At 44.2% G+C, this 144,179-nt stretch overlaps 1 protein-coding gene across 1 annotated transcript; it reads left to right on the top strand.

Moving 5' to 3' along the window:
- Positions 1-33,304: 33,304 nt before the first annotated feature.
- ITGB7 (integrin subunit beta 7) lies at positions 33,305-141,206 on the top strand. Its single transcript, XM_088469154.1, has 16 exons — positions 33,305-33,323; positions 49,935-50,022; positions 89,608-89,681; positions 93,419-93,620; positions 96,638-96,808; positions 102,317-102,558; positions 105,608-105,766; positions 108,763-108,858; positions 113,219-113,308; positions 116,056-116,193; positions 122,700-122,899; positions 130,425-130,633; positions 133,416-133,638; positions 133,964-134,178; positions 139,665-139,825; positions 141,130-141,206. Exons 2-16 carry the CDS (start codon positions 49,938-49,940, stop codon positions 141,193-141,195), a joined length of 2,331 nt encoding a protein of 776 aa, XP_088325280.1. The 5' UTR covers positions 33,305-33,323; positions 49,935-49,937; the 3' UTR covers positions 141,196-141,206.
- Positions 141,207-144,179: the final 2,973 nt, after the last annotated feature.

Below are 144,179 nucleotides of genomic sequence, written 5' to 3'. Positions count from 1 at the left end.
CTACACCTCTACCAGTGTTTAATACTTGTTCATCTTTAAGAATGCGTTATCCTTAATTTAAAGTACTGCAACTTTAACAGCTCTAAACTCATTGTTTATTATATATTCTTGTAGTTGTGCCTTTACATCTACCAGCACTGTTCTTCCTTTTATCTGATTTTTGACATTTTAACTGTACTGCTCCTGTATCTCACTCTCATCACTACTACTGCCTTTTCCTTCCCCCCAATCCCTCATCTACGCAATGTCTCTCTTTTCTACTGCTCCCCCCTCACTTAGAAGCTACATAATACTTTCCTCTACCACTAGTTCCCATCTCTTTCCTCCCTCCATAGTCTCCTCTATCTCTCTTCATTCCATCTGGCACGCTCCACCACATCTCACATAACTCCCAAGCCCTGCACCCTCTCTTTTCTCCAAGTTACACATCTTCTCAACCTGCACCACACTAAACCTCCATCTTGCCCACCACCTGCTGTCTCCCTTCCACACTCAGAAGCCCACCACATACCCACACTCTCCTTATCACCCTGCTCTAAATCAATCTCAACCCCACACTACAGCAACCCTAACAATCTCCTTCTCTCTCCTCCCAACTCTGTCCCTCTCTCCTGTCTCCTCTGGAAAGCCAGTCCTGTCTATAATCAACTGGTCCCTGTCCATGACGGCTTCATATTCAACTCTTTCAATCTCCTAGCCATCACCAAATCCTGGACTTACCCATCTGACACCACTTCTCCTGCAGCTATCTCCTTTGGGAGCCTCACATTCTTTCACACTCCCTGGCCTGGAGGTTGCCACAGTATTGGGGTACTTCTATCATCTGGTCACTCCCACCAACTCTTATGGTGCATACACACGGTCAGATTTTCTGAAGGAAAATCTGACATATCTGACATGTTTGAACGATGCCAGTTCCCGATGGTCAGATAACGATAACGATATCTGACATCTGATGTGTTTGCAGTCAGTTTTGGATGATTTCAGTAATTTTAATGCAGTCAAAAATCGTTCAAATCGTGGTCAAATCGTTCATCAAATCATTCAGATCATTCAATCGTTCATCTGACACATATGACAAATCTGACTGTGTGTATGCACCTTTACCTTCTAAACTCTCCACTTCATTATTTGCATTCAATGCTCATATCAGTTGCCTTTTTCAACTTCCTTGAGTAGCTGCCTTTTTTCTTCCTCCTGGCCTTAACTCAAAATTCCATGTTAACTTTACTTCTTGGCTCCTAATCTTCAAATGGGCTCTCAAGACCCCTTTATTCCTCAAAACTTTCCAGCTCTCATCCTAACCCACTACTCCATGTTTCTTCCTCACAATCCAGCCCATCTGTGTCACCCCTGTTTGTCTGCCCCCTCCCCTTTAGAATGTAAGCTCTCACAAGTAGGGCCCTCTTCTCTCATGTGCTTCTCCTTCACTTACTCCTACTTTAATTTACAACAGCACCTAACCCTTGGTTGCTGACACCATGCTGTTTATTTAAGTGTTATGCAGCAATATATAAATCATGTATTTGTCCTACATTGTTTGTACTGTTAATAACTGTTTTTCTTGTATGCTCATTTGTTTATGTACTTTGTAAGGTGCTGCGGAATCCTTGTGGCACCATATAAATAAAGGATAATAATAATAACCGCTCTAGTTGGAACCAAATTGGATAAAAAAAATGAGGATGGGAGAGATGAATCCATAGTCCCGTAATAGGGCTTAACTATGCCCTGTGCTGGCAACACCCCCCTGAGTGCATGACATCATGCAGAGGGGAATGCCAGCACCAGAAATTACAGCACTGCCCGGAGCATCCTTAGGACTCTCTGGGCATCTGTACAAGCTGCAGTGTATGTCTAGAGCATCCAAAGGATGTTCCTGGCTGCACTGCAGCTTCGATTCTGGCTGCAGGGTCCTGGACAGGCAGATGCAGGGGCCATGGGGCAGCCACAGTGGCACCCGCAGGGCTCTGTAGCTAGCACACCCCTGGTTACTGCCCAGGGAATCCATGTTTGAAGGCAGAAAGCAGACAGGTTGAAGAGGTGAGCTTGTTGCAGGCAGGTATTTTTTTGGGGGGGGAGTTGACTAGAGTTGAGGTTATAGAACTGAGAGATAGTTTGGGGGGGACAATTTCAAAGAAGTGCAATCAAATGTCTAAGTTGGTCAGAATGCATATGAACTGGAAGGCCACAGTGTATAGTACATATTCCCCATAGGACACTGGCCTCAGTTGTTGCTGAAAGGTTAAGCAACTATGTCAAAATAAATTGTATTTGCAGTCATTTGAAATCTAGTTTCTACTTATAAAGGAATATTTATTTGCTGAAAGTCAATAAACTATCATGATACAGTACATTTTTTACAGAGTTACAATTATTGTTCTTGTGAATGTTGCGCAGGGGGGTAAATTTACCAGTTTCCCATCACTGATACTTTTTTTTAGGAAATTCGTACAAAGAGGAGAGAAAGCAGACTATTTTTAATGGGGCACTCTTATTGATTTGTATAATTCAGCTAAAATATAACCTTTATTAATGAGTCAAAAAATTATTTTGACAAACTATGTTAATAATTATACTCGGGGTATACACAGCAAAAAAATTTTGTTCAAAAAACATCAGATCCGCAAATATCACTTGACATGAGTTTAGTTTCTCTCATAAATAATGTGGCTACCCAATTCTGCCACTACTAGTAATCATCAAATATATAGGTAGGACATGCAAGCAACAGCGTTCCACATAAATGCACCCACATGTAATAAATTGCGTACTAATTGCAAAATAAAAAAACTCAAAAGGTAAAACCTTTAGTGCAAAACCCTTCAGTCCAGCACTAAATCACATAGGCCGACAGAGCAAGTCTGATTTATATCATATCACAAAACCATGTAATGGACACATAGTTCCAACCCGGTCTATCACATTCATTAAATATACATTGTGACATGTATCACTTTTGCTGGTAACTGAATAACAAGTGTTCCCAGTATATTATCATAGGATTAAATCCTGTTTATAGTAACACAATTACCACATCCATATATCCATTATAAACATGAGCTGCGGTGTTAGATCTCTGAGCACCGGTGTCATATGTATCAATTTATACAGAGAAAGCATGTGTTTGTGCGTCAGTGTTACATCCTCCAACTATTGTCCGTATATCAATTGCCACAATATTATTAGTAAGTGAATAAAGGACAAAGGAAATAACAACCTCCACTCTCATGACATCTGATCTAATCTCAGCATGCCCGTAGATATAAACATAATGTCAGAATCTAACACATCAAACCACACATGCTAATGACTGCTCTAAGTAATCACAAGAGGATGGACATGGTTGGTCAGATATAATTACACATATATTTGTGTGTTTTTATTATATGGGCATTTGTGTGTGTGTATAGAACCGGCACTCTCCCACTTAGGCCACCCCCTGCTGCTCTGACCTGGCTACACCCCCCAATGGACAATTCACCCCCAAAAAAAGAATTAAAAAATTCCAAGAACACCCAAAAAAACGCCATTTAAGATTGGGGCGAAAATGACAAAAGTGGGGGGACAACTTCAAAAACTAGCAAAATAATCTTCTGGGGGTGCCCTAAGAAGGGGCCAAGTGTTTTTGGGATTGCAGGTGTTTGCATGACGGAGGAATTTTAGAATGTTAGTGCATCTTTTGGGGGAGCTAAGGCGGATTTCCCCAAGTCTGACAGTACTTTCCACCTGTTCTGCTTTTGCCGCTTGCCGTTTTCACCTTTCTAAGAATTGAATACGGCGGAAAGCGGGGACGTGCACAATAAGTCTTTGCATCCAAAACATGCGATGTAGGCGAAAAGTTGGGAAGGTGGAACTTTTTCGCTGATGCGAAACTAAATGAAAACGGCCCTAAGTTGTTTATATAATCACTAAGACAGACAGATGTCACTTATACCTAATTATATGAACACGCCTATGTTTATACTCTAAACTTTATTGAGAAGCCAGACACAAGCAGCCAAACAGGTATAGTGGGATTACATCTATTCTTATAATAAAGTTGTAATTGTTGTGTCTGTACATTAAAAAATTTTTTGCAGAAATGTACTCCTTGGGACAGTGTATGAACTATGGAGACAACATTTTTTTTCTGAATTTTGTTTATCTGTTCATTCCAGCATCACACAAAAACTATGGGATTAATTTGTATTGCGTTTTCAATATTGTATAGCTTAGTCACCTAGAAAAAAACTCAGGTATGTATTATCTCAATGTCACATCAGGGAGAGGAGCAATAAAGGAAAAACCAGACACTTGACACTAGGCGTGTGTAGTGTGCAGGCTCCTCAAACCAAAAATGACTAGATGTATGTAAATATATTTTTTGTGACAAATATACTTTTAGGGACTGTTTATGAACTATATAGACAAAAAAATATTTTTATCGGAATTTGCACAGGCTCCTCAAGTCCAAAATGATTACATACATATATTGCATGCCCGAATGCAAAGATGGCGCTGGTGAGCAGCTGTTTCTGCGTAGGGCTGGAGGGATCAGCCCACACAGGGTAGAAAAAGCCAGGTGTTAGCTCTCCTAATTGCTGCCCTTTGCACAGAGCCCAGGGAGGTCTGGAGCAGTCAGACAGTCCAGGTGGGACTGCAATTGGACCAGTCTGTGCTGGGAAGCCACTGGTGGCTAGGAAGCTGGGGTTCAGACCTACAGGAGGTATGGAGAACCCTAAACCTCTAAAAAGACTGAGTTAAGACTGCAACTGGGAGGCTGTGGCAGCCAGCCAGCTAAAGACCAGGTCGGAGGCTGTGTTAACCTGCTAGAGGAAGCAGGACAGCTGACAATTGAGAAGCCAGAGGCCAAGCCAGGCCAGGCTAACTATCCCAGTGTACTCTGCAGGAAGCAGAGAGAGACTTTGGACTTTATTTGCAGACTAACTGCCCAAGGTTAGTCAGGGGTGAAGAAGTGAGTCAGTGCCCTGAATGGGGGCTAGGCGTTTGTTATTTCCTTTATATACTGACAGTGAAGCACTTCTCTTTTATTTATAACTTGAAAAGCTATGTGCGGACCCTGATTAAATCACCTAACACTGCAACACTAACACTCTACCAAGCTAATTACCTCAAGTCATCACTATATATATATATATATATATATATATATATATATATAATGTGATTGATATATGGGCGACTAGTTTGCCCTGTATTTACATACACCCATCTATGGTGCATATATCCCCTGAAAATGTCAATATATGAAGACCCAGTTATATGAAGAAATGTACATCAATTGGAACAGAGACCTGGGGGTAAATTTACTAAAGTGAGAGTTTTTAGAAGTGAGTTTTAAAAGTGATGTTGCCCATAGCAACCAATCAGATTCTTTCTATTATCTTCTAGAAGGTGCTAGTTAAATGTTAAGTAGAATCTGATTGGTTGCTATGGGCAACAACACTTTTAAAACTCACTTCTAAAAACTCTCACTTTAGTAAATTAACGCCCTGGACTTATAATTTGGTGCAAAAGAACTTTGGTTTTTGGAATCCACATATATGGATGCTATAAACAGAGACTATTCGTTACCACCTATTCACCTATATATACCTAAATTTGGCGCATAAGGATTGTGGCTCTTGGAATCCATATCTATGAACAGAGACTATTCTTTACCAACTATTCACCTATATATACGTACCATTTTGCTAATTATCCTATCTAGAACGGGGTTGAATTGTGACTTTTTAGTTAAAATTAGCGAAAAGATGTGCGACTCTTTGAATCCATTTATGTGGAGGTTATGAACAGACCTTTTTCAATCTCATCTTTTCAGTTATAAAATAGATCCATATGAAGCTACAGTATACCTTATCAGCTATTAATATCTACCCTGTGATACTGCATTTATCTTCATGTGTATCCCACTGTATTGAATATTAGGCAATACCCAAAAAAGATGTTATAACTTGTAAAGAACACCACAAAGAAAAAAGGTGTCAGGCATGAAACTTTGTTATTTACTATATAATTCTCTGTAGTTGCAATAAGTATATACAATGTGCGTTTAAAGGGCGGAAATAAGATACACGCCATCGAACCAGGAAGGGCGGAAATGACGCGTGCGGAATTAAACCAGCAAAGTGGAATCCTGAGGGGGCGGAAGTGATGAGGAACCACATGTGGCGAATGACGCACCCCAGAGAACTTAGGGCGCAAATGACGCAACAAGAAAAGGATGGAAGTAATAAGGACACATGATGAAGAATGACATGCCCCAGATTCCTGGGCTTATACGTGTATGCGGATATGACGTCGCAGAGACAAGCTCTGGGCGGAAGTACCTTAACGATTAGGAAGGGCAGAAATAGCCCCAATCTTTTAAAAATAATTAGCTATTTGTGACTATTATTATACCGCTCAATATATGAGGTAATATAACATAACACCAAGTTATCTAAGTCGCAATCTGTCTCCGTTTTAGTCTAAATCCAGGAGCCTTGATTTCGTCAGCGACCCAGAAGTAATTGTACTTTAGACCCCTAATGAGCTCCTGGAGGGGTATAAATAGACAGATACCCCTCCTGATCAGTATCCCCTTGAAGAAGTCCCTGGACAAAACGCGTTGGGAGTAGCAGTCTCTTACCCCATGAACTTTGATTCCTTTCATCCAGATAAGCTAACAGCCTCCTCTTATTTATTTATTACTTATTTTATTTATTTTTAATATGAACACATTATATTGAACCATGTACTGTTTTACTATGTGATTATTATCTTCTGTGCGTTTATTTTGTTTTTATCTATTGTCTATAGAATAAATTATATATACTTTTATACATCTCACTGTTGTACCTTACTCTTTTAATCACTGCATTTATTATTATGTTTAATATGTTTTACTAGCTTGTAAGCTATCCTATGCACTAACACTTTTCACAAACTAGTTGCCCATATGTCAATCATATTTTTTTCATGAATTTTTTCATGAATTATTTTTGATAATTAAACACCATTAGCTCACAATTATTGACTTAAGGCTGATGCCCATTATCTTTGGGCAAGTGTTGCTTAATTAACTACAGGTGTGGTTGAACTAATTTGATACACTGATCCATCCACTGGCGCCGTATCCACATATTGTTTTCATATATATATATATATATATATAGATAGATAGATAGATAGATATACATGCAGTTGGCGGCACTCAAGCACAAATAAGGAATAAACACACTGAGTTCCCGTATAAGGTCAACGTTTCAATTCACAAAATGAATTTTCATTTTGTGAATTGAAACGTTGACCTTATACGGGAACTCCGTGTGTTTATTCCTTATTTGTGCTTGAGTGCCGCCAATTGCATGTATATCTGTTATTTATGAAGGAGGGCACCAGCAACAGTTGATACTTTTTTAGCCCAGTGCCGAGTATTTGGACTTTATATATATATATGGATATATATATCTCAAGATCTATTTCACAGGAAAATCCAATTATATATTAAGCACTCATCAGGCATGAAGTTGCAGTATAAATGTCAATCCAGTAGATGGCGCACCAAGACAAATCATAGAGTCACTGCTCATGTTACTTGCAACCTTTCAATGTTACTGTAGGTTAAGTGGCTTGCTCACGAGTTAGTATCCCCAAGCATTTTTATGTGTTAGTCCCTGAAGGAAAAACTGCAATTATTGTTTCACAAACACTTTTTGTGATCAATGGGCCTGATTCAGCAAAGGACAGAATTGTAAAGCTGCACACAAGAAGCTTTGCAATTCCATCCTTGCAATTATGGTAATGCAAAGAAAAAAGGATCTCAGTCTGCACACTCTGGACATATATATATATATATAATTGGAGGTGCTACCTGTGGAGACCATTGATATATACACAAAGAAGAAATACAAGTGTACAACTCCAAATTAACTGATTATTATAAATAAATACATTTTACAGTAAATACAATAGAGGTTTTTGGCATGATCTTGGCCAAGATTATGGGCCTGCCCACCATATCTGGGTAACCTCTTGTCGGGCAGGTCCCTAACATACTAGGGTTCAAATCCAGAGCGCAGGACACCCCCAAACTAGCCCAGCCAAACCACCCCAAAGCACCGCTCTAATAAGAAAAGTGAAGTGTAAAAGAAATAGTTAGGAGCAGCCGCTGGCCGCATATAAAGAATAAAAATAAAAAAGTGAAATACATATATATAAAAGAAACAGACAGTGAAGTATTAAAATGTGTTAAAGGAAAATGTGTTATTCTGCGGTGCCCTGAAGTAATATGATTTTCACAACTGGACATGTGACCAAATTAAGCAAATCCAGTCAGCAATTACAATCTATTTCTCGTAAAGTGTAACCAAACACAAAAGAAATAAACACTGACGATTTGGAGCCTGTTTGTTCCTCCTGAGGCGATAAGGGGAATTTCCATCAGTTTTAGAAGCTCAGTCATTCTGAGGTAAAAAACCACTTGGATTGTAATAGCTATTTTGACTGAAGTAAAAACCACTTGGACTGTAGTTACTTTGTGGGAACAGTAAGCAAATTATCCATTATGGGAACAGCATAGAAAAAGTTTATGCTTATTTTATTTACTTTTTGCACTTACAATGATAGGTGTTTGAAAAAGAGGTATAATTATGTAGAGTGTATTTACTAACAGCAACTAGTGTTGCATCAACTCTAAGGGGTAAATTTACTAAAGTGAGAGTTTTTAGAAGTGGAGATGTTACCCATAGCAACCAATCAGAGTCTACTTAACATTTATCTAGCACCTTCTAGAAGATAATAGCTAGAAGCTGATTGGTTGCTATGGGCACAAGTATAGTCCTGAAAATGACATCAGTAGAAAAGTATGAAATTATCTTGGGAAATTAATTCTGTACTATAAAATAAGGTACTTGTAAATAGAAGATACAAAAAAAGCATCTGATTTAGAAAACATTGTTGGGACAATTTATAAATTTTATTTAATGACTTGTGACGTGAGATGGACGGTTACATTTTTTATGTGTATTGACAAGTAATAAAATAAATACAGCTGTACTGAATACACGGAGAGGACAGTAAAATTATAATATTTGATACATCAATTCTGTTTTAATATTAGAAATTTCATGGTGTAACAATATAAATGTAAAAGTAGGAGGGTCAGAAGAGGAGGTAGAGTATGGATTGGTTTTTGACATTGGGGGCGGGATGTACTAAGATGAAAATATGGCCAAACCTCAGAAAACTGCTGTTTTTGTAGTTTTGACGCATTCCCCATATGTGCAAAGTTTCCGGACTTTGTACCTGGTAGACAATGCCATCCATAGCCTATGGGCTTCTCTTCCCAAACTTCCCTGGGAGGATTGCCGCAGGGTCCCTTATTGCACATGTGCAGAGGGACTCCCGGCTCATATACCCGGAGGTCCCCTCTTCGCAAAGGACAGCTCTTTTTGGAAGAGCTAAACTTTGCAATTTTAATTGCATATGTAAATGCATACCAGTGCTTTTAATGCTGGTAGGCCTGTGGTAGGTGGCAGGATGTATCACATCCATGATAATGCAATGCTTGATACATCCCTCCCTGGGAGAGTAAGCAAAGCACAGAATATCTAAGGAGAATATACCAAACAATCACCTGAAACAACAAGAGTTACCCAGTATCCAGTTGTTCATGGCCACAAGTTGTTGCTTAGAGTACCACAATATTTAAGTCATTATAATATAGGTCATATACTCAACATATCACTTTATTTGTATAAGTAGCTGAAGTACCCGGAGTTGCCTGGGTTTAAATCTTCAATTACTAAGTTAGGCATCCAGACCAATTGCTACCCCTCTGTGAAGTTTTCATCCAAATCCATCCAGTGGAAGGTCCAGAACAGGCTTCCCGAATCAAAGTTCTGCCCAGTGTACACCAATGGGAGGTCTGACTGGAACCTAATCTTCAGGTTATTAAATTAGGCATCCCAGACCAATTGCCAGGTATCCTAGACCAATTGCCACTCCTCTGTGGAGTTTTCATCCAAATCCATCTAGTGGAAGGCACCAACGGGAGGGCTGACCGGGACCTAATGTTCAAGGTATTAAGTTATGCATCCCAGACCAGTTAACAAACTAATGATACTGGCGCTTATCAGGAAAATAATAAATAGATTAAATTAAATACACAGATGTCTGTAATTAATTAAATTGAAGCAGCAAGTCTTAAACTATGGGATTTGTGAATACCCAAAAAAAGACAGAACATGAATTATTCACAGACTGCGCTAATATGCCTTATTAGTGCTTAGATTGCAGGATTCACATGCATCAAAAAACAGTCATGGCTCCAAACATATAAATATTAGGGGTGAGCGGGTTCGGATTTCTGAAATCCGAACCCCCGCGAGCCCCCCCGATCCGAGTCCGATCCGAGTCAGGCTCGACTTTTCCCGCCTGACTCGGATCTGAAATCGAGGCAAAACGTCATCATCCCGCCTTCCGAGTCTCGCGTGTTTTGGATCCTATATAAGGTACCCGCGTCGGCGCCATTTTCTCACTCGGCTGTGGACAGTGAAGAGGGAGGGTGGGAGTTAGGGCTGTGTAGTGTAGTGTAGTGTAGTGTAGTGCTGCTGTTGTCCACTACTTCAAAGTCCATAGAGGCTGGCTGTGTTGTGCTGTGCTGCTGTTGTTAATAGGGGCTGTGTCCACTATTTCAAAGTCCATAGGGGCTGGCTGGACTGTGTTGTGCAGTCAGTTCTCCATAGGGGCTGTGTCCACTCCAAAGTTCTGTGCAGTGTCCCAGTCCTAAAGGGGTGCTGTAGTGTTGTCCAGGGGGTGCTCTGTCCATCAGGGGTGCTCCCCCCAAATGCTAAAAAAAATAATATATTTTCTGTGTTTGTGAATTGTGTGCGCAGTAGCCGCACGTGCATCAACAAAGTAGTGCCAAGCGTGCGCCTGTGTCATAAGTAAAGGGCCGGCTGGCTTGACCGTTAAAGGGTGCTGTAACCCCCAAAGTACACTCCAGTCCAAACCAAAAAAAAATTATTTTCTGTGTTTGTGAATTGTGTGCGCAGTAGCCGCACGTGCATCAACAAAGTAGTGCCAAGCGTGCGCCTGTGTCATAAGTAAAGGGCCGGCTGGCTTGACCGTTAAAGGGTGCTGTAACCCCCAAAGTACACTCCAGTCCAAACCAAAAAAAAAATTATTTTCTGTGTTTGTGAATTGTGTGCGCAGTAGCCGCACGTGCATCAACAAAGTAGTGCCAAGCGTGCGCCTGTGTCATAAGTAAAGGGCCGGCTGGCTTGACCGTTAAGGGTGCTGTAACCCCCGAAAGTACACTCCAGTCCAAACCAAAAAAATATATATTTTCTGTGTTTGTGAATTGTGTGCGCAGTAGCCGCACGTGCATCAACAAAGTAGTGCCAAGCGTGCGCCTGTGTCATAAGTAAAGGGCCGGCTGGCTTGACCGTTAAAGGGTGCTGTAACCCCCAAAGTACACTCCAGTCCAAACCAAAAAAAAAATTATTTTCTGTGTTTGTGAATTGTGTGCGCAGTAGCCGCACGTGCATCAACAAAGTAGTGCCAAGCGTGCGCCTGTGTCATAAGTAAAGGGCCGGCTGGCTTGACCCTTAAAGGGTGCTGTAACCCCCGAAAGTACACTCCAGTCCAAACCAAAAAAAAAATTATTTTCTGTGTTTGTGAATTGTGTGCGCAGTAGCCGCACGTGCATCATCAAAGTAGTGTCAAGCGTGCGCCTGTGTCATAAGTAAAGGGCCGGCTGGCTTGACCGTTAAAGGGTGCTGTAACCCCGAAAGTACACTCCAGTCCAAACCAAAAAAAAAATTATTTTCTGTGTTTGTGAATTGTGTGCGCAGTAGCCACACGTGCATCAACAAAGTAGTGCCAAGCGTGCGCCTGTGTCATAAGTAAAGGGCTGGCTGGCTTGACCGTTAAAGGGTGCTGTAACCCCCGAAAGTACACTCCAGTCCAAACCAAAAAAAAAATTATTTTCTGTGTTTGTGAATTGTGTGCGCAGTAGCCGCACGTGCATCAACAAAGTAGTGCCAAGCGTGCGCCTGTGTCATAAGTAAAGGGCCGGCTGGCTTGACCGTTAAGGGTGCTGTAACCCCCGAAAGTACACTCCAGTCCAAACCAAAAAAAAAATTATTTTCTGTGTTTGTGAATTGTGTGCGCAGTAGCCGCACATGCATCAACAAAGTAGTGCCAAGCGTGCACCTGTGTCATAAGTAAAGGGCCGGCTGGCTTGACCGTTAAAGGGTGCTGTAACCCCCGAAAGTACACTCCAGTCCAAACCAAAAAAATAATAATTTTCTGTGTTTGTGAATTGTGTGCGCTGTAGCCGCACGTGCATCAACAAAGTAGTGCCAAGCGTGCGCCTGTGTCATAAGTAAAGGGCTGGCTGGCTTGACCGTTAAAGGGTGCCTTAACCCCCGAAAGTACACTCCAGTCCAAACCAAAAAAAAAATTATTTTCTGTGTTTGTGAATTGTGTGCGCAGTAGCCGCACGTGCATCAACAAAGTAGTGCCAAGCGTGCGCCTGTGTCATAAGTAAAGGGCCGGCTGGCTTGACCGTTAAAGGGTGCTGTAACCCCCAAAGTACACTCCAGTCCAAACCAAAAAAAAAATTATTTTCTGTGTTTGTGAATTGTGTGCGCAGTAGCCGCACGTGCATCAACAAAGTAGTGCCAAGCGTGCGCCTGTGTCATAAGTAAAGGGCCGGCTGGCTTGACCATTAAAGGATGCTGTAACCCCCAAAGTACACTCCAGTCCAAACCAAAAAAAAAATTATTTTCTGTGTTTGTGAATTGTGTGCGCAGTAGCTGCACGTGCATCAACAAAGTAGTGCCAAGCGTGCGCCTGTGTCATAAGTAAAGGGCCGGCTGGCTTGACCGTTAAGGGTGCTGTAACCCCCGAAAGTACACTCCAGTCCAAACCAAAAAAAAAATTATTTTCTGTGTTTAGCCGCACGTATATATCAAATCGATATAACATAAATGGAGGACCAAACTTTCTCCGATAAAAATAAAATAGAGAAAGATCAAGAACCACTTCCTCCTAGTGCTGAAGCTGCTGCCACTAGTCATGACATAGACGATAACATGCCATCAACGTCGTCTGCCAAGGCCGATGCCCAATGTCATAGTAGAGGGCACATACAATCCCAAATGGCAAAGTTCAGGAAAATGACCTTGAAAAAGACATTTAAATCAGCTGAAGAGAAACGTAAACTTGCCAATATGCCATTTACGACACGGAGTGGCAAGGAACGGCTAAGGTCGATCCCTAGTATGTTCATGACTAGTGGTTCAGCCTCACATGACGATGGAAGCCCTCCTCCCACTAAAAAAATCAGAAGAGTTAAGCTGGCAAAAGCACAGCGAAGAACTGTGCTTTCTAAGAAGATATCACAAATCCCCAAGGAGAGTCCAAGTGTGGTGGTGGTTGCGATGCCTGACCTTCCCAGCACTGGATGGGAAGAGGTGGCTCTTTCCACCATTTGAACGCCCCCTGCAAGTGCTTAAAGGAGCACCCACAGTCCACTTGCTGATATGCAAATTGAAGATGTCACTGTTGAAGTACAACAGGATGAGGATACTGGTGTAGCTGGCGCTGAGGAGGAAGTTGGCGAGGAGGATTCTGATGGTGATGTGGTTTGTTTAAATCAGGCTCCGGGGGAGACAGTTGTTGTCCGTGGGATGAAAAAGCCCATCACGGTCATGCCTGGGCAGAAGACCAAACATTCCACCTCTTTGGTCTGGCAATATTTCTATCCAAATCCGGACAACAACTGTCTTGCCATATGTACCATATGTAAAGGTGAAATAAGTAGGGGTAGGGACGTCAACCACCTAGGAACATCCTCCCTTATACGGCACCTGCAGCGCGTTCATAAAAAGTTACTGTCAAGTTCAGAAACTTTGGCTAAGACCGTAAGCAGTCCAGGGACACCTAAATCCCATTGTCCTGTTGTATCCAAGCGCCTGCAAACCACACCGTCAACTCCCTCCTCGTCAATTTCCTCCTTAGTCAGGATCGGAAGTAGTCCTGCAGGCCATGTCACTGGCATGACTGACTCTCCTATCCGGGATTCCTCTGGAGGATCCTGCATTGCTACGCCTACTGCTGCCGCTGCTGCTGTTGCTGCTGCTGGGAGTCGTTCATCATCCCAGAGAGGAAGTAGGAACACCACTACTTTTACTAAACAATTGACCCTCCAACAGTCCTTAGCGAGGAGGATGAAGTACGACAGCAGTCATCCTGAAGCAAAACGTATAACTGAGGCCTTGACTGCTATGTTGGTGTTAGACGTGCGTCCGGTATCCGCCATTAGTGCAGTGGGATTTAGACAATTGATGGAGGTAGTGTGTCCCCGGTTCCAAATCCCGTCTAGATTCCACTTCACTAGGCAGGCGATACCGAGACTGTACAGAAACGTCAGAAAAAGTGTCCTCAGTGTCCTGAAAAATGCCGTTGTACACAATGTCCACTTAACCACGGACATGTGGACAAGTGGAACAGGGCAGACTAAGGACTATATGACTGTGACAGCCCACTGGGTAGATGTATCACCTTACGCAGCAACAGCAGCAGCGTCACCAGTAGCAGCATCTCAGAAACGCCAGCTCGTTACAAGGCAGGCTACGCTGTGTATCACCGGTTTCAGTAAGAGGCACACCGCCGACAACCTCTTAGAGAAACTGAGGGAAATCATCGCCCAGTGGCTTACCCCACTTAGACTCTCCTGGGGATTTGTGATATCTGACAACGCCACCAATATTGTGCGGGCATTACATCTGGGCAAATTCCAGCACGTCCCATGTTTTGCTCACACAATAAACTTGGTGGTGCAGAATTTTCTGAAAAGCGACAGGGGCGTGCAGGAGACGCTTTGGGTGGCCCGAAAAATTTCTGCCCACTTTTGCCATTCAGCGACTGCGTGCTGAAGACTGGAGCGCCAGCAAACACTCTTGAACCTGCCCCGCCATCACCTGAAGCAAGAGGTTGTGACGCGGTGGAACTCAACCCTCTATATGCTTCAGAGGATGGAGGAGCAGCAAAAGGCCATACAAGCCTATACATCCACCTATGACATAGGCAAAGGAGGGGGTATGCACCTGACTCAAGCGCAGTGGAGAATGATTTCCGTGTTGTGCAAGGTTCTCCAGCCCTTCGAACTTGCCACACGTGAAGTCAGTTCAGACACAGCCAGCTTGAGTCAGGTCATTCCCCTCATCAGGCTTTTGCAGAAGCAGCTGGAGAAAGTGAAGGAGGAGCTAAGATGGAGCGATTCCGCTCGGCATGTGGGACTTGTGGATGAAGCCCTTCATTCGCTTTGCCAGGATTCCAGGGTGGTCAATCTGTTGAAATCAGACCACTACATTTTGGCCACCGTGCTTGATCCTAGGTTTAAAGCCTATGTGGTGTCTCTCTTTCCGGCCGACACAAGCCTGCAGAGGTGCAAAGACCTGCTGGTGAACACACTGTCAGCTGAAGCGGAACGTGACACGTCAACGGCTCCTTCTTCATTTTCTCCCGCAACTGGGGCTGCCAGGAAAAAACTTAGGTATCCTAAGCAACCCGCTGGCGGTGATGCAGGGCAGGCAGGACCAAGTTTGGACATCTGGTCCGGACTGAAGGACCTGGCAACAATTTCTGACATGTCTACTGTCACTGCATATGATACTGTCACCATTGACAGAATGGTGGAGGATTACATCGGTGACAGCATCCAAGTAGGCATGTCAGACAGTCCATACCTGTACTGGCAGGAAAAAGAGGCAATTTGGAGGCCCCTGTACAAACTGGCTCTATTTTACCTCAGTTGCCCCCCCTCCAGTGTGTACTCCGAAAGAGTGTTTAGTGCAGCCGGGAACCTTGTCAGCGAAAGGCGTAGGAGGTTGCTTCCACAGAATGTGGAGAAGATGATGTTCATCAAAATGAATTATCAGCTCTTCCAGGGAGACCAGCCTCCAGAAGGTACAGAGGGACCTGTGGTGGTGGATTCAAGTGGGGACGAGTTAATACTTTGTGAGGATGAGGATGTACACACTGAAGAGGGTGAGGAATCGGTGGATGAGGAGGATGAGGATGACATCTTGCCTCCGTAGAGCCAGTTTGTGCAGGGACACATTAATTGCCAGCTTGTTTTGTGGGGGCCCAAACGAACCAATCATTTCAGCCACAGTTGTGTGGCAGACCCTGGCGCTGAAATGATTGATTTGTTAAAGTGTGCATGTCCTGTTTATACAACATAAGGGTGGGTGGGAGGGCCCAAGGACAATTCCATCTTGCACTTCTTTTTTTTCTTTGCATTATGTACAGTTTGGGGCCTAGTTTTTCTAACTGCCATCCTGTCTGCCACTGCAGTGTCACTCCTAGATGGGTCACGTGTTTGTGCCGCCCACTCGTGTCGCTTAGCATAGTCATCCAGCTACCTCGGTGCAACCTTTTGGACATAAAAACACTATTGTGAGGTGTGAGGTGTTCAGAATAGACTGGAAATGAGTGAAAATTAAGGTTATTGAGGTTAATAATAGCATAGGAGCAGAAAACCCTACAAATTCTGTGATTTTAGCTGTTTTTATGCTCTTTTAAAAAAAAATACAGATCCAAAACACAAAACCCAGAACCCAAAACACGGAAGGGTGGTTTTGGCAAAACCAATCCAGATCCAAAACACGAAGAAAGATCCAGATCCAAAACCAAAACACAAAACACGAAAAGTGGCCGGTGCACACCCCTAATAAATATACACCCTTTTATTATAAAATATATATGTTTCAATTAATAAAAAACAAACATTCAATTGTCAAATACACTGTCTCTTAAATTGCAACAGTAAAACTCTAATGAGCATAAAAAACTAAATAAAAAATACTACTTGAATAAATAGTGCATTTGAGTATCTTGTGCAAACTGAATTGGAGTAATTGATGAGCACCTGATATAGTCCAGTTGATATATTAAATTAATGTCCAAAAAAAAAGAGAAAAAAAATATATATATGGAAATAATGTGTCAAGTGCAATTGGTCTGATCAGATGCCGCTGTAAATCAATGATACCTGTCCATAGTCTATTAGACTGTACGGCACTGCAGTGTTTGGAGGAGGACGGCTTTCCCAGAGACTGTCGGCGGGTGCCAGATGAGGGTTGACGTAGCCTCAGCAATCGCTACTGTCTCCCTTGGCGGGTGTGCAGCCCACTATACTTGCCGGGTTAAAGCCAATTTAAAGTCATCTCCTTGTATTGCCTGGGATACCGCTCAGCAGAACAGGAAATGGCTGTTGAAGTGCGGAGATGGTACATCCGATATGGAGCATCCGTATGCAAATGACACTTTAGAATAGGGGAAGTCCTCTGATGCGTTTTGCCCCTTGTCTAAATGCATAACTGGACAGACAAACACACAAACAAACAGACTTTTATATTATATATATAAGATTTTATGCCCATCACTCCCCCCGGTTTAATCTTCAAGTTATTAAATTTTATTATGTGATGTTGTCCAAATCCAGGGCTGGATTAAGGGTGAGGTGACAAGGGTGGTCGCTCCGGGGCCCCCACACAGGGTCGATGTGACCCTGCCAAGAACACCTGTTCCCAGGTGGAGGCACAGCAGAAACGGCTGTTCTACTACATCCAGCAGCACAGTCACTGCTGCTGCATGTAGGGCAGGTGCAGACATATGTCCATGGTGCTGAGGAGGGGACTCAGGAGCAGCTCTGCCGGGACATCAGGTGAGCGGGGATGGAGCAGTGAGGAGGTAGTTTTCATATGGCTTGGGTGGGGTAGGCTCCGTGTGGCTTGGAGGGGGCCCCACAACTTAGTTGCCCTGGGACACCCACAATCCTTAATCCAGCCCTGTCCAAATCCATCCAGTGGAAGTCCCAGAACAGGCTTCCCAGGTTATAGTTATGCCCAGTGTACACCAACAGGAGGCCTGACCAGGACCTCAACCCCCTAGTATATTTTCTGGGATCCAATGTTACCACTATGTGAAGTTTTCGTCCAAATTATGTGATGTCATCCAAATCCATCAAGTGGAAGGCCCAGAAAAGGTTCCCTGGGTCAAAGTTCTGCCCGGTGCACTCCGCCATGAGGTCCGACTAGGACCCAAACCACTCCATTAGGCATCCCAGACCAATTGCCACACCTCTGTGAAGTTTTTATCCAAAACCATCCAGTGGAAGGCCAAGAATAGGCTCCCCGGGTCAAAGTTCTGCCCAGCATCCCCAGGTCAAAGTTCTACCCAGTCTACACCAATGCAGAGCCGGATTACTAATGGGGTGGGTGGAGCTACAGCTCCAGGCCCACCTTGAAAATAGGCCATTGCAGTGCAGGCAGTTTTGACAGGGAATTTAAAAAAAAATCCCTGTCACTGCTGTCTGCACTGCAGTGGAGGGAAGCCCGGGCCCTGGCCAGTCACCCCCTCTCTACCCACCCCACATCGGCAATCCGAAGCTCAGTCATCCGAGGCTGCACTCCCAGACTGTCTGAAGCCCCGCCCCTGTGTTATCCGAGTATCCTCTCCTTGCAGCATCTCCTTGCAGTGTTAAGCTCCGCCCTCATACCAGCCGAAGCTCCGCACCCCATACCGGCTGAAGCTCCGCCCCCAGTTCATGCTAGGGGTCCCATCTGCAGTTATGTCCCCTTTCATCTGAAGCACTGTCCATTCTTCCCCACCCACCTCCATTGATTGAGCAGACTGCTGGCATAGAAATTATGAGATGTCAGCCCTGCACAGGAGGGAGGGAGCTGTCACCAGCCATTAGGAGCAAGCAACCCACAGGTCGGTTTACTGACTGGAACCTATGTATGTGTGTATATATAATTATATATATATATATATATATATATATAATATTATTATTTTTTTTTTTTTCCCATTGTCTGGCACTACCAACAGTAAAGAACTTAGGACCTTATTCAGAGGCGGCCGTATGGTCTATGACCGCACGGCCGCCTCGATGTTTTGCCAGTGCGCATGCGCACGAGGGAGCCGGCTCCCTCGTGCGCATGCGTGAGACCCGCTACGACTGACAGCGCGCTGGTCGTAGCGGGTCTCTTTCCAAAGGGGGCGAGCTGTCGATGTTGATTGACAGCTCGCCCCGTTTGGAAGGCGGGCCAGGGGGGTGGCAGCCCAAACGGAGGCGTTCCATGGGAACGCCTGCTGTTTGGGGGAGGCCCCACTGACATCACTAGCTCTCCGGGGCTTACGACAAGTGAGACCCTACCCTAGGGTCTCGTCGTAAGCCCCGATGGTCGCGATGGTCTCTGACCATCGCGACCATCACCTGAGCGGTCGTTAGAGCTGTGGGTGTTAACCCACAGCCTAACGACCGCAACAGAGGCAGGCGGACAGGATGCAAGAGGCCGCCCAGTTTCTGAGCGACCGCTTGCATTCTCCGACCGCCTCTGAATGAGGCAGAAAAATCTACATAGCAGAGTTGCGGCACTCTAATGCCGGGTGCACACTAGACTATATTTTGCCCGATCCGGCGGATCGGGCCGACATATCGTCCACATTAACCAGGGTGTACCAGCTATGTCATTGATGACGTGCACTCGCGTGCGTTGTCAGCGACATTACCTGACGTCCGACATATTGGACATTACCCGACGTCCAACATATTGGATAGTCCCCACACACGCTGTGATCGGGTTGCTGACCGCCCCATATGTTGGCACCCCCCTCCCCCACCCGCATAGTGCTGCATGGAATCGTACATCGCATCCCCAGATCAACTGAACTTGCAGTAAGATCTGGGGGTGTGATGTACGACCCCACGAGAGTGCGCTCTAGCCAATATCATACCCACACATGGTACGATATAGCAGCGATATCAAACCAATCATTCGGGTCAGCTGCTATATCGCACCATGTATGGGCACCTTAAGAGAGCCACACGGCTCTGTATAGAGAGAGAAAGAGAGATAATGTGTATACTGTATATAGAGTAATTATATGCCTCTCTCTATATACAGTATATATATATAATCGGTCAGTATGCAGAGCCACGGTATGTGGCAGAACAGAGTGTGTCACTTCAGGATTTGGTACAAAGTAATATTACTGTTTCAATGTTTCAAGGCCCCTGCGGCCCCTTCGTCAGGAATACAAAAGTGTGAGCACCCATGTCATTGTCAGAATTGAGGAGTATTGTTGAGTGCCGGACCGAGTGGATTGTGTGTGTGTGTGTTTGTATATATATATATATATATATATATATATATCTCGGGGCCGTAACTAGGGTAGTGCAACACAGGGCACAGGGCACTGCAGGGCAGGGTGTGCTGTTTGGGCCGGTCAATTTTCCTGTTTATTATAATTCTTACTTGTAGCTTTCTTTTCATTTACCCCCAGCATCTCCTGGCCTCCCTGATCTCTTCCCTGGCCCTTTCCCATGAGGCCATGGCCCTTTTTCAGGGGCATTATCTTATGTCCTTATTTGAAAAATTAGGGGGGGTGGGCGGCACTGCTCCTTCTGGCACAGGGCTCCAAAATGTCCAGTATGTATGACCGCCAGACGTGAGCCCGGCGGTTCAAATCCCGACACCGGCAGCCCGATGGGTGAAGATCCTGACAGCGCAGTTAAGTATACTATCTCTACCCCTCTCCCCCACCTAACTTTCCCTTAGGGGTGCCTAACCCTAATCTCCTTCCCAGTGCCTAAACTTAACCCCCCTCCCTGCACCCTAACCCTCCCTTAGGGGTATCTAACCCTAACCTCTCCCCCTAGTGCCTAAACCTGACCCTCCCTTCCCCTAGCCTAATCCTAAGTCCCCCCGGGGGTCCCTAAACTTAACTCCCCCATCCCCGGCTACGTGTATACTTACCCTCGGCAGAGTATGATCGGTCCAGCGTCCTCTCGGCGTTCCGGCATCGGGATGAACATAGGCGTTGGTAATTCGATGCCTATGTTAAATCCCTTGCCGGGATTACAGTGTCGGGGTTGAGTGACTGTGATGTTCTCTGCATTACATGGAGGTCACTGTGATGTCCTCTGTACTATATGACAGTCACTGCAATGTTCTCTGTATTATATGTCAGTAACTGAGATGTTCTCTGTATTATCTAACTATATATATATATATATTCTCTGTATATTGTATATTTACACACACCGATGTAGAGGAGTCCTTATGGATATCTAATAGAATAGATCATATACAGTCAGGTGCATAAATATTGGGACATTGACATCATTCTCATATTTTGGCCTCTATTCACCACCACAATGGCTTTGAAATTAAACAAACAAGATGTCCTTTAACTTCAGACTTTCAGATTTAATTTGAGGGTAATTACATTGAAATCAGGAGAATGGTGTAGGATTTACAATGGTTTCTATATGTGCCTCCCACTTTTTAAGTGGCCAAAAGTAATGGGACTATCAACTCAAAAGCTATTTCATTGACAGGTGTGGGCTATTCCCTCGTTATTTCATTATCAATTAAGCAGGTAAAAGGTCTGGAGTTGATTCTAGGTGTGACATTTGCATTTGGAATCAGTTGCTGTCAACTCTCAATATGAGATCCAAAGAGCTGTCACTATCAGTGAAGCAAGTCATCATTAGGCTGAAAAATCAAAACAAACCCATCAGAGAGATAGCAAAAACATTAGGTGTGGCCAAATCAACTGTTTGGAACATTCTTAAAAAGAAAGAATGCACCGGAGAGCTCAGCAACACCAAAAGACCCGGAAGACCACGGAAAACAACTGTGGTGGATGACAGAAGAATTATTTCCCTGGTGAAGAAAAACCCCTTCACAACAGTTATCCAAATCAATAACACTCTCCAGGTGGTAGGTATATATGTGTCAAAGTCAACAATCAAGAGAAGACTTCAAAAGAGTGAATATAGAGGGTCCACCACAAGATGTAAACCATTGGTGAGCCACAAAAACAGGAAGACCAGATTAGAGTTTGCCAAACAACATCTAAAAAAGCCATTACAGTTCTGGAACAACATCCTATGGACAGATGAGACAAAGATCAACTTGTACCAAAGTGATGGGAAGAGAAGAGTATGGAGAAGGAAAGGAACTGCTCATGATCCAAAACATACCACCTCATCAGTGAAGCATGGTGGTGGTAGTGTCATGGTGTGGGCATGTATGGCTGGCAATGGAACTGGTTCCCTTGTATTTATTGATGATGTGACTGCTGACAAATGCAGCAGAATGAATTCTGAAGTGTTTCGGGCAATATTATATGCTCATATTCAGTTCAAATGCTTCAGAATTCATTGGACGGCGCTTCACAGTGCAGATGGACAATGACCCGAAGCATACTGCAAAAGCAACCAAAGAGTTTTTAAGGCAAATAAGTGGAATGTTATGCAATGGCCAAGTCAATCCCCTGACCTGAATCTGATTGAGCATGCATTTCACTTGATGAAGACAAAACTGAAGGGAAAATGCCCCAAAAACAAGCAGGAGGGTTCTTGGGGCCTGGCAGAGCATCACCAGGGATGAAACCCAACGTCTGGTGATGTCTATGCGTTCCAGACATCAGGCTGTAATTGCCTGCAAAGGATTTGCAACAAAGTATTAAAAAGTGAAAGTTAGATTTAGGATTGTTTAGTTTGTCCCATTACTTTTGGCCCCTTAAAAAGTGGGAGGCACATATAGAAACCGTTGTAATTCCTACACCGTTCACCTGATTTGGATGTATAGAGGCCAAAATATGAAAATTCTGTCAATGTCCCAATATTTATGCACCTGACTGTAACTGCTACTGCAGATAGAGATGTAATTGATTTAAGTTTCTTGCCAGAGTGGGGATGCACAAAATCATCCTATGTCAAAGTTAACCCTTACAGTCCTGGTCCAGTATTGCCATTGTTTTTTTAATTAAAAGGCAACCCCTAAGAAGGCAGGTCATTTATTATTTTACTACAGTGGTTACGGATGTGGGATGAAAATGTATATAAATATGGCAATTTGCAGTGAACAATTTTAAGATTTTTTTGTTCTCTTCTTATTAATCTAAACTATTCTAGGGGGTTACGAAAAACCATACCATACAGTTTTCACCATTTTACAAAAAAAACCTCAATCAATTTATTTTAGTAGCTCCACTATAAAGTGGTTCAAGACAGGTGCCAATACTGGTCATACTTACAGTGGCACTCAATAGGCCCTTCATGAAGTTCAGCTCCAGGCCCATGCAGACCTTAATCTGGCACTGCACCAACGGGAGGTCCGACCGGGACCTCAATCCCCTAATATGTCTTCTAGGATCCAATGTTACTACTCTGTGAAGTTTTCATCCAAATTATGCTATGTTGTCCAAATCCATCCAGTGGAAAGCCCAGAACAGCAGACTCCATGGGTCACAGTTCTGGTCAGCACGCTCCGCCGTGAGGTCTGAACAGGACCCCATCCACCCCATTAGACATCCCAGACCAATTGCCACACCAATTGCCACCCCTCTGTGAAGTTTTCATCCAAATCCATCCAGTGGAAGGTCCAGAATAGACTCCCCCGGTCAAAGTTATTCCCAGCATACGCCAATGGGAGGTAGGACTGGGACCATAACCCCTCTAAAAACCTGGCCAACCTTGCATTGGTTTCATCCAAATTGGTGTCCGAATGCATAAGCGGACAAACAAACAAACAGACCAATGATGCCCATCACCCCACCCTTTATATAATATATTTTATTACACAAAAAAACAGGGATTTGCCCTCCAGCACACTGCAGCAATATCAACAAAATACTTGAATCCTACATAATAATAGAAATACAGAGGTTTTGGTTACATACATTTGCAAATATATGAATAAGCGCCGGGCCAACGTCAAGGCTCCTCTATACTGGCATCCCTAACATTATGGGGTTCACGTCAGAGGTGCAGGGAACCCCAAAATAATCTAGCCAAGGACCATCCCCAGGGCATCACACGAAAAAGGGAAAAAAGGAAAAAAGGTGATAGTGAAGTGTAAAGTATAGATGTGTAAAGATAAATCAATACGTGTTAATATAATAAGAAGGAGTTAACATTACATAAATAATAGACAAACAAATGTAAAGGTGATGAAAAAATATCTATGTGAATTAAGTGGTGATGCCCTGAAAAAGGCCCAGCCAGAGCAACTCCGGGGGCCCCACGCCTAAACGCTCACCCCAAAATAATTGTTGCTACCTAATAGTAGCACCCACTCTGGGTCATATAATTACAAATTAATGTACTGCATGATAACAGCACATGTATAAGCCGAGAGCTGACTCACCTAGGAGGTACCTCAGAAACCTCTAAATGGCACTATACGGACCAGCACATCCTCCCAATGCTGGCTCCCTTCATGCCTCACAGAACTGCAAACAAAAAGTATGGTGGTCGCTCACATCAGCTTAATGACATTGCACAGGTGCTTGTAAATGGCGGTCTTTACACTGAACTACAGAAAAAAACAGGGATTTTCCCTCCAGCACACTGCAGCAATATCAACAAAAATACTTGAATCCTACATAGTAATAGAAATTAAGAGGTATTGGTTACATACATTTGCAAATATATGAATAAGCGCCGGGCCAACGGCAAGGCTCCTCTATACCGGCATCCCTAACATTATGGGGTTTATGTCCGAGGGGCAGAGAACCCCAGAAGTATCTAGCCAAGGACCTTCCCCAGCAGGGGCGGATTGGGCCACCGGGACTGCGGGAAAGTTCCCCATGGGGCGGTCCCCTCTCCCCCTGCTGGGCTGGTACCCTCTACCCCCCCTGCTGGGCAGCTTTACACAGCCAGCGGCTCTAACAGCCGCTAGCCCGCTACCACGTTCTAAACAGGCAGCGGTCATGAATGAACTTCTGCGCATGCGCAGAAGCTCATTCACAAGTCAAATAGCAGAGGGAGGGCTGCTGTGCATACCGAGCCACAGCAGCTCCTACCATGGGGCATTGGGGAGCACGTGAGTGACACCTCACGGCTCCGCCTCCAGCAGCCACCAGTCCAGCGCAGGATCCGGGAAGGGGAGATGAGGCAGGGCTGTTGTTTCAGTACTGGAGGGAGCGGCTGCGACTGGCAGTGAGTGAGTCACAACTTATCCACAAGATGTGACATATGACTCTATACATATATATATATATATATATATATATATATATATATATAATCACATCCTACAAGCTGTGCAAGTTTTGTCATGATAGTTATTTAGGTGATGCTAGGATGTGATTATAATATTATGATCACATCACATCTCAGGCATCACCTAAATAACTATCACAACTTGTGCGATGGCATGTGAAAAAAAAAAAAAAAAATATATATATATATATATATAATGTGTATGTATATATAAATAAATATATTTATATATAGTGTGTATATATATATATATTAATATATTTAAGGGTCATATGTTTTTTGTTACTTCAATATCATGCACTCTGACATTTATGTAGGTTGCACATGTAGTAATTAGTTATTTAGAGGTGATTATGCTATTTATAGAGAATGTGTGTATCTATCTATCTATCTATCTATCTCATATCTATTTATCTAGCTATATCACTGCTCCAAGCGTGACTTGATGTTGTGACGTTGCAGTGATGATCCTATGACGTGTTTACCCAGAGAAGCCTGAAGTATTGCTGGTGGTATCTCTGATTGCCTGTCCCTGACCCCTAACTCTCCCACTAACCCACCTTTCCCGAAGCCTAAACCTAACCCCCCCCACAGCCTAACCCTAACCTTCTCCCCGCACCCTAACCCTAACCCTCTCCCCGCAGTCTAAAGCGGGATCGGTATGAAATACCGCCGTCCCTCTGACCAGCAGTTGGAATCCCGGGAGCGGCAGGCCAACAGAAGCAGGGTTCTCGGCAGCGAAAGCCCGACAGCGCTGGAAATCCCAATCGTCCGTAGCTAAGTAAAAACTAACCTAACCTAACCCCCTAACCCTAACCCTCCTTAGGGGTGCCTAACCCTAGCCTTCTCCCCAAGTGCCTAAACCTAATCCCCCCTCTAAGTGCCTAACCCTAAACCCCCCTTCCCCACTGCCTACACCTAAGTCCCCCGGGGGGTGCCTAACCCTAAGTCCCCCCCGTGGGTACCTAACCCTCCCTCCCCATAACCTACCCCTAACCCTCCCGGGGGGTTGCCTAACCCTAAGTCCCCCCCGGGTGCCCTAAACCTAACCCTCCCCATCCGCGGCTGTCCGCTCACGGCGGCGGCATCCCTTCGATCGGGATGCCGGGCGCCGGTCTCCCAGCGTCGGGAAAATGACAGGCGTCTAGATATAGACGCCTGTCAATTAAGCCTCGCCGGTATAAAGCAGTCGGGAAGACGGCTGTCGGGATTAACACAGCCGGTTTCCCGACTGCATCCCATCTAAAGCTGTGTACACATTAGGTGATGTGTACCCAGCACAATCTCGTGAGCAATGGGACCTAGAGGGGGTTCTGGCATCGGTAAGTGCATACACACCTGCCGATGCCGGCAGTGACAGAGCAACGACAGGGTGCAGCGGAGGCCATGCTGCATTCGGCAGCATCCTCAGATCTTTCTGCATGTACAAAAGATTTGAGGATGCGATGGACAACCGGCATCGCGCGTACACACTGGACAATATGAATGATTTGATGTTCCGATGCGTCTGAGTCTTAACCCCAACCTCCCCCCCCCACAGCCTAACCCTAACCCTCCCCTTAGTGCCTAACCCCTAACCTTAAACCGAACCCCTAAACCTAATACTTACCATCTGAACCCCCGGGATGATGACTACATCTGTATGAATCTAGTATACTAGTTGGTAAGCATGCCGTTTTTCAGTGTTTTATGATTGCATTAAATAATTTTACTATTTGATGCACAATGTGGCGCCCCCTTCTTGTGCTTTGATTTTAGGATATATAATAGTTGCGTCCAACTCAGAATCAGGCCATATGAGGAGGTATCCCGCCCCCCTCATAAGACCACACCCCAGTTAGGGCTGCTTCCAGAAATTTCCCGAGCTGGTTTTCCATCCCAATCCGCCTCTGATCCCCAGGGCATCACACGAAAAAGGGAAAAAGGTGATAGTGAAGTGTAAAGTATAGATGTGTAAAGATAAATCAATAAGTGTTAATATAATGAGAAAGAGTTAAAATTACATAAATAATAGACAAACAAATATAAATAAGGTGATGAAAAAATATCTATGTGAATTAAGTGGTGATGCCCTGAAAAAGGCCCAGCCAGAGCAACTCTGTGGGCCCCATGCCCAAACGCTCACCCCAAAATAATTGTTGCTACCTAATAGTAGCACCCACTCTGGGTCATATAATTACAAATTTATGTACAGCACATTTATAAGCCAGGAGCTGACTCACCTAGAAGGTATCTCAGAAACATCCAAATGGCACTATGCAGACCAGCACATCCTATCAATGCTGGCTCCCTTCATGCCTCACAGAACTAATAATATATTTTATGCCCATGATCCCCACCCCTTATATATTTTATGCCCATCACTCCCACACCCCTTATATACTATGCTTTATGCCCATCACTCCCACACCTCTTATATAATATACTTTACACTAGGGGTGAGCGGGTTCGGATTTCTGAAATCCGAACCCCCCCGAACCGAGTCAGGCTCGACTTTTCCCGCCTGACTCGGATCTGAAATCGAGGCAAAACGTCATCATCCCGCCTTCCAGGTCTCGTGGGTTTTGGATTCTATACCCCCAAAGTGCACTCCAAAAAATATAATTTTTTTTCTGTGTTTGTGAATTGTGTGCACTGTGCGTGCATCCTCAAAGCAGCAGCGCCAAGCGTGCGTCTGTCTGTTAAAGGGTGGTGTAACCCCCAAAGTGCGCTCCAACAAAAATAAAATAATCTTTTTTTCTGTGTTTGTGTGTGAAATGTATGCGCAGTGGCCGCACCTGCATCCTCAAAGCAGCAGCGCTAAGCGTGTTTCTGATGTATGTTAAAGGGTGGTGTAACCCCCAAAGTGCGCTCCACAAAAAATAAACAATTCTTCTTTTTTTCTGTCTTTGTAAATTGTGTGCACAGTAGCCGCATGTGCATCAACAAAGAAGCGTCAAGCGTGCGCCTGTGTCATAAGTAAAGGGCCGGCTGGCTTGACCGTTAAAGGGTGCTGTAACCCCCAAAGTGCACTCCAAACAAAATAAAAAAATATTTTCTGTGTTTGTGAATTGTGTGCACTGTGGCCGCACGTGCATCAACAAAGGAGGGCCAAGTGTGTGCCTGTGTCATAAGTAAAAGGCCGGCTGGCTTGTCCATTAAAGGGTGCTGTAACCCCCAAAGTGCACTCCAAAAAAAATAAAAAAATATATGTTTTTGTGTTTGTGAATTGTGTGCACAGTAGCCGCACGAGCATCAACAAAGGAGCAGCGCCAAGCGTGCGCCTGTGTCCCATAAGTCTGTTAAAGGGTTGTCGAAACTGGATAATTGGCTGAGACAATGCTTAAAAATGAGATTGCAAGACGCCATTTTGCGAATGGCCGCCCAGCGCCATTTTAGCTAAACCCACACTTAAGTACATATGGCGATGTTACTATTAGCATCATGCGATTGCATCTTTTCACTATTTCTCATACACACATAAATACGCACAATTGCGCTGTTAACTAGTCGCACATTAGCGAATGCATAAGATCCTGTATGAAAAATGCTGTTTATTAGCCTCATGCGCACGCATCTGCCCCAAGTTAACTAGCGTCTTTCTATCAAACCCTGCATACTTACACATTACATATTTACATAAAAGGTTCCATAAGCTTTAAAGTATAAGATTCAAGTTTGTTCATTTATTATAATTGCTGTGAAATAAAGGTTATTTAGTAGCTCAGGTTTAATACATGATAAGTAAGCCGTGTTTGGTATTATACTGATCTGCACCCTCTCCACAGCTTCCCGGTACCGTCGGTGGGAAGATCGCAACATGCATTCGCAACTTATGCACCGTAGAGACTTAAAGCACCGAAATGTACATTATATGACCAACTGTTTAGATTTGCATGAGGCGGGAAACAGAGGCAACCAGCTTTCGGAGGCTGGACAGTGTCTATTTGAATCAACCTGTTAAATGCTCTGTAACAGATGCATCCCCCTTGGGAACCAATGGCATCAGCGACTAGCCTCTCCTTTATGTTTTCTGTTTCTGTGAGAGTATAAACGTGTGTGTAGTGACCCCAGTCGGGAGCCTTCTTGCTGAATGCTGATTGACGGAGGTTTCTTGCTGATGCCGGGATCTGGTCCAGAGCGCATGCGTATGTATAACTGTACTTGGGTCTGTATTATTTCTTTGCGCTAAATTGTATAGGATCATAGCGTGTAACTGACTGTACTTTTACTTGAATAATACTTTGTGCTTTGGAAACACAGGTTCAAGGTCTACAGTCTTTATTTAATGTATGACTGCGTACTCAAATTGCGTCAACCTTAGAGGTTTATAGGCAGGATATTAGAAGGTATAGGCAGAAGTGTATAGAGGTTCAAAGTCAGTATCGTTAGAGTGGTGTAACCCCCAAAGTGCATTCCACAAAAAGTAAACAATTCTTTTTTTTCTGTTTTTGTGTGCGAAATGTATGCGCAGTAGCCGCACGTGCATCAACACAGCAGCAGCGCCAAGCGTGCGCCTGTGTCATAAGTCAAGGGCCGGTTTGGACATCTGGGTGGTGTAACCCTCAAAGTGCGCTCCACAAAAAATTAAAAATTCTTCTTATTTCTTCTGTCTTTGTGAATTGTGTGGGCTGTAGCCGCACCTACATCCTCAAAGCAGCGACAAGCGTGCGTCTGTCTGTTAAAGGGTGGTGTAACCCCCAAAGTGCGCTCCACAAAAAATAAATTAATCTTCTTTTTTTTTCTGTTTTTGTGAATTGTGTGGGCTGTAGCTGCACCTGCATCCTCAAAGCAGCAGCGACAAGCGTGCCTCTGTCTGTTAAAGGGTGGTGTAACCCTTAAAGTGCGCTCCACAAAAAATAAAAAATTCTTCTTATTTTTTCTGTCTTTGTGAATTGTGTGGGCTGTAGCCGCACCTGCATCCTCAAAGCAGCAGCGACAAGCATGCGTCTGTCTGTTAAAGGGTGGTGTAACCCCCAAAGTGTGCTCCAACCAAAATAAAATAATCTTTTTTTCTGTGTTTGTGTGTGAAATGTATGCACAGTAGCCGCACCTGCATCCTCAAAGCAGCAGCGACAAGCGTGCATCTGTCTGTTAAAGGGTGGTGTAACCCTCAAAGTGCGCTCCACAAAAAATTAAAAATTCTTCTTATTTTTTCTGTCTTTGTGAATTGTGTGGGCTGTAGCCGGACCTGCATCCTCAAAGCAGCAGCGACAAGCGTGCGTCTGTCTGTTAAAGGGTGCTGTAACCCCCAAAGTGCACTCCAACAAAAATAAAACATTTTCTTCTGTGTTTGTGAATTGTGTGCACTGTACGTGCATCAACAAAGAAGCAGCACCAAGCGTGCGCCTGTGTCCCATAAGTCTGTTAAAGGGTGGTGTAACCCCCAAAGTGCACTCCACAAAAAATAAATAATTCTTTTTTTCTGTGTTTGTGTGCGAAATGTATGCGCAGTAGCACCAAGCGTGCACCTGTGTCATAAGTCAAGGGCCGGTTTGGACATCTGAAGGACGTGCCAACAATTTCTGACAAGTCTACTGTCACTGCATATGATACTGTCACCATTGACAGAATGGTGGAGGATTACATCGGTGTCAGCATCCAAGTAGGCATGTCAGACAGTCCGTACCTGTACTGACAGGAAAAAGAGGCAACTTGGAGGCCCCTGTACAAACTGGCTCTATTTTACCTGAGTTTCCCCCCCTCCAGTGTGTACTCCGAAAGAGTGTTTAGTGTTTAGTGCAGCCGGGAACCTTGTCAGCAAAAGGCGTAGGAGGTTGCTTCCACAAAATGTGGAGAAGATGATCTTCATAAAAATTAATTATCAACTCTTCCAGGGAGACCAGCCTCCAGAACGTACAGAGGGACCTGTGGTGGTGAATTCCAGTGGGGACGAATTAATACTCTGTGAGGATGAGGATGTACACAACACTGAAGAGGGTGAGGAATCGGTGGATGAGGAGGATTAGGACGACATCTTGCCTCCATAGAGCCAGTTTGTGCAGGGACAGATTAATTGCCAGCTTGTTTTGTGGGGGCCCAAACGAACCAATCATTTCAGCCACAGTTGTGTGGCAGACCCTGGCGTTGAAATGAATGGTTTGTTAAAGTGTGCATGTCCTGTTTATACAACATAAGGGTGGGTGGGAGGGCCCAAGGACAATTTCATCTTGCACCTCTTTTTTTTCTTTGCATTATGTACTGTTTTTTCAAACTGCCATCCTGTCTGCCACTGCAGTGTCACTCCTAGATGGGCCATGTGTTTGTGCCGCCCACTCGTATCGCTTAGCATAGTCATCCAGCTACCTCGGTGCAACCTTTTGGACATAAAAACACTATTGTGAGGTGTTCAGAATAGACTGGAAATGAGTGGAAATTAAGGTTATTGAGGTTAATAATAGAATAGGAAGCAGAAAAACCCACATATTCTGTGATTTTAGCTGTTTTTATGCTTTTAAAAAAAAAAAAATACAGATCCAAAACACAAAACCCAGAACCCAAAACACGGAAGGGTGGTTTTGGCAAAACCAATCCAGATCCAAAACACGAAGATCCAGATCCAAAACCAAAACACGAAAAGTGGCCGGTGCACACCCCTACTTTACACCACCACCTGCTCCTTTAACCTACTTTTATCTGGCAGACTATGGCTGGAGTCAGCTGGATCACCCAGGGCTGCAGGTTCTTTCTTCATACAGCTCCTCTTCTTTGTGTACTGCTGATGCTTCTTGCATGGGCAGAGACATCATGACGTGATGACGATTCTCCAGACATAGTGCAGGCGTTGGAGCAAGGAATGGAAGAAAGGATCCAAGGACAGCCTGGGCCGGGCGCCACTAGCATAGCACACAATGCAACAGGTGCCTGGGAACTGGGCTGGATAGTGGGTAAGGTGTGCAGGGGACAGTTGGGCTCACTGCGACATGTGTGTGTGATTCACTGCAGAAGGCATCTGATCGGCAATACAGGGGCTGTCCTGTGCTCCTGGAGGCCCAATCCGTCCCTGCTGACCACTAAATATTACTCCAGATGTAGACAACCGGTGGCTCTCGACTTGCGGAGCTACAAGCCACTGCAAAGTTACCAGGCACGTGCAGTCAGGGGAGGCTGAGCCTCCCCTTTTATACTCCTGAGATTTGATATAAAAATTATTAGAATAATACAGAGAAGATATTTATAACTTAGAAAAATCTTCTTTGTTTATTGAAATCGTTTTAATAGTAAACACTTTGTGGGGCTCCCTGGGACTACAGTGAGATGAGAGATGAGGCAGCAATAGCTCAGCCTCACTTCTGTATAGTCAGAAACGGTTTGCAGAGCTGGGGGCGGGGCCGCACCACGGGCAGTCAGCTGCACAGAAAGAGAGCTAAGTAATAGAGGCGTGCCTCTGAGTATGGGGGGAGTGCCTTGAGCACTGATGGACACCTTTCATGTATCATGTGACTAGGAAGTGCACTGCAGTGGTTAGAGATCAGATCTCAGTCAGCAGCAGCAAGAGAAGACACAGTGATGCAGGTAGGAGAATCAAAGGACACTGAAGCTTAGTGTAGTGAGGGGAAAGTTAGTGACTAGGGGGTGAGACAGGCTCCCAGCACTCAGATCCATCTCCATGTGTGTCTCCCCAGCCATTGACCTCACCGCACGTCACTGAAAGTTACTATACAAAAGTAGCCTCAACTGCACCTGTTCACCTACTAGAGGGAGATTCTTTATTTTGCACCAAAATGTTACTGTTCCCTTATCCCCCGAACTGTGGTTCTTCAGCTAGTGATTGTTGGTGGTGCCAACTAAAACCACAAATTTATATTTCCAATGCATTAATGACCTATCACCATGAATGAACATTCTAGTGAACCAAAACTGCCAGTGTTGCTTTAGATAGAGGTATATAAAGGTAGTTACACATGTTCATAAAAGGTGAACTAGACAATAATTTATTGAGGTAATGTTATGCTTCTAATTAAGGAATGATATTTTCTGAACCTTCCATCACCATCAGCAATGTACTCCTCTGCACTGTATTGCAGTGTCTCTTTAGGATGAATGATTGACAATTTGTTCCATCTTCTTCTCATACAATTTAGGCTCTTTGCTTCCGTTCTGCAATTCTGCCTTGTGGCTTTTAAGGACTATAGAGGAGGGTGCACTATTCGAGGTAATGGGGGCTGGGCGTGTATACTGAAGTACCGTTTTCTACAAGGTTTTGCTTCTAAATCTTACTTCTTCATTTGTCACAGAGAAGATCCTGGCTGAAATTGTGAGTAGAAAAAACAAACAAATCGCTACTGTATCTGCTTTCTAATTAATCACTTTAGCGTAAGTTATATATTATGTGTATATTTATACAAATTTATCTTTTTATTTTTATTGATTCAAAATTGTGAGTTATGTTTTTAAAAATTCTTTATATAACTGTTTACTGGGCTCATGTCTGTTATTCAGTATTTCATAGTTTTAGTTAGATTGTTTTTATGCAACTAGAAAATAAATGATTAAAAGTGGATAAATGTCTTTTGTTTCTTCGTACATTATGGTCTGTTGTTGAATTCCGTACATTGTTTTATATCCTGGTAATATTTATATGATTGATGTAAATATGTCTGATGTGAAAAAGTGTTCATACAAATTTGAACAAAAATGTCAGGAAATTCACACAAAAAAAATCACAATATCTGTACTCGAATTAAAAGTATAAAGATTTGTATTTGGTAACTTATTCATGATACATTGCATTTACAGTTTATTTACAGTATGATGCACATCTCGTCTCCATATATTTTTGTAAAATATTTATATAGAACTTCACATCAATTGATGTTTTAAAGTCAGACACACAGGGGTAAATTTACTAAGAATCTAGTCTGATCGAGATGACAATCTCTGGTGAGTTTAGGCATGTTTTTCATCTCACAAATTTACTAAAGGCAAACTCTGGTGAGTTTGGGAGAGAGCTGTCTCTTCTCACACGTAAAACTCGGGTGAGATCGCAAACTCAAATCTTATCACCATCGGGCAAACTCGGAAGTACTTTTCACCTAAAATTTACAGCTCGCAAATTTATCAAGAATTGAGATGACAATCTCGGGTAAGATAACAGCAAATTCTCTGCCAAACTGAAGTTTTAACCACTCAACTCCGGAGCTGCGAGTTTGCCAGAAGCATACACAGATCATTGTGATTTGTGTATGTTTCTGCCTGTAAATATTATAAATAGGGTTAATTCTTTTTAAAAAATTACGTAGGGTTCCCCCCCCAAAATTCTCCTGAGCTAGCCGCCTGCACATATCAGTGAGATATGTGAAGGCTGCTTGTGTGTAGTACCTGTAAGGTTAAATGCTTAAAAAAAAATTATGTAGGGTCCCCACAAAAGTATAACCAGCCCTGGACTGGTCAGTCAGTCCTGGTTCCAAAAATTATGGGGAACAAAATGAGTAGGGTTCCACCATAATTTAGGAACCAGCACCAGGCTGCAGGGCTAGTCCTGGTTTTAAATATAGGGGGGAAAAATTGCGTAGGGATCCTCTTATATTTAAAACCAGCACCGGACCAAAACCGACCAGGGTGTAATGCCATAGCCAGAAGACCCTATCACTGGGGCTCCATGGCCAAAGGATTAACACCCCAAGTCGGTCCCCCCTCTCCCATAACCCCAGGCTTGGTCTGAAGCCCGGGGCTCTGCCCCACACCACTGGGCTGTGGGTACGGGGGTAATAAAGTGTTAAATAGTAGTAAACTATTGTATTTTACAGTGGAACTACAGGTGCCACCATGCCTGCCCTTTGGCACTTGTGGAACTAGAAGTGTCAGCAGGCAGCTGGCACCCATACCTCAATTGTAAAATAAATAGTTAAATAAAAACACAACACACACACCGTATACAGTAAAATTTTATTACATACCTACCTATCCCATTCACACATACTTACCTGCTACCAGATGTTCACATCCACTTGTCCCATGCAGAAATACGTTTGGATGTACCTGCAAAAAAGATCCCATCCTTGCGCTGGCCTCCGTAACAGAGGGGGTCTTTGCAAAAAAACAAACCGGCACCAGATCCATATACTTACCATTAGAGGTGTATGTGTGTGACCACATACACCACTAACCGGCTCCCAACTGATCAGTGAGAACTGTCCGGAGCCGCCAGCCAATCAGCGGCCGCTAACTGTAGAGCGGATGCTGATTGGCTCTGGCTCCACTGACCAGCCCACATGGGAACTGTCAGGAGCCGGAGCCAATTGTGTGTGTTGTGTCTTTATTTAACTATTTATTTTACAGTGGAGGTATGGGTGCCAGCCGCCTGCTGGCACTTGTAGTTCCACAAGTGCCAAAGGGCAGGCATGCTGGCACCTGTAGTTTCACTGTAAAATACAATAGTTTACTACTATTTAACACTTTATTACCCCCGTACCCACAGCCCACATTTAACCTGTTTTTTACAGCTACAACACACAAGCACCCTTCACATATCTCACTGATACAGTATGTGCAGGCAGCTAGCTTAGGAGAATTTTGCAGTGAGAAAACACTGCACTCTCAGGTGAGTAATCTCATCTAAACTTGCTACTCGGTGGAGATATATCGATCTGCTACACCATCGGAAAACTCACTTTCACCTAAACTCACTTCTTAGTAAATTTGAGAGTTGAAAAACAGGAAAATCACCCGAGATTCAGCGATGCAAATCGAGATTAAAAAAAACAAAACTCGACCAAACTCGATTATTAGTAAATTTACCCCACAGTGCCAATGCATTCTTGTTTTTTTCAGTTAATTCTCTATATATTTTTGCAAAATTATGGGTTAATGTTTATCTATGTTATAATGTTATGTGGTTGCAAAACAACTGGTCAAAAAGTCCTGTGACATTGGTTTTATAGTCTTCTCCTTTACACTTGAAGTTTCAATGTGTAATGCTAGTTACATTATAAGGATTGGTTGGTCTGACTCATCAGCAATCTTAATAGCAGACATGCCAACAGTTTTGATTTTTGTCAACAAAAGGCGTGTGGTCTGTAATAGAATAGGTGTTATCTCACATTGAGTGGGTGTAGTTTGGTGTTGTCTATTTAGTTTTATGCATATCATTGTAAATCTTAGCGTATATGTTAAGGAGCCTGTCCATTAGCAGACTTGAAAGTCTGAACGTCTTTCAGTGAAGGAGTCCGACCTCCTATCTCGGAACATGTGGAACCTGACGATCGTCGTCAGGTTGACAAGCATGTTCCGTAGATAGTCGGGGTCGGCAAGGACCCAGCGTGCACGCCCATCGCTGGTCCTTGCCGGCTATCCATTTGCAGAGTTTCTGCACGATCCAACCAAAACCTCCTGGTTTTGGTGGCATCGTGCAGAGAGTCTGCTACTGGATAGAACCCTTAAGGGTTACTTACTACTTACTACCCCATATCAGGAAAACTCAGATATAAACATTAGCTTCTTTCACATTGAGGCTACATGGACTTATTCTCTGGGCAGCTTACATCCTTGGGGTCTCCATGAGGAATTGCAATTTGGGATGTTCTTATGAAAACTGTATATTGAATTCAAATTTAGCGTAATTTTTCTTTAAATAAAATTGTAAAAACAAAAATCTTAGGACTGTGTTTTGTAGGCAGAGTATATGGTGAATAACTATTGTCTCGTTTTTTTTTTCTTATCACTCGTGTTACATTTTTACAGATATAAATAATTTCTTAATGCACCTTGTGTTTATTACCATGTAGTTTGAATAGTTTCATTTTGCAATGACATCAAATTATTTCCTGATTAATATCCCATTTACCCTGCATTCTTTTGGATGGTTTAATAATAATAATTGACCAGTTATTTAGGGGGATAGTCATGAAAGCTTGGAGAGAGCTAAAATTGTGTAGAGATAAAGTACCAACGAATCTGCTCCTAACTGCCATGTCACAGGCTGCATTTGAAAAATGACAGGAGCTGATTGGTTGGTACTTTATCTATCACAATTGTATCTCCAAGCTTTCATAAATACCCCCCTCTGGCACAAAGTGATTAATTAAATCCCTATTTATGTGATAATTAAAGTTTATATATGGGTCATTTTTTTAAGTATGACCAGATGTCATAATGTTTGCTAGTGTGCTAAGTTGACACATCATCATCACCAGTAAGTTTCTTGGAAAAGGTCAGTTTTTTCCTGCCAGCAGCTTTTGCAGGAGAAACTGAAGGAGACATTGTGTCATGTGCCACTTGAGCTGACAACTTGCTTGCAAAGAGCTTTTTGCATCTTTTAAGATCTATGTCAGATGGAATGAAAGACATTACATAGGACTTAAACCTAGGATCAAGCATGGTTGCCAAAATGTACTGATCCAATGTCAAGATGTTACAAACCCTTGGGTCCTGGCAAAGCAAATTTAGAACTTGATCTACAAGCCCTACTTACTTAGCGGAGTCACTTCAATTCATCTCCTCTTTGCATAAAACTAACAGTATTCTCCAGTTTGCTATAGTAAGGTACATGACCCCACCCCCTCCCTTTGTCATGGCTTCATGTGTACACTTGGAGGGCTGAAGCATATCAAAGGTGGCATTCCACTCTTGCTTCAGTTGGTGGCATGCGAAATGATACTGTTCTTGCAGCTGCTGCAATCTTCTACATGCGGTTGCTGAATGCCAAAAATGCCCAGAAATTGTATGGGCCACAGCCAGCATCTCCTGCACAGACCTGTCATTATTAAAGAAATTTTGAACCACCAAGTTATTGCTTGTGCAAAACATGATACCTGTTCAAATTAATGCAGTTGTATTGCTTGTACAAGTGTTATCAGAGATGACAAATCCTGAGGAGAGTCTTACTTGGGTAAGCCATCTTGTTATCACATCTCTGTGTTTTTCAAATAGACTGACACCGGTATGCTTCTTAGTGAAGCTAGTGATACAGAGAGAAGATTAACTGTCAATGACCTGGCCTTGTATGCTAGATACTGCTGTTGAAGAGGATATACCCACCCAGTGGGCTGTCACAGTCATGTAATCTTTAGTTTGACCATACCACTTGACCACATATCTATAGTTAAGTGGATAGTGGTACAATGACATTTTCTAGGCAACAGGTGAAGAAGTGCTGTTCTGGTACAATAGAATTGAGGTGGAATTTTGTAGCGTGGACACAGGACCTCAACTAATCGTCTAAAACCAGATGCATTGATGGCGGATATTGGACGCAGATCAACAGCTAACATAGCCATCATGGCTTCAGTGATTAGCTGTGCAACAGGATGTCGGCTGTCATACTTGGTTCCTCTTGCAAATGATTGTTTCACAGTCAATTGTTGTTTTAAACTATTAGTCTTTTTGGTCCACTTTTTTGATGAAGATTCACCCCCAGCAGCAGCAGCCCTAGTGCACAAGGATTCTTCTTGTGAATCCTGAATGGGGGAAGAGTCAGTTTGCTTTTGAAAATTGGATGCAGGACTAAGGTGTTGGAGGTGGAGATTGCATGTGTCCATATCTATCCATGCTGCTGGGAGCTGATGCTGGACTTCTTGTTATTATTTTATATGATTCTCCAAATTTTGATAAGTTTAAATGAACTCGCTGCAAATAATGTAACAGAGAGAAGGTGCCTAGATGGTTACCATCCCTACCTTTACTTACTTTGGCACTAGAAGTGGCACAGAAGCCTTGGCAAATGTGAGAATTTGGGTAAAAAATATTCCACATGGAAGAACATCACTCCTGAATAGCATAGAGGTCAGCTCGCTCTGTGCATCACTCCCGGATAGCACAGAGATCCGTTCATGCTGCACATCGCGGCTGGTGCTGAGGTCTGTCTGTGCTGCTCCTGCCCCGTCCACTCAGTGTCCTGTCACTGAGCATGGAAGTGGCTCTCTGCAGCCCCTTGCTCACAGCATGTTTTCCCAGCATGATGGTACACAAGCTGTATGCCAGAGTTCCCTCCTAAACCACAGTATGGGCGCAGCCATGTTGGACTCTGTCACCTGACGCTCTTCCTCCACTCAGAGTGCTGCTCCCAGACCAGTTGATCGCAGCATCCAATCCCTGGGGATCCTCCCCTGTAATCCATTTCCAGACTGGCCTCTGTTGCCAATACAATGTCACTTCTGCTGAAGTTACAGCTCTGTGCTGAGCTCCCAGGTACTTTGTATCTGAACAGTACCAGTCCGTGTGATTGCAGTTCTAAGTCTGGTTACAAGTCACCAGTAAATCTAACACTGCAGTCTACTAACATTGGTCCCAGCCAATACCTTCAACCATACTCCAATCATCGGTTCCATCCAATATATTCAACATCGGTCCCAAACCAATCCAGTATTTCTGTTCATCATCATCAGTTTCAAACCAATGCAGTACTCAATATATCATCATCGGTCTCAACTGCAATTCATCATCATTGTCTCAGACAAATCAAGTTCTTCAAGTCATCAACTTCGGACTCAAACTAATCAAGTTGTTCTATTCATCAACATAGGTCTCAAACCACTCAAGTTCTTCAAATCAACATCAGTCTCAAACCAATCAAGTTCTTCAAATCATCAATATTGGTCTCAACCAATCCAGCTCTCAAACCAGCATCATCGGTTCCAATCCAATCCGGTCCATTTCTTCAGTATCATATTTCCAGTTCCCATTCCAACCTGTTGTGCAATAAAGACATTTACTTTACTGTACACATCTTCAGCCCCATCATCCTCTACAGTTCATATAACTCCTCACATCATACATGAGGAAGTCTTGGCTCAAGCCGCCCAGTTTTATCCATGTCTCCCAAGTCTCATCTTCAGCCTCCCACACCTGTTCCAACCAAATCCTAACCTCAGGAATGACAAACTGCTGCCACTGGTAACTGACTTACTGTGACAAAAACAACATAATCCTCCTGAATGCTATCAAACTTGTTCTTGTCCAACACATTCATCATCAACATCCTCATTATCCCCCTGATCCTGATGCACTTCCAAAGTAGCATCCTCAATTTCTATGTCTAAGCCATCATCATTATCATTACTTTTACTACTATTTATCCTATTTGCAGAAGGTTCAGAAATGGTGAAAGAAGGCTTCTTTATGATTACAGTGTCAGAAATGTCAGGCCTACACAGCACTCGTGGACACCCTTAGACTCTCCTCAGGTATCTGTGAAGTTTGTAAACACACACTTTGTTCTTCAGCCTTTGTTCTTTTTGTGCACTGACTTGCCTGTGAGAAAGCGGTGCATGCAAGGTTACAGACGATATCTTACTGTGTTTGGCCCTGGCTTTCACCATATACATTCAAGTGCATGAAAAAACAGAAGCAGGACTCACAAAGAATGGCCATAGTCTGAGCCTGTCCTTGCCACTGCGTGTGGTGTATGGCATGTTGGCAATTTATGTTTTTCAGCAGTAACTTTTCTTTTCATTGGTAGAGGAGATGTTTTCTTAAAGATTGGCAAACATTGTTTAGATTTGGAGTGCTCTTTCTTACACTTTCTCCTTACCCCTTGAACTTATTTAAAAATAAATGTTGAAGAAGTGCTATGACTGCCAGCGCTAGTACTAGGTTGCTCCTGTTCTTCTATCGACTGATCTATGATTGATTTTTATACCAGGACAGGAGTAAAGATACTGTAGTTGAACTTAACTACCATCACACCAAGTGAACGTACAATGAGATAGGGAAATGAGTGACTGTTACCTTTGCCATGCAGTTATTTCTTTAAGAATTTAGATTTATTTTTTTTTACATCAGAAAAAAAGTTATCATTTTTGAGGTGCAGCTGATAGGGACACCACACCCAGTAAGTACATTCACAATAATAATTTCTTATATATTATCAATTTACTGTCTGTAAATAGCTAAAACATTTAACATATGCTTTAGTATTACTTTTGTTTTGAACTTTCAATGCCACTTAGAAATGTATAAATAATAAATGTTATTTGAACCTAAAAGGACATCCTCCATTATTGAATTAAATCCTTTATTAATGGTTCTAAGATTTTAACCAGTTGTACAATGGTTATGAAATTTTCTTTTTACCTCTCCCAATCTACATATTATCCTTCCCTATATGGGTGAGTAAGGATACGTCTAATCACAGTAAAGTGTCATATACATGATTAATTTAACATAGAATAGTTGTATCTTACCCTCTTCCAGCCATGGAGACATTTTATTTTTATATATAACTACCTAGTAAGTACAGTAAAATATGCTGCCTCACAAAAACACACAATATTCTCTTGAAATATGATTTCAATCGAATAATAAAAGACTTGAGATTTTTTTCAAACACCAGAAGAATATGTATTTTTTGCACTTTTATTAATTTGTGGTGCAGCTGACGGAGACATGACCACACTAAGTAAATATATAGTAATATATGCTGTACCTCAAAACACACAATATTCTCTTTAAATACAGTATGTTTTAAGTTGAATTATAAAAGACGAGATTTTATTTAAACAGGAAAATATATCTTATTTGGAGTGTGGCTCACTCAAGCACAGAACAGTATTGTTTTCTTTGGACAGCTAAGATTCAAATAACACTGTCTACCTTTACACACAAGTGACCATATATATTGCAGTATTGATAGATATTCTTGTGAAAAACAATTGTAAGTAAGTGCAGCTCACTTCAGGATCACTTCTAGCAAAAATACACAAGCACTTGCTTGCACTGGTTGCAGGTGCTACTACTGTGTGACAAACAAACACACAGTGACTGTGACAGTAGTCTGTTTGCATGCATGTTGCAGTTGCTGATAGCTCATGTCTGACAAACATACACAGTGACAAAGATGCCTGCAGTCTGTTACACCCACTCCATCTACTACACCTCCTCCATAAAACTCCTGTGTGAAGTGGCACCTGATCACGAGGGCAGGACTCTTATATGTAATCCAAAACATGCGAGGTCCAGGATTTCTGGGAAAATTGAGTTTTGCCTGATTGAGAGAATCAAACTTGGTGGGAATACCAGAGCAGGGATTCGGTCTTCCTTGGTAACTCCAAGTTTCTGTAAAACCGAGCTGCTGATCTCTAATTATGACTGGTCCAGGTCCACTATGCAAGCTGATTAGGGCCCCTTAGGGAGAATTATTGTCCCCGGGACTACAGAAGGTCTCTCAGTAATACAGCATGTGCCTCCTGCCCCTAGAGCCACAGTCACCACAATTGCACATTTCAAAATACATAGCAACCGTGAAACGATTTTAGAGGGGACAGTATGAAGGGTTGTGAATAGGTGGCATGGGCAGTAGATTTCTTACAGCCTCTGGCACACTCCCACTTTTAAGTCTGTCCCTTAGTTATTTTCATTGTTCACTGTTTAACCTATAATATTTCTTAGAGCCTCATTTATGTTCTTTTCAGAGCATTGTGGTCTGTTGCAAGTGCATAAGTGCAGTGAGCAGCACTAGATTGGGAGATTGCCCTAATTACTTTCCCCCTTGGATCTGCGCTACTACCAGATGAACCATCTCATGCTGCCCTATGCCTGTCTGTGCATTAAAGCAATATTTTATTAATGGTAAAATATATGTAACCAAAGCCGGATCAAGGGGGAGAGCATGGGGGGCAAGGTACCCACATCTAGAGCACAGTGCTGCACTGTGGGCCTGATGAAGAATGGGTGTGGGCCAGATGACTAGTCTGGGAGAGTCGAATGATGAGTGGGGGTGGGCTGGATGATGAGTGGTAGTGGTGCTGACAATAGGGGTAGGGTCCGAGGAGTGTCTTAAGTGTATCACACTACAATCAAATGCGGATTGTAGTGTTATAATTTCACCTAAATTTGCATTAGGAATTTAGGAATTGTCATGAGAATGTATCAACAGTCTCAAGCAGGGACAGAGCTTGCAAGAAGGCTCTGTCCCTGCTAATCCACACCGTACAATTCTCACTGTATTTTTCACCAAAAAATTACAGTGAGAGTGCCTTCGCACATGCACCGACGCCGACTAGCACTACCCTCTGCGCGGCCTCCACTCCTGCGATTGCCTCCCCCAGCGACCTCCCTCAACTGACACTTACCTCGGTAATCAGTGAGCTCTCTCCTCCGGTCAGCTGGTCGCTGGAGCTCCTGGTCTGTGACCCTGGTCAGCTGTGCTGTAAACTGAGATGACAGTTTTAAAGCACAGCTGACCAGGGTCACAGTGTAAGAGCCCCGGCGACCAGCTGACCGGAGGAGAGAGCTCACCAATCTCTGATCAGCAGATCCCCGGCTGCAGATAAGTGTTTGCTTTGTTTTATTTATTTATTTATTTTATACAGTAATTAGCTTGTGATCTATTTAGACCACAAAGCTGATCAAAGAGGGCCGGCACTGCTCTGCCTGTGAGAGCGGAGCAGGATTCGGGGAACCACGGGAGTAGTGAAACTAAAATAATGTGAAAATGGTGTGAAAACACCCTTTTTCACATTATTGAAAAATAGAGCCCTTACACCTTTACTGAAATTAAAAAAATAACACCCATGCGTCCCTGTAGGACTGTTATAATGTTATTAGTGGTTTTTGTTTTCAAAATATCACATAAACCTTTAAGCTGTTATAACATCCCCCTCTCACCTTCTCACACTACCAACAGCATCAATACAGATCAACCACCGCAGCTTTCCCACAGTTTGTTTTCTGCAGAACTAGTACTGAATCGCATCAGAATGAGCAGATGTTGCTATTGATCTAAACAGAGAGAAATTCAGCTAATAGCCACAGTTAAAGAGACAACAAGGCTTTTCAATTTGATATATTTTACTTAGTTTTATACCATTGTTTGTCCTCTCTATAAATATAATAAAAGCACATAAGCAATGAATTGTAAATTCATGACAAAATGTTATGACCTATAAGCCTCAGCCCCAATTGTATACCATTTATTTAGTTCTTTGCAGGGGTCCACCTTCTCGATGAACAGGTTAATGGCTGAATTTCAGACTCTTTCACCTTCAGCACAGTTGGACGCACTTTTCCTCTATTTTCATTTTATATGGTCAGCGGCGGATTGGGAACTTACAATGGCCTAATGTAGGCGGGACCAAATCATCTGTAGCTGCGGCCAACATAAAAGTAGGTGGGGTAAGAACACAGTTAGCCCTACCCACCACGGTGGTAGGTGAAGCTGAAATGACAAACAATAATACCACGGTGGTAGGTGAAGCTGAAATGACAAACAATAATACCACGGTGGTAGGTGAAGCTGAAATGACAAACAATAATACCACGGTGGTAGGTGAAGCTGAAATGACAAACAATAATACCACGGTGGTAGGTGAAGCTGAAATGACAAACAATAATAGTTGAAGCAAATGGAAGTGGGCAGCATTCCAGTGGGTGAAGTAAAGATATTGGTTACGTAAGTGGGACAGCTTAATTCAGCACCAGGGGGCTCCCAAGATTAACATTAATGTGACAGTAGGTGGGTCATGGAAGTCCTTGCTATTGCATGAACTTCTCGATTACTATATAATATAAAATATATATAATAATGTCCTGTGACTGATACCTGCACTTTCGGAGCTGGCCGTAATGAGGGGTTGGCCAGGATGGCACCCACCATGGGTACTAGTCATTCTTTGCTGCACAAATTGAATCACAAGATTTTTATCCCTGATGGCCTATTCTTTCTTATCAAATCACAATATGATTTTTTGTCTAGTTTTCTTCTGAGCTTTTCAGCCATGCATTTACTGTATATCATTGAGATCATTACTTTCATTTTTTGTCCTGTGATATTTTAAAATAAAAACAAGAAATGTGAAAAATTAACTAAAAATAAATAATCATTGCTACAAGCTAAATGTTTAACTCTCCCTGGGTGTCAGGGGTCAGTGGTCCAGGACCAAATTAAATTTTTTTATGGTCAATGTGATAGGTTAAAACCAGTGCTGGTGATTGCCAGTCTTAAAATACAGTATGTGGATAAACAGAAGCTCAATCTTGACTACCACCACATAACTTGACATAAGGGTGACATATACGTACAATTTACTTACTTTAATTATTTTTGCTGAATTTCTCAATAAGAAACTTTTGGCCTAAGGGTGCCGTGATATAAATTCTGATACTCTCGGGCACCATGATTCAACAAAGTTTGGGAACCACTGGGTTAACTCAAAAGTCTTACTCCATGTTAAGAAAAAGTATCTTAGCAGCAGTGTACTAGCGTAAAATACTACCAAAAGTAAGTGAAAAATACCTACAGCATGACATTTTGGGCTTTTGCACATTATCATCAGTGATTTTATGCTGACTGGACAAACCATTTGCTAAATGATGACCTTTAGTAATTTGCTGATAAATTTTCAGGATTCTATTTCTGCATTTGAACTATGAACTGTAAGCTATTTTATTAAATATGGGATATCAATGCAATTATTATAAAGCAATAGTGATTCAATAGTGAGTGTACTTTGTGGCTATGTCTTCTCTTACAGGAGCTTATTCATCAAATGATAAATGGCCCATTAACCAACGCTAGTTTCCGCATATTTATGTTACCGGACCATTCATCATCAGTGATCCGAATAGGACCACCTGATATTCAGCAAACGCTGAAAACTGAAAAAGTGAACAGAAACAAGGGCTAACATTGGTCTAACACATCAAGGGGTATATTTATCAAAGTTAATTTTTACTTTCGATTTGATGTTCAATTTAGCTCACCTCAAACCGAATCAAATCAAAAGTACAAATCCCTCATTTACTAAAATTCAATTTTAGAAGCATTTTCTAAATCAAATTCGATTTGGTTCAGTTTTGAACAGTGATTTGCTGTTCAATTTAGCATGCTCATGTACAAATCCCACTTCAAAACGAACTGCAAATCCCTAACTGAATAGAACTGCTTCATGCTTTCACTTTCAGCATGAGCAATTAGTTTTCACACATATACAAGCATTTATCTTACTGTAATAAGCTTAGAAACAGTTAATTTTTTTTGAAAAAATGATGGGGGAGTCCCCCCCTAAAACAGAACCAGCCCCGGACTTTTCATAGCCAAGGTTGTCTAAGTTCAGGGCAAAAATTGCATAGGGTTCCCCCTGTACTTAGCACAACCAGCACTGGGCTCTGATCCTGTCCTGGTTCTGGAGTTACAGGGGAAAAAATGCATAGGGTTCCACTGTAATCTCCACAACCAGCACCGGACCCTTTCTAGTGGGGGGCTGATGCCACAGCCAGGGGAGCCCTTTCACCGGGCCCCCCAGCCACAGCATCAGCCCAGGGATTTGTGTGTTGGTCTGTGTAAAAATACTGATATTTTTCCGATGTTCCATTTTGAGTGGGATTTGAGAAAAATTCAGTTTTATGTTCGATTTTACATTCGATTTTAGCCTTTAGTAAATACCCAAATGTAAAATCAAATGTAAATCGAATACTAATCAAATGTCAAATCACTCAAAAATCAAAATCGACCTTTAGTAAATTTACCACCAAAAGTCAGATTGAGGGGAACAGAGAACAGTAAGATCCACAGGAGTGCTATATATAATAGAGTATCTCTGTTCTTCTCTATATTCTCCCTATCTGAACCATTTCATATGAATGGAAGAAGCAGAGGATGAATATTTACAATCTATTGTTTCAAAGAGAGAATGTTTTTGGACTTTATTTTCAATTACTGCAATACGGGGTACAGAGGAGGTCTTCCACAACTAGGCAATAGAGGCTTTGGTGGCTACTAAAATGTGACCCATAAGATATCTATCTCCACGGGACAACTTTCCAGAATACAAATAAAATAAAGCAGTTAAAGGCTTTACAGCAATACACACCCCTACCACTTTGCTAATCATGAGATATACTGCTGTCCAAAGTGGCTGAAGCAGAGGGTACAACCAGAAAATTTGATAAACATCTCCCACACATCCATAATTCCTCCACCAATAGTGAGAGATGGAGGGCCAGATTTTGGCGCTGCTGTGCCAGATTTTGTGCTGCCGCCCTTGGGTAAAGTATGTTCTCTGAAGCAGTTTAGAAAACATTTCTGAATGATTCATGCATTTAGAAATTGTAAAACAAGAGCAAAATATAATATCCCACTCCTCCTCAGAAAGGACCCTAGAGAACACCAGCCACATTCTTAAGTTATGTGGTTTGTGTTTTAGACATTGTTTATCTATCAATTTAGAGTTTCTAAGCTGTTTACAGTCATTTAAATTATTGCTGGTCTGTAATCAGCTTCATTGCCCATGATTTTATTTTTACTTCATAAGAACTTTCCTTTAAAAATGAAACAGGCAACTAGATGTATTTTCTGTTATACAGTTATGCAAAATAAACTGGAGATATATATTAAGAAAATAATAATTTCTTGTCCCATACCAGAGATACCAACATTCTGGCTGCCCCTTCCGGGAGGCAAAATCGGGAGCATGGACGGCTGTTGTGGGCGGATCAGGAGGCGTGGCAACGCATTTGCGTAAATTTGGCCTCGCCCCCGCTACACAATGCCGATAATCCCGGCATTGTGAAGCAGGGGGCTGGGCCAAAATGACGCGATTCGGAGTGAATCGCGTCACAGGCCCCCCCACTGCCAGGGAATCACATGTAATCGAGGGGGGGGGGGCAGGAGGGGTCGGCAGCTTGCGGGAGGCTGGCCTGCCTTCCTGGGAGGCCGGGAGTGGCACCCGATTTTCGGGAAGCTCCCAACCAAACCGGGAGGGTAGGCAAGTATGCCCCATACAATGATCATTTCTAATAACAAAAATTGCAACTTGTAAGACTCTTTGAGACATTTAGTAATTATCAGGTTTTAGATCTCATAATTATCATCTGCGGCAATAAGAAATGATGTTCTGCCCGGAGGTATTAAGAAACAAATCAAGGGACAGGGGTTTTGCAGGGACCTCATCCCTGCAATGTGTAAAGTAAAGTGATCTGCTGCGGAACCCCCGGCGCACTATTGTGCATGTGCGATCATCAGACTACACATGTGCGAGCAGCCATTACCAGGTCTCCAGGCAAAATGTGTGATGTGTAACCTATAGGTTACAAAGGCTAACAACATCTAAAGATTAAAGGCCTGATTCAGATTTGGGAATAGAGCAAGTAACTGTGTACCTGGACAAACCATGTTGCAGTGCAAAGGGTGAAAATACACACTTTTTTTTTCTAATGTGGAGTAAATACTGACTGCTTTTGCATGTAGCCCACAAATGTTGGACAACTTTATTTTTACACTGCAATTTAGATTTCAGTTCGGACATACAGTATCTAAATCTAAATCTCTCTGCACATTTTACATCTGCTCCACCTGCACAGTTACTTGTTCTTTCTAATGGTACATACACACGGTCAGATTTGTCAGATCTGTCCGATGAACGATTGAACGATTTGAACGATTTTACCAAAGATTTGAACGATTGAACGATTTTTGACTGCATTAAAATGAATGGAATCGTCCAAGACTGACTGCAAACACATCAGATGTCAGATATCATTATCTGACCATCGGGAACGTGCATCGTTCATCATCCATCGTTCAGGCATGTCAGATATGTCAGATTTTCCTTCAGATATGAACGATTGAACGATTTTTTAAATCGTTATCGTTCAGATCTGAAGAAAAATCTGACTGTGTATATGCACCATTAGTCTGTTCCCAAATCTGAATTCTTTAACAACCAGTGCCAAGTTCTGGAATGCTTTGGATTCTGGAACTTGGTAAATTTCACAATATGGTAACCCCCATAGAAACCTATTGGGGCTGCTCTTGCTATTGGAAATGGGGGAACTACAGATGATATCTCTAATATCTGCTAAACTACTCTACATGGGAATGTATTCTGTAACTAAATTAGTCAGGGCACAACTTAATGAGAGATGAAAACCAGAATATAACTATTATGTTATCTTAGCATCTGATAATCTTACATGAGCTGTTTTGATGTTAACCTTTGTAGCAAACTAAAGTACATATTAAGAGGGAAATTTATCTTGGAGAGAGATAAGGTACCAACCAATCAGCTCCTCACTTTACAGGCTGTGCTAGAAAAATGACAGTTAGAAGCTGATTTGTTGGTACTTTATCTCTCTCCACTTTATCTCTCTCCAAGATTTGAAATATGGCCCCCTTATTCTGTTGCATTCACAACTGGATTAATAGAGTACTACTTAGTATGGTATCTGTAGTTCACATGTCAAATTCTCTCTTCCTTCTAAACTGGAGGCAGCACAGTGGAACAGTGACTGGCATTGCTGCCTCACAGCTCAGGGATCATGGGTTTGATTCCAACTAAGGACCTACAGTATATGTGTGGAGTTTGTATGTCTTCCCCCTGATTGTGTGGGTTTCCTCCAGTTTCCATGTTTTCTGCTCACTCCTCTAAAACAGCTTCATAGGTTAACTGGCTTCTGACAATAAATGAACCATTGTAATTGTAAACTCCACTGGGGCAAGAATTGATGTAAATAACTTACTAAACATTCTCTGTTATTCAGTTATCAGTTAATAATAGTAATAAATAATTGTGTTAGGCAGCGACTAAAATAAATTTAAATTAGGGTATCGGTGGGCTCTTCTATCCCCCTCTTTTCTTCTCTTTTATAAGTACATTTACCACCATCTTGCTCCAGGACAGAATGGGGGTGGAGCGGGGCAGAGCAGGGTACTGTAGTTACAGAGGTGACATGGCACATGCTGGGTCCTTTTGCTAGTGTTGACACAGTTTCTTGCAACAGAATTTAATATGTGCTTTCATTGTAATAATAATATATGAATCTTGTTAGATTGGTAAATAAAAATCTATTCAAATTTTTAGTGTGCAGTGGTAAAGTTATCCACAGTTATCCATATTTTATTTGAATGAATGTTTCATTACCTGTTTACTTTGCCAAATTAAAACGCAAACCATTGTTGCCTTTTTATTCTTAATATATAAGGTTTGTTTTCCAGAATATGGTAATTGTAGCTTTAATTTGGGCTTTTGGATTCCTCCTGATCCCTGGATCATCTGGAAACAAAGAGACAACACATCAGCCAGGTAGTATGGTTGTACTTGATCTAATATTGTATGAAGAACTACTACAAATACTGTTTGCTCTGTGTGTGTGTGTGTGTGTGTGTGTGTGTGTGTGTGTGTGTGTGTGTGTGTCGCACTGCACAGAGCAGGAATGTCCTGGTCCTTTATTAAAGTAATATGTGTGCACAGAGTCGCTGCAGACTGTCACTGGGAGGTTTTTCTGGCGGAGACCCAGAAATGTTGGCACACTACCTTTCTGTGGGGGCGGAGACAACGCTGCATACTATGGGCACATTACTTGGTCTGGCACACAAGTTTATGTAGGTAAATGTATTACACTAAAACATAATTAAGCAAAATAAGAATATAAACCTACAGGAAATTACACATGCAAAAAAAAAATGTACTGCAAATCGAGAAACCACAAACACCTGTGCTCTTTGTGGTGGATTTATCATTTATGACAAGATGATTGTACTTGTGATTTACTGTTGCACGCACAAAACGTTAATCTTCTAACCTTACACCCAAGTCCCGCCACACCTTAAAGCCTGAAAGTTGCGCAAAGAAGTAGCTTATACAACTAGTCTGTCATAAATGGGGGCTCAGTGGAAACACTGCATAATCAGGTAGTGCAGCAAAAGTGTTACACCTGACTGATTTAGTTAGATTTATGGAAATTTATAGCAAGATCTTCTGCATGTGTAGTTTGTGCAGTTTTATTGATAAGAAGGCTGGTTTGTTGTTCTGAGGCTGGCAGGCTTTTCACCGATGGCAGCCATTTTGAATCAGGCTGTGGCTCAGGGGGCCGCAGGACCCATTCTATACATGCGCAGGACATGTGCTGCGCACGCGCAGACACCCACCATCAGATATGAGGCAGTCCACCGGGTTTACGTACATAAATGAATCAGACCTACTGTGGTCAAAGCTACAATTATAAAACACGTGGATTTTCCTTCTGTTCTACCCTACCCAAACTTGTCTCACATGTATTGGCTGTTGCTGTGTTCTAGCCAGGAAATGGAGGAACCCTCTCTCCTTCCTACTTGCAAAACCTTAAAAGCTACATCTAGCAGGTGGTTGCCGTGGAGAAGATAACATTAACTTCTAGGTCAGGTCTGAACCCCATGGTTATTTAGAAAAAGCGAAACCTAACCACATTATCCATAATGCACATCCTCACGTCCTCCCTATGTCTAAAGTTTTTGCCTCTCTCCTTTAAAATGTATGTTATTCCGTCATTATATTACCAGCTGACAACCTGCGGCCCTTCCACACTGACATTTAAAATAAAAATAAAAACATTTATTTGTCAGAAGGTTAAAATTGACATTTGTGATCCTTACCCCTTCCTCCTTTCCTTGTTGCCCACATCTTCCCCCTGTCTTCTCTTGATTGCCTTAGTCATAAAAATTACTTAAAATCAGGACTGTCAGTTTCAAATATACTGTGTTTATTGAACGGCGTCCAAAATGTTCTATTAACAAGTCTTGGCCTGTTTCAGAGATGAACGGAAATCCTGTCGTGGCTGCATCTGTGTATGCAGCTGGACTGCAAAAACATACTAATGCCGCAGCCGCTGGGATGATGAGACGCGCACCGGCTGCGTCTCTAATCTGCCACTTGCATGCAAAGACACAGCATTGGTCGCACCATCGATCTGAGCAACCATATGGTTACTCAGAATGTCCATCGGAACTAAGACACCGGGGCCAATGCAGCTTCGTACACAGACGTATTCGCTGGCTGCAGCACCCCCCACAAAGCCCTTGCAACATGCCAGCATTTGGGTAGCCACCCCAACTCCCCCCCCTTCTCGTTGCATCCAATAAACACACCACAACTGTCAATCGAACAAATTCTTACTGTGATCGCCATCGGAATTCAGTCGCGACTCCCCCAAACATCGGCATTGGGTCCATCTCTGAATCTGGCACTCTATAAATGAATGGCTATCCCAGTGTCTCATTTTCTTACATGGTAACATTTGTTTTATTCACCCGCTAAAATGAAGACTTGACAAAAAAAAAAAAGGTTTTTGTTTTTTGAAACCACACATAAAGATAGAGCGGAGGGAGCCTGTAGATGTACTGCTATCTAGTGACGTGCACATTTGTTAGCCATTAATAATGATTACATTTTCAAGATAAGCTTGCTCTCTGTATGTACAGTATGTAAGGCTTTGGGAAAAAAGTTTTTTCTTAAAACGGTAAAGAATTTGTTGGTTTCTCAACCGTTATGGTTATAAAAATATTTCCACTGTATAAAAGGGGAAGCAGTATATGTTCTTTGTACTTAAACCACAGAAAAGCATCACAGTAATGTGAGAGACAGAGGGGGCCAGGGCACGTTTGTGAGACTGTAGAATGAATATACACTTTGAGAATGTGACACTAAAGCTGGGTACACACTGGCTGATATATATATAGTGAGTGCGTCGACAGGTGTGTACCAGAAATATGTCTGTGAACGACGTCGTTCACAGACATTTCGCGTTGGCTGTGCAGCACAGGCGATGCCCAATATATCTGCAAATATATTGGTGCATCGTGCTGTGTGTGCAGGCGATCTGTCGTCCTAGCATGTACCCAGCTTAAAGGGAAGATGTATCAAACCTTTTAAAGAGATAAAGTGGAGAAGTTGTCCATAGCAACCAACCAGCTTCTAACTGTAATATTTGAAACTGTGCTAGAGAAATGATGCCCCAGAGTCTGGATTCTGCTTGACAAGGGCTACCGAATCAGTGTAACAAGCCAGTTTACATAGGTGCATTCCGCCCACAAATGCCGGGTAAGCTGACCGATCCCGCCCCCTTGTCCCGGCCACACCCCTTGCTATGCCAATCTGGCTTCTTCCTCCCGGAAGGGGCAGCCAGGTTGTTGGCAACCCTGCTGTGAGCCTGTTGTACGCTAATCCTGCCCCGACTGCGACATATATATGCAGATGCTGTGTTAACATATGCAAATGTTGCAGCTGCCAGGAGTCGTATTGAGACGCCCACCTGTGGCTTTGCAAATCCATGCATCTGTGTAAAAAGTCACAGCATCTGCGTAAAATGTTGCAGCATGGGTCGACCGGATATTCGGAAGCCTCCCAGCAATTCCAGGAGGGTAGGCAAGTATGAGTTTGCAACAGGGGTTGAAGTGGGGCGGTATACAGCAGTATGACATACTACCACTTCCCGCAGCAACTTCATTTTTGCTGCAATAGAGAATGTACCAGCGCTGGGAACGAGTATGGGATCCCAGTGCTGGAACAGCAGCGGCTGAGAGGAGATGTGTCCCGCTGGTGACACATCTCGATCGGCAGCAGTGCTAGGATGGAGCCGGGACTCGGAAGCATTGGGCCCGGCTGTACTGCAGTTTAAAGTTAGCACCGGCCGCCAGCCAAGCAAAAGTAGGGGCGGCGTTTTGAATCTGACGTCGGGGACCGCCAGAAAATGAGAAGCTGCCAAGTGGCAGCTTCTCATTGGCTTGTGGCTGGCGCCACACCCTGTAACAATGGTTTTATTATTGAGACAGATGCTGCCGTCTGCATCCCTATCACTGTGTTCACCAGCCTGTCAGGTTATCTTCACTGAATGCCACGGAGCAGTTGCTGCTGCCTGTTGGGAAGTCCGAGGATTGAGAAAGAACTTGGTTGAGCTAAGGACAGCTCATCAGGTGAAGGCGGGCATATGCTGACGCCTTTCCTGTCATAATGATTAAAATAATAAAGTACTCACTGAAAAAAAGAAGAGATAATTACTGCACTAGCTAATATTCTAGATATATAAATCTTGTAATGAACCCCATATATTTCCAATTATTAATATCTTAAAATTATAATATTGTATTGACATTGGGGGTGCAGCCTGATGACAACGATAGGCACATCAAAAATATGTAAGAGGGGAAAGAATGTCTTATTCCAGGCGCACAAAATTCAATCAAAACATAACTGTTAATTCATATACAATAAACATATATTACTCAAAGGTGGTCAGCGAAATATTAAAAAGAAACAGAATGTTTCGGGACTATAAACAAACATATATTGTGTAGAATAGACAACAGGGCCGGATTATAGGCAGGGCGACAGGGGCGGTCGTCCAGGGGCCCCCACACATAGGGGGCCCCCACACCCTGTCCCCTGCCATTACTGCCTTTGCCCTTCCTCTCCTAAGACCGGCGGAGTGCAGCATTTAGCTGTCTCCACTGCGGTCCTCCTCGGCAGTCACCATAGTTTCTATGGTGACTGCAGCCGGGCAGCACTCGCTGAGCACTTTAGCTCAGAGCGCAGCGCTACTCCGGCCAGCAGACAGGCTGCGCGGTGGGGCTGCACGGCAATGCAGGCGTGACGTCAAAAGTCGCGCTGCGCAGCCCCACGCCAGCCCTCAACAGCCGCATGGCCGGCATCTGGAGGAAAAAGAATACAGTAGCTGCAGCTGCTGCCTCGAGTCTGCTGCTGTGTGATGGCCTGGGAGGGTGAGTCAATTAATGTTTTTTTTTTATATGTGTGGTGCTGCTGGTTGTAGGGTTGGGGTGGCTAAATATTAAATGAAATATATATATGTATATATATACATATAATACACACACTGTGTATATGTATACATATATATATATATATATATATATATACATATATATAGAATGTGTATATATATATATATATATATATATATATATATATTTATATCTAAATATATGAACGAAAAGTCCCGGCACACTGTATAGGTTTTGTGTGCTCCGGTGCCTTCCCAATGTAAACATGTATCAAGGCAGGGGCGGGCGGCACTCAACGAGACACCGCAACCACAATAATGCACAGCAATACTTTGCTAGTTGATGCCAACTTGATAAAGGTGGTACAACACTGAAACATTGGCATCAACTAGCAAAGTATTGCTGTGAATTAATGTGGTTGCGGAGTCTCGTTGAGTGCCGCCCGCCCCTGCCTTGATACATGTTTACATTGGGAAGGCACCGGAGCACACAAAACCTATACAGTGTGCCGGGACTTTTTGTTCATATATTTAGATGTATATATATATATATATATATATATAGGGCCCCCCGTCAAGTTTGTTGCCCAGGGGCCCCCACAGACCTTAATCCGGCCCTGATAGACAAAGAAAAGAGTGTTGAATAAAAAACTTGAGTCCCGCTGTGTGGTTAGTATAATAATGATTGAATAGTAGAGGGAGAAGCTACAGTTTAGATTCTACGTATTTAACAACAATTGTAACATTTGTATCTAGTATTGAACTCCCAATGGATATTTATTATTGAATAAATGCCTAGAGGTAAATATCTGTGACAGCTGTAGTCACGATGTATGACAGAGAGTAATGACTCTTCTCAAAGAATCAAATCCACTTAGAGATATATAGTGTGGGTTCTCACAATCTCATATGGTCATCTGCATTTATAGTCTCAACTGGCAGTGATCGTACTTAATTATATATACTTGATTAGTAGAAGGTATCGGGATATTAATTAATATTAGTATGCCGCTGATACTATCTCATTAATCAGCCCTTAGATATACACACTACCACTGCACATGAGTTGAGTGTACAGCTGTAATATATATATATATATATATATATATATATATATATATTATTCGCAGCAGCTTACACAGTACAAAAACAAAAACAGTGTAAACAAAATCAGGAGTGAAAGTGACTTACAATTAGAGATGTGCGGGTTCGGTTTTACTCGGTTCTTTTCACCACATTAGCGCAAGTTCGGATTAGTTCAGATTTATCTTATTGGCTATCCGGCTCATACGTGTTTTGGATAGCCAATAAGATAAATCCGGACTCAAGAGTCTTGAAAAAGTCCCGGCATTCCACGGGATGAAACGCGTTGACCTGATTGATTATCCCCCGGATACTCTATAGCTCCGGATACTGCTCTGACAAGCATTGACCTTATTGGTGAGCAGCCGGGATGTGAAGAAGCAGCAGCCGCACTGATCTGATTACTCAGCAGCCGGAACAAATAGCAGCAGCGTCTGCACATTGCCGCTAACATCTCCCTATATCTAGCCAATGTTTCTATAAGAGCAAAGAGTGCCCGGTCCTTGGAATCCGTGAGCATGGCCACGCGGTGAAATGGACTAACAGTAATTTCATTAATACTATCACATTGGCTGGTTGTAAGTGGGGAAACCTAACAGTATAGCAGAGATTACTTGGGCCATATATTATAATAGTGGAATGCCAGTAGTTACATAAATGGCTTACTGATTAATCAGTGTGTATGCTCACATTCTGTCAGAACTCTGGATTGACACTTTTTTACATGCTTACCTGCTTATAAATAACACAGTAACTTGTTGAGGAACTTTACAATCACTCAAAATAGCAAAAGGGACTCAAGATCTGCAATTTGTTTCTAAACTATATATGTAAAGTTTTTATATGAGAATTTTATATGTGTATTTTTTCGAATATTTAGGGCTCTATTTACTACAATCTGTATTTTGAATGCAGATTGTAGTGTGATATTACCAACCGAATTCGCATTGCGAATTTAGCCAATATCACAGGAATTTACTAAAAATCCCTTGCAGGGACACAGTTTGCAATAAAGCTCTGTCCCTGCGAATCCCCTCCGCACACTTATCACAGTATTTTCAAAAAAGTACAGTGACAAGTGCCCGGGCATGCGCCGACTGGCTGCCGCTAAGCCCCACCCCCACCGCTAAGCACCACCCCTGTGATCGCGACCCCCCGTGACCCCCCCCTCCCTTAACTACTCTTACCTCTGGTGATTGGTGCTCCGGTGATGTCCTCCGTGGCTCCGGTCATCTGACATCACATCCTGCACTATGACCCGGTCAGCTGATGACTGGGTCACAGTGCAGGATGGGAGACCAGCTGACCGGATGGAGGACATCACTGGAGCCCCGATCCCCGGTCCCTGGTAAGTTTTTTTTTTTTACAATTTTGTTTTCTTTTTTTTTACAGTGTATCAGCGTGTGGTCTGTTTAGACCACACAGCTGATCACTGGGGCCGGATCTGGGCTCTGCTCTGCCTTTTAGAGCAGAGCAGGAGTCCATTAACCGGGGAAGACCCTGGATAGCGCTACCTCCAGGTGGCGTTATTATCAAAGGGCTTTTCTCTGTATTTTTTCACAATTTATTTTTAGTAACTTTGGCCAGATCACATTACAATGATGGGAAATGCGATCTGCTTACTAAAAATAAGTGATAATTAGGGCTTGGAGTAGAATTTTACGATTCTATTCCAATTGCCCTTTAGTAACTTCAGGTGATAATAAAGTAATGTGAAAAGGGTATGAAAACACCCTTTTTCACTTTATTTTAGTAAAAATAATGTTAAGAAATAGAGCCCTCAGGGCTCTATTTACTACCGCATTTGTAATGCAGATTGTAGTATGATATTATCGACTGAATTCGCATTGTGAATTCAGGCAATATCACAGGGATTTACTAGAACTCCTTTGCAGGGACAGAGCTTGCAATAAAGCTCTGTTCCTCCGAACTCTAGTCACGATATTTTCACAAAAAAATACAGTGACTAGTGCCCCGCGCATGCGCTGACCGACCATCGCTGCTATCCCCCCCGGCGCTAAGCCCCGCCCCAACACTAAGCCCAGCGGTCCCCCTCCGCGACCCCCCCTCCCTTAATAGCACTTACCTGCAGTCATCGGTGCTCCGGTGATGTCTTCCATGCCTCCGGGCAGCTGATATCCCATACTGCACTGGGACCCGATCACCTGATGACCGGGCCGCAGTGCAGCATGGGAGACCAGCTTGCCGGAGGGTAGTCATCACCGGAGCCCCGACCACTGGTCAGGTAAGTGAATTCTTTTTTTTACTATTTTTTGTTTTGCAGTGTATCAGCTTGCGGTCTGTTTAGACCACACAGCTGATCACTGGTGCCGGCTCCGGGCTCAGCTCTGCCTCTTAGAGCAGAGCAGGTGTCCGGTAACCGTGGGAGACCCTGGCTAACGCCACCTCCAGATGGCGTTATTATCACAGGGCTTTCCCCGGTATTTTTTTACAATTTACTTTTAGTAACTTTGGTCGGATCATATTTCCCATTACAAGTGATACTTAGGGGTTGGAGTAGAATTTTACGAATTCTACTCCAATTGCCCTGTAATAACTATAGGTGATACTAAAATAATGTGAAAAGGGTGTGTTTTCACTTTATTTTAGTAAAAATAATGTTAATAAATAGAGCCTTTAGACACTAGTGGTTTGTATGAGGATAGATTCCAACTGTAAATTATTTTCTGTGGTAGTCATATGTTAAACCTAAATATATGTGCATATGTCCAGACATTAGTGTCATATATGAGGACTGCTGCTATACATGTGCAACTATTTTGCTTTTGACATATGTTTATGTTTTGAATAAAAACGATTATTGGTGTAATTGAACAAGACTCCTGTTCATTAATAGAGAGAAAACTTTGATCTGCCATATGTTAGTATTAATTAAAAAGAAAATTGAATACCAGCGCAGTAATTATTATCTGTTAGATTTTTTTTTCTCTTGGGAATCATATATAGGGTTCTAACTAGACCCTGGTTACTTTCAGCAGGTATCAATTATATGATTTATTAACATTGGATATCAGCGCTAGGAAGGGTAGTGTTTTTCACTACATTGTGTGAGGATATGGACATGGTTTATAAACATTGCTGCATCAGCAGTCATAATGCTCATATAAGCAGCAGGGTGCCATCGTGGCCAATGGGGAGTAGAAGCGAGGAAAGGAAAAGCATATGAGGGAAAAGTGCCCTGTCCATGAGAGCTTACTGTGTAAGGGGGGGGGGGGCAGACATATATACAGGGGTGACACAGAGTGGAGAGACAGTGAGCAAGGAGCATGGGGCAGTGGGTTAGGATGAGAGCTGAAAGGCTTTGATGAAGTAGTGGGTCTTGAGAGCCCATTGACATTTTGTAGAGATATGGAGAGTCTGATAGGGAGGGGGAGAGAGTTCCAGAGGTGGGAAGCAGCAGGGGCAAAATCTTTGAGTTGAGAGTGGGAGGAAGTAATCAACTGGGAGTAGAGGTGGCATTCATGGGTGAAGCAAAGTGGGCGGGCTGGAGTGTGACGGGAAATTAGGTCAGTGATGTAAATAGGAGAGGATTGAGTAAGGGCTTTGCAAGTTAGGGGCTCATTTATCAGCGAGTTTTATCATATGCAATGAGTTTTACCAAATATCAACGCGTTTTAAAACTCGCTGCGTATGAAAAATTGTGCTCAAGCCAAACAGCTCCCAACTGTCATTTTTCAAAGAGATGACAGTTAGGAGCTGATTGGCTGGAGCACCATTATCATACGCAACAAGTTTTTAAAGTCGTTTTGAAGGGGGAAGTGGAGCCAGAAAAGGACTTGTAGGAGATGGGAGGCAGATTAGTGTGTTTGGGGAGGAAGATGAGCAGGGCAGCAGCATTGAGGATAGATTGGGCAGAGACAAGTGGGAGTCAGGGAGGCCAGATAATAGGATGTTGCAGTAGTCCAGGGTGGAGATAATCAGTGAGTGAATGAGGGTCTTATAGGTATACCTCCTTTTCGTTCTTTCCATTCGAGGTTGATGCTATTCGCCTCTTCCAACCTGTTCATCTTCTTGTAGCGGTCATTTATCGTCCCCCTGGCCCTAGCTCTAACTACCTTGATAACTTTGCTTCCTAGCTCCTAATCTTTAAATGGGCTCTCAAAACCCACTATTTCCTCAAAGCTGTCCAGCTCTCATCCTAACCCACTGCTCCATGCTCCTTGCTTTCTGTCTAACTCATCCGTGTCACCCCTGTTTGTCAGCCCCGCCCCTTTAGAATGTAAGCTCTCACAAGCAGGGCCTTCTTTTCTCACATGCTTCTCCTTGCCTCACTTAATACCATTTACTGCTAACTCCAAACAACGGCACCTAACACTTGGTTGCTGATGTCCTGCTGATTATTTAAGTATTATGCAGCAATGTTTATAAACCATGTCCTTGTCCTGTATTGTTTGCTTTGTTTGTACTTTAATGACTGTGTGCTCGTTTGTTTATGTACTTTGTAAGGCAATAATATATATATCACACACACCCATACTTGCCAACTTTACGTTTCTTCTCTGTGGGCTTCTCCCTTACCCGACTGACCACATCAGGGGTGGGGCCTGACGCTTTATATAATTTTACCCCTGCCCCCTCCCTATGAACCCGTGATTCCCGGTATTATCTCCCAATCCTGCCCACTTCACTAGGAAGTGAGTAAGAGGCGGGTGATCTACCTACTCTTCCAGGGGTGCGATGATTACCCCATAAAATAAGAGTATCCTGCACCTTCCAACAGAATAGTTAAGAATGTATATACCCCGCCGTCAAGGGCGTCTTAAGAGAGGAGGGGGCCCGTGTGCACTCCCAGTGCGAGGCCCCCTCCTCTCTTCCCGGTGGCCGGCAGCCAACTGACGCGGCTGGCCAGCCACCGGAGCATTAGTAGACTCCGAGCACTAGAGTGTGCCCAGAGTCTACTGCGCATGCGCAGAACGCTGGGAAAATAGCTGCGGCGGCCATTTTCCCGGTGTTCTGCGCTGCGCTGACACCCACTGTGGGTCCACGGACAGGAAAGTTTAAAATTATATGGGTGCAAGGAGTGCGGTGCCGGGCCCCCCTGGACCTGGGGGCCCGTGTGCCTCGCACACATTGCACCCATTATAGATACACCACTGCCCGCCATTGCAAGGTATTACTTAGTTGTGCCCCAGTAGCTGCAGAAGAGCCATGGTTTGTGAGAGATTATAAGCCGCACAATCCATTGGGGGCAGTGAGAGGCAAAGGTTGCCTTGGTAGCTAAGACGCTGTGATGAAGGCTGAATCTGGCTTGGGAATAGTGTGGGACAGTGTAGAATGTGGAGTCACTTGCCTCAGGTGGGAAAGATGCCCAGCATGAGCCAGCAGATATAAAAATATGAATTGTCCTCACGACCATTGGGTGAATGGTGAGATAACTTTCTGAGGAGAGCAGCTGCACCCTGTGCTGCTTGGGAGCTAATACTGACAGTGTCTGAGGGGCAGAGCCGGATTTAGACCTCATGGGGCCCTAGGCAAGATACCAGTTTTGGGCCCCCCACCCATAGCAAAATATTTTAATTTCTGATTCATGCCTGTGTACAGCACCCTGAAGAAAAGTAACGGAGCTTATCCAGTCAGTGGGACACTGCAAATTCCAGCACCACCGGCCTGGGCAAGCTCCAGTTCCCTTTGGCGCCCCCCATATGTGAAAAAAATAAATAATAATGCAAAAATCAAAGAGGGCGTTCATCACTCTAGGGGGCATGCCTAGCAGAAAGTAGATGCGCTGCTGCAATGTGCTGCTGCTCCATCCTCTTCCGCGGCCACTCCCAGAATGCCATGTGTGACAACATCATGCCCGGCACCACCGGCATTCTGGGAGACTGGGAGGGATTGGGAACAGCAACACAGTTTGTTAATATGGCACCACCAGAGTTTGCATGTTATGCCACACAGTAGTACTTCTTATACACATTATGCCAAACTGTAGTAATGCCCATTACAACACATTATGCCACACAGTAATGCCCCTTACACAGTAGCCACGCGCAGTAATGGACCTTGCACAGTATGACACACGCAGTAATGCCCTTTATAACACATTATGCCACACTGAGTAATGCCCTTTATAACACATTATGCCACACTGAGTAATGCTCTTTATAATACATTATGCCACACTGAGTAATGACCTTTATAATACATTATGCCACACTGAGTAATGCCCTTTATAATACATTATGCCACACTGAGTAATGCCCTTTATAATACATTATGCAGCACACAGCTCATGTAACTTCCATACACCGTGGAACCAGGTAATACAGGCACCTGCCAGCCACTATCAACCTATCACTGCACACATCCAATGAGATCCCAGCCAGGGAAAGAAATCTCAGTGTAAAAACAAGCACAAAACAAAGATGTGGAATCAGCCACCTTCTGCAATCCGCCACCAGGAATCAATAACAGCAGGGTCCTAAATATATTAATATACCTCAACATCCTGGATGAATTTATAATATGCAGAGTGCGGACACAACCCCTTGTGACAATATTACTGGGACTCTGTATACATTATGTATACAGAATCCCAGTGATGATATTAATGTACTTTAAGTCTGTTACTTACTTTTTAGGAGCTGTCAGACAGCTCTTGGATGCGAACAGCTCTTCATCAACGGGCTCCTCACGACGGCAGGGCGCCGTGATGACGTCATGCCCGGCATTCTGGAAGGAGTTGAGGTCCGGAGGGGAGTTATAAATCGGTGGCGGTGGGGGTATTACCTTAGCAGCTTTCCCCCACCTTGAGACTAGACTGCGCCGGCAAAGTCACTGTCCCGGCTTCAGCTGTCCCTGTCTCAGGCAGCAGCTGAGAGAGGGAGGCGGACTTTCACTCCGAAGGGGCGGGTGCGGTGCCCCTCTTACATTTAGACCTCGCGCTCTGCTTGAACCGCAATCCCTATGCCCCTGCCTCTCACCGTCCAGTGCCAGCAGCAGCTCAAAATACAGGTTCTTTCCAGGGCCGGATTCCGGGATGCCCGGCCACGGGCCCCCTTGGGACCCGCTGGGCCCTAAGCGTCTGCCTAGGTTGCATAACGGTAAATCCGGCCCTGCTGAGGGGAGATTCTGGGCTCTGTTTACTAACTTGCTGATTGAGAACATAGGAGGATTGGAGCTGCAGGGAACTGTGTGGACAATTCATACTTTGAGCCCATGCTGCTGTGTTCTGTCAGTAAGGGGGAGGAGGGGTCTGTTGAGGTGCTGAAGAATAGCTGACAGCTGATAAAAGTGAAAGCTGCATCTGCATCCTGTCTTGGAAAGTCGACATGGTGAGAAAATAAAGTACAATTTTACAACCAGCATTTGCTTCTAGTATCAGACATTACTGCTATTTAGCGTGATATACAGCGCTACAACAGACTAAAATTTAGGCCCCAGCACGCACACAAAGACCCTCAACCGCGACCTGGGTTGAGATCTTGCAAGACACCTATTTAGGGACCAGAGCTGTCTTTAGTGACCGGGATACTTTGTCATATTTGTAAATTGATTTTTGACAGTATGGCTACATAGTATCATAATATAAGTATATTTAGTGATCTAAACGAAAACAGTCCATTAGTAAGATTAAAATAGGGAATTACCTGTAAGGTATAACATTACCTAATCTACTGTAGTGCATGTGATATTGTTTAATTTGAGCTTCAATGAGCACAATTGTTGTACTTGTTATTTATGCAGACTTGGTTATCATTTCACCTTATTAAATACCAAAATATTTATCTGCAATGCTGAAAATAAGTCCTCGGGAAACAGACATGTCCATCTTGATTAAGTATAACCTTGCCTGGGCAATATAAATAAAGTAACCTTTTGCATTATCTGTTGTGAATTTACTGTGTCTGGGGAAAGAGAACCCTTATCTTTTTGCTATGGCGTGGAGATAAAAAGTTAGCAACATCTCTGCTTAAAGGTGGGTACACACTATACAGATAAATCTGCAGATGATGGTCGTTCATACACACTGAAGGGTCATCATCTGTGTCTGGCTGCAGGTCCCGGCGGCCAGGAGGCGTGTCAGGGGCGTGTCCCGGCGGACGGAGGGCATGTTCCGTCCCCTCCCCGCGGCTGCCACTGTGTGTGTACGGGCGGTCTGCAGACTGCCCGAACACACCTACTGATGGACAGATATGTCTGCAAACATCTGTCCATCGGCTGTGCAGCACAGCCAAAGCGATATGTCAGTGAACGACGACATTCACCGACATATCGCGGGTACACACTGGCCGACGGGCAGCAGATATATTGGCCGATCAATTTATTGGCCAATATATCTGTCAGTGTGTACACAGCATAAGACAGGGGATAATAACGGATCTGTGAGTAGACCTATCACACTAAGGGGCTCATTTATCAACAAGTTTTATCATATGCAACAAGTGATAAAACTTGTTGCGTATGATATATGGTGCTCCAGCCAATCAGCTTCCAACTGTCATCTGTTTGAAAAATGACAGTTGGGGGCTGATTGGCTGGAGCACCATTTATCATACAGAACAAGATTTATCACTCCTTGGTATGATAAAACTCAATGATAAATGAGGCCCTATAGAGGAAATGTATAAAATCTTTGTAGGAGATCAAAGGGTTGATTCTGATGTGCATGTAAAAGTGCACACAGCAGCGCCTATTGGCAGTCACCCATCTGTGACCTTATCCAAATGCAGATACAAACTTCTTCTCTTGTGTACATCCATTTCATCTGAGGAACATAGCCAGAATCAAGCACTTAATTCCCTCAGAAGATCTGCCTAAAGTCATACATGCATTTATATCATCACGCCTAGACTACTGCAACGGCCTCTACCTCGGTCTCCCAGCAAAAGAATTACACCGCTTGCAGATGGTACAAAATGCAGCTGCCAGGCTATTAACCAACCAGCCCCGTTCCAGCCACATAACACCCATTCTCTACTCCCTTCACTGGCTGCCTGTCAGATGGCGGTTTGCTTTCAAGATTGGATTAATAACTTACAAAGCCCTTCATGACCATGGCCCAGGGTACCTGAAACAGCTTCTGATTCCTTACTGTCCCACTTGATTACTGCGATCCATTGACGAAGGACTATTAACAGTACCTAGAATCTCACGGAATTCGTCTGGGGGTCGAGCTTTCAGTTTTGTGGCTCCAAACTTTTGGAACTCACTTCCCCGCACAGTTCGAGAGGCCTCCACTCTAGAATCCTTCAAAAATAGACTCAAGATTCACCTATTCACCCAAGCAGTTCACTAATGTCCCTTGTTTAAGCTTATTTTGTATTTTGTACTGTAAATGTAAAGCACTTTGAGTCCTTTAGGAGAAAAGCGCTATATAAATAAAATTATTATTATTATTATTATTATCCATCTGGCCCATAATGCAAGGATAAAGAAAGAAAGGTGCAGCGCTTGACCAAAATTAGTTAGATGAATCAAATAAAAGCATTTATTCATAACATCATGTACTGTATAAGCAATGCACATTTAAAAGACAAGTACAATATGATCACAATATACAATCAATATGTTAATAACTAATTCTCAGCATAGGTGCATAGAATCAACAAGATATAAGTATGTAACTCTAAACTTTCATCAGCTGATCCACTTATTCTTGCAGGAATTGCAATATTCTTTATTCTCTTTTATTATAAGATATGTGAAATTTTTATAAGTATATTTCTATATGCACTTTATATATTGCACAATTGTTCAGTAGTAAGATGTGAGCTATATATATATATATATATATATATATTCTACAAGACAGATAGAAGGGGCGCCAATAGTGTATTATCTCCAGTTTTATTGGAACATATAAAACAAACATATGTCTTAGATGACGTACCAAATAGAGCGGTCAAACCACCGCAAGTGTACAGCAAATGAAAAACTCCGTCTCCGGGAACAAACAGGTTCACTTGTCGGAAGACTCGTAACACAAAAGCAACGCTAGGTCACGCCCATATGCGTTTCGTCACTTGGACTTCGTCAGAGGGCTCTGACGAAGTCATCTAAGACATATGTTTGTTTTATATGTTCTAATAAAACTGGAGATAATGCACTATTGGTGCCCTTTTTATCTGTCTTTTAGAATTTGATCACCTGTGTTGTGGATACGGGGACCTTTGAAAGGGAGAAACGCCGGCCCAATACACGAGGCAGTGCATACAGACCCTTGTTTTAAGGATTTACCTATTGGGACTATTTTTCCAGTGCTACAGATTTGCGCTCTGACTATTTGTTTGTATATACAATATATATATATATATATATATATATATATACACACATATATGTTTAAATAAGACTCGGTTCAACTATGTGAATATTGTAGTGTTACATGCAGATGGTGCACAATTCAGAATCAGGCTCAAAGTAACTACTAGCCAATCATCTTCTGTAATTTTTCTAGCACAGACTGTAAAATGACAATTAGAAGCTGGATGGTTGGTACTTTATCTCTCTCCAAGATTTGATAAATCTCCCCCCGAATATTTATTGTATTCTATCTGGGGGTAAATTTACTAAGCATCAGGTTTGCTGTTGGATTAAAACTGATGGGTATCGACAACAAATTGCAGTCTTAAAAAACATTATTACTATGGATCGGTTTTGACCGTCATTTAAAATCCAACGTCGGTATCCCCTATTCCACAGCAGATCACATGGCAAGCCCGCCTTGAATCTGCTGCAGAGTGGAAGCACTACACAGATCACTATGGCATCTACAACCCCAGGAGTGTATCTATAATGGGTGCAGGGTGTGCGGTGCACACGGGCCCCTGGGTCCAGGGGGCCCACACCGCACACGCTACACCCATTATAGTCTTTATGCTTACTTGTCTCCAGAGTGCTGCTCTGCATGCCGGCCCAGCGCTGCAGAGCAGCAAAAGTCACTGCGAAAATGGCAGCGGATAATTCCCCGGTGAATCGTGCATGCGCAGTAGATTCTGGCAGAATTTACTTCCCTCCGCGGCCACCGTGGCACAGCTATAGAGAGGAGGGGACCCGCACATGGGCCCCCTCCTCTCTTACAACGCCCCTGTACAGCACCCATCAGATGACCAGGGTAACAGAGCAGGAGCCCGGAGATCAGCTGACCGGAGTCACAGAGATGCTCACCGGATCACAGATCACCAGTCCCTGGGTTCAGGTAAGTGTTAGCTTAGTGGGGGAGAGGGAGGGATCGCTTGGGGAGTGGGGGTTGTGCGGGGGTGATAGCAGGCGGCACATGTGCAGTCACACTCTCAGGGTATTTTTTGGAAAGAAAACCATGAGAAGTGCAGATGAGAGATTTGCAGGGACGACAGAGTTTCTCGCAAGCTCAGTCCCTGCATGCTATATTCAGGGCCGGATTATAAGCAGGACGACTGGGACGGTCGTCCCGGGGCCCCTTATACATAGGGGGCCCCCACACACTGCCCCCGGCTGGCTCTAGGGGTGTTCGAACGGTGCGGTCGCACCGGGGCGCCACCCGTAAAGGGGTGGCACCCCTCCCCAGCATCCCGATTTCAGCGGGACAGTACTGTCCCGCTGTTCCAGCCGGGAGCCGAAGTGGCTGTGCAGCGGTGCTGGACCCCCGGAGTGTGAATGGATGGCGCGTGCATGCGCGCGGCAACAATTCACTGACGGGAGAGGGCTGGGGGAAGCCCAGCCAGTGACGGAGTGCTGGGCTTTACCCCCAGCCTGAAGTTATTTGGAGGCGTGCCATGTGGGCACGCCTCCAAATAACAACACATAGGGGCGTGGTCTATGGTAATTAGGCCATGCCCCCAAATTCGGTCACGCGCGAGCGCCTTCTCGAAAGCCGGCACAGGGTGCTCCGAACCCTGGAGCCGGCCCTGGCAGCCGGGACCTGCTTCCTTTGCTCTAGTCGGTGGGAGCATAAGCACCAGATACCAGAGATCAGCAACAGGCGGTGAGTGAGGGTTTAGGGGACAGGATGTCTTTTTGTTGGTAGTGTAGGAGGGGGTGTCTGGGTGCTGGTAGTGTAGGAGGGGGATGTCTGGGTGTTGGTAGTGTAGGGTGGGGGTGGTGCTTGGGTGCTGGTTCTTTAGGAGGAGGTGCTGGTAGTGTAGTAGGGTTGTGCCTGGGTGCTGGTAGTGCAGTAGGGTTGTGTCTGAGTGCTGGTACTGTAGGAGGAGGGTGTTTAGGTGTTGGTAGTGCAGAAGAGGATGTCTGGGAGCTGGTAGTGTAGGAGGGGGGTACCTGGGTGCTGGTAGTGTAGGAGGGGGTGCCTGGGTGCTGGTAGTGTAGGAGGGGGTGCCTGGGTGATTGTAGTGTAGCAGGGGGGTGTCTGGGTGTTGGTAGTGTAGGAGGGGGGTGTCTGGGTGTTGGTAGTGTAGGAGGGGGGTGTCTGGGTATTGGTAGTGTATGAGAAGAGTGTCTGGGTGTTGGTAGTGTAGGAGGGGGGTTTCTGGGTGATGGTAGTATATGAGAAGAGTGTCTGGGTGTTGGTAGTGTAGGAGGGGGGTGTCTGGGTGTTGGTAGTGTATGAGAAGAGTGTCTGGGTGTTGGTAGTGTAGGAGGGGGGTGTCTGGGTATTGGTAGTGTATGAGAAGAGTGTCTAGGTGTTGGTAGTGTAAGAGGGGGGTGTCTGGGTGTTGGTAGTGTAGGAGGGGGGGTGTCTGGGTGATGGTAGTGTATGAGAAGAGTGTCTGGGTGTTGGTAGTGTAGGAGGGGGTGTCTGGGTGTTGGTAGTGTATGAGAAGAGTGTCTGGGTGTTGGTAGTGTAGGAGGGGGGTGTCTGGGTGTTGGTAGTGTAGGAGGGGGGTGTCTGGGTGATGGTAGTGTATGAGAAGAGTGTCTGGGGGTTGGTAGTGTAGGAGGGGGTGTCTGGGTGTTGGTAGTGTAGGAGGGGGGTGTCTGGGTGTTGGTAGTGTAGGAGGGGGTGTCTGGGTGCTGGTAGTGTAGGACGGGGGTGCCTGGGAACTGGTAGTGTAGGAGGGGGTGTCTGGGTGCTGGTAGTGTATGAGAAGAGTGTCTGGGTGTTGGTAGTGTAGGAGGGGGTGTCTGGGTGTTGGTAGTGTAGGAGGGGGGTGTCTGGGTACTGGTAGTGTATGAGAAGAGTGTCTGGGTGTTGGTAGTGTATGAGGGGGTGTCTGGGTGTTGGTAGTGTAGGAGGGGGGTGTCTGGGTGATGGTAGTGTATGAGAAGAGTGTCTGGGTGTTGGTAGTGTAGGAGGGGGGTGTCTGGGTGTTGGTACTGTAGGAGGGGGGTGTCTGGGTATTGGTAGTGTATGAGAAGAGTGTCTGGTTGTTGGTAGTGTAGGAGGGGGGTGTCTTGGTGTTGGTAGTGAAGGAGGGGGTGTCTGGGTGCTGGTAGTGTATGAGAAGAGTGTCTGGGTGTTGGTAGTGTAGGAGGGGGGTGTCTGGGTATTGGTAGTGTATGAGAAGAGTGTCTGGGTGTTGGTAGTGTAGGAGGGGGGTTTCTGGGTGATGGTAGTATATGAGAAGAGTGTCTGGGTGTTGGTAGTGTAGGAGGGGGGTGTCTGGGTGTTGGTAGTGTAGGAGGGGGGTGTCTGGGTGTTGGTAGTGTATGAGAAGAGTGTCTGGGTGTTGGTAGTGTAGGAGGGGGGTGTCTGGGTATTGGTAGTGTATGAGAAGAGTGTCTAGGTGTTGGTAGTGTAAGAGGGGGGTGTCTGGGTGTTGGTAGTGTAGGAGGGGGGTGTCTGGGTGATGGTAGTGTATGAGAAGAGTGTCTGGGTGTTGGTAGTGTAGGAGGGGGGTGTCTGGGTGTTGGTAGTGTAGGAGGGGGTGTCTGGGTGTTGGTAGTGTATGAGAAGAGTGTCTGGGTGTTGGTAGTGTAGGAGCGGGGTGTCTGGGTGTTGGTAGTGTAGGAGGGGGGTGTCTGGGTGATGGTAGTGTATGAGAAGAGTGTCTGGGTGTTGGTAGTGTAGGAGGGGGGTGTCTGGGTGTTGGTAGTGTAGGAGGGGGGTGTCTGGGTGTTGGTAGTGTAGGAGGGGGTGTCTGGGTGCTGGTAGTGTAGGACGGGGGTGCCTGGGAACTGGTAGTGTAGGAGGGGGTATCTGGGTGCTGGTAGTGTATGAGAAGAGTGTCTGGGTGTTGGTAGTGTAGGAGGGGGTGTCTGGGTGTTGGTAGTGTAGGAGGGGGGTGTCTGGGTACTGGTAGTGTATGAGAAGAGTGTCTGGGTGTTGGTAGTGTATGAGGGGGTGTCTGGGTGTTGGTAGTGTAGGAGGGGGGTGTCTGGGTGATGGTAGTGTATGAGAAGAGTGTCTGGGTGTTGGTAGTGTAGGAGGGGGGTGTCTGGGTGTTGGTAGTGTAGGAGGGGGGTGTCTGGGTGTTGGTAGTGTATGAGAAGAGTGTCTGGTTGTTGGTAGTGTAGGAGGGGGGTGTCTTGGTGTTGGTAGTGTAGGAGGGGGGTGTCTGGATGATGGTAGTGTATGAGAAGAGTGTCTGGGTGTTGGTAGTGTAGGAGGGGGGTGTCTGGGTGTTGGTAGTGTAGGAGGGGGGTGTCTGGGTGTTGGTAGTGTAGGAGGGGGGTGTCTGGGTGTTGGTAGTGTAGGAGGGGGTGTCTGGGTGATGGTAGTATATGAGAAGAGTGTCTGGGTGTTGGTAGTGTAGGTGGGGGGTGTCTGGGTGTTGGTAGTGTAGGAGGGGGGTGTCTGGGTGTTGGTAGTGTATGAGAAGAGTGTCTGGGTGTTGGTAGTGTAGGAGGGGGGTGTCTGGGTATTGGTAGTGTATGAGAAGAGTGTCTAGGTGTTGGTAGTGTAAGAGGGGGGTGTCTGGGTGTTGGTAGTGTAGGAGGGGGGTGTCTGGGTGATGGTATTGTATGAGAAGAGTGTCTGGGTGTTGGTAGTGTAGGAGGGGGGTGTCTGGGTGTTGGTAGTGTAGGAGGGGGTGTCTGGGTGTTGGTAGTGTATGAGAAGAGTGTCTGGGTGTTGGTAGTGTAGGAGGGGGGTGTCTGGGTGTTGGTAGTGTAGGAGGGGGGTGTCTGGGTGATGGTAGTGTATGAGAAGAGTGTCTGGGTGTTGGTAGTGTAGGAGGGGGGTGTCTGGGTGTTGGTAGTGTAGGAGGGGGGTGTCTGGGTGTTGGTAGTGTAGGAGGGGGTGTCTGGGTGCTGGTAGTGTAGGACGGGGGTGCCTGGGAACTGGTAGTGTAGGAGGGGGTGTCTGGGTGCTGGTAGTGTATGAGAAGAGTGTCTGGGTGTTGGTAGTGTAGGAGGGGGTGTCTGGGTGTTGGTAGTGTAGGAGGGGGGTGTCTGGGTACTGGTAGTGTATGAGAAGAGTGTCTGGGTGTTGGTAGTGTATGAGGGGGTGTCTGGGTGTTGGTAGTGTAGGAGGGGGGTGTCTGGGTGATGGTAGTGTATGAGAAGAGTGTCTGGGTGTTGGTAGTGTAGGAGGGGGGTGTCTGGGTGTTGGTAGTGTAGGAGGGGGGTGTCTGGGTGTTGGTAGTGTATGAGAAGAGTGTCTGGTTGTTGGTAGTGTAGGAGGGGGGTGTCTCGGTGTTGGTAGTGTAGGAGGGGGGTGTCTGGGTGATGGTAGTGTATGAGAAGAGTGTCTGGGTGTTGGTAGTGTAGGAGGGGGGTGTCTGGGTGTTGGTAGTGTAGGAGGGGGGTGTCTGGGTGTTGGTAGTGTAGGAGGGGGTGTCTGGGTGCTGGTAGTGTAGGACGGGGGTGCCTGGAAACTGGTAGTGTAGGAGGGGGTGTCTGGGTGCTGGTAGTGTATGAGAAGAGTGTCTGGGTGTTGGTAGTGTAGGAGAGGGTGTCTGGGTGTTGGTAGTGTAGGAGGGGGGTGTCTGGGTGATGGTAGTGTATGAGAAGAGTGTCTGGGTGTTGGTAGTGTAGGAGGGGGGTGTCTGGGTGTTGGTAGTGTAGGAGGGGGGTGTCTGGGTGTTGGTAGTGTATGAGAAGAGTGTCTGGTTGTTGGTAGTGTAGGAGGGGGGTGTCTGGGTGTTGGTAGTGTAGGAGCGGGGTGTCTGGGTGATGGTAGTGTATGAGAAGAGTATCTGGGTGTTGGTAGTGTAGGAGGGGGGTGTCTGGGTGTTGGTAGTGTAGGAGGGGGGTGTCTGGGTGTTGGTAGTGTATGAGAAGAGTGTCTGGGTGCTGGTAGTGTAGGACGGGGGTGCCTGGGAACTGGTAGTGTAGGAGGGGGTGTCTGGGTGCTGGTAGTGTATGAGAAGAGTGTCTGGGTGTTGGTAGTATAGGAGGGGGGTGTCTGGGTGTTGGTAGTGTAGGAGGGGGCTGTCTGGGTGTTGGTAGTGTATGAGAAGAGTGTCTGGGTGTTGGTAGTGTAGGAGGGGGGTGTCTGGGTGTTGGTAGTGTAGGAGGGGGGTGTCTGGGTGTTGGTAGTGTAGGAGGGGGTGTCTGGGTGCTGGTAGTGTAGGACGGGGGTGCCTGGGAACTGGTAGTGTAGGAGGGGGTATCTGGGTGCTGGTAGTGTATGAGAAGAGTGTCTGGGTGTTGGTAGTGTAGGAGGGGGTGTCTGGGTGTTGGTAGTGTAGGAGGGGGGTGTCTGGGTACTGGTAGTGTATGAGAAGAGTGTCTGGGTGTTGGTAGTGTATGAGGGGGTGTCTGGGTGTTGGTAGTGTAGGAGGGGGGTGTCTGGGTGATGGTAGTGTATGAGAAGAGTGTCTGGGTGTTGGTAGTGTAGGAGGGGGGTGTCTGGGTGTTGGTAGTGTAGGAGGGGGGTGTCTGGGTGTTGGTAGTGTATGAGAAGAGTGTCTGGTTGTTGGTAGTGTAGGAGGGGGGTGTCTTGGTGTTGGTAGTGTAGGAGGGGGGTGTCTGGATGATGGTAGTGTATGAGAAGAGTGTCTGGGTGTTGGTAGTGTAGGAGGGGGGTGTCTGGGTGTTGGTAGTGTAGGAGGGGGGTGTCTGGGTGTTGGTAGTGTAGGAGGGGGGTGTCTGGGTGTTGGTAGTGTAGGAGGGGGTGTCTGGGTGATGGTAGTATATGAGAAGAGTGTCTGGGTGTTGGTAGTGTAGGTGGGGGGTGTCTGGGTGTTGGTAGTGTAGGAGGGGGGTGTCTGGGTGTTGGTAGTGTATGAGAAGAGTGTCTGGGTGTTGGTAGTGTAGGAGGGGGGTGTCTGGGTATTGGTAGTGTATGAGAAGAGTGTCTAGGTGTTGGTAGTGTAAGAGGGGGGTGTCTGGGTGTTGGTAGTGTAGGAGGGGGGTGTCTGGGTGATGGTATTGTATGAGAAGAGTGTCTGGGTGTTGGTAGTGTAGGAGGGGGGTGTCTGGGTGTTGGTAGTGTAGGAGGGGGTGTCTGGGTGTTGGTAGTGTATGAGAAGAGTGTCTGGGTGTTGGTAGTGTAGGAGGGGGGTGTCTGGGTGTTGGTAGTGTAGGAGGGGGGTGTCTGGGTGATGGTAGTGTATGAGAAGAGTGTCTGGGTGTTGGTAGTGTAGGAGGGGGGTGTCTGGGTGTTGGTAGTGTAGGAGGGGGGTGTCTGGGTGTTGGTAGTGTAGGAGGGGGTGTCTGGGTGCTGGTAGTGTAGGACGGGGGTGCCTGGGAACTGGTAGTGTAGGAGGGGGTGTCTGGGTGCTGGTAGTGTATGAGAAGAGTGTCTGGGTGTTGGTAGTGTAGGAGGGGGTGTCTGGGTGTTGGTAGTGTAGGAGGGGGGTGTCTGGGTACTGGTAGTGTATGAGAAGAGTGTCTGGGTGTTGGTAGTGTATGAGGGGGTGTCTGGGTGTTGGTAGTGTAGGAGGGGGGTGTCTGGGTGATGGTAGTGTATGAGAAGAGTGTCTGGGTGTTGGTAGTGTAGGAGGGGGGTGTCTGGGTGTTGGTAGTGTAGGAGGGGGGTGTCTGGGTGTTGGTAGTGTATGAGAAGAGTGTCTGGTTGTTGGTAGTGTAGGAGGGGGGTGTCTCGGTGTTGGTAGTGTAGGAGGGGGGTGTCTGGGTGATGGTAGTGTATGAGAAGAGTGTCTGGGTGTTGGTAGTGTAGGAGGGGGGTGTCTGGGTGTTGGTAGTGTAGGAGGGGGGTGTCTGGGTGTTGGTAGTGTAGGAGGGGGTGTCTGGGTGCTGGTAGTGTAGGACGGGGGTGCCTGGGAACTGGTAGTGTAGGAGGGGGTGTCTGGGTGCTGGTAGTGTATGAGAAGAGTGTCTGGGTGTTGGTAGTGTAGGAGAGGGTGTCTGGGTGTTGGTAGTGTAGGAGGGGGGTGTCTGGGTGATGGTAGTGTATGAGAAGAGTGTCTGGGTGTTGGTAGTGTAGGAGGGGGGTGTCTGGGTGTTGGTAGTGTAGGAGGGGGGTGTCTGGGTGTTGGTAGTGTATGAGAAGAGTGTCTGGTTGTTGGTAGTGTAGGAGGGGGGTGTCTGGGTGTTGGTAGTGTAGGAGCGGGGTGTCTGGGTGATGGTAGTGTATGAGAAGAGTATCTGGGTGTTGGTAGTGTAGGAGGGGGGTGTCTGGGTGTTGGTAGTGTAGGAGGGGGGTGTCTGGGTGTTGGTAGTGTATGAGAAGAGTGTCTGGGTGCTGGTAGTGTAGGACGGGGGTGCCTGGGAACTGGTAGTGTAGGAGGGGGTGTCTGGGTGCTGGTAGTGTATGAGAAGAGTGTCTGGGTGTTGGTAGTATAGGAGGGGGGTGTCTGGGTGTTGGTAGTGTAGGAGGGGGCTGTCTGGGTGTTGGTAGTTTATGAGAAGAGTGTCTGGGTGTTGGTAGTGTAGGAGGGGGTGTCTGGGTGTTGGTAGTGTAGGAGGGGGGTGTCTGGGTGATGGTAGTGTATGAGAAGAGTTTCTGGGTGTTGGTAGTGTAGGAGGGGGGTGTCTGGGTGTTGGTAGTGTATGAGAAGAGTGTCTGGGTGTTGGTAGTGTAGGAGGGGGCTGTCTGGGTGTTGGTAGTGTAGGAGGGGGGTGTCTGGGTGATGGTAGTGTATGAGAAGAGTGTCTGGGTGTTGGTAGTGTAGGAGGGGGTGTCTGGGTGTTGGTAGTGTAGGAGGGGGGTGTCTGGGTATTGGTAATGTATGAGAAGAGTGTCTGGGTGTTGGTAGTGTAGGAGGGGGGTGTCTGGGTGTTGGTAGTGTAGGAGGGGGTGTCTGGGTGTTGGTAGTGTATGGGGGAATATCTGAGTGCTTTTGGGGTGATGATAGTAAATAAAGGGGTATGTCTGGGTGCTGCTATGGTGTTGGTAGTGAATAAGGGGTTGTCTGGGTGCAGCAAATGTATTAGTAGTATATGACGGTGGGTGCTGCAGGGGTGTTGATAGTGAATGATGAGGGTTGTGTCTGGACTGGGTGTTGGTGTTGAATGTAAGAGGGTGATTGGGTGCTGCTGGGGTGTAGGTGAATGACAGAGGAGGGAAGTAATTGGTGAATGAGGGGAGTGTCTGGGTATATATGTGTGTGTTAAAATATGTATATACATACATATATACATATATATATATACACATATATATATATACATATATATGTGTGTTAAAATATATATATATATATATATATATATATATACACTGTATATATACTGTATATACATTGGGTTTATGTACATCTCTGAACTATGGGTCTGATTCAGACCCACTCGCAAGCGCTATGCACTCACAAGAAATTCACTCGCTCCGGCCTATGCCCCAAATCTGCACAGTACCTAAAAAAAAGGATGCTGTAGTTACAACTTACAAAGTAACCACAGCTGTGAGAGCTACACAAAATCTTTCAGTATTATGATGACCTCCTGACAGCTTTACAGTGTAAGTTCCTATATGATTTTGCATCTGACACTTTATATTTCTCATCTGAGGGAAATGAACACAGATTCAGTTCTGACAATTTATAGTGAACATTTTTACTCCACAATAACATGTTGTTTGGTGAGAACTGACAGCAAGTGAAACACGTGAGAGACTGAGTCAGTTTCAGATTGAGTGTTGTCACAACAAATAGTGATCTTCACACGCAATCACTGGGCTGCTAGTGCTACACCTGACTGTAATAAGGTACAGTACATCCAGGACAGTATTCTCAATGTCACATATTTATATATGTTTCCAGGGAAGGATGGAATGTTGACATTTGGGGAAGGCCTTCCCAATTTAAGATGTGACACGAGGAAGCGTTTGGACAGATGCTGTAGGTTTAATAAGATGCTTTTTGCAGCAGCTTTAAGCATTTAATATGGAAAACTCATTTTACGCACACAAATGCAAATGGGAACAATAAAAAGTACAATATTTACACCTGCAGTAACGACAAAGGCCCTGATTCAGACCCACTCGCAATTGGGCATACGTACGTTCGGCGTACGTAAAAAAATATTTAAATTCAAGCACTCGCTCGTATTTTCGTACGCAGCAAAAAATCCTCCCCAAACTCAGCCGACCCCTCCTCTAACTAACGAGCGTGCCAAATAGCTAGCGTACATCCCCGAAATGGCTTGAAGGGAACGCACGCACAAGTACAAACCGGAAGTGGGACTGTCAGATTCTGATGACCTGCTCGTTTTTTCTGCCTATCTCCCTCAATCGTATCATGCCAATTAATGTATCAATTAGCTTAATTGGTTTTTTTTTTTCAACACAATGCAATAAACTTTAATCTTGTCCGTGTTTGTATTTGCTCGCAGAATACGTACGGCTGAAACCTTCGCTTTTATTGTTCAAAAGACATGTTACCCACAATTAAACAATTGTTCTATTTGTTTGTCTCCCCACAAATTTTCTGTGGTTCATTTCTTTATTTAAATTTGCTTACGCATGTCACTGCATCAAGCCTATCATAACTCTCAAGAGATTTGTGGCCCTGGCGAACACATGACTCATACACTAACCAATAGAATTTGTCCTGTTAATTTCCCAAATACATTAGCCAATCAAATTTTTTTGGGGTGCTTTATTAAAAATATTTAGCCAAAAAAACACCATTGCCATCATGAGATCCGCCGCATTCACCAGGCGCGAACTGCTGGTGCTGACGGAGGTGATGGACAGGCGGATCACCAGTCAGCCTCCACCCATCTCAAATAGGCGAAAGCGTTCCGCATATGCGGAGGTACGTCGCCGCCTGCGCTCCTTCGGCTCACGCCGACATATTGGCCAGCTGGAGCGCAGGTGGTCGGACCTGCACCGGCGGACGCCCCGCTTGCTGGCATGCTTTCGCATGCAGATTGCGGAAAGTAAGTTTTCTGGACTGTGGTTTTCAAGTTTATCTTGTGGGCCCTAACTGCGTGTGCATGTTTTCATGTCTGTCCTATTGAGTCATTGTAGTCATATCTGCATGTGCATGTTTTCATGTCTGTCCTATTGAGTCATTGTAGTCATATCTGCATGTGCATGTTTTCATGTCTGTCCTATTGAGTCATTGTAGTCATATCTGCATGTGCATGTTTTCATGTCTGTCCTATTGAGTCATTGTAGTCATATCTGCATGTGCATGTTTTCATGTCTGTCCTATTTAGTCATTTTTTATTTTTTATTTTTTTTTATTTTGGATTCCTGTTGAAACTAACCACAATATTTTTTTCATTTTTTAGGGGCACAGCAAAGACTACGGCAGCATCGCCAGACAAGACGCCGGTCCCGGCCCCTCTCTCCAACCCCCAATTCCTCAATTACCCCCTCCTCCCCAGACCCTGTGGCCGAGATTTCAGGGCTACTTCCCCTCCAGCCCAATTCCCCCTCTCCTCCATCCGTCCCTCCTCCAAATACCCCCTCCCAGGATTCCTCAAACACCCTGCCCCTAGGTTTGGGGAATGTAGCCACCTCCGAGGTGGTCCAGGGAGTGGCTTCTGGCTCTGGCGTTTTGGAGAACGGTATGTTTTTAAATTTTCTTTTGGCCACCACAAACTGTTTGTATGTAATCATGTGTCGTCCCCATTTTTGTTGGCTTTCTGTCGCCTTAGGGTATTTTTGGGGGTTGTCTTTACCTGTTCCTGCTGATGTCACCATACACATATCACACCTGTGTGCATTTTTTTAGGGCCCTTGTATTTTTGGCCTACGACATTTTGGGGTGCTGGGTTTTATCCGTGTAATGTTTTTTTTGCCCACAAGTTTTTAAGTTTTGGTTTGCTTGTTTTGTGTTTTTTTAGAATGTTGCTTCATTATCGATTTATTAATCCCCAAACTTTTGTCACCCACAGAGGAACAGAGGCGTCGGGCACAAATCTTTCACTGTGTGGCCCGTATGCGGGAGCAGGTCACCGGGCTTCTGCAGGGCCTTGACCATCTGTTGGTCCTCCTTAGGAATTAGTTTTTTTTTTTTTTTCTAATTGTTTCATAATAAATCAGTTTTAATTCAAGCTCTGTCTCATGCGTTTGGAGTAAATCCAAGATTCTTTACACTGACATAAGTAGACTCTTCAAGCAAGGATTGCCACAGAATCTCACTACAGATTGTGTGTTGTATTTTGAATGCAAACAGGCACAAGAAACACCTCCCAGTACCAATGTCATTTTCCTTTTTTGTGGTGGTCAAAATGATAGTTTACACCATTTTTCAGGTTCCTATTTGGTGGCCAAACTGCTTAGGACAATCTTACGAAGGCAACTGATTGTACAGGATTCCTTGGTGTGTTGGTTAGTACCCCGAAAACATATTACATTTTAGCTCCACTTGCTTCATTACTGGGTTACCCCTTAGGTAAAATTAACGTTTGGGAGTTTGTTTACACTTGCTTCTAACGTGCCCAAAAAGGAAACAAATTACACTCTCCAAATATTTATTCACAACAGAAATCAAAATACAAAGTGGTCACTCACAAACAAAACACACAGTGATAATCAGAAATACACCACATACCAAAAACACGAAACAAACACACAACAAATCAAGAACTGGTTGACGAAGGTCCATGCCCACATGATTTCAAAAATATGGCGTTGCAATATTGGTGTCAGAATATATTCCAGAAGTTTCCACATAAAGGTTTTTGAAGGGTAGCAGGAAGTAGTCATCGTGGGAGTGCCAAAGATTATGCAAACAAACAGAAGATGGTGCAAGAATTAATATCAAAAAAGATGAACGCTAAAAAACCGAAACACATTGGGTATACACACTGTTGTTTGGTCAATAATTACCTAAAATATCGGGCCACCACATAATCGCGTATGGCCCCCCCCACATACTGACCTCCGACCAACCTCGGGGGGGCCATCCTCAGGTAAGGCATCCTCTGGCTGCATTGGAACACCACTCCTTATGGCGATGTTGTGAAAGATCCCACACAGGACCACAATTTTCAAAACCATATCCGGCAAATACATGAGCTCGCCACCAGAGCAGTGGAGGCATCTGAATCTGCCTTTTAAAAGGCCGATACAGCGCTCCACCACTTGCCTGGTGGCTGTAAGTGCGGTATTAAACTCACTTTGTGGACCTGGTGTGGGAGACAAATAAAGAGTGAGCAGCCAGGGCATGCAAGGGTATCCACTGTCTCCTGTGAAAAAGAATAGACAACATCAGGATCACTGTGTATCAAGCTTAACATTGTTATGTACTAAAGGTCTACACTTACCCAGAAGCCACGCATCACCAGCTTGGAGGTTGTTTAATTTGTGCCATATCCCTGATTGCCGGATGACGAAGGAGTCATGTGCACTTCCTGGTAATTTTGCATTCAGGGATAGGATCTGGAGGGAGGCATCACATACCACCATTACATTCAGTGAGTGATAGTGTTTACGGTTGCGAAATATTGCCTCCAGCCGTGCTGGAGGCTGAAGTGGTATGTGAGTACCATCCATAACCCCTATGATGTGTGGGAAGCCAGCTATTTGGTAAAAATTGGCCTTGGCCACACTAAGGGCACCCATATCCAAAGGCATTTTAATAAAATGATGGAGGTGCTTGAAAAGTGCCTCCATCACTGCCCTCAGGATCCTGGAAAAGGAGGATTGTGAGATGCCCGCCACTATTCCCACCGTTGTTTGAAATGATCCTGAGGCACAGAAATGTAACACCGCCATAAATTGCGTAAGTGGTGGTATTGCTGTTGGACTGTCAATTTGCCGCTCAAGATCACTCTCTATTAATAAGAGAGTGTCTATGATGATTTTGGGAGGAAGACGGTAGCATCTTAAAACCACATCATCGGGCATTCCAAAAAGGGTGACACGTGTTTGAAATATCTGGGGCCTTGCACGCCTACGATGCCTACGCCTGGGACGAGATTGAGGTTGGTCGGCTTCCGGGAGCATGGCCAGAACAATCCGCCCAAGATCAACCTGAAATGGCAAGATTGGAATGTAAGGCTTTGGACCCACCCCAAAAGAAAATTAAGAACAACTTAGCTTGATGATACCATCCATTGCTGCTTACATGCCGGGGTATTGTCATGATATGTCCAAACTGAAATTAATCCCAAAAATAATTTGAAAAATTTTAGTCTGTGCATTTATGTTTCTAAATTTTGTGCTAGACAAAACTTAAAATATGCGAAACACACATTTGGCTAAAGAGCAAAATGACATTGCACACAGTACATCAAAATGGGTTGAAATGTAAGCCAAAAAAGCGAAAGGGCAACCACAAAAAATTTTACAGGATTAATAAGCATTTAAAAATGCGCTAATTAGTTTGCAAATACAAGTTAATAAACAAACAGAGAAAAATGCGCTAATTAGTTCGCAAATACAAGTCACTATACAAACAGAGAAAAATGCGCTAATTAGTTCGCAAATACAAGTTAATAAACAAACAGAGAAAAATGCGCTAATTAGTTCGCAAATACAAGTCACTATACAAACAGAGAAAAATGCGCTAATTAGTTCGCAAATACAAGATAAAAAATGGACTTACCAAGAGCAAATATATAAGATTCCAAATCAAAAGGTCTTTGGGTCAGAAATTAAAAAAAAGCTAAAAGATATGAAATTATGGATCCAAAAATTAAAAACAAGAAGAAACACAATGAGACACCAATTGAACCAAAGTTAGACTTCACAAAACTTACCAAATCAAGAAACGAGGCCAAAAAAAAAATAAATAAAAGCGAACGGAAAATAAAAACGCAAATCTAGCAAACAAAATAAACTCCAAACGCCAACTCCTTTATCCGCAAACAAGAAACTCCAACCAAGGTAACCTCCAACAATCCCAAAACGCCACCTCGACTCGAGACACACCAAGCCATAAATAGTGTTTCGTTTCCCGCACAAATTAAGGAGGGATCATAGGAACGCACAATCAATGATGCGGCCGCAAAATAAGGACGCATGTATAAATACGTCACGAAAACACATTTAAATTCTGGTGTATTTCTTGTTTGGACCTCAGACATGGCTACAGACCAGGGAAACAATGGCCAAGAGTCAGGCGGTAAGTCTTTCATGCATTTTGTATCAATGATTAATTTGAAACATAAGATTGGGCAAGTTGTGAATTAGAGAAATCTGAATATTTACACAAATAGGTGAGGACGATGACATGGAAGAGGCTGCTGGGCCCAGTATTCCGGCCAAAGCTGCAAAAAAAAAAGGCAGCCTAATTTCACAAGAAAGGAGATGGAGGTTTTGATTCAGAAATGTGTGGACATCCTGCCACAGGCAGACAGGAATATGAGTATAAGCCATAAGTGGAGAATGTTGGAAGAGGTAGCCGTTGCTGTCAATAGGGTGGGTGCTTATGTCCGTCTAGCCCGGGATGTCAAACGGCGGTAAGTAAACACTTGCCCCCCCTAAAAACAAACACCATTTTAAACAAAAGGATAATGGCTTCCATTTTATCCCACAGATGGGGCGACTTCAAATATCGCCTAAAGCAAAAACTCGCGGACAGGGCTAGGCATGCAAGGGGGACAGGTGGGGGTCCCACCCCTGTGTCATTGGAGTTGACGGATTTAGAAGAGCTGGCACAGGGGTGTGTGCAACCTGTGGAGGTGTTTGGCGTGTCCAACATGGATACGGACATGCCAGACTTTGCGGCTCCTCATGCTGTCCCAGGTAAATCTTGTGATGTCACCAACTCTGAAATGTTAGTGGGCCAATATGTAGATTCTAATGTGAGTCTTTTCTCATTTTTCCTAACAGAGACACAGGCGGATGAGTCTGCTCCAGAGGGGAGCCTTGGCCGCCAAATTTCTGCTGGCTCTGCAGGGGAGGAACCAGTACATCCGGCTGAGGACCCTGCAGAAGCCAGTCCAGGGCAATCCCCCTCGCAGGCAGTGGCCCTCCTCACAGAACTCAATTTCAAATCGGATTTCCATACGGAGATTCTGCAGAGGATGGACGCCAGTCTGCTACGGGTGGCTGAGGCCCTGGAGCAAAATGCTGCGGCCAGCGTGACCATTGGTCAGGCCCTGGCGGAAAATACCAGGGCCAACATCCGCATCGCCAATGCCCTGGAGCAGCTCGTTCGCCAGCACATGGTGGAGCCGACCTCCCTTCCTGCCGGAACATCAGGATCCTCCACCTCTGGCACAACATCAGCCAATCCTCCAAATGTGCCTAGCCCTGTGCCTAGTCCAGAGGCCACAACATCTGCCTCTGGACAGGCAAGCCCGATGACATCCCGGACCCGGTCTGGCGCCCTCCCTCCCCCAGCCAAAAGGGTGAAAAAACGGTGAAAGCAATGGCTACTTTTCCCACACTCCTTCTGTGCTTGGCTCATATTCCTTTCTGGTCAAAACTTCCCTCTCCTTTCTTGTGAATTGTTTTTAATTTTGTGTTCTACATTTCATAAATCTTTTATTTTGGCCCAATTATTGTAACTTTGGAAATGAACCCTGCAAAAAAACTTTGGCCAAAAATTTTAGAATTGTGATTTTTTCTTTGAGCAATAAAAAAAAAAAAAAAAACTGACATTGTATTCTCACATTATTGTCACAATGTTACATTTAATCCTGGGCCAAAAGGCACAAACTGGCAAGAACCACATTTTACATGCCCCCCCAAAAAAGGGCTCTTTAAGGAACGTTTCAAATTTAACATAACGAGGCAAATTCAACAGGCCAAAAGAAAAAGGGAAAAACCAAAAAAACATGATGACATTATTGTTACAATAGGCCCTAACCAACAAATTGAGCCACAAAGAAAATACCACAAATGTACGTAAATTGATTGTGTAATCATCACATTAGCAGCTATGATTTCCACCTGCGTACGCTTTTGTGCTAACACAAAAAACTACTTTCAATACACATACCAAGCCGGTTTTCAATCCACCACTAATTGCTGTTCAGACCACCCACGATTAATCGCAGCAACATCGAGGAGTGCCGGGATGGAGGTGAAGGCCATCGCCAATGTGGTCGAGTAATCCTGACCCTAAGCTGTGCGAGCATTTTGAAGGGAAAGAGGATCATCCAGTGACGTATGAGTCGGTCCGTACACATTTTACGCTCGCATCTGCTAATGTATGTACGCCCCAAAAACGCCTCGCCACGCCTGCTTTTTTCCATCTCCACCCCTGTCAACACCCAAAAACGCCCTGTTCTGTCAATCACATTTGACAGGTCACTTCCTGTACGCTATTTGACGAACGAGACCAAAAAAACTCGCAATCTGCCGTACGCACATGCGCAGTGTTACACCGACGCATGCGCGGTTAGTCAACATCGGAACGCAACGAGCGTACTGCTGTTTGCGAGTGGCTCTGAATGAGGGCCAATGTCTCCTCACTCTCTTGAGTAAGTGAGGCTCAAAAATACAGTGTGCTAGATTTGAGGTGGACACTGTTGTAGCATCAGATGCAATCTGACAAGGGGCCTGATTCAGCATGGATCGCTATTGCCATCACAGCTGTGATTACACATGGGGTCTGCTGCGAAAATATGTTAATGAATGCAATCGCTAAGCCGTCGCAACGCCAGCATAGAGACGCCCACTACCACTAGCTCACATCTGTAACACCTTGCAGTCCTGCGTATACATCGGTAACATCGACTCCTCACACAGAATTACAGCAGGTCTGACCTGCTGCAGAAACTGCAAGTCTTGTTGAACGCAATGAGTACTCAAGCTGCGTATGCCATCTCAGTGGTTAATTTATGCACGCCCTGGAAACGGCGTTCAAATGGACAGGCATGTCTGCAATTCTTTGACCACTCCCCCGCCACCACCCCCAAATGCTCACAGCCTGTCACTCACTCTGCGATGGCTTTCATTCTGATTGAGTGATCGCAAAGCGATTGCAATGCTAACTCACGCACATGCACTGCGCTGTATATGCATGTGCAGTATGCACCATCGACCGTTCTGCGGGCCTGATTCAGCTTGGATCGCACACAGCCGGTCGATGTTTGTGCTCTGCGCATGCGCATGCATCACAGTGCGCATGCGCGAATGGACCGCTGCGATCGCAGTGAGCACGCAGTCCAATCGCACAGTGATTGACATGAAGTGACTGTTTGAGGTTGGAGAGGGATGGTCGAAAGAACGCAGGCGTATCTGTGCTTTTAAACGCCATTAGAGGGGTGTAAATAATTTAGCCCCTGCGATTGCATATGATGCCAGAGATCTAGATGGCGATAGGAAGTTTAGCAGTTTGTGAGGTAGGGTCAGGTCAACCACAATTGTGCGAATGGTTCCAATGTTACTCGATGTTACCGATGTTTTTGCTGACTTGCGAATGCATGTCATGGGAAGTGGGCGGCTTTATACAGTGATGGGCCACTTGGTATAGTGCTGCGGTTGCCGTGCGATTGCATTAATTAGCATATTTTCGCAGCTAGCGGGTGCATGTGAACGCAGGCGTGTGATCCAAGCTGAATCAGGCCCGATGTTTTCTATCTGCACATCATTCGGAGTGGGTGTCCTGGTAGGTAACGGGGGTGGCTAGCCAGACATGGATGTGTAGCGGTCAGATTTTTCCATAGTCGCACTGATTTTAGCGGCCATGTTCAGACGGACATTCTGCATCTCCATACTGCTGGTACAATGCTCTTAGGACCTTATTCAGCAGTGAACATTAGTGCACTGCTGAACGCAGATTCCCCATGTTCGGGAATCTCTTCGTAGACGCTTGACCCGTTCTGCGCATGTGCAGAATGGGTATGCGATCCCCTCGCAGTCTGGCAGCAGACTGTCAGTGATTGCCAGTCTGGTGCCATTTGTGGGCAGGGAGGGGGCGGCGATGGCCTCCGTTTCCTGAAACAGAGGCGTGTTGCCGTCCTTGGTGGGGGGGGGGGAAAGGCCAGGATTTCCGTCGGCTGATGGAGATTTCCTGGCCTCTTCCTCTCAACTGCGGTGGCCGGCTGCATCACCCCATAGGTCACCTTAGCCGGCGAATGTTACGCAGAGTATCCAATGCTGCGTTGGACAATGCAGCTTGGATAAGTAATGCACAGGAGGCGTGATGCTGCCTGAGTGCAGCATTGCAATTGCGATCCTTGTTCAATCAGGCCCTTAATACACAAACCATGCATTAGTGCCACAGCCAGTGAGCCGCTCAGTATGAATCCCATCGGCTGCAGCATTAGCATAAAGATGCAGTCACGCTGCAGAAAAGACGCAGTCACAGCGGCATTAGCACCCACCTCTGAATCAGGCCCAGTATCTTTAGGTAAAAAATACAACTTGTAATTAATCAAAGCTATGGTCCAAAAGAGGGCAGTTCTGTAAGATAGCTGGGCAGGGCACAGTTCCATATCTAGCGGCCCGGGTTCCCCTGCCCAAGTGAATGACTTGACAAACTAAAACTTCTACTTAGCTGAGCGCTGCACTTCTGATCCACAACATCATGGAGGCTCTGTGATGGAGCCCAGGGCCAGGAGCTTGGAGCAAAGACAAAGCTGGGGTAATTTGCAGAGAGCCTTTCCCAGTGTTGGGTGACTGTAGGCCCCCAATGGGTTCAAATAAGTCAGTGTCTGAGCCACGTAGCACCACCCTTTTGACCAGTGCCTCTGGCAAGTGCCATGCTGGTCAACCAGTAGTTACAGCCCTGACAGAGTATTTGTATGGCAATTATTCACAATGACGTGGGTGTATATTTGAGCAATTTTGACAAACAGGCGCATTTCGCACTTAAATAAATCTTCTGTTTTTCTCCTTTTTCTGTGGTTAGTAAATGAGTAGATATCTTTTTCTTATATATAACAAATACAACTGACTACCTGAAAGCAGTACATCTTACACAACCTTATGTCTTGTTTATCTACCTTTTTTAAGATGACCTCTGGGAGGTCCATGTGGTAGGTGCGAGGGATGTGGATCTTAAATCGTGTCTTTGCATTAGGCATTACAAGGGGAGGGCGGAGATACGATGACATGAAAGTTCCACGTACTGTAGCTTCCTGCCATGGCTCCATCTCTTGCTATGTTTGGTAGGAATGATTTCTAAAAGACACTGGGCCTGATTCAGTAGTGAACGCACTTGCGATTACGGACGCACAAAGAGCAATTGATTGCCATCGCGCATGCATATAAGATGCATGGCATGTGCGCAGCGATTGCATTGCGCTTATGGATGCACAGAGAAATCCATCGCAAAGTGAGTGACAGGCTGTCAGTGTTTGGGGGTGGTGACAGGGGGCTGGTCAAAAAAATGTAGGCGTGTCATGGACATGCATAAATTAGCCACAGTGATTGCATACGCAGCATGAGAGCGCTCAGCGTGCGAAGAGACCTGCAGTGTCTGTGGCTGGTCAGACCTGTTGTAAAAGCTGTATGACTGCCCGATGTGCATCGAAGTTTACGCAAAGAGCCAGAGGCGTCACTAGGGTTGGTGTCACCCGGTGCTAGAACTCATGGTAACACCCCCCCCTCCACCAAAAAAAAAAAAAAAAACCTATATATCAGAAAAAAAAATGCACACAAGCCTGGTTCAGATTTTCATTGGGTGCTGAAGTCACATAAGGATTCAATAGACATAGATATCATACAAAAAATTTAAGATACAGACCAGCACACCACCATAAGTTGCAATAAATATATATTTAACTGTCCATAATAAAGTACATTAGCATATTTAGCAGCAATGTATACAGAACGTATTTGTAAATAGGCATGTTACTTATCGAGTATAACAAAGCAGCCATATCAGTCAAAGCAGCCATTTGCTGGGGGAGGGGCGATAGCCTGCCCAAAAGTGACTATTATCTGGCTACCAGGTCACCATCGTATCATGCCGACGGATATCGACCAAGACGGTTGACATGGCTGCTTTGTTATACTCGATAAGTAACAAGCCTATTTACAAATACGTTCTGTATACACTTGCTGCTAAATATGCTAATGCACCTTATTATGGACATTTAAATACAGTATATATTTTTTGCAACTTATGGTGGTGTGCTGGTCTGTATCTTAAATTTTTTTTATTATATACATATATATATTGAGTCCCTCTTGGCAGCGCGCTCACAGGCCCGTAGTCCCTCCTCCTCTTTCTCCATCGGGCTGGGCGCCGGGCGGCTCCCCCAGAACTACAAGCGGAGCCGGCGTCCGCGATGACGTAATCGCGACCGGTGTCCAGAACCACACACAGGCACAGAGATTCTCTGTGCCTGTGTGTGGCTCTGGACGCCGGCTGCAGTGACAGAATGTGCAGCTGACACCCGGCAGCGGCGGGGGGCAGAGCAGAGGACCAGCGGCAGGATGGACCAGCGTCTCTGGCTCCTTTACAGTGTCTCTGGCTCCAGCAGCTCATGGTCAGTGGTGGTGCCGTGGGTGTGCGGCCCTCAGGTGTGACATACTGCTCTTCTTGGTGTCACCCCCTTGAAGGGTGACGGCCAGTGCGGGCCGCACCCCCCGCACCCCCCTAGTGACGCCGCTGCAAAGAGCGATATTGGACAAATATGAGAAAGCAGTAGTCGGTGTCTTTATGCTGGCTGAGCTTTGGCAAGCATTGGCATATTTTCACAGCTGCATTCCGTGCCAAATTACTGCTGCGAACGCAATAGCGATCACTACTGAATCACGCCCACTGAACTGTATGTGAGATACACATTAAAATCATCTGATATGCAAATAAGTAGTTTCCTTCCGTCAGCTTTCTTGCCCTTTATATGGCCCTGAACATTTGGTACTATTCACTGTACCATTTAGTACACTACACATATAGGAGTATATGGCTCCACAAGGGGTCGGCAGTGCCTTACAAAGTACATAAACAGAAACAGTATGAACAACAAAACAAAGAAAAAAGTGACATATGGTACCAGGTGCGTATTTAGAGAGGAGGGGGCCCATGTTCATTCCACATCCGGGGCCCCCTCCACTCTCTCCAGCGGCCGTGGCTCACTGATCGGTTCAGTAGACTCCGGGCACTAGTTTGTGCCCGGAGTCTACTGCGCATGCGCAGGACGCTGGGAAAAAGTTCTGCAGCAGCCATTTTCCAGGCATTCTGTGTAGCACCTCTCCAGCCGGCAGGGTATTTTGGAGAAGTAAGTATTAGTAAGTTTGGGTGCAGGGTGTGCGATGTGGTCCCCCCTAGACCCAGGCACCTGTGTGCACCACGCACCCATTATAGAGTTAGGCCCCTGTGCAGTACAGAACATTGCAGGTCGTGGACATTATTTATAAACATTACTGTATCATGGGTTATAGGGTCTGACTGTAGGCAGTGAGGAGGAGATGTTGGTATAAGTGAAGGAGGGAAAAGCACATGAGGGAAGAGGGCCCTGCTTGTGAGAGTTTATAATCTGATTAAAATTATAATTAGAATTGCACAAGATCACAGCAAGAATACATCTGCAATATTGGTGTAACTTCACAAATCACAGCAATACATAGCATAGTGTGTGCATACCTCCCAACTGTGCCGCTTTTGTCAGAAGAGTCCCGCTAATCAGGGACTGTCCCGCAGTCCCATCCGTGGGTCACAGAGTCCTGTGGTAGGGGGGAATTTGGGGGATCTCAGACTGGCCAAGAGTATTTTTTGCTCAAACTGAGCATCCTAATCACGTACATATAAACACATAGAAGTGACAAAACTACAGTACATTGCTAGTGTACACTGATACACTGTGTGCGACATTTGTACCTGTGTATGTGACTGAGGGCCTGATTCAGGGTTATATGGTAATGCCATCGCAGCTGCCATCCCGTGTGCAGCTGCTGGGCGAAATTATGCAAATGTCGCATGGAAATGTATTGAGACGCCCACCTGCGGCTTTGCAAATCCAAGCATCTGCATAGTGCATACAAAGACGCAGCAGCAGTCGCAGATCATTGGATTATCGGTCTTCTGAGTAACCCTAGGGTTATACAGAATGGCTGCGGGAAATGAGATGCCAGAGCCATTTTCACTGCGTACAGGAACGCAGACGCAGGCTGTGAACGCCCCGAAAACGGCTGCCCAGGAGACATGGCGAGTCGCATTTCCTCAGGTTCTCTGGGCCTGATTCAGACCAGCTCGCTAAGATGCGTTCGCAATACGCGTGCACGAACCAGTGCGAGCGATCGGGAAGCGCTCGCTCGCTGCGCATAGACTGCCCAGCAGAGCGAATGACAGGAGAAGCCGTGTGTGGGTGGTGACAGGGGCTGGGAGTGGAGGTGCGAACACTGGAGTGAAATTTACACTGCAGTGATCGCAGTGCTTGTGGCAGGGTATGGCACAAGTGCTGCGTTTGCATCTGATGGTACTCGATGTTACTGATGGTTGCATACACTTCCTGGAGATGACGTGCGCAAGTGGGCGTCTTAAGACAGGCTGGTGGGCGTCTGCATACACAATGCGATTGCACGCTAAGACATAGTGGGCATGCTAATGCCTTACTGTGTGATCGTCTGCTTTACCGAAAATTGCATATGCATCTAGCGAGCGAACGCATCTAGCGAGCGGGTCTGAATCGAGCCCTCTGTGCCACTAGGATTTCTTACATGAGAAAAAGTGAACTCCCAGAACGACCAATCATCTTCTGTCATTTTATAAACTGTGCTAGATAAATGAAAGGTAGAAGCTGATTGGTTGCCGTGGGTAACTTCTTCATTTTATCCCTTTTTGAAGGTTTGCCACATCTCTTATAAGTGAGGGGGAGATGTCTAGTCACATGTCCATCACATGCCCATCCACACCCCACGTTTACATAGGTTTTATTGTTTGTATAAATTAATGAAAACATCAAGAGACCTGATTAGAATGAAACTTTGTTCTACACAAACGTAAATGGTTGTATGCCTACACATGCCCTATGTAAGATGAGGATGGTATATAGAAAGATGTCATATATACTACGTGATTGATGTAACCTAGTTTCTTATCATGTTGCAGAAATCTGTAAACACACATTGTCCTGCTCAGAGTGCATCAAGTCCAATTCCAGATGTGCCTGGTGCTCTGCCAAGGTTCGTATTTGAAATCACTTTTGCTAGTATATAATATATATCATACAGAACGCCATGGGGAAGGGGCGGATTGGGAAGGAAAACTACCGGCCAGCTACCTTTAATACAATGGCTGCAGGCCCTGCGCCATTTTGCCAAGTGTGTGTGATGTACAGGAAAGAGGAACTACAAAGAACTTGTGTATTATGGTGTTTCCCTATAACCTCTTTTGAGAAATGGCTTTGTAGGACATGTGTATCTGTGAATTTTCTGTCTGGCATGAAAGTCTGGTAGCGGTGGGCACTTTGTGTCATTATGTCTGCAAGTACCTTGTTTGACACATTGCAGAAGTTCTTGAGGTTTTCACAACGGAAGTTCTCAAAGGTAGTCATTTCCTTCTGCTGTCTGTGAAAATGAGCAAACCAAAAGTCCAGCTTCAGTCAATACTTATTTTACTGTGCAATCTGACAATACAGAGAAATGTGTGTGTGTGTGTATATATATATATATATATATATATATATATATATATACAGTCAGGTCCATAAATATTGGGACATTGACAGATTTTTCAGATTTTGTCCTCTATTCACCACCACAATGGCTTTGAAATGAATCAAACAAGATGTGATTTAACTGCAGACTTTCAGATTTAATTTGAGGGTAATTACATCCAAATCAGGTGAACGGTGTAGGAATTGCAACGGTTCCTGTATGTGCCTCCCACTTTTTAAGGGGCCAAAAGTAATGGTACAAACTAAACAATCCTAAATCTAACTTTTACTTTTTAATATTTTGTTGCAAATCCTTTGCAGGCAATTACAGCCTGAAGTCTGAAACGCATAGACATCACCAGACGCTGGGTTTCATCCCTGGTGATGCTCTGCCAGGCTTCTACTGCAAATGTCTTCAGTTCCTGCTAGTTCTTGGGGCATTTTCCCTTCAGATTTGTCTTCATCAAGTGAAATGCATGCTCAATCGGATTCAGGTCAGGGGATTGACTTGGCCATTGCATAACATTCCACTTTTTAGCCTTAAAAAACTCTTTGGTTGCTTTTGTAGTATGCTTTGGGTCATTGTCCATCTGCACTGTGAAGCGCTGTCCAATGAGTTCTGAAGCATTTGACTGAATATGAGCATATAATATTGCCCAAAACACTTCAGAATTCATTCTGCTGCTTTTGTCAGCAGTCACATCATCAATAAATACAAGGGAACCAGTTCCATTGGCAGCCATACATGCCCACGCCATGACACTACCACCACCATGCTTCACTGATGAGGTGGTATGTTTTGGATCATGAGCAGTTCCTTTCCATCTCTTCTCTTCCCATCACTCTGGTACAAGTTGATCTTTGTCTCATCTGTCAACAGGATGTTGTTCCAGAACTGTAATGGCTTTTTAGATGTTGTTTGGCAAACTCTAATCTGGTCTTCCTGATTTTGTGGCTCACCAATGGTTTGCATCTTGTGGTCAACCCTCTATATTCACTCTTGTGAAGTCTTCTCTTGATTGTTGACTTTGACACATATACATCTACCTCCTGGAGGTTGTTCTTGATTTGGCCAACTGTTGTGAAGGGGTTTTTCTTCACCAGGGAAATAATTCTTTTGTCATCTACCACAGTTGTTTTCCGTGGTCTTCCGGGTCTTTTGGTGTTGCTGAGCTCTCCGATGCGTTCTTTCTTTTTAAGAATGTTCCAAACAGTTGATTTGGCCACACCTAATGTTTTTGCAATCTCTCTGATGGGTTTGTTTTCATTTTTCAGCCTAATGATGGCTTGCTTCACTGATAGTGACAGCTCTTTGGATCTCATATTGAGAGTTGACAGCAACTGATTCCAAATGCAAATGTCACACCTAGAATCAACTCCAGACCTTTTACCTGCTTAATTGATAATGAAATAATGAGGGAATAGCCCACACCTGTCCATGAAATAACTTTTGAGTTGATAGTCCCATTACTTTTGGCCCCTTAAAAAGTGGGAGGCACATATTGAAACTGTTGTAATTCCTACACCGTTCACCCGATTTGGATGTAATTACCCTCAAATTAAATCTGAAAGTCTGCAGTTAAAGCACATCTTGTTTGTTTCATTTCAAAACCATTGTGGTGGTGAATAGAGGACAAAATAAAAAAATTCTGTCAATGTCCCAATATTTATGGACCTGACTGTATATACATGTATATATATATATATATATATATATATATATATATTGATACATATATATATATGTTTATAAAAAAAAGCCGAACCACACATAAACAAGCGTAGTTACAAGGGCACTCACCAGACTTGAAAGAGACATTTTTCTTTTTTTTTTCATCTATGATAAAAAAAAGTTCTATCCTGGTTGCAAATAAGTGAACGTTTAGACGTTTCGGTCTAAACATAGACCATTATCAAGGTTTGCAAACCATTTTCATCCCAATGCAGTATGAGCTTACACAGAGTCACAGCATCTTCTCATCACAACCAACGTGTGTGATGTGTGGTTCGGATTTTCTATGAATATTTTGATTTATGTCCAAGAGGAGCACCCCAGCAAATGATTTCTGGATTGATGTGAGTGCAGAACTACATGACATTATATATATATATATATATATATATATATATATATATATATATAAACACATACACAGGAAAAAAGTGTGTTGTGCTATCGATTTCAATTCAAATAAATGTCCTTATAAAATAATTAGACAGTCCACATAAGTCTAAAACACCATTTGCAGAAGAACCTGTAGTCCAGTGGTTCTCAAACTCTAGGCCTGATTCAGAGACGGACGCTCTAAAAGAGTGCTTGCTCTGAATCAGGGCGTTTTTTTTTTTTTTGTGCCCACAGCTATTGCGAGCGGCCAGGACGATGGTTACGATGGTCAAGACATACACAGGAAAAAAGTGTGTTGTGCTATCGATTTCAATTCAAATAAATGTCCTTATAAAATAATTAGACAGTCCACATAAGTCTAAAACACCATTTGCAGAAGAACCTGTAGTCCAGTGGTTCTCAAACTCTAGGCCTGATTCAGAGACGGACGCTCTAAAAGAGTGCTTGCTCTGAATCAGGGCGTTTTTTTTTTTTTTTGTGCCCACAGCTATTGCGAGCGGCCAGGACGATGGTTACGATGGTCAAGACCATCGCGACCATCACGGATTGCTACGAGACTCTTGTGGTAGGGTCTCATGGCCGCAAGCCCCAGAGAGCTTCTGGCTCTAATAGAGCCGGAAGTTCTCCTACTGACATCACTGGTGATGTTAGTGGGGTCGCCCACAAATGGCAGGCGTTCGCATGGGAACACCTCCATTTGTGAAGCCACCCCCCCACCACGCCTACAAAACGGGGTGAGCTGTCGATCAACATCGACAGCCGCCCCTTTTGTAGTGAGCCATGGAGCAAGAGAATTTCTCTGTGCACAGCACACCATCGACCCGCTCGTGAGCGCTGAAGCGCTTGCGAGCGGGTCTGAATCAGGCCCTCTGCCCTCAGGACCCCACACAGGTCACATTTTCCAGGTCATACAGCAGATGCACAGGTGTACTCATTACTCACTGACATATTTTAAAGGATTCACAGGTGGAGATAATTATTTCACGTGCGATTCTGTGAGAAGACCTGGAAAATATGCACTGTTTGGGGTCCTGAGGACCGAGTTTGAGAACCGGTGCTGTAGACAAAATAAAGACTGAAGGCAACATCTTTAATGTAATAATAGGTATAAGTAATGTAAATATGCTTGTACTATGTAGAATTTTACACAAGGAGGGGAGTCAGAAGGATCTCGATGTGCGACACGTCTAGAGCTTATTCAACGTGGATGTGATGAAGAACATGTGATATACCCAAAAGCACTTGTTGACATAGTGACCAACGCACCCCTGAGTGACAACGCTGATCAAGGCACCATCACTCAACTAGCTCCTCAGAAAGTTCATCTGAAACTGCGCCCTGGTGAGACATGCACACACACGCACACGCATACACACACACACACACACACACACACACCCCGCCATACAAGGCCATAGCAGACCAATAATACGCTTGTCCGTTATGGGGCTAAATGTAATAGCTTCCGAACTTCCGATGCTGCAGGGATTTATGGAAGTTTCCCCATAAAGCGAGAATTCTTTTAAAGGCTAAACCAAGCTGGTATATCCTTTAAATGATTGTCACTTTAAAAATACTGGGAGACTGGCATAAATTCCCCAAGCATCAAATTATATGGGACCCTCAAAGACATTCTGCTTGCCGTCATTTTTTCTGAAATCTACATAGCTTCTAGCATATGGTTAATGACATGGGGCCTGATTCAGCAGCGATCACAATTGCAGCTACGAACGCAGATCGAACGATTGTTAGCCATTGCACATGCATGAGCACGTGCGCAGCGATTGCACTGCGATTATGTCCACATATAGGAATCCACCGCAGAGTGAGTGACAGACTGTCAGAGTTTGGGGGTGGTGACGGGGGAGTGGTTGGAGAAACGCAGGCATGTCTGTCCGTTTGAACGCCGTTTCCTGGGCGTGCATAAATTAGTTATTGTGATGGCATAGACAGCTTGTGTACTCACTGTGTGCGATGAGACTTGCAGTTTCTGCGTATGGTCAGACAACCTGTAAATGTGCGTGACAGGCCGATGTGCTTCGATGGTGCCGATGTTTACAGAGAAGTGCGAGGCTGGATGGATGTGAGAAAGCAGCAGTGGGCGTCTCTATGCTGGCTGAGCTGTGGCAGGCATTAGCATATTTTTGCAGCTGAGTTGCGTGCGATTACGCAAATGCGATCGCAATTGCGATCTGTACTGAATCAGCCCCATGGTCCTAATTCTGGGAGGAGTGTCTCTATCTAGCAGTACTTCACTTCATGGATGATACAGCTGGTATGCAGCATTCCTTATGCTGGGAATACACAGGCAGATAAAATGCCTGTCAGACCGACAGACATTTTGCAGTCTATTTACTAAGCTTTGTTAGGAGATAAAGTGAACGGAGGTAAGGTATCAACCAATCAGCTTCTAACTGCCATGTCACAGGCTGTGTTTGAAAAATGACAGTTGGGAGCTGATTGGCTGGTACCTTACCTCCGTTCACTTTATCTATTAAGAAAGCTTAATAATTAGACCCCTTTATCTGGTACACTGAAACCCAGCAGATTTCACGGGCATACACTGTAAAGCTGGCCACACACATAGCGATATTTTACCTGATCTGGCCGATTCCGACACATTGGAATGACAGATCATGTAAAATATGCCAAATTGAGAGTAAATCGTGAGTCCCCACTCACGATCACGATGCGATGCGCGTCCCCGCTGGTCGCACATCGCATTGTCAGATCTGCCGTGCACTGGAAAAAAAAAAAAAAGTTAAGATGCAAGATAGATCTTATGCTTTTTACTCCAAATCGTGTGTAGGACTGCCGGGGAGCTGCCGGGGGAGAGTTCAGGGGAAATTGCACACATCGTGGGATTGTGTGCAGATCTCTACGTGTGTGGGCACCTTAAATTATCTCACAGTGGGCGGCATGCATGACAATCCCCGCAAAGAACTGCTCTGTCGGTAAGAGCGGCCCTTTACAGTGGAGGGACTTCCGGCTCTATGACCCCGAAGCCCCTCCGGGGTCCTTCTGCACATGCCACGGGGGGGTGCTGGGAGGGATCCCTCTATCAGCACTCGGCGGAGAAAAGCCAATAGGCTTTTATGGGTAACGCCATCAGGAAGATGGCGTTACCCACCGCAACCAAGTCCCGGAGTGCATCGCGGGGCCTGCTGCATATGAATAGTGCGGTCAAACCCAGGGGAGAATACATTTCCCCATTCCTTCCCTGTGTCTGTCAGTCGGCTGTGGCTGTGCATAAAGTGCCCGATGCGGCTGATTTTCACTTTTAAAATATCGGAGCGAATGGGCGTGCTGGGGAATCAGCATTATGCTGGACATACACTATACAACTATATGGCCAATCCGCCAAATAATTGCACAGTGTATGCGGGAGACCAAACATAAAATATCGATCAGTCGTGCATGCCCGATTGTCCAGCATGCCCGTTCCAGCCAATATTTGCAAAGTGAAAGTCGGCTGCATCAGGCAGTGTATGCCCAGCCGAAGCCAACCGACAGACATTTCCCCTGTTCCTTCACAGGGAAGGAATGGGGAAATGTCTCCTCTACGAGGGCAATATGAGATATCTCAGTGTATGCCTGTGACGGGATGTAGTCAGCATCCCAGCTGACGGGATGCCAACAGTCGAAATACTGGCGCCGGAATCCAGACAGCAGTATTCCAGAATACTGACCATCGGCATCCCGAAGGTAAGTATCGGAGGTTAGAGGGAGGGTTATGGTGCAGGGTTAGGGTTAGTCACTAGGAGGAGGGTTAGGCACTAAGGGGGGAGGGTTAGGTTTAGGGTACGGGGAGGGGGGTTAGGTTCAGGCACTGGGGGGGAGGGTAGGGTTAGGCACCAGAAACGGAGGGTTAGGGTAGGGAGAGGGGGAGGGGGAGGGTTAGCATACCGACTAACATGTGTTGGTATATTAACCCTTTTGGGATCCTGGCGTTGGGATTCTGACCAACGGGATCCCGACTGCCAGCAACCCGTGATATCTGCTAGGTGTCAGGCTGCCAAATAAAATATCTGTCAGTCTGACAGGTATTTTATCTGGCAGTGTATACACAGCATTAGAATTACGTTGGAGATAAAGGTGATTAGTTTGTTTCTGCTTTCCTAACTAGCAGAACTAGTTTAAACTGTATATATGTAGAGTAGTCTCTCTAGCGTCACGGATTCCCATAAATAATTGGTTAATATCACTAGTCGCATAGACTGCAATAGCTATGGTAACTCCCTTGACTGTATGGTAAACATGTATTGCTATGCTACAGTTTGTTTTCTCATGTACAGTTGTACCATATGTGGTATGGCTATCACAGTCTGCTTAGTACTGTCAATCCTTTTGAATTGCAGGGGAGAGAAAAACATTTCAAGTGCGGTTCAAGCGTGCCGAGGGGTACCCCATTGATCTCTACTACCTGATGGACCTGTCTTACTCTATGAGGGATGATTTGGAGAATGTAAAGAAGTTGGGAAGTGACATTCTGCAGGTGCTACACAAAGTCACCAAGTCCGTACACATTGGTATGATCCAGGTGACAAAGTCACCGTTACTGTCAGTGGAGATGGACAATCAGTAATGTTAACATTTTACATTAGGTGCCAGTTCAAATATTTAAACATAGCATTAGCCTAAACCCAGCAGTGTGTCTGGCAAGCACATAATCAGGATCCATGTCTGCTCTCCTTACATGGCAGCAGCCTCTGTATACTGATTGCACACTGTAACTGTCACATTAAAGCCCAGCCTCTGATCCCATTAGTACCACGTCATTCATCTGAATAAAGTATTACTTTATTTTCTTCTAAAATACTGATTGTTTAAGCACTATTTATAGCATAAATAAATTATGGGATTAAAGGGACACTAGGACTGTTTTTATTACATGTGTAACTTTGTGCATGCTAAGCTTTTACGTTCATTGCCCGGATCCACAAACTAGAGATGTGCGCAGACCTATGTTTTGGTTTTGGTTCTTGTAATTCATCATTGTGGTTTGGTTTTGGCAAAGCCACCCTCAAATGTATTGGTTCAGATTCAGTTTTGGTTTAAGATTTCTTTATAAAATTTATAAAAGCAGCTAAAACCATTTAATTTGAACTTGATTTTGTTCATTTAGTATTATAACCATCAATAACAATGATTTCCAGTCATTTCCAGTAAATTTTGACCACCTCACAGCTCCTGAAATCACGAGGGCAAGACTAAAATTCAATCTAAAACACGCGAGATCCATATTTTAAATCCAAGTTCCGAATTGCAAGAAGACCCGACCCGGGACTCGGTTCCACTTGGAAACCCCAAAGTGATTTCACTCGGAACCCCTAAGTTTGGGTGTGTTCGTATTTCAGGAAAACAGAATCGCACATCTCTGCTAGAAAAATACATTTCCACCAAACTCCTATACTTTGAAAAGGCTCTATTCAGTGTAGAGATGAGCGGGTTTGGATCTCAGAGAACCGAACCCACCCGAACTTAGGGGATCCGAGGCATATCTGAGTCGGCTCAGGTTTTCCCACCTGATCTGAAAATGAGGCAAAACTTCATCATTCTGCTGTCGGATTCTCACTGGTTTTGGATTTCATAAAGGTCCCGCGATCGCCGCCATTTTTCATTCTGGCTGTGTAGAGTGAAGAGGGAGTGAGCTGGGAGCTGTGCTGCGCTGCTGTGCATGCTACAGTTGTTGCTTTGCTTACTGTCCATAGTGGCTGGCTGTTGTTCATATAGGGGCTGGCTGGCTGAAAAAATAAAAACAATTTTTTGTGTGTACACAACCACTGAAAAAATAAAAACAATTTTTTGTGTGTACACAACCACTGAAAAAATAAAAACAATTTTTTGTGTGTACACCACCAGTGAAAAAATAAACACAATATTTTGTGTGCGCGTGTTAGCCACACTTGTCATCAGAAAAGGTGCGCAGGGGTGCTGTGCTGCTGTCTGTCAAGGGGCTGCTGCCTCTTTCAAGGGTTCACCCCCAGTGTGAAAAAAACAAACAATTTTTTGGTGTGTGCGTGTTAGCCTGCCATACCACCAGTGAAAAAAAATTTAAAAAAATTGTGTGCGTGTTAGCAACACCACCATTAAAAAAATAAAAACAATTTTTTGTGTGTGCATGTTAGCCACACTTGTCATCAGCGTAGGTGCGCAGGGGTGCAGTGTAGCCATCTGTCAAGGGGCTGCTGCCTCTTTCAGGGTAGCTCTTCCCCCTCAGTGTGAAAAAAAAAAAAGACATTTCTGTGTGTGGTTGTGTGCGTTAGCCCCATCTTAGCTGCGCTATAATTGCTTGGTGACACTGCTGTTAGACCGCAGTGAGTATGGAGGATAGTCACATGACCGGAGAGCAGGATCCACTATGACGATGCAAGGCGGTCAACATCATCTATGAAGGCCGATGTACCAGGGCTTAAGTCAGGCCAAAAAGTCAGGCTAAAAAAAATCTACTTTTACCCTGTTAATGCAAAAAAATCTAAAGCTAAGTCAGCTTTAGAGAAACAAAATATTAGCAATATGCCATTCACTACACGAAGTGGCAAGGAAAGGATATTTATGACTGGTGGTTCTAGTTGTGATTATTTAAGCCCTTCTGCTTGTAGAAGAGGTACAAAAAAATTTAAATTGTCTCTGAAAAGTTACAGATCCCCGAGGAGATTCCAAGTGTCCGCGTTTGCCATGTGTGAGCCTGACCTTTCTAATACTGTACTTGAAGAGTATCGTATTTCCACCATTTGTGTGCCCTCTGCAAATGTGGGGATGGGCAGCACAAGTCAACATGCTGACGTACAAATTGAAGGATGCTTCTGTGGAATTGCTTAAGGAGGATGAGGAGGATATTTATGTAGTTGGCGATAACAACAAGAATGATGAGGATGTTGATGATGATGAGGATGTTGATGGCGAGTGTGTTTGTGTAAAAACTGTAAATCAGGCAACAGTTGTTGCCCATGGTGGGAAAAATACCATTGTTGGCATGCCTGATCAAAGGCTAAAAAATCAACATCTCATGTGTGGAATTATTTCCACCCAAATCCGGACAACCTTTGCCAAGCCATTTGTAACCATTGCCAAGTAACAGTGAGTAGAGGTAAGGACCTTAACCATCTTGGAACCTCCTCCCTGTTATGTCACTTGCAGCGCATTCATCAAATTGGAAAGGGTGTTTCAAATTCTAAAACTTTGGGTACAAAAAAATTAAGAACAATCAGTCCAGTGTCACCTAGCTGCTCCCTTCTATCTGGATCCAAGCGCCTGCAATCTCTACCACCAATGCCTGCATCATCATCAACATCCTCATTCATGATCGGAGGTAGTCCTGCATCCAATTTCATAAGCATGACTGACTCCTCTCCTATCCGTGATTCCTCAGAAGGATCCTTGAGTGCTACGCCTGTTGCTGCTGCCGGGGGTGGATCTTCATCCCAGAAAGGGACCAAGAAGACTACTACTAGTAGTAATTAAAAAAACACAATTAAACAATCCTTTGATAGACGAAGTAAGTATAACAGCTGTCACCCAGTTTCCATGACGGCTGTGCTAGTATTAGATGGTGAAATAATAAAAAAATGAGGATGATAGTGTGGAGGAATAGCCGAGGAAGGGACGTTAACCATCTAGGCACCTCCTCCCTGTTACGTCATTTGCAGCGAGATTGTGCAATTTGTTTAACAAAATTATAATTTGTAAATTAATAACAGTATCAGCTACCAGCAGTTTGGACCAGCACATGCAATCTCCACCACCAACACCCTCATCATCAACCTTCTCCTTAATAATTTAAGGTAGTCCTTCCAAAAAAATGTTTTGTGGGGGCCTAAACAAACCAAGGAGTTCAACCACGAAAGTGTCAGTCCTAGTGCTTGGTTTGTTAAACTGTGCATGTCCTTTTTAATATCCCTCATAAGAGTGGGTGGGAGGGACAATTTCATCTTGCACCTTTTTTCTTTACATTTGGCACAATTTGGGGCATTGCCGACTGACATTATTATAGTTTATTAAACTGCCATCCTTTCTGCCACTGCTGTGTGGCAATGTTTCATAGATGTCTGATATTTTTTTAAACTACCATGCGTTTGTGCCACTGCTCTGTTGTTTACTTTAGCCAGCCAGCTCGCTGCAGCCTTTGGCCTATATTGGTGAAAAATAGTGATATCAATATTGGGAGCTGTGAGGTGGTTAAAAATGCATGGAAATGCCTGAAAATTATTGTTATTAAGGTTAATAATACTGTAGGAACAAAAACAGGGCCAAATTATGTGGTTTTAGCTGTTTATATCATTTTTGGAAAAAAATACAGATCCAAAACCTAAAAACAAAACACCAACGAAAAAGATCCAAAACCAGATCCAGATCCAAAACCAGGGGAGATCCAGATCCAAAACCAAAACACGGGGGTCGGCACACATCTCTTATTCAGTGTAGAAGAGCAATTGCAAGTAAAGATGAGCGGTTCGGTTTTGCTGAAGTCTGACAACACCCGAACTTTGGGGTTTTGAGTCGAACGAATACAGACTTGGGTCACTTTGGGTGATTTTATGTAGAACAGAGGCCCTGATTCAGAGCCGGACGCTCTGACAGAGCACTCGCTCTGAATCAGGGCCGTCCCTCCTACTTTTTGGAGCGGCCTCCTTTCCGCTCGCATAGCTGTGGGTGAACACCCACAGCTATAGCGAGCGGCCAAAATGATGGTCGCGATGGTCAAGACCATCGCGACCATCGGGCTTGTGACGAGACCCTTGCAGTAGGGTCTCGCTGCCGCAAGCCCTGGAGTGCTTTTGGCTCTATCAGAGCCAAAACCACTCCCACTGACATCACTAGGGGCTGGGAATGCATATGCCACGATCGCACTGGATGGTGTAAGGACGCCCTCTATGTCTTAAAGAGCGACGGCAGAGCGAACATATGCCGGTATAAAGCCGCCCACTTTTCTCTGTTAACACACGTCATCTCCAGGAAGTGTCTGAACAATCGGAACCATCGAGTGACGTGTACAATTACACATCTTTGCTAATTATGCACACCCATAAGACTCAGTTTTGACGGGCAGACACACCTGAGTTTGCAAATCCACTTCCCCGTTCACAAGCACCTTCCCATTACCACAAACGGCACTATCTGTCACTCAAATTAGTGTCCAGTCTGTGTTGTACGAGCACACAATACCCGACCGCAGTGAGTGACTCACGCATGCGTACTTTGATGCATACGTATCCGCTTACGTGCAATAATCGTCCATAGCGTGCGTATGCAGCTTAGCGAACGGGTCTGAATCGTGTTCTGTTTACAGAAAGGAATTTGTCTCTCAAAAATGATAGGAAAAGACTTGATCTATGCCAGCTCTAACTTGGTACATAATTGGAGTTCTTTTAGATGGGAAAACGCTGTACATGGCAAGAACGTCGATCAAAAATATCCAGGACCCCCCCTGTTCTTCGTCAATAAGAATAATAATCTTGCTCTGCAAAAATAGGTTAATTTACCCTCATGGTCATTGGAAACTAATGTAATTTTCCGACCACTCCAGTGGTCCCTACTGTTTACAAACACCATTAGCCTGGCACATACCACCTCAGAGATGACAGGAAGCGGCCGAGTGATATTCAACACAAGGCTAGTTGGCTTTGGGTGGAAGTTCTATTCTGGGGAGGGGGTTCTATTCGAGGGAAGGGGCAGGGCAGGGGTATTTGCTTGTTTTTTGCATGCCAATCTCAGAACTTCCAGCCTCGGGTTGAATGGGTAAAACTGTTTCCCCACAATGACAGGGGGCCCTACACTGCGGCTTTCTCTGTTATAGTGAGATTAACCTGCCCCCCTTCTATAGCCACTATCGGCCCCAGGCTATAGCACTGGTAAAAATATTCATTTGGGGCTTATTAAGGATGTACCTTTACACCAGCGGTATTAATTACTGAAATTAGCACAGATAAGTTTGAAACAAATCTTCCTTTTAGAACTTTAAAGGTTGATGTAACAATGAGTCTTTGGTATGACTGCTGCGCTATTTGTATTTGTAACACAAGATATATTGTACACAGGTTTTGGCTCGTTTGTGGATAAGACGGTGTTACCATATGTAAACACAGTGAAATATCAGCTGCAGAACCCATGTCCATCCAGATCAGAGCGCTGCCAGCCACCCTTCAGCTACCGTCACGTCCTGTCTTTAACTTCAAACCTCACCTTATTCCAACAACGGGTCAGTGCAGAAAACATCTCCGGCAACCTGGACTCACCGGAGGGAGGACTGGATGCTATATTACAGGCTGCTGTGTGCACAGTAAGAATGCAGAGCGTGGGCAACTAATGCTACAGTCACATACTACACCTTACATGTATGGCCTATGTACATATCACCTTCCTGAAATATTTTGTTTTAAGTATAATAATTATTTTCTGTTTCCTTGTTATGTTCTATTCTTTAAAAACACAAATGTAACGGCTATGGCTGGATTTACAAAACTATCATACAGAAGATGTAGTGGTCGTTGTTACATTTCACTAAAGTGGATCACAAAATTAGCCAAATGAATAGATTGTTGTCAGTTTTCCAATAAGTATATGGGTAATAGAGTAATGATGATATAGGTGCCTATTTATCAAGCCACCTTTCCCTTAAAATAGCAATTTAAGTATGATGGCTATTTATTAATAACCTAACCAGGAGATAGCAGAAATATCTCCTGCATTATGGTAACTAATGGTGCAGACTGCAGTCCCCATTATTCTCAATGAGGAATAAGGTCTGGCCCAATAGCCTAATACTATCTTCAGATGACAGTAGCCGTTTTGCACATAAGGACACATTATCTCTGGAGAAGGATCTTTTGATCCCTCAGGGCAGCCTCCATCATCCCCCTGTCCTATCGCATTTTCTAAATCACATGCACAGTGTCCTAATATTTTTTTTAAAAAAGTCCATTTATGTCAGAGTCAATCACATGTATGCTGTCCTAGGGACTGATTCAATTGCCCACTTCTCGGGATGTCTTTTGCTAATTGTCTGCTCGCTGCCGATGGAGGTGCGATAAGAAACAGCTATTGTAATTGCACTAATTTATTATTATTATTATCCTTTATTTTGATGGCGCTACAAGGGACAAGGACAAATAAATATTGCTGCATCAGCGGTCATAATACTTAAGTAGGCAGCAGGGTAGCAGAACCCAAGGGTTGGGTGCCATTGTAGGCAGTAGATGGAAGGGAAGGGAAGGAAAAGCACACAAGGAAGAGGGTCCTGCTAAGGGAGGGGCAGACAGACAGTGGAGACACAGATGGGGTAAACAATGAGCAAGGATCAGTGGATTAGGGTGAGAGCTGGATGGCTTTGATAAAGAAGTGGGTCTTGAGAGCCCATTTGAAGTTTTGAAGAGAGGCAGTGACTCTGATAATGAGAGGGAGAGATTTCCAGATGTAGGGTGCAACAAGGGAAAAATCTTGGCGGCTGGAGTGGGAGGAGAGGAGGCATTCATTTGTGGAGCGAAGTGGGTGGGTGGGAATGTGAAGAGAGATAAGGTTTAGAGACGGAAATAGGATAGGATTGGGTGATAACTTTGTAAGTGAGAGTGAAAAGTTTGAATTGGGTTCTGAAGGAGAAGAGGTGCCAGTGTGGGGCTTGTAGGAGATGGGAATCAGATGTAGTACAGTACATTTGGAAAGGAAGATGAGCTGGGCAGCAGCATCGAGGACCAATTGGAGTGGAGAGAGATTGTCATTCTATGACCCAGAGTGGGTGCTACTATTAGGTAGCAGTAATTATATTGGAGTGAGCGTTTGGGAGTGGGGCCTCCGGAGTTGCTCTGGCTGGGCCGTTTTCAGGGCATCACCACTTAATTCACATAGATACGTTTTCATCACCTTTCTATTTGTTTATTATTTATGTCATTTTAATTCTTCATCTTATTAACACTTATTGATTATCTTTACACATCTATTCTTTACACTTCACTATCACCTTTTTTTCCCCTTTTCATGTGATGCCCTGGGGATGGTCCTTGGCTGGAATTTTTTGGGGTACTTTGCTTCTCGGACGTGAACCCCTTAATGTTAGGGATGCCAGTATAGAGGAGCCTTGACGCTGGCCTGGCGCTTATTCATATATTTGCAAATGTATGTAACTAATACCTCTAAATTTCTATTATCATGTAGGATTCAAGTATTTTTGTTGATATTGCTGCAGTGTGCTGGAGGGAATCTCCCTTTTTTTCTAATGTCTAGATCAATGATTCCCAACCTCGGTCCTCAAGGCACACTAACAGTCCTGGTTTTAGTGATATCCATGATTGTGCACAGATGGTTTCATCAAAATAACTGAGGCACTAATTAAGTCACTTGTGCTCAAGTATGGCTATCCCTAAAACCTGGACTGTTAGTGTGCCTTGAGGACCGTGGTTGGGAACCCCTGGTCTAGATAGACAACAGATGTTAGACAGGCAATAGGGACAGGAACAAAAGGTTGACAGGGACAAAAAGTTGACACAGGAAAGGTTGGCATGAATAAAGGTCGACAGGTTTAAAAGGTTGACACAAAAATGGTCGACACCTTTTTTTAGGGTTAGGCTTAGGCACTTAACTTAGGGTTAGGCACTAGAAGGGATGGTTAGGGTTAGGCCCTTACCCCGAAGGTTAGGGTCAGGCACCAGGAGGAAGGGTTAGGCACCAAGGGGAGGGTTAGAAAAAAAAATGACAATAATTTCTGTCAACCATTTTTATGTCGACCCTTTGACCCTGTCAACCTTTTGTACCTGTCGATCTTCATCCATGTCAACCTTTTGTCCCTGTCGACCTTTTGTCCATGTCAACCTATTGCCAGCCTAACATCTGTTGTCTATTTAGACACTATCTAATTCCTGTCTAGTTTTTATACCAAAGCCGCTATATAAACAGAGCTGTGTAGAAAGACATACAAACAATGAAAAAAGTGTAGCAAGCAAAGTGGTAGTTCCTTGTAGTGTCCAAGCAGGGAGTGTCCAGGTAATGGAGACAGCTAGCGGTTGAGCTGCAGGGTGATCTGAAGCACAGCAGAAGTAGTTCCCCAGTTGCAGAGAATTCAGATTGAATGTCTGCCCCCTAGTGTTCCATTTGTAAAGTGCTATAGATTATGATTTTGTTAATAATGTCAATAAAAATATGTAAATAAAAAACATAATTATAGATAATAAAAACCCCATAGCGCAGTGTAGTTGGGAACCATGTTTCATCTTGCAACAGGAAGCATCTAGTTTATGTGAGTTTATCTTGTTGAAACATATGCATGCATATTGTATTTTCTTTGTGCTTTAGGTGTGTGAGTTTTACCTGATCAATTTCTCCATCCATGAAATCTGCAGGATCGCATTGGCTGGAGGAATGTCACACGTCTCTTGGTGTTTGCCTCTGATGATGTCTTTCACATGGCAGGGGATGGAAAGCTTGCTGGAATCTACATCCCCACTGATGGGCACTGTCACTTAAATGAGAATGGAGAGTATTCTCACAGCAATATGTATGTGAGTAACATCATTCTAGTGATGATCAGTAACTAGAGATAGTCACATCTAACATGGATTTATAGGTAGTTTTACAGGGAGAGGGGGAATTCATATAAAAAGCTGAATTCAGGAATAAAGATAGCATATGGGCAGCATGGTAGTGCAGTGGTTAGCTTTTCTGCCTCACAGCATTGAGGTCATGGGTTTGAATCAAACCAGGGTCCTATCTGTGTGGAGCATGACTTGCTGACTTTCTGGCTGCACCTGCCGGCAATGGTGGGCAGTGTGCAACCCCACTCCCCACTATACAATGTCCAGATTACCTACATTGTAAAGCAGGGATGCGGGGCTACTTCAGCGCAAATCGCGTCATTGCCCTCTACCCCCCCCCCAGACCACCCACTTACACTCGGTAAGTTGGCAGGTATAGGGGGGGTTTTGAGGGAGGGAGATTCGCGGGTGGCGTCTGGTCCGGGAGACTTGCTGGGGTATATTTACTAGGGTGCGGGTTTTTAGAAGTGGTTTTGTTGCCCATAGCAACCAATCAGATTCTAGCTATTACCTTCTAGAAGGTGCTAGATAAATGTTAAATAGAATCTGATTGATTGCTATGGGCAACAAAACCACTTCTAAAAACCCGCACCTTAGTAAATATACTCCTCTCTCTCTTGTGGGTGGCCTGGCAGCACCACCCGATTTTTGTGAGCCTCCCAGCCGTTCCGGGAGAGTCGGCAAGCATGAGTATGTATGTTCTCTCCATGTTTGCGTGGGTTTCCTTCCACCATCCAAAAACATACTAGTAGGTTAATTGGCTTCTGATGAAAATGAACCCTAATGTGTACACGCAAGTATATAGATTGTAAGCTCTGCTAGGGCAAGGACTGATGTGAATGACTAAAAATATTCTCTATTAAGCGTGGCATAACACGAGTGCTACATATGTAACAAATATGTTAAAAAATAAATATAGAATGCCAAACTAGCAAAGAGGTTACCTACACCAGAATCAACCATCCAAATGTGTTTTTGTTTCCCCAGTACTCCTGAGAATTTATAGGGCTATCATAATAGGGCATAATGTGTCCCTAGTGTTAACCATGAGGACATGAGAAATACATTATATGGAACTCTGAGAGAGAATAAACAATCAGTCTGATCTCCAATATAATACAGAATTATTATTATTATTATTATTATTATTATACACAATACAGTTACTGACCTCTTTTTGTCCAGTATGATTAAGGTATCTACATCTATAATAATGTGTACTAGCTCATAAAGTTAAGATCTAGACCTAATATACAACAGTGTATATGTAACCCACTATAGGAAAAGTATGTACATCACCGGATTCAATTACAAAGCAGCATGGCCGCCTCGATGTTTGTCCAGTGCGCATGCGCACGAGGGAGCCGGCTCCTTTGTGCGCATGCGTGGGACCCACTACGATCGACAGCGCCGGTCGTAGCGGGTCTCTTTCCAAAGGGGGCGAGCTGTCGATGTTGATTGACAGCTCGCCCCGTTTGGAAGGCGGGCTGGGGGGGGGTGGCAGCCCAAACGGAGGCGTTCCCATGGGAACGCCTGCCATTTTGGGGAGGCCCCACTGACATCACTAGTGATGTTAGTGGAGAGCTTCCGGCTCTGACAGAGCCAGAAGCTCTCCGGAGCTTACGACAAGTGAGACCCTACCCTAGGGTCTTGTCGTAAGCCCCGATGGTCGCGATGGTCTATGACCATCGCGACCATCACCCTAGCGGTCGTTAGAGCTGTGGGTGTAAACCCACAGCCTAACGACCGAAACAGAGGCGGCCGGTCAGGATGCAAGCGGCCGCCCAGTTTCTGAGCGACCGCTTGCATCCTCCGACCGCCTCTGAATGAGGGCCCTAGTGTCCGTAGTGCAGTACAGGGAACATATATAATAACATTTACCGATCTCTCCCGGAGTGTTCGGGAAAGACACAAATTTCAGGGGGAGCTCTCCCTGACTCTCAAGAAAGTGGGCCAGTCTCCCGCACTTTAGTGTAAATCACCCCCTGACCCACAGATTCATTTGGGAAGTTGTGGGCCGGGGGTGATTTACATTGAAGTGCATCATCACCAGGACTCACCCGGGAGGGGGTTCACTGAAAATGGCAAATATGGTGTAACTTGTCATATCATAAGCACAGTATGATAATTTAATATATTATCTTAGGAACACCTATAAAACAGCAGACTAGGCAGGATGAGAATAAGGAGTTGGGGTAGGGCAACTAACTGTATCTTAACGGCAAGCAGAGGTTAGTCACAGGGAGGGGAAGGCTGTTCAGCACTTGATGAGCCCGTACACAATGTGAGGGCGAGCATGCAGTATCAGAGTCGCTGAATAGGACTTGGAGATAAAATACAAGAGCACTGTTGGCATGGGTAGAGCTATGAGTCAAACATGAGAATGGACGAGAGCTTATATAATAAGGACATACAGTAGGTAAAATAGTTGAATATAAACCATAATGTTAAGGAATATTCCCAGGTTTTAAGTTATATTCTTATTCTTCGGATCCCTCTTCCAAAGAAATGTGCGCTATGCCAGTGGCGGCCCTACTTCTTGTGACACCCGGTGCAGGGACGGGTGGGCGGGCAGTAAGTGTGCGCGTCGTATCTCCAATATCTACTGCGGAATCCCCTTCTTACATAATGGGGATGCATTGATAAATGTGCCCCTATGTGAGGCCCATAACCTGCTTGATGCACCAAAAATGCAACAAAATGTCAAATTATTTTTAAATTTTACCATCTCTGCTTTGTAAAAATGGCTGGTGTAACACAGAGAGTTTCCATATACTGTCAGAATTAGATGTTCCATACCATACCCCTAACTTCCTGCCCTATAGTTTTATCATTTACTGTATATATTTCTAACTTTGGTAGTGCAACCAGTGTCATAATGCATGATGTTGTTACATAAGGTCTGCACAACTCACCTGTTCTTAACCTGGGAGACATACTAAACACTGCTGTCCCTCTTTTAGGATTATCCATCAGTGGGACATCTCGCCCAGATCCTCTCAGAAACCAATATTCAGCCTATATTTGCTGTCACCAGCAATGTCCTCCCCACGTATGAGGTGTGTACAATGTGTTTGTGTTACATGTAATGCATCAGATGTTAATCTGTTGTTTCAAATGTTATACTGCTCCTGTGTCCTTTATTTACTGTTATAATGCTCCTGTTTACTTTATTTACTATGTTATACTTCTCCTGTTTCCTTTATTTACTATATTATACTTCTCCAGTTTCCTCTGTATACTGTTATACTGCTCCTGATACATTTATTTGCTATGTTATACTGCTCCTGCTTCCTTTATTTACTATGTTATAATGCTCCTGTTTGTTTAATTTACTGTTATACTTCTCCTGTTTCCTTTATTTACTATGGCCCTCATTCAGACCCACTCGCGAGCGGCTGTCCGCTCGCAAGTGGGTCGATGGTCTGCACTGCGCATGCGCACGATGGAGGGAGCTCCGTCGTGCGCATGCGCGAGACACGCCGAGCGAAGGACTTTCCTTCGCTCGGAGTGTCTCATCAAAGGGGGCGTGCTGTCGATGTTGACTGACAGCACGCCCCCTTTGGTGGGCGTGCCGGGGGCGTGCCTGCCAGACGGGGGCGTTCCCGAGGGAACGCCTACCGTCTGAAGCCGGCCCCACTGACATCACTAGTGATGTCAGTGGGAGTGATTTTGGCTCTGACAGAGCCAAAATCACTCCTGGCCTTGCGGTTGAAAACCTCAACTGCAGGCTGTTGCTCGCAGTTTCGATGGTCGCGTTGGTCAAGACCATCGCGACCATCATCCTGCACGCTCGTATATGCTGTGGGTGGTGACCCACAGCTATACGAGCGTCCAGGAGGACGCTCCATATTAATGGAGGTGGGCCCTGATTCAGAGAGTTCTTGTTCCCTCTGTATACTGTTATACTGCTCCTGATACATTTATTTACTATGTTATACTGTTCCTGATCCCTCTGTATACTGTTATACTGCTCCTGTTTCCTTTATTTTCTATGTTATACTGTTCCTGATACATTTATTTACTATGTTATACTGTTCCTGATCCCTCTGTATACTGTTGTGCTGCTCCTGTTACATTTATTTGCTATGTTATACTGTTCCTGTTCCCTCTGTATAATGTTATACTGCTCCTGTTACATTTATTTACTATGTTATACTATTCCGGCTACATTTATTTACTATATTATACTTCTCCTGTTTCCTATGTATACTGTTATACTGCTCCTGCTACATTTATTTACTATGTTATACTGTTCCTGATCCCTCTGTATACTGTTGTGCTGCTCCTGTTACATTTATTTGCTATGTTATACTGTTCCTGTTCCCTCTGTATAATGTTATACTGCTCCTGTTACATTTATTTACTATGTTATACTATTCCGGCTACATTTATTTACTATATTATACTTCTCCTGTTTCCTATGTATACTGTTATACTGCTCCTGTTTCCTTTATTTTCTATGTTATACTGTTCCTGATACATTTATTTACTATGTTATACTGTTCCTGATCCCTCTGTATACTGTTGTGCTGCTCCTGTTACATTTATTTGCTATGTTATACTGTTCCTGTTCCCTCTGTATAATGTTATACTGCTCCTGTTACATTTATTTGCTATTATACTGTTCCTGTTCCCTCTGTATAATGTTATACTGCTCCTGTTACATTTATTTACTATGTTATACTATTCCGGCTACATTTATTTACTATATTATACTTCTCCTGTTTCCTATGTATACTGTTATACTGCTCCTGCTACATTTATTTGCTATGTTATACTGCTCCTGATACATTTATTTACTATGTTATTCTGTTCTTGCTCCCTCTGTATACTGTTATACTGCTCCTGTTACATCTATTTGCTGTTATACTGCTCCTGATATATTTATTTACTATGTTATACTGTTCCTGTTCCCTCTGTATACTGTTATGCTGCTCCTGTTACATTTATTTGCTATGTTATACAGTTCCCTCTGTATAACGTTATACTGCTCCTGTTACATTTATTTACTATGTTATACTGTTATACTGCTCCTGATACATTTATTTACTATGTTATACTGTTCCTGTTCCCTCTGTATACTGTTATGCTGCTCCTGTTACATTTATTTGCTATGTTATACTGCTCCTGATACATTTATTTACTATATTATACTGTTCCTGTTCCCCCCTGTATACTGTTATGCTGCTCCTGTTACATTTATTTGCCATGTTATACTGTTCCTGTTCCCTCTGTATACTGTTATACTGCTCCTGTTTCCTTTATTTTCTATGTTATACTGCTCCTGATATATTTATTAACTATGTTATACTGTTCCTGTTCCCTCTGTATACTGTTATGTTGCTCCTGATACATTTATTTGCTATGTTATACAGTTCCCTCTGTATAACGTTATACTGCTCCTGTTACATTTATTTACTATGTTATTCTGTTCCTGTTCCCCCTTTATACTGTTATACTGCTCCTGATACATTTATTTACTATATTATACTGTTCCTGTTCCCCCTGTATACTGTTATGCTGCTCTTGTTACATTTATTTGCTGTTATACTGTTCCTGTTCCCTCTGTATACTGTTATACTGCTCATGTTTCCTTTATTTGCTATGTTATACTGCTCCTGATATATTTATTAACTATATTATACTGTTCCTGTTCCCTCTGTATACTGTTATGCTGCTCATGTTACATTTATTTACTATGTTATACTGTTCCTGTTCCCTCTGTATACTGTTATACTGCTCCTGTTTCCTTTATTTACTATGTTATACTACTCCTGTTACATTTATTTGCTCTGTTATACTGTTCCTGTTCCCTCTGTATACTGTTATGCTGCTCCTGTTACATTTATTTACTATGTTATACTGCTCCAGTTTCCTATGTTATAATGCTCCTGTTTCCTCTGTATACTGTTATACTGCTCCTGTTACATGTATTTGCTATGTTATACAGCACCTGTTTCATTTTTATTTTATTATAGTGTTATACTGCTAATTGAGCCTTTACTATATCAGGGATTATCCCATCCCCCCTTTCCCTGATCATGCCTGAGATTATCCCCCTCCCCAATTTTAATCGTTTAATGATAAACCCCCTAACTGATTCTCAACCTGATCAGTTTTTCTTAAAATAGTTACACACCATTCTCCCACAGACCATGAATATGAAATGATTTTAAACGCACACATTCTCCTTACTCACATGTGGTGACGCAGCAGCAGCAGCCAAGAGTACCTCTCACAGTCTGAGCAGCCATGTTTGTTGCTAAATTTAGACTCACCCCCCGGATGAGACTTTGACCATATCTCACTCTTGAGGCTAAAAGCTTGAGTAAAATATGTGACGTGTGGCAGCAGGTCCGGTGCAAGTCCTTGGGGGTCACCATAATTGGTGCTCCACACTGGAAAGTAGAGCTGTTGAATTATGGGGTGCACTACTGTACTGCCTCTATGAATGCTCCTTAGTTGAAGCATTCTACCTGACCAAGATGGCCACCGCTTGGTCTTCTGCACGATGCCATTTTGTGACTGTGAATGAGCACCACAGTGGGACATGGACGTGTTCCGCTTAGCTCTAGAGACCCTGCTACATCATCCTGCATATTGGCCTGTATGTACAGCACATCCTGCGTATACCTGCTCTGCTACCACCATACATCACCACTTGGTGCTCTGTATTTTCTGCTGAAGCTCTGCTCCCTCCAGATTAACCAGTGTGTAACTGTGCGTATAGCTGTACCAGTAACTACTACTACTACACTTCAATACACCTGACACCTAGTTAGGCACCTGGACTGTTTGGTGCATCTGCAATTCCTCTAGTGTTGCTATTGAACTCTGCATATCACCACCAAATAGCACACACATCAACAAGAGCTACCACCCTCACCACCAGTTGAGCATTGTGCCCTCCCACCTGTTGCTTCCTATTTTACCATGAGCAGCATTTGCTGAATAGACAAAGCTGGCAATAGCTGATGGAAGAAGTTCAGCGGAGTGAGGGCTGTCTTGTAAAAAAAACAAGCAGGGCAGTGAGCCTAGTTTTATCGAGCAGTGCAAAGATTACATTTTGTTTTGCAAAGCAAGATTGTTGATTAGATAAACAGATTGAGAGGGTTATGTTTATGGGCATTCTCTGCGCTGCAGCAGATGGCATGGCAAAACCCATTCCGCTAAGGACTTCAATTGTGCGCCAGCTCTGACCTACAGTAGTAGATATTGGGTCTCATCCTTTAATAGGACACATGTTGTACCTGGAATTGTATTCCTAGGCACACTTTATCTAATATATAAAAAGCTTTAAAACACACCAAGGTGTCGCGTAAATGTTCCTTCTCTGTCTTCTAAAATACCGAATCAAAGCCGTGTAATAAAATGCATGTATGTCCTATTGCTGCATATTTCTTTTTATCTTCTCAGGGGCTTTGTGAGCTGATTCCTAAATCTGCAGTTGGAGAATTAAAGGAAGATTCCAGCAATGTAGTTAATCTTATATCTCAAGCCTACAATGTAAGCGCCCTTTAGTTATTTGTTCTATAGTAGCAATTCATTAACTATTGTTATTTTAACAGTTTTCTTCTTTAAATATTTCATATATATTTTCTTTTGTACAAAACAAAAATTGCCTTAAAAGCTAATTCCACTCATCTTTCTTTTACCTTTATGTTTTACTTTAATACAAATAAAACCCTGCGGTCCCATATAATTGCTGACCTGGAGTCCAGTGTTTCTGTGATCAGGCGGGACCAACTCCCGATGTCTGGTACAGCGGGCACTGTATCTGATTAGCAGTAGTGCAGAGAGTTCTCCGATGTTTGCCACGCTCTCCTCGCTCCTGATGACCACACTCTTTTGTGTATACATTCAGTGTGCTGCACATCAACAACGTGCTGCCAGTGGGACTTCCGCATGCTGTGCAGACCTCATAGAGAGATCGGTGACTGCGCATATGCAGGCATACACATGCGGATGGAGATGAGACACCCGGCTCAGACGGATCTTTTGTAGCCAGTGTACAGCGGGTGCATGCCCAGATACTAATGATGACAGCTGCAGATGGAGAAACAGTGGACGGGGTGGCATTCCGCTTGCAGATGTATTGGATGTTCTGCATACACAGGTGGATGCTCACATAAGTGTAAGCTAGTAACTAGTATGGCGTATGGAGAAGCAGTGCAGATACTGAACGTCCCACTCAGAATCAGCTCCCAGATGTTGGGCGACTCACCAGAATGCATACGTACCTACTTTCCTTTAGGGTGCAGAAGACACAATTTATCATTTTATCAGGTAGTCCCCCACACCCCCAGAAGAGTGGGTGGATCTGCTGCATTCCATCCACTTTCTAGTGAAGTGGGCAGGATGGGGAGATGTTTACCAGGAATCGCAGATTTGTATGGAGGAGGCGGAGCTAAAATGACAATATTTACATCACTTTAACCCTCCAGCACACTTTTCTAATTGTTTGTTTGGCTGGGATTTTTTTGGGTTACCTTGCTTCTCGGACGTGAACCCCTTAATGTTAGGGATGCCAGTATACAGGAGCCTTGACGATTGGCCTGGTGCTTATTCATATATTTGCAAATGTATGTAACTAATACTCTGAATCTGAATCTCTATTATCATGTAGGATTTAAGTATTTTTTGTTGATTTTGCTGCAGTGTGCTGGAGGGAAAAATCCCTTTTTTCTGTGTTCATTGTAAACCCGCCCTTTACAAGCACCTGTGCTATGTCATTAAGCTGATATGAGCAACCACCATATTTTTTGTTTGCAGTCTTGAGAGGCATGAAGGGAGCCAGCATTGGGAGGAGGTGCTGGTCCTTATAGTGCCATGTGGAGATTTTTGGGGTACCTCCAAGGTGAGTTAGCTCTCAACTTATACATGTGCTGTTATCATGCAGTACACCAATTTGTAATTATATGACCCAGAGTGGGTGCTGCTATTATGTAGCAATAATTATTTTGGGGTGAGCATTTGGGAGTGGGGCCCCCGGAGTTGTTCTGGCTGGACCTTTTTCAGGGCATCTCCACTTAATTCACATAGAATATTTTTATCACTTTTCTAATTGTTTGTTTATTATTTATGTTGTTTTAATTCTTTCACATTTCATTAACACATTGATTTATCCTTATACATCTATCCTTTACACTTCACTATCACCTTTTTTCCCCTTTTCGTGTGATGCCCTGGGGATGGTCCTTGGCTGGAATTTTTGGGGGTACCTTGCTTCTCGGACGTGAACCCCTTAATATTAGGGACGCCAGTATAGAGGAGCCTTGACGATTGCCCTGGCGCTTATTCATATATTTGCAAATGTATGTAACTAATACCTCTGAATCTCTATTATTATGTAGAATTTAATTATTTTTTGTTGATTTTGCTACAGTGTGCTGGAGGGCAAATCCCTTTTTTCTGTGTACATTTTAAGAGAGTCTCAGTTCTGGAAAACATAAACTGTGAAGGGTCCATGAGAACCAAGTTTGGCCACCACTGCCTTAGGACTTTCCTCAATTTTGGGTGGAGGTCTCCATTAAGAAATGTTACTAGAAGTACCCTTTGCCATTCATATTAATTACAATAGATAAGCAAAGTGCTCTCAATAGGTCATGCTGATACAACAGTTTCTTTCCTACTGATGTGCCGTGCACATGTTACATTGCTGAAATGTTCTTGTCTATTTTTTTTTTCTTATTGAATTGTCCTTGCCTGAATTTTGGTAAAATGTAATTGCTGTTTGTTCTAGTATGTGGTATGTCTTTACTTGATTTTTTCATTGACATCACTTGGTGTTGTTAATAACAAATAAAGGTATTCAATTCAATTCACTGATAGCCAATATGGAAGGAAACAACATATTTTAATAAATAAAAATATATAGTAGTTTTAGTTGCTTTTGACTAGTGTTAGAGGACCTGCTATTGTTGTCATCCTACAAAGGTGGGCACACACGGATGATCAGCAGATAAAGTTGGCAGAATTAGCGCATATTGTAGCCAATCAGATCGCTAAAGTTTTAAGAAGGAGCAGAGTATTTCAGCTCATGCATTTACAGTATGAGTCATTTTGAATTTGGAAGACTACATTTTAGAGTCCACTTCAACATGTTGTACAGTACATGCTGCCTTTCATTCTGTGCTTACAGGGTGTTTTCCAGAATCAAACAACTAGTTTATAGGAACAGTGATAATAATATTTATTTATCTGCCACTTAATTGTAAGCAGTTTAATGTTAATACTTATTTTGTCTTTCCTAGAATTTATCTTCCACTATTACTTTGGAACATGCAAATCTACCAAAAGGAATTCACATCTCTTATGATTCCCACTGTCCTGACTCGACTACTGAGGGGCAGTCGCAAGGGCAATGTTCAGGGGTCAAAATAAACCAAATGGTAAGTACATAGAAAAGACATTCGATGGCACTGACCTTATAATAAAGTGTGATAGCAAATTAGTGAAGATAAAACATATACAAGGGATTTGAGATTAGATAATGCAGGTCAAATTTGGATAGGCAGGTACAATACAGGTAGTTTTGTAACAATAGACCAATTAATTAATAACAGATGCTAATAAAAACATCAATAAGAATGGATAGCTACTATTTGTCTCAAATATAAAGAAACTGGAGATCATTTATTAAACACAAACTATCTGCTGACCGATATAAAAGTAATTTCGGAACCCCCTTCTCACCTCCCCCCTTCCTTGTGCAAGTGCATCTAGAGTGCACATAGGTCTTTCAGAGCAAGATGGTGGCGTATGTAAGAGAAGATAAAGAGAGGAGGAGTTGGTGAGCTCAGGGCATTCCTTACAAAGCACCGAGTATTTGCTCAAGTGCATCTAATTCTACTGAACTGTACATAAATAAGATTTACTATTGAGGAATGAGATTATTGAAAAGGAAGGGTAACAAGGACCGATATTTAGTGGTGTTCCTTAAAAAGGCGGCACTCTCATTTGTACTAAGGATACTGAATTTGAACCTCTATACACTCTTGCCTATACCTTCTAATATCCTGCCTATAAACCTCTAAGGTTGACTCTATTTGCGTACGCAGTCATACAGTAAATAAAGACTTTAGACCTTGAACCTGTGTTTCCAAAGCACAAAGTATTATTCAAGAAAAAGTACAGTCAGTTACACGCTATGATCTAAGTACAATTTAGCGCAAAGAAATTATACAGACCCAAGTACAGTTATACATACGCATGCGCTCTGGACCAGATACTGGCATCAGCAAGAAACCTCCGTCAATCAGCATTCAGCAAGAAGACTCCCGACTTTGGTCACCACACACACATTTATACCCTCACAGAAACAGACAACACAAAGGAGAGGCTTGTCGCTGATGCCATTGGTTCCCAAGGAGGGTACATCTGTCACAGAGCATTTAACAGGTTGATTCAAATAGACACAGTCCAGCCTCCGACAGCTGGTTGCCTCTGTTTCCCGCCTCATGCAAATCTAAACAGTTGGTCATACAATGTACATTTCGGTGCTTTAAGTCTCTGCGGTCCATAAGTTGCGAATGCATGTTGCGATCTTCACAACGATGATACCGGGAAGCTGTTGAGAGGGTGCAGATCAGTATAATACCAAGCACGGCTTACTTATCATGTATTAAACCTGAGCTACTAAATAACCTTTATTTCACAGCATTTATAATAAATGAACAAACTTGAATCTTATACTTTAAAGCTTATGGAACCTTTTATGTAAATATGTAATGTGTAAGTATGCAGGGTTTGATAGAAAGACGCTAGTTAACTTGGGGCAAATGCGTGCGCATGAGGCTAATAAACAGCATTTTCATACAGGATCTTATGCATTCGCTAATGTGCGACTAGTTAACAGTGCAATTGTGCGTATTTATGTGTGTATGAGAAATGGTGAAAGATGCAATCGCATGATGCTAATAGTAACATCGCCATATGTACTTAAGTGTGAGTTTAGCTAAACTGGCACTGGGCGGCCATTCGCAAAATGGCATCTTGCGATCTCATTTTCAAGATGGCGTCTTGCGGCCAGTCGCAAGATGGCGTCGTTACGATCTAATTTTAAGCTGATCTTGTCTCAGCCGATTATCCAGCTTCGACAGTACTCTACCAAAGGACTTTTACACCACTTCAGGTCTTGTTCTATACTTTTTTTTTTTTAAACTTATTTTTATTATTCAGAAAAGAGCACATAAGTACAATACACTTATCGTACATTGGCCAACATAGCATGGTTGAACTTGAAACATACAATATTTGGCAGATGAAGAGGATCATAGAATATACAATAATTAAAATAATAAAATACATGACATCAAAGACAAAAACCAGAAATACAGATATTGCAGATAGTAAACAGAAAATACATATTATATCAGAAGCTTCAGGCGTGGTCAGCAACCCCGGCAGATTGGACGGTGGTGGAGGATTTTGGCAAATTTATAGGGGCATCTTCCATCAGTAATTTAGTTTCGTACCACTGAGTGGAATGAAAGCATCTATGCAATTGAACCCAACTATGTTCACACAAAGGGCCAAATGTAATAGGGTGTCTGTTTTAGTAACAGTACAAACTCGCACTTTCTTGCACTTTTAAAAAGTGCGAGTTTGTACTGAAACTCACAAATTCAATAGCCTGCAAACTTTTCAGCTCGAGGCTACTGCATTTGCGAGTTTAGGCGAGTTTAGGACTATGTAACCTGACACCTTTTAATGCGAGTAGCATTAAAAGGTGCGAGTTTTAGAGAAGCCATCACAGATCAGTGAGATTCGTGATGGCTTCTGTGTGTGTTAAAAAAAAAAATGTGCACCCCCTCCCCAAAAGCATAACCAGCCCCGGGCTTTATAAAGCCTGTCCTGGTTCTAAAAATACAGGGGCCAAAATGCGTAGGGGGCCCCTGTATATTAAGAACCAGCACAGGGCTTTGTTGAGCTGGTTCTGGAAAATCAGGGGACAAAACGAGTAGGGGTCCCCTGAAATTTCCAAAACCAGCACCAAACTCTTTCTAGCGGGGGGATAATGCCACAGCCAGGGAAAACCTTTCACCGGTTTCTCCGGCCAAAGCATTATCCCTGACCACTAGTCAGTCCAGGCCGGGATCCCTGGGGAGTTGGGTACCCCACCAATAAAGGGGTACCCCTCTCCAGGGCATCCCAGGCCTAGACTGATAGCCCGGGGCTATCCCCGGCACCCTATGGCCGTGGGTGCCGGGTTGATAGTGTTAGTGTAAAGTGTATAAATAAAGTTTCCATATTGTCTTTAGTTGTAGAACCACAAGTACCAGAAAGCCTCCCCTGCATGCCATACCATACCAGCATTCGGGGCATTACGGGCCCACTGGCACTTGTAGTTCCACAACTAAAGAAATAGGTAAATAAACAAACATACACCGTGAAAGTAAAATTTTAATAAAACATACATGCACACTCACACTCACACATACTCACCTAGTATCCAAAGTAATCCATAGGGGTGTACCTGAAATAAAAAATCCATACTCACCTCTCCTATGCATCGATCGCATCCACTTGTCCAAGTAGGCAATCCAGGGGTTAAAATAACAAACACGCAAAAAACCCGATCCATGCGGACTGAGCAAAGGTATGTGTGTACACATACCTTTGCTCCGTGTAAATGACCGGGGCACACGTGTGCCCCGTCATTGAAGAGGCCACCAGCCAATCAGGGAGCATCTCCGTCGGAGCAGCTCCCTAATTAGCTGAATGCGGCCAGCCTGTGTCTCCCATAGACTTCTATGGTGAGAATTCCCCATTGAAGTCTATGGTGGGAACCACTACATCGTAGCAGCAAGGTTACCTCAGGTTAATCTTGTGGTAACATCACTGATACAATGTCGCGACATTGTATCATTGATGTAACCACAAGATTAACCTCAATTAATCTTGCGGTTACGATGTAGCGGCTCCCTGCATAGACTTCTATAGGGAATTCTCACCATAGAAGTCTATGGGAGACACAGGCTGGCCGCATTCAACTAATCAGGGAGCTGCTCCAATGGAGATGCTCCCTGATTGGCTGGCGGCCCCTTCACTGACGGGGCACACGTCTGCCCCGGTCATTTACACGGAGCAAAGGTATGTGTACACACAAACCTTTGATCAGTCCGCATGGATCGGGTTTTTTGCGTGTTTGTTATTTTAACCCCTGGATTGCCTACTTGGACAAGTGGACGTGATCGACGCATAGGAGAGGTGAGTATGGATTTTTTATTTCAGGTACACCCCTATGGATTACTTCGAATACTAGGTGAGTATGTATGAGTGTGAGTGTGCATGTATTTTTTCTTAAAATTTTACATTTACGGTGTATGTTTGTTTATTTATGTATTTCCTTAGTTGTGGAACTACAAGTGCCAGCGGGCCCGTAATGCCCCGAATGCTGGTATTCGTGGTTCTCCAAATACCAGCATGCAGGGGAGGCTTGCTGGTACTTGTGGTTCTACAACTAAAGACAATATGGAAACTTTATTTTTACACTTTACACTAACACTGTCAACCCGGCACCCATGGCCATAGGGTGCCGGGGATAGCCCCGGGCTATCAGTCTAGGCCTGGGGTGCCCTGGAGAGGGGGGCCCCTTTATTGGGGGGGGTCCCCAACTCCCCAGGGACCCCCGGCCTGGACTGACTAGCGGTCAGGGATAATGCTTTGGCTGGGGAAACTGATGAAAGGTTTTCCCTGGCTGTGGCATTATCCCCCCACTAGAAAGAGTTTGGTGCTGCTTCTGGAATTTTCAGGGGACCCCTACTCGTTTTGTCACCTGATTTTCCAGAACCAGGACCAGCTCAACAAAGCCCTGTGCTGGTTCTTAATATACAGGGGCCCCCTACGCATTTTGGCCCCTTTATTTTTAGAACCAGAACAGTCTTTATAAAGCCCGGGGCTGGTTATGCTTTTGGGGAGGGGGTGCATGTAATTTTTTTTAAATTTAAAAACATTTTACATAAGTACACACAGAAACATATATATATCTCATGGATATGTTCATGTTTCTGTGTTAATCTGACCTGCTCAGGATGTACTCGCTAGCCTGAAGAAGGTCTAATATTTGGGGACTTTTGGTAATCTTTTTTTTGCGAGTCTGAAACAGACACTCTATTACATTGGGCGAGTTGATTGTTTTCAATTTGAAAACATCTGGATGCGAGTTTGGGAATGGGGAGTTTTAGTAACTCTGAAAAATGCGAGTTTTAGTGAACAGACACTCTATTACATTGGAGAGTTGTGAAAAATTGCGCGTTTAGCACCAAACTCGCAATTTACCAAAACAGACACCCTATTACATTTGACCCAAAGAGTCTATAAAACCCTCCCAAATGTGAAAGAATGTTTCGGTATGTTCTTCTTTATTATTATTATTATTATTATTATCATCCTTTATTTATATGGCGCCACAAGGGTTCCGCAGCGCCTTACAATGTACATAAACAAATGAGCACACAAGAAAACAGTTATTAACAGTACAAACAATGCAGGACAGATACATGATTAATACATTGCTGCATAACACTTAGATAAGCAGCATGGTGTCAGCAACCAAGGGTGGGGTACTGTTGTATATTAAAGTATAATTAAGTGAAGGAGAAGCACATGAGGGAAGAGGGCCCTGTTCGTGAGAGCTTACATTCTAAGGGGAGGGGGCAGACAGACAGGGGTGACACAGATGGGCTGGATACAAGGGTGACAATAATATAACATTTATGAAAGGGTTAGTTTAAACTTAAGAGGAAAAGACAATGAGTTGATCAAAATTGCACCAAGCCTCAAGATTTGGGGGCCACAACTAAGGTCTATTAGAGGGGTCATCTTACTGCGTCGTTCGGTATAGCATAGTTGGAGTGGATAAGCAGATTGCATGAGGAGGTCAGGAGGGATGCTGGCAGCATTGGGGATCCAGGTACAGGCACAATCCATAGGCATATTGGAAGTGTGGTGGTACATTAAAACAGTCCTTAATAGCAGGAATAGTTGATTTGTTAATTTCTCCTTCTGTTCTGCTCCTGTTCAACTCCTGAATAACTCCAGCTTTAATTTAAATGTTCTAGTTACACTTAAACTAAGCACTTCAAATCTAAGCACTCTTGCAAATGCAGCCTTGGCTTTAGCAGCCTTAGATCTAAGTAATAAGTATGGCTGAACCACACTGATTCTACCCCTCCCCTAACACCCTCCTCAAACAGCAAATGAAGCCTCCAACCAGTCCATATGGAATACATGAAACAGTTTACATTTAAATAAATGTATAGAAGGAGGTTCATAGATCCACTGGTGTAGAATACATTTTCTAGCAACTGCAGAAACAATAAGAAGCATTTTTTTGCTTCCCTGCAACTTTGTGTTGTAGATGGTACAAACCCCAAAACTGCCCACTCTGCAGTCAAGGGCAAATAATTAAGGAGGTAAGTCAATACGAACCATCTTACCTGTCTCCAAAAATAGGTTATCAAAGGGCATTCCCATATGCAGTGAAGAAACGTGACATTGGGACTTTGTTCTATACTTTTAATGGAAAGAGTTGGCCAATCTCGGTCAGATGTTGGCAAGTCCCATGTGTGCTCCGGTGACTATTACAGAGAGTTTCACACCCACAAAAGTGCCATATGTAATATAGACAGCACTGATATCCCATACCTCTCATTATTCATTTAGGAGATACATGAGGCTAAATTGCTTAGTACTGTATCAGATGAAATATAGAAACGTATGTTATATAGGACACAATGGCGCTGATATGGCAGCAGGTTGGGACTTTGATGTGGCATCTGTACTTTTTGAACATTTACTTTGCTAATTTAACTTTGATTGCCTTGTCCAAGACTCATTATTGGGCTTAACAGAGAGCCAGGGACTAATAAGTGACGGTGCTTCTTGCCTGCAGGTAGATTTTCATGTGACATTATGGATGGATAAGAAGATGTGCCAGGGTGGAACGCAGAGCTTCCAGCTCAGAGTCCTGGGATTCAGTGAGGAAATAAATGTGGAAGTGGATCCTTTGTGTGACTGCAAATGCAATGATGAGGAAGTCTTCTCCAGTTACTGCAATGGAGCTCAAGGAAATTACAGCTGTGGAGTCTGCAGGTGATTCTAAAAGTGACTTCTGCAGGGTCCGGCTACTCAGCATAGATCAAAACTGCAGTCTGACTAGAAAGTTATCCAATTATATATCAGTCCATCAAATTATAGCTGTCATGTGAGTTGAGAGTAGGTAAGTCTCTCAAGAAGCTTGGGGATATACTGGACAGGTATATAACATAGGGTCTGGGATAGAATTATTTTTCTCATAATAGTAGTGATCACTGCATGCTTGAATAATGATGCAAAGTCAGAGGAGAGAGAGAGAATAGAGAATTCTATTAGTGCATGGAATGGATGTGCACAGGTGACAGGTGGTCAGCAGTACAGTAAGAAGAGAAGAAAGGAGTATGTACTATGGAGCTGATTCAGAGTTGGAAGCAAAGCAAGAAAATAAAAGCAACTTTACACTTTGGGAAAACAGTGCTGCACTGTGGGTGGGGCAGATTTAAAATGTACGGCTAGATCTAGATTTTAAAGGGGCGTGTCCAAATCTAAATTGCAGTGTAAAAGTAATGCTGACCAGCGTTTGGAGGTTACATGCAAAAGTAACCAGTATTTACACTGCATATAAATACCTCCCCCCAGGGCCATCTTAACAGCATTCTTAGGCCCTGGACAAGCAATGCACTGGGGCCTCTACTCACCCATTCACAGGAATAAAAATGTAAACTGCTAATAAAATTAAACTTTTAGATTTATTGGTACTTTTAACAAAAATGTTTAAAAATAAAAAAACATGATGTAAAGCGAGGATTATGGACTCCACCTCCCTCTTCTCTTCTCCAGCTCACAGTGCAGTTCCTGTTGTTCATTGCAGCTGTGATTAAATATGGGGGTCCCTGAGAGAAGGGGCCCTTCCCTCTAATCTGGCTTTATGGCTGCAGGCTTGGAGGCAGGTAGAGCATGCTGCCTGGCACTCTAACTATGTGTAATTCACAATTAGTATCTTTCTCTGCCTGCCTCTCTGCTTGATGCCCTATGCATGGAGTGGATGGCTGCAAACTCCATGTAGATGACCCCTAGCCCAGCCCATCCCTGCTTGAAGGCCCCTAGAATCATGGGGCCCTGGGAAGCTGCCCAGTGTGCCCATAAGTTAAAACGGCCCTGTCTCCCCCTAAATAAATGTATTTTCACCCCATTTTTTATTTGCTCCCAGTTCTGAATCAGTCTTTTTAGTCATCATTTGTGGGATCAAATGAAGAGAAGAAGCCATAGGGTACAGAAATGGAATTGAGCAGGTTGTTGATCAGGGAAGAGGATAACATGTCAGATCTCATCAATCTGATCCTTGAAGTAGGAAGCAATTTCTTGGGCATTGATGGTAGCCAAAATGTAGGTGCGCACAATAGCAGGCTTTCCTATTGCCAACAAAGCCCCAATACCGTAGTTCCAATGAAGATTACTTCCTTGCATGGAAAGCGTGGAGAGGTTGTGGTGGTGGTGGTGGGGGGCGGCAATGATTGGCATGAGACAGGGATCAATGTGGGGAGGGTTGTGAAAATCAATGATGATAATAATGGGAGCACATATGGAAACCCCACTTTAAAAATGTTGCATTTGCCCCTGGAATGGTTGATTTGTGAAGGTGACATAGAGATTTGATTGTTTAAAAAAAAAAAAAAAGATTTTGGGGTAATTATAAGTTTGAGCGGAGATTAGAGTTTGGTAGTAGGTTTGTTTGTCCACCGCATTTCAGCAGGAATGATGGATAGTATACGTGAGCCAGTCATTGCAAATATGAGACTTTCAACTACACAATATAGTTTTTGAATGCATTGTGTTTCTTTATTGTGCAGCAGCTATGATTATGACAACAATGGCAGTACAAAGCACCTGCAGTCACTTGGTCTAGGGCTGTTGTTAGAATTTGGTTAGGTTCTCGTATTGCATAAATCCATATAGTACTAGAAAATAAAAATTGGGGAGAGAAGATGTTGAAGAGAGGTATAAAGTTGTTGATAATTAATAGAATTAAGATTTCTGTGGTTACAGTATGAGGAGGTTTGGTAAAGCATAATTCAACAACAGAGGGATCTAAGTAATTGAGGAGAGCTTGCGGGTGATAAGGTGATGATCTGAGAAAGGGTTTAATTGTTTAATATATGAAATCTAAGATCTGATTAGTAACAACAATCTTTCTGTGGATTCTGGACATTTTTGTAGAACAGCCCCCAATGGTCTCCTTTAGTTGCTAATGAACTTAGGGGTGCAAGAACAGGTGGTGTTGTTGATATATGGAGTGCGATACTGTACAGTCTCCATGAAGGGAGGCATCAATCTCAACCAAGTTGGCCACCCTTAGGTCTTCTGCGCATGCGTGATGCCATCTTGTCACTGTAAATGAGCGCCACAGTGAGACACAGTGCCTGTTATCATTGCTTATACAAGTAGCACTACTTACATACAGTCACTGGCTGGTGACCTGTATGCTCCTCACAAGCTCTGCTCCATGCATCGGTATGTGCATAACTGTGAATACGGCTGTACAACCACATTACTGCTTGTTAACCATCCCACTGTTTGAGTACTGGGCTGGTCCATGACTTTGAGGGATCCGCTGGTGTGTACTATTACTCTGCTATCACCATCACCAATAGTACATGTGTAACCCCCCCCTTTTTCCACTAAAGGAATACCAGGTTACTAACTCCTATGTTGTATAACATACCCACCCTTAACCTCTCTAAGTGGTGTTCCTTTCCTCTTATCATTAATCCAGTGCCTCCACCCAAGCTAATTAAATATCTGTATTATGTTTAAGGCTTGCCTGGGTAAGCTATGTGATACACTATAATACTAATAAGGTCCTCATAGTGTAATGTTATGTTTGTGTATGAAGATTGACATGACATATAATATTACAGTGTGACATCACATACACAGACACAGACACACACACACACACACATATATATATATATATATATATATATACATATAACCTGTTCTTCTTCGTTCGTGTAGACCCAAGAACTGTCAGACTCCTCCATGAATAACATTCACTATAATTAGTTTCAGCATAATTAGGTAATTTTACACTATGGCAATAAATTCTATCTTTACATCCAGAGACAGAATTATACCCAGTTTCATATACATATAAAGCTGGGTAGACACAAGTATTAACTGAACATTGTTGCAAAATGTAAAACCAAGACAATTAAAGCATATATATGGTTTTCTAAATTGTATTTTAAAGAATTGTAACAGTTTGTACAGTTGTAAGCAGAATGCACAGTTTATCTCCATAACATAAGTTATGCTTAGAATCCAGAAGAATAAAATGTCCTCTTTCTGTTATACTATATGGCGGTAAATATGACTTTAACTGTGCTTGAATATAATACTCCTAACTCAAACGTGTTGACCAAGTAGTCAATTCGCTGTATCTCCTGTATGACTACAATACCTCATATGGTCAGCCATGCAAAAAAACAAAGTTTAAGGCCATCAACCTTGACATAGCATAGAATATTCCCAAACTGGCTGCATCTGACATAGGTTACTCTTTAGCTTTTGTTCCTCCTAAAAAGTATCTCCTTAAATTGGCAGATTTGTTTCAATTCAGATCTTATGTAACACTATCTCCTGCTGAAAGTGATGATTATTACTGCAGTAAAGTTTAGGCTTTGCAAACTACAGCTACCCGGCTTCTTGCTGTAAATGTAATAGTCTGCCTAGTGACAGATTATCAGGAAACGCCTGTCACTGCCATAGTTCAAGCTAGGCAAGATGGGAGTATACATATATTTAGCTTAAATAATGGGAAATGTCTATAAATAATTGAGATCCTCTGGTACTGCTAAAAAACATAGAATATACTCCCCCAAACTTCTCTTATACTGTAGCTGTAGTCTGATGACAGTACATTGTAATGCAGGGGTATTTTATAACTGTCCCAACTGACAGCTCCATTAGAACTCCATGTGCCCTCCTGTTTTCTCTGTAACTGTAGTAGCTGGTCATTCATTGTGTGGTGGTGCAGTGTGGGGTATTTACTCACTGCTGTCACTGCTTTCAGACCACACTGCACTGCCTCAGTTACTCCACACTGAAGGATTATCCTCACACTGGCCAGGTCATCCCTCCTTCTTTATCAGCTGCACGTCCCCTTATCACAGCCTGTCAGCTGTGGGACAGCTATGAGGCTGCTGGTCCCATTATGGGAAGAGATAGATCCCCTTCCGCAGATGTACGATGACATCAACTGCCAGTGTCCAACGTCATTCGCTACCATCCAAGAGGGCATAGAGGGGGAATATATTCATGTGGCGAGCGAAGCGAGCCACTGTGCTTGCAGTGTGGCGAGCAAAGCGAGCCCGCAAGGGGCCAACTTTCTTATTTTCGTGGAAAGTGTGGGCAGAAACCTCCACTTCGCCCTCACTCACGTCACTTCCAGGTAAGGCTACTGAAGGGGTTTTATGCTCTTCCGTCCCATTATACAGACTAGCTATTCAATGAGGTGCAACCTACAGAGTAACTGTGGCTGCTAAGTGTATGTTGAATTAAGTCAGCTCCATTAAATGATTTCTCACCACCTCCTTGAATCTCTGAGCCGGTTCATCTGTATAGCTGACTTTATATGCCAGCATTGTCTCACAGATAGTGGAGCTGTACGTCTGTCCCCTCCATCTGACAGCCGATCAGCTGTCTAGTCGGAGCCACTGACGCGCACCCTGCAGTTGCTGCTCTGGCCATGCCGCCTCTTCTTGAATACAGACTGTCAGAGATAGAGCTGTAACTAGACTTTTTGGTGCCCTGTGCCAGAAAGAGCATTGGCGCCCCCCTTCCCCCATTTTTTAAATAGGGACATTAGATAGTGAACCTGAAAAAGGGGCATGGCCTCATGGGGAAGGGACAGAGAAGAGATTGGGGAGGCAGGAGATGCTGGGGATAAAAGCAGAGGAAGCTACAATTGAGAATGATAATAAACAGGAAAATTTACAGGCCCTGCAGTGCCATGTGCCATGGCACTGGTCGCACTACCCTAGTTACGGCCCTGGACAGAGATGTGAAGAGTGCTGCTCTGCCCCCTGTGTCAACAGGACACCTCCGCTTCCTGTCACTTCCTCTGGGCGGGCCCTTGCGACAACTGTAAATAGAAGGCTGTCCTGGCTGCTGCTGGGCTCCATGTCCCCACACAGCTGCTCTGGCCGCTGCCTCTCAGGTAGGGAGAGTACCCCTGCCCAACGGCCTCCTACCGCTGCAGCTCCCTCTCTGGCTCCACCCCCCTGCGCCCGGCAGCATACTGTAGTTCATCTGCCGCTCGGACCAGAGGGGCGCAGGCACTGGAGCGAGGGGACACCAGACTGGCTGGCAGAGCTGCCAGCCGTTCTATTTATACCCCTTATTCACTTGGCCACGTGACCCTTACTCTGGCCACGAACCCCTGCTTTCCCACCTGCAGCACGAGCCCTAGCTTCTGGCACCTTTCTTAGAGTACTGGGCTATTTCACCTTCCTGCCTAGCACCCATGCCAGTGTTAAGCCTGTCCTTACCATGGGACTCCTCCCCTTCTACCTCATCCATTCACTAAATATATATATATATTTAGGGGTGTATGCAGGTAACCACATACTGCAAATTAACCCTTAATGTATAGCAGGGATGGGGAACCTAAGGCCCGGGGCCCCCGGAATCATTTGGTCTGGCCCTCTGAGTTTTTTTCTGCTAGCCTCATATGGCTAGCAGGGTGCTTAGAATGGCACCCTGGAGCATCCTTAGGATACTTCAGACAGTCACACCGCTGTCCTTACAGCTCTGGGCATTGTTGTAATCACCGGTGATTGTGGCCCTGCCCCTGTGTGACGTCACACGGAGGGGGCGTGGTCTGCACTGGCCCGCAAATAATGTTATATATATATCAAAATTGCCCTCAGAAGAGAAGAGGTTCCTCACCCCTGCTGTACAGTGACATGCCATACACATTACACTCCCCCAAATACACATAGGAGCTCATTCAAACCTGCTCGCACGATGCGGTCGCTCGCTAGCGAAAAGGGTCCAGATATTAAAATTCCACAATCGCACTGCATGGCGTAAGGATGCCCTCTATGTCTTAGCGAGCTACGACACTGAGCGCTCGCTAGTGTATAAAGACGCCCCCTTTCCCCTCGCAATACACATCATCTCCTGGATTTGTTTGATTAATCGGTAACATCGAGAGCCAGCCCTTGAGGTTGCCTTTCCCCGCCGCAAGTACAGCGATCAGTGCTGGCTGAAATACATGCAGGTAACGTGTACAATGACGCTACTTTGTTAAATATGCACGCCCATTAAACAGCGTTTTGCCGGCCTGATACAACTGCGTTCGCAACACCACTCCCCCATTTACAAGCACCTTCCCCTGTTACCACCCACAAACGGCACTATCTGTCACTCAAAGTAGCGACCTGATAATGGTTTACGAGCAACCAAAATCCGATAGCAAACACTGGCTTGCGCAGCGCACTGCGAATTATACACATGCGCACTGAAAATTATACGCATGCGCACTGCGAATTATATGCATACACAGACGGGCGAAAAGCGCTCAGAGCGAGCGCGACTTAGCGACCGGGTTTGAATCAGGTCCATATTCTTTAAGATTTTATACATGAATTGCAATAAAATATTATATATATTATTAACTTTAAATAATATATTTCCTTGAGAATATATGAATTACTACATACATATGAATTATATTTATATACATATCACATATTTCCGTAGCCCTTAACCAGGGTTACACATGCATATTCAACAGTTGTCCTAACCATTTTGTTGCCTCGTGCCCATTACTAGATATAACCTTTTTTCTGCCGCGGGCCAATTTTGATAAATATAAAATTATTCAGGGGCCCAGTGCAGGCCATGACCCTCCGTGTGACATCACATGGGGGCGGGGCCACAATCGCCGGTGATTACAGCAATGCCTGGAGCATCCTGAGGATGCTCCGGGGAGCTGTAAGGGCAGCGGTGTGACCATCTGAAGCGTCCTAAGAACTCTCCAGGCAGCACTGCTGCATAGTTTCTTTCTGCTGTTTCTAGCAGAAAAAAGCTCAGAGGGCCATACCAAATGATTCCGGGGGCCTTAAACGGCTCCCAGGCCTGAGGTTCCCCATCTCTGCCCTAGGCCATACCTGCTGTGCTGCACATCCCATCCCACTATTCATTGCCCAACTCCACCACATCTCACAGACCAAGGAATGAAGAAATAAATGTGTTCCATTAATAGCTAAACTTTTTCTAGGTATTATATTTGTCATATCAGTGATATCCAAGACAGGACTCCTGGAAGTGTCTGGAACAGATTAAACACATTTACCCCATACTCACATGAATAATGATGACCAGTTTCACCAGCCATTCAAAACAGCGATGTCCGTAGAATATCACATGTTTATCTGTATATCTGGACCCATCAATCTCTATTTGTTTTGCTCATCTTTAGTTAGATTTAAAGTGATTTCAGCTTTGTAATACAAGACTAAACAAGTTGTGTTTGGTTATTGCAGTCTGTAATAAATGTAGTTTTGTCTTTTAGCTGCACTGGTGGATATCGAGGAAAGAACTGTGAATGCCCAAAAAACAAGCTTGATACAGATGTAAACTGCATTACAATGGGCTCACTGCCGTGTAATGGGCGTGGGAGATGCGAGTGTGGACGGTGTGCGTGTAACGAGAATGTGCGAGGAGACTTTTGTGAGTGCGATGACACCAGCTGTGAAAGACACGAAGGCCAGTTTTGCGGAGGTACATTAATATACAGCGGCACATTTGCTATAAATATTGCTCATTAAATGCTGACGGGTAAAAAAAATTACAATTATTATATCTGGTCTTTTTATAAAAAATATTAAGTACCAATTAAGGAGGACACAATATATAGTAATAAACCCAGGACAATACCAATATTAATCTTAATGGTCCATATTGTAGTTCTCCATTTTGAATCAATTCCATGTCACAGCGTATCTGTAAGACCATTTAATTGAATTTCCACTTTCTAGAGACCCCTCCATAGGTGAAGTCACCTAGGTGTGCAAAGAACCAGAAACTCTTAGGAGGTGCTGCTGCTCAGGTTCCCCTCATTAATGGCGTAAATTAATCTTAGAGCAAAGCGGCCTCAGGTCTGTCATTATAACATGGGGGCCGGGGCACTTTTGGGTATTGGAAGCATTGTTTTCCATTTGACCCAAAGAAATGGGCTTTTCTAAAGAAATGCAATCAGAAGGCAGGAAATGTCTCATTAAGGGCTTGACTCCGAGTGAGGTGGAAGTCCAGATGCAGACGGGTCTTGCAGATATCTGCAAGCTGCGCATGTGCTGTAGAAAGAATCACAGACTGTGCATGTACTGTACCCTGCATATGCACGCGGGGGCGAAGATCCGTCTGTCCAATCACTGATCTATCTTTGCGTGTAATGGGTGTGTTTAGGCGGCAGCTGGGCAGATTTGTCTCATGGGAGTTTAGGCTGATTACTGTGCTCATTGGGGTGTGCGGATGAAGATGGGACGTGTTCTTTATGGATCTTTTTCATCCTGCATGGGATGGGTGTAGGTCCCGATAATAATGACAATGGCAGCGGCTGTGAATGGGAAAAACTGACAGATACTCTGCATTAGCATGAGGTAGTAGGCAGGCTGCCGCAGCCAAACAGTACAGTGGCCGCAGATGCGTACAGCTCAAACTCAAGCTCTAATTCATTCTATAGAACAACAGTAGTATTCCACCAGCTCAGAGCTAGTGCAAATAGCAAAACAATTATGATAAACTCTACAATTAACATGGAGTATAAGTGAGGATCCTAGCACGGAATCGGTATGATTTACCGCCGGACCCATGCCCTGCGGTTGGAATCCCGACAGCGGCATCTCAGCAGAGGAGGTAATCCCGATCGTCCAAGGTAAGTATATACTAACCTATTTCTACCCCCTAACCCTAACCCTCCCTTAGGGGTGCCTAACCCTAACCTTCCCCCCCCAGTGCCTAACGTTAATCCCCCCTCTAAGTGCCTAAACCTAACCCCCCCCTTCCCCGCCACCTAAACCTAAGTCCCCCGGGGGGGGTGCCTAACCCTAAGTCCCCCCGGGAACCCTAAACCTAACCCTCCCCCCCACGCGACTATCCGCGCTCAGCACCCGGTGTCCCTTCGATCGGGATGCCGGGCGCCGGTCTCCCGGCGTCAGTAAAATGACAGGCATCTAGATGTAGACACCTGTCATGTAACCCTCGCCGGGATTAAGCAGTCGGGAAGCCGGCTGTCGGGATTAGGTCCGCCGGCTTCCCGACTGCATACCCCTAGCATGTTTGGCCAAAAATGCTTACCCACCTACCACGTCAAGGTGATCCCCATCAGATGGGTCCCTACTAACACATTATGTAAACGTATCAATAGTGCTCATTCCTCTATATTTGTGTATTTAAAGTATACTTGAAGGTAGAGACTCCTTCTGTCTGGAACTAGCACCTCTCCCATCTGCCCTTATATTAATATTAATCAGCACAGGTTCCTTCATTGCTGTCTACATGTAAATATGGGAACTAATAGGGGCTAAGAACCTCACTTTTACTCCATGTTAATTGTAGAGTTTATCATAATTGTTTTGAATATCAGTATTCATAGTGCTTAGAGTATGCACCTGTATTTAATTTTTCCTACATGGAACTACAAGTCTCAGCATGGTAGCATCTCTTTATGTTTAAAATGAGTGTGTGCAGTCTAGGCCCCCCTTTTTTCATAGGGTGTAAGGAAATCAAAATACTGGTTTTTGCTAATGATTTTCTCCTCTATGCTTCTGACCGTCCGGCTTTGTTATTAGCGATTTGTATACCCTGTCCTGTCCCTCCAGCGGAAAGTGATTTTAATTTCAATTCCCTAAGTCCCATTTTAACTATTTGTATGTTCACCTACAAAAAACCCAGTGAAGAATGGTGGTGTCACATGGTAAGATCTTATGTGCTTGAATGATCTAATCTGTTTGCTTTAAGGATTTCGTGATGCTATTAAAACGTCGATCAGCATGATCAAATTGATGATGATGACTGGCGTTTTAATATACAAGTGATCTAAGCACAGTGCTTGTGGCCTGGGCGCTCAGCGAGGGGATCTTTCTGCCATATATACATTGTATAAACGTAGCTCATTATAACTAAAGCACATCTGGGATTTAGCCCATTCTAACTAATAAGAATGGCTTTCTCATGCTCTGACCAATCAGGACAAAGCTGCTCTGTAGTAATTTTTGCTTGATTGGTGCATAGGATTTGAGCACCCGCCAATGTCACTGCATGTGCCACCCGGAAACCATGTCTGACGATCTGGGTACAGTGAGTGCAGATTTGGGTTGGGGGCACACACCCTGTGCACATGCCTTTATGCCTCAGTAATGTCAGCATACAGTAGCCAGTGTGCTGCATTTCCAGGAATATTGGCTCAGCTTTCTATCAGCATGTAAATGACAAGTATGTTGTAATACAGATAATTAAGCAGCATATTAATATTTTACTATTATTTATTTTCATTCCTTGTCAGGTTTTTCCAGGGGTGCTTGCAAATGTGGTTCCTGTGAGTGCACCTCCAATTACACAGGCAGTGCATGCGGCTGCAGCCTGGATACCAGTGCTTGTATTACACCCAGCGGGCTATGCAGTGGGCATGGAAATTGCGGATGCAATAAATGTGTCTGTGATAAAGGATACTTTAACAAGTTGTGTAGTGAATGCCCCGGATGCCAGACACTATGTCAGAAGCACAGGTAAGATATTACCATGGTGCTGTTCAAAAAATAGAATGTCCGGGAGACTCTCACGGACTCCAGGATTGTAGAAGACCCTCTTAGACCCTGCCCACATCCCCAGAGAAGTGGGTTGCCCAGGAGCTCAGTGATACGATTGTATGACCTGTCTCCTGCTGTACAATGCTGCAAATCACAGCGCGGGCATCTTCCAGCTAAAAGTGAGCAAGTATGAGTTTCAGATATTTATTGCCTTTTCAGGTGTCCCACTAATCATTATTGCTGTGTAAATTATTTTGCAAGAAATATTAATAATAACTTTTAATTTGTGATTTCTCTCTTGCAGCGCATGTGCAGAATGCAAGGCATTTAGAACAGGACCTCTCAGGGATAATTGCACCTTACCCTGTGCTCTTGTCAGTGTCACAATGATTAAAGCATCAGAGTCAGTAGGGGAGGACAGGGATGGATGGTGTCAAGAAAAAACAGAAGACACGCTGCTTACATTCCGGGTGACGGAGGACAGAGGGCTGGTGCATATTGTCGTGCAGGAAAAGCAAGGTGATAGAACAGTCTTTCTACTCAAAAACAATATATTCATTGTAAAACTGTTTATTACATGACAGCAATGATTTCCCTCAAAAATATCAATGAGCCGGAATACTGTATTTATTAATTTTTATTAGCTCACTTTGCAATTAAGTTGTGTCAGTTTTTTTTTTAGTTCTAGCCAACGTGACCCTTCTATTACTTGGTGTGATTCTTACTTCACAATGACCTCTAGATAACATTATAATTCCCCATAATTTTAAATAGACTTCTTTAAGAAACCTTGTGATATTTCTGATCACATCAATTCCCCATTTCCCCTCTCTGACCATCACCTTCTCTCTCTTTTTTTTTTTTTAAACAAATTTACTTTAGAGTTTACAAAGATAAAATAATACATCAATACGTCCATAGGCAAAAAAGATATCAGGAATATACAAAATACAGCATTGCATAGTAACGTATAGGCTCATATATATCAATACACCTTCTCTCTTTTAACTTATCCATCACCCCTTCTCCACCTTTGCCTCCAAAGGTTACCATCACTAAGTGTAACATTGAGGCTATTGACACCGTATCCATATTCTCCCTGCTCAACTAATTTCTCTCTCACATTGTCTTTTTCTCCTGTCCTAATCAAGCAGTTTGCCTATACAATGCCTCTGAACTTCTGCTCTTTACTCTGTTGCTCCAGTGGTCACTACTCACCCTCGCAGATCAACAACTCAACCCTGGCATTCCAAATGTATCAGATACCTGCAAAAGTGTTCACGAATAGACGAGCAACAGTGAAGGAAATCATGCTCCAAAGCAGACTTCCTCCATTTCAAATATATGCTCTCATCCTACAGTGCTGCCTTTTCCCTCTCTAGACAGTCGTATTTCAAGAACCTCATCTCCTTCCAGTCCTCCAACCCCATCATATTTTCACCTCTTTCAACTCCCTCCTCTGCCCCCCCTCCCCTCCTTGCCTCCCCTCCTTATTTTCTGCCCTAGACTTTGACACCCACTTCTCATTTCAAATTTACTCCATACGTCAGGACATCACATTCCACCAGGCCCTCAGCCCTCCACCTTCTTTCACGTCCTACCCCTCCCCATCTCACCTACTCTGACTCCATTCTCCCCAGTATCTGGAGATGGAGTCATGGCCCTTATCTGGTCCTCCCCTTTCACCTCCACCCATGACCCTATCCCCTCCCGCCTCCTCTGCTTCCTCTCTCCTGTTGCCTGCTCCTATCTTGCCCATCTCTTCAATCTATCCCGCTCATCAGACTCTGGGCCTGATTCAGAGCCGGACTCTCTTTAAGAGCGTTCGCTCTGAATCAGGGCGTTTTTTTTTTTTTGTTGCAGTCTCCTGGCCGAATGCTAAGCTGTGGGTGACCACCCACGGCTTTTGCGGGCGGCCAGGTGATGGTTGCGATCATCGCGACCATCGGGGCTTGCGACAAGACCCTTGTGGTAGGGTCTCGTCCGTCGCAAGCCCCAGAGAGCTTCCTGCTCTAACAGAGCAGGAAGCTCTTCACTGACATCACTGGTGATGTCAGTGGTGCCTCCCACAAACGGCAGGCGTTCCTTCAGGAACGCCTCCATTTGTGTAGCCACCCACCCCGCCTACAAAACAGGGCGAGCTGTCGATCAACATCGACAGCCGCACTTTTGAAGTGAGTCCGGGAGCGAGAGAATTTCTCTCTCGCTCCGGGACTTGCGCGTGCCGTGCGTGCGTAGTACCCAACCAGTACCCAACTGTGCGCTCGCGAGCGGGTCTGAATCAGACTATCTGTCCCCTCTGCATTTAAGCATGCCCTTGTCTCCCCATTCTTAGAAAACCCACCCTTGATCCTAACACTCTCTCCAGTACCGCCGCATCTCTTTCTTCCCATTTGCCTACATACTACTTGAGCATATTGTGCCCTTACTGCCTTTCTTTCCTCCCACTCCCTCCTTGACTCATTTCAGTCTGGCTTTCATCCTCTCTATTCCACTGAAACTGTGAGCAAAAATCTCCTTGCTGCCAAAACAAAGGGCCACTACTCTCTGCTCATTCTCCTTGACCTCTCTGCTGCTGTTGACGGTGTGGACCACACTATCTTCCTGCAAATTCTTCACTCCCTCGGTCTGCGCGAAACTGCCCTCTCCTGGCTGTCCTCCCACCTCTCTGACCATTCTTTCTCTGTCTTCTCTTATGACTCCAATTCACCCCCACTTCCACAAATGGTAGGTGTCTGTCAAGGTTCTGTTCTTGCATCTCTCCTATTATCTCTCTATACATCCTCTTTAGGCGAGCTCATCCGCTCTTTTGGCCTCCAATATCATCTCTATACTGATGACACTCAGATCTACCTCTTCTCCCCTGACTTCTCTCCTTCTCACTCGTATCTCCAACTGTCTCCCTGCTGTCGCTTCCTGGATGTCCCAGCGCTTTCTTAAACATAACATTTCTAAGACTCAGCTGATCATCTTCCCACCCTCCCGACTAACCTCACTCCCACAAATTCATTATCTATTGACAGCACCATCATCTACTCTAGTCCCCAAGTGAGTTGTCTTGGAGTTAAATTTGACTCCTTCCTCTCCTTCAACTGACACGAGAGCTAATCTTTGTGTAGACAAACCAAGCACCCAAGTTCATCCATGATCCTGCTACACTAATTTACTGACCCCTAAATGAAGGGATGGGACCCAACAGGGATTTCCCCTGTACACCTGTGGGCCAGTCTGACCCTGACCCTTTCTCACCCTGGAGGCACCTAAGACCCTCATCCAATCAGTGGTCATCTCCAGATTGGACTACTGTAACCTCCTCCTATCTGGCCTCCCTGACTCCCACTTCTCTCCACTCCAATTTGTCCGCAATGCTGCAGCCTGGCTCACCTTCCTCTCTGAGAAACCAATTCAAGCTTCTCACACTCACTTACAAAGCCCTCACCCAATCCTCTCCTATTTACATCTATGACCTTATCTCCCTTCACACTCCTGCCTGCCCACTTTGCTCCTTAAATAAAAGCCGCCTCTCCTACCAACTGATTACTTCTTCACACTCCCTCCTCCAAGATTTTGCCTGTGCAACTCCCTTCCTCTGGAACTCTTTCCCTCTCCCTATTAGACTCTTCACTCTTTACAAAACTTCAGATTGGCTCTCAAGACCCACAAATTCATGAAAGCCATTCAGCTCTCATCCTAACCCACCACTCCTTGCTCCTTCCTCACTGTCTACCCCCTCTGTGTCATCCCTGTCTGTCCCGCCCCTTTAAAATGTAAGCTCTCATGAGCAGGGCCCTCTTTCCTCATGTGCTTTTCCTTCCATTACTTATGCCATCATCTATTTTACACTACCTGTAACAGCACCTAACCCTCGTTTTCTGCCGCCTTGCTGCTTACTTGAGAATTATTGCCGCTGATGCAACAATGTTTATAAACCATCTCCTTGTCCTGCAATGTTTTGTACTGTAAGTCACTTGTTCATTCTTTATGTACTTTGTAAGGCGCTGCAGCCATATTACTAAAGGATAATAATATATCCGGCATTCAGATGGTATGCAATCAGGAAGCCGATGGTCGAAATGCTGACCGCCGGCTTCCCAACTGTGCAATCCCGACAGGGAACTAATGATAGGCATCGAAATCCCGACGTTTATCATTATTCCTATGCCGGGAGTCCGACGCCCGGCATACCGAATGAAGGTAAGCCAAGCGGCGGGCGCGGACAGCCGCAGGGGGGGGGGTTAGGTTGGGGACGCCCAGGGGGGACTTAGGTTAGGGGAAGGTTAGGCTAGGGGAAGAGGGGATTATGGTTAGGTACCCCTCGGGGGAGGTTAGGGTTAAGCACCCCCCCCGGAGGGTTGGGCTTAGGCTGCGGGGATGGGAGGGGTTAGGTTTAGGCACTTACGGAGGGTTAGGTACTAGGGTGGGAGGTTAGGGTTAGGCACCCCTAAGGGAGGGTTAGGGGTGGAGAGGGCTAGTTATACTTACCTTAATTACCTGTCGGGATCTTCACTCCTGCCGGCGTTGGGATTTGAACCACCGGACATAGGTCCGGCATTCATTCATACCGATCCCCATTCAGATATTCAGTTAGCTTCTAATTTAATCAATCAAAGTACAACAAAAGTACCTTTAAGGATCAGCGGGGAAAAGATCCAGTAATGTAAAGATGCTGTCACTTTATTGTTAAAAATGCAGAAATGTTGTCAATAGGTTACAAATACAAGTCCAAGAGAGAACTAATCTAATCCGCACTGGTGTATTAATACCTATAGACCATTACCCTAGCAGGGCACAGAGGTGCCCTGGACTGGTTCTCCTTCCCCCCAAACACACGTTACGTCATGAAGTCACAGTGCAATCGCCAAGAGCAGGAAAGCGAATGCCAGGCACATCCTTTCTATACAGAAAGGTACCGCAAGCTTGAAAAGAGAGCGGCACCTCCCACAGCCCTTGTAACAAACCTGCTATAAACACAAGTGCTGCCCTTTTGTAAATATCAGACATTACAATGCAAGGGATTGGGGCTGGACATGAGGGTAGATGTACAGTATAGGGCCTGATGAAAACTTGAACATATGTCCATTTGTAGAGCTTATGTTGAGTTTTTGTTTGCACGGCGCATGGTCCAACAATGTTTGCACACAAGTAAAGGTTATGCGGAGTCATTTGCATTTCATTTGCATCTACACTTGTGATCAGAGAGTTGGAATTGGAGTGTGACAAGGTGTCACATAGGCAGAGCTCAGTGAGACCAGGAAGAGAAAATACGCCTTTGTGTTGGTGTATTCTCTCCATCTAGTATAGTGCAGGTGTAAGTGCTCACTGGCTATGATGCATGGTAGCAAACCAATATGCTAAACACAGATGTATACAGATCTGCATATGGGCAAATATAGGCATATTATTGTGTGCCGTTCTTTTCAGCAATGCACGTCTGACTTACTGTACTTCCAACTCTGCAACAGGCCCATAATGGTGACTGAGAGGACTGTATAAAACAGATGAGAAAGTGCCCAGCAGGGAAAAAGGGTGAGGAGCAAGGCAACCAGTTACTAGTCAGTAGCCCAACACCTCTAAAATAAAATAAAAATACAACTGTAAAACTAGACCAAGGATAGATGATATTTCAAAAGTCAAAATTACATTCAAATTCTTATTTATTCAGCATTTTACAGGGGTATTTGTAAGGTCTGTCCTGCTCCAGCTCCTGTGCGCTATGTATGGGGCAGTACAATACAAGCTGGAATAAGGACAGAGAGAAATATACTCTGTCTCTCATATCATCAAGACAAATAATATGAGCTGACAAAAAAATTATTTACCAGACTAGCCCAAAAACTAGCACTGTATGGTCTCTAAAGGAGATGCTGTGTCCCCATCTTGTCAAGTAAAATAGTATATTCTGTACAAATTGTTTTTTTTTTTGTAATCATAAAGCATACTTAGTCTAATAGCTGCATTACTTTATATATAACGCTTGTTCCGATGTTTCTATACTCTGGTTTCAGAGACCACATATCAGACAAACCATCTCATCTTCGGCCTCGTTCTGGGCATTGTATTGTTAGGGTTACTGGTCATCGTCTTCTATCGGATCATTGTGGAGTTTTTTGACAGGCGGGAGTATCAACGCTTCCTGGCAGAACGGAAAAATGAACAATGGAATGATGTGAGCAAAAAGCACTGAAGGAGATGTTATTGTTTACTCTTACTGTCGTTGGTGAACCAGGGTCCCTATGTTTATGTTACATATCTTAGGACTTTAACTAGTATTTCAGTTTCAGTGATCCACGCAATACCAATATAACTGTCACTAGGGGGTTCTCCCACGGGTTACTATACTGTTATGCATTAATCAGTGCATTTGGGGTACGTATGTAGGCACTTAGAATACATAATACATTGCCCCAATATCCTTTGGAGCTAAAAAGAGGAATAGAAATTCCTTCTCTCCCACCTTTTCCTGTGTTGTGACTTTGAAAAAGTATCACCATTACTATCCAGTGAGGCAGCATCCGAAATGTACCTCTCTATTCATTAATTCACATGCTGCTTTGGATGAACAGCTACAAGTGGCATATCACCAACCCAAGAGAGCCGGCAAACAATGCAAAAATACTGTACAAAACCCTAATGGGTGGCTTAATAAAAATGGGGATGGTAGAATTTTAGGGGTAGCATCTGCATTTCATAATCCAAAAAATATTGGGCATATTTATATTGTGGCAAAAGCACTGGGAAGGTCATACATGGGAGATATATTTGTCCCAGGTTTCTGACCTATATGTATTAAACCCCAGGAAAATGTATGTGATTACAAAACAGACTTGATAGTGTTTGGGCTTTAGTAAAATCTGGATAATAGTTCCTGGGGATATGGATGGAGAGTGAGGACGGGCTCCATTCTTTAGGCCCATTTCGGGTCTTCAGCCTCAGAACAGGCTAATTAGCAGTTGCACCTGTAAGAGTCTGATAAAAATGTGTCAGGTGTTTTAATCAGTGTCTCACTACCTGGGGAAAGAGGCAACAGGCCTGTTAAGAGACATTGTGATTTATGACCGTGAATACTGTGCATATGCCTATGTTTGTGGTAGGGGCATTAGGTCCTACCACTGATGGGAGAGGAAATCTATGTTTAGTTAAAGCCCAGACAGGTTAGGATTTTTTTTCATTTTTCTGCACAATAAACTGGACTGGTGAGCTGTGTCCTGGCTGCTGTGTCTTTGGAAGTGCCCATCTACTTGATATTATCACATACATATACACATTATATATATATATATATATATATAAATAAATAATAAACACGTTCTCCAGCTGTCTACAAAGCTGTTTTGCACTGATATACAGTATACTGTATAGATATAGCTTTCTCTGTACTCTGATCACAGAATTGCTTACCCCCTCTGTGGCAATATGATGCTCTCATTGCGTAATATCAATCTTACTAAATTATTATTTCTTTAATTGCAGGCACAAAACCCACTTTATAAAAGTGCTACGACTACTGTACTGAACCCAAATTTCATCCAAGAGTAATCAGCATCTTTACACTTGGAAATATGGCAGCAGGAGACACAGACTATAGAGCCAAGTTCATGTGGCTCCGACGTACTTGTGTCATCACAAAAACAGCATGCACTCTATATAAGTGGCCAAGAGCAAATACAGAAGAAACAAGAAATGGTCAAATGGTCCATGTTATGCTGTTTCTGAGGGTTTGGGAAAGGGGGTGGAGGGGTTGGAGTAATAGAACATTTATATATTTATGTTTTTATGCTTTTTTTTATTTTTTTTATTTTAAACAAACCATGTAAAGGGCTGCTTACCGCTTAAAGTAATTTGGGGTATCCTGCACTTCCTCCCAAGTGCATTGCCTGAGATGTGGCCAGGCCGTCAGTGCATGGCTCGAGATACATGGTAACTTGTGGGAACCGACTTGTAGGGGTATTCAATATGGGTGCGATAACATCGTTTTTTGCGTTAATATCGCACTTTTTAACATTTTTGCGTTAAAGACTTATCGCAGTTTTGGCAAGTCTTTGATAAAAAATGGGGATAACTTTTCACCATTGAATAGGTGTCGAAAAAAAGTGCAGAATTGGGGTTTAGGGGTGCAGGCTTAAAAAGAAGAGCCAGCACCCCTGAGATTGACATTTAAAAAAGAACTGTGTCAAAAAAAGCAAAAAAAAAAAATAGGGACACCCCAAAAAATTTATTTCAAAATTGGGGTGCAAAAAATAAAAATGGGATAAAATTGTTAAACAATAGGAAAATAGGTTCAGGGCTATTCTGCAAGTATGCGGCAGGTGTTTTCTAGAATAGAACTATAGCGGCAGGTGCACAAATGCAGAATTTTTAAAAACTTACTTTAGGGACATAAAAATATGCTAGTACCCATTTTCATGTACCCCAAATTTGATGGGACCACTTAGAAAAAACGAAAAAAATAACCTAAATGCTCTTCTGCATCACTTCTTCAATGTCGGGAAAAAAACACCTGCTGCGGCTATTTAAATCCCCGACTTTCAATTAAAGGCTAAAACGGGGGTACCCATAGTGTTCCCCCATGTTTTTACAACTTTAGGGGGGTCTTACAATTATTTTAAGGAAAAATTCGTAACTTTACGCAAATCCAACTTCGGAGTTTCCCGTTTTCGTTAATTTGATATTGAATACGGGGATAAGCGAGAGCGCGCACCATACCTTTACGCAGAAAAAAACTCCGATATGAAACGTTAACTTCGCCAGGTAAGTTAACCTTTCATATTGAATACCCCTCTTGGTCTTCTTTTAAGTAACAGTTATTTATGAGTCAATTTAAACTATTTGTGTTTCTGTGGTGCAATGGGTTAGTATTCCTGTAACTGTTATAGGATGTATCAGCCATGCTGTCCTCCGATGAGGAGACCAGTGGTGATCGTTCAGGCACAGAATATGAGCGGATTCTGTAATAAGACGTCTGGCTGATGTGACTGAAAAATAACATATTTAAAAGACTTTGAAGCTGACATTTACTATAAGTAAATATAAGTCCACACACCGTGTTCGGTATATTTTGTCGACAGTGATGAAATGTCGGCAAAACAGTCCCAGTGGTGCAGTGGTCACTTACCTGCTAGCGGGTCTCCGGTGACATCATCATGGTTGACATGGCGACTGCATCCCCACACACCAAACACATATAGTAATCAAGTTGCTTAAATGCACTAAAATGACAATACTCACTGGCCAATAAGGGAATCCCCAACAAATGGCCACTCATGCAAACGGAGGCCATTCCTGTCCTGCATGAGCATACGCCCCGTCAGTGTTTTGCAGTAGATGAAGCCATTGTCCCTTTCATAAACAGTTTAGGTTACAAACAGTTCAGATTTAGAAAGAGAGCCAGGTATGGAGTAAAGCTGTATTAGGTATGCGAGAGTGTCACTGGCAATGCTGGTGCTGTGAGCTGGATTGCCCCCAGTGCCCAACTTATATCTGTGCCGATGGATCTTATTAGCCCTCTGCTGCACCTGTGGCTATCATTTGTATGTGGCCAGTTTCCGTTCCAAACTATTGTGTTCCTTTCCAATACCACATATGTAGATACCAACGCGCACATACCATGACCTGTGGTACTGTTATGGTAAAATTGCATGGGTTTTCTGCACCAACTAATGACTAAACATTCAAACTGGGGATTCATTTGGTCTCCATGCTGAGTACAACCCACAGCCAGGCCAGTATGCCAGTGCCAATGAGTACAAACTTTTATCCATGATATCATTTACTTTGTGTAGAGCTGACCTGATGAATTCTCAGACCAGTTTTTCCTCTCTTATACCCCTTTCAGACATACTGAGATTCCAGAGATTTTGGCCTGCCTCGGCCAAACTTCCCGGGTCTCATGTCTGTGTGAAACGTACCTACCCGGGAACACGTTCACGGGTAGCCGCCCCTGCAATCGACCAGGGTTTTTCCCGGGACTTAAGTCCCGGGAAATTACCCTGCTTATGTCTGAATGGTGCTACCCGGGCAGCACCAAGCAGCTTTTGCATGTAGCTGACAGCGCAGAGCGTCCTATAGGATTTTACTGCTCACCACCCCCAGCACCGGCCGGCTGTGCCACAGCGGGCCGCCCGCACTCCCGCTGGACCACCAGGGAAAATGTTAAAAAAATTATAATGAAAAAAACTACGATTGGCCCGGCTTTTGGCTGCTGAATGATGACATCATCATCATCAGCCAGAGAGGGGATAGGCTAGGAGGAGCAGACGGCAGAGAAGAGGCAGGTGAGCAGACTTTTGTCCAGGAATGATGATGTTCGTCCATGTAAGATGACGTTTAGCCTCTTTCTGAGTTCCGTTTTTTTGGAGGGAAAAATCCGAACTCAACGTGCAAACTCAAACCTATCTGAGCCTGCACATCCCTAGTGCACGCTAAGTCGATGCGCAGGCATTAAAGCCGTGCTGTGCGTGTCCCGATGTTACCACCGAAAGCCACAGAAGGAATTTAGATGCAGGGAGGCCATTCCAGTAGGT

The sequence above is a fragment of the Taudactylus pleione genome, unplaced genomic scaffold, assembly GCF_031769625.1.
Source record: "Taudactylus pleione unplaced genomic scaffold, aTauple2 ptg000089l, whole genome shotgun sequence".
NCBI classification, from domain to species: Eukaryota; Metazoa; Chordata; class Amphibia; order Anura; family Myobatrachidae; genus Taudactylus; species Taudactylus pleione.
This window is presented reverse-complemented; position numbering and strand designations above follow the sequence as displayed.

Bases quoted from the DNA above. Each gene is read 5' to 3' on its own strand.
- ITGB7 (XM_088469154.1), top strand. From the start codon at position 49,938: ATGGTAATTGTAGCTTTAATTTGGGCTTTTGGATTCCTCCTGATCCCT. The intron at 130,634-133,415 runs GTACATTAATAT...ATTCCTTGTCAG, and splicing joins CGAAGGCCAGTTTTGCGGAG to GTTTTTCCAGGGGTGCTTGC. The intron at 133,639-133,963 runs GTAAGATATTAC...TCTCTCTTGCAG, and splicing joins ACACTATGTCAGAAGCACAG to CGCATGTGCAGAATGCAAGG.